Genomic DNA, 143,068 nt, shown 5'->3' with positions numbered 1-143,068 from the left:
ATAATTTACAGTCCTTTCCAAAATACTCTTGCTTATAAAGCACACTTGGTCATTGACTGCAAGAAGACAATTTAGTCTACTCAGCAGGAACATCTATCCTTCAAAGCCCTTTTATCCCACATCAATTACTGGCTCTGGATGCAAACTCCCCAAAAAACAAAATGCCCCCATCTGTGTGTTCCTTGTACAGGTTTTGGACAACTAGTGATGGCAGTTTCTGAAAAGTGGGAGTAGAAACTTCTGAGAGGAAATGCTTCTGTCCAAATCAAATGCCACAGTGCATCCCAAGGCACACATTCCACTTGGTCAACACTAACCCAGTGGACCACCCAGTGGATCTCTAAAATGTTCCAGGTGGCCTATATCACACGTGGCCAAATCAAACCACCTAAAAGGCATCCCAGTCACAGTCAGCAGAGGAGAAAATAGAAATCAGGGCATTGAACTTACGGGATATAAGCCACCAGAAAGGGCCTTCCCAAGAAGAACTATGTCAGGTCTGACATTCTCATGATCCACAGCTAGCCATCGACCAGTTCTAGCCAATCCTGTCTGTATTTCATCAGCAATAAACAGGACCTGAGAGAGACAACAGGCGGCACAACTGTCATTCTCATGCATCGATGAAACAAAGACAATCCACCATTTCAATCTTCCCACTAAGAGTCATTCTGACACACCCCGTGATCTACAAAGATGTTTTCTGTACCCACACAATTCAATGGTATCCTATGAAACCCTGAAGCCGATACCTCCCAGAGGCCCATGTGTCAGTGTTCTGCATGGCAGAATGGCACGTATGCAAACGTGAAGAGTTTGCAGAGCTTTAATGACTTTCATTACACTCTAAGGACAAATTCACATAATTAATGCATATACGATTATCAAATGTTTTCTGTAATTCTCAATAGTGAGCAAAATATACTGTTAGCTGTGGTGGAAGAAAGAGGAGAAGAGCTGTAACTTCTGGAGCAAAGGGACACAAGACAGGGCTTGAGAGGAAACAAAAGAGTGCAAGCCTCCTGGAGGAGAGGAGGGGATCACAGCAAGAGCCTGAGGGCTGCAGCCACAGAGGCCCACAGGACAGAATCTCTCTAGTGTTATCAACACTGAAAAATTAGCATGTTCCTCAGAGGGTGCAAGCATTAGCATGTTCCTCAGAGGGTGCAAGCATTAGCGTGTTCCTCAAGCCTTGGAATCCATCATCTAGCCTGTCAGCAGGGTCCAAACAAGTGCAGGCGAGCCTGTCCTCACTGCAAAGTGAGTGGGACAACCTGGTGCCGGGTGCAGAGTTCTCGAACTCCCGTCAGGTATCCTGGATCTGGAACGATAACACCCGCTTCACCCTGGATGGGCTCCACCATGAAAGCAGCAACATTTGGATCCTGAAGAGCACGCTACAAAAGAAACAGGAGTTTTAATAGCTTCTCTCTATCTGTTTGGCAACTGAAATCCTGTTGAGAATTAATTATGAGGGATGGGAGAGACGGCTTAGCAGTCTGGAATACTTGCTGCTTTCCCAGAGGTCTGCGTTTGACTCCCAGCACCCACATGGTGCATGCATACAGGTATGCAAAACACTCAAAGTAAACAAATAAATCTAAAAAAACAAAGAGGGCGGAGAGAGATGATGATGATGAAGCCAGGCACAGTGGTTCACGCCTGTAATTCCAGGACTACTGCATGCTGGGTTACCAGACATACACAATTATGCCAGATTCCCCCTACATTTGCTGACACATAGATGCATTATTGTATGTAAAACCTAGGTCAGGAGCTGGAGAGAAGGCTCAGCAGCTAAGAACACATCAGCGGGCCCAGGTCCCATTCTCAGCACCCATAAGGGCTCACAATTACCATTCAGTGCTGTTCCAGGGGATCCTGCCCTTTCTGGCCTCTGTCACTACTACATGCATATGATTATCTGCATGCAGGCAAACACTCACACCATCAAAACAAACAAACAACTCAGTGGCCTGTTAAGGCCATCTTATAACTGCTTGTTTATACAAGAGTCCTCAGCAGCAGAACAATTGCCTAGAATCTACAAGGCCCTGGGTTCTTTCCCTAGCACCACATATAAAGTACTACAATTTACAAATCTTTTTTTTTGAAAATTTATTTATTTTTATATGAGTACACTATAGACATCCGCAGACACACCAGAAGAGGGCATCAGATCCCATTACAGATGGTTGTGGGCCACCATGTGGTTGCTGGGATTTGAACTCAGGACTTCTGGAAGAGCAGTCAGTGGTCTTAACCGCTGAGCCATCTCTCCAGCCCCAATTTACAAGTCTTAAAAACTTATTATCTAGGCCAGTAGTGATATTACGTGTCTTTAATCTCGACATTTGGGAGGCAGAACCATGCAGAGCTCTATGAGTTCAAGACCAGCCTGGTATACATGCTGTGTTCCAGGCCAGTCAAAGGCTTCAAAATGGGAAGAAAAAGAGAAAAGGCAGGAAGGTAGGAAAAGAAAGAAAGCATAGAGGAAAACATAGACTCTCTCAAAAGACAGAGAGAAAGAGAGAGAGAGAGAGAGAGAGAGAGAGAGAGAGAGAGAGAGATTACCTAGTAGTTGAGTAGATAATACTCAAGTACTTATAATCAGAACTGGTTCGCTGGCCTAAGTACTAGATGACAAATGCAGATTTCCCTGGGTTGGAAACTAACTACCCAGTACTGAGAATACAACTCAGATATCATCTTATCTTAAGAATTTTCATAGGGGATAGAGTGATGGCTCAGTGGTTAAGAGCATTAACTGCTCTTCCAGAGGTCCTGAGTTCAAATCCTAGCAACCACTTGGTGGCTCACAACTATCCGTAATGAGATCTGATGCCCTCTTCTAGTGTGTGTGAAGAGAGCTATAGTGTACTTATAAAATAAATAAATAAATAAATAAATAAATAAATAAACAAATAAATAAATATATCTTTTAAAAAAAAAGAATATTCACAGACTCATATAATTTTGTTTTAAAGAGTTAGGGGTCAAGCCCAGGACCTCTCACACGCTGTTATACCTCTGAGCGACCTCCCCTCCCCCTTTTTTTAACTGTGCCTGAGTGTTTGCCTCCTATGTAAGCATGCATCTGTACAAGCATGTCTGTTGCCCAAGGGACCCGTGTTAGATCCACTAAACTAGCATCCAGGAGGTTGTAAGCTACCGCATAGGTGCAAGGAACTGAGCAGAGTCCTCTGCAACAGCAGTATGTGATCTTCCCACTGAGACATCTCTCCAACCCCCTCTTTAAAGTATTTCTAATTCACATATTGAACAGGTAATAATTAATTCAAAATGATCTCCAGTTGCTATGGGCCAAGTGCCACAGCCACCCACAGCCACCCTGAGGTACCGACCTCTAGCGCAGGCAGATCGTTATATGGGATGGTTTCAAAGCCTGGCATGAAGGGTCCAAAGCCATCATAACTGGTCGGATCTGTGGAACTGGAGACTGCAGACAGCGTCCGACCCCAAAAGTTTCCAACTGTAAGGAAAGACAAACAATGATTATTCCAAAGAAACCCACAAGTACTACCCTACAAAGGCTTTGGGAAGCCTGACTAAAAAGCCAAATCTTTCCAGTACTTTCTTTACAGCACTTTCCTCAGACCCATTCCAACTGAAGCCCAACAACTGAAGCATTCAAAGCCAGGTTCCTAGACAAAGAAGGCAATCTTTACAACAGGAGGGTGAGAAAAAGCATCCAGCATAGACAGTAGCAGTTCCCTTTTGATAACCCAATACTGCAAGCTACCTACTCAACAGAATGCATTTCCAAATTCACTTACAGAAAAGATGCTCAGACAATCCAACACCTTCCACGCTTTCTTCCTTGACATTATAATCCTCTACAGCACTAAATGAAACAGACATTTGCCCTTCTGTTTTTCTATTAATAAATGTGGCCAGGAGCCAAGCAGGTCAAAGAGAACTCCAGGAGAGGGGATAGACAGGTAATTAGCCTGGGAGATGCTGTCCTCAGAGCTTTTCCTAATGGAAAGCAAACATTTGAACGCCAACCAGCAAAGCCAACAACTACTTCATCGCAGATGGGGTTAAACTCAGCCATGAACACGGTAGTAGCTATCGAGAATGGGAACTCATCGCACTAAGATGTTGACACCACCTACGCCAGCAGCAACTCAATTACTCTTGCAAAAGCCTCTGTCACCCATCTTTTCTCATCCACATACAATAAAAAGCACTGATGAAAGCAGAAGCTAAGCGTCCCACTGTCCCTGGTCTCAGGGATCAGTCGGTAGCTCACCCTGCAGGGATGTAGTCTATGCTGTCATTCCAGCCTGTCAATAGGATGTAAAAATATCTTTACACCCTTCGCTAGTATGAGAAAGACTGGGCAATCTATAAAAGAAACCATGTTTTGTTTATAATAACCAGCCAGGATACCCACAACTAAAACACATGATTTTAAAAGGGTAATGTACAGGAAGTAACTTACAGTAACATTCAGTGACTCCTAATGAAGCCAAAGCCACACCCTTTCTAAAAGTTTCAGAAAAGGGGAACCTTTCCTATTTCTCCTTTTCTGTCTCTTCAATGCTGACAAGAGCCTAACTATACTTTCTCTGATGTGTTAGGCTTTTCCATGCTTTGGTACAGCTCTCCTATCTGCCGCCCAGATGCTCACTGACCATGTGTCTGACCTGCATGCCAGCTCAACACAAACACCAGTGTTTCCTGTGTTCCTCTGCTCCATCCCTCCTCTGGGCAGCTGCAGGATTTACAGCGTGTCTACCCTATGTCCTTGAGCTTTAAAAACAAAATGCTAAGCTATAGAATCATAGCAACATTCCTGCAGATCATAATTTGTCGCCTCAAATACCAATTGCTTCTGACCATAACTTTATTATGCTATAGGATTTATAATTTAACTGTATGTATTCCCCAGACAAAACAAGAATGGATTCTGACCACTAATTCAATACATACTCTTTTTAACTAAAATCGAAACTTTAAAGTCAGAACCTACCACTTGAATATTCCACAAAAATTATCAAAGTCAGATTACACCATCCCAATAAAGTGTACATCTCCTTAACAAGAGCTCAAAATGCATTCCTTCTCAAGGATTCTCAGAAGTGTATGTAACAAGGGCAGCTTCAGGCTTCCTGTTCCTTGCAGCTTCTAAGAATACAGCGCAAGGGCACATTCACTATCAGGACTAAAATCCTGGCCACAAGTCAAGCATGGTGGCACAGACCTTTAGTCCCAGCACGTGAGGGGCGGTAGCTGGCAGATCTCGGTGAGTTTGAGGTCAGTCTGGTCTACATAGTGAGTTCCTGGAAAGCCAGGACTACATAATAAAAGCCTGACTCAAAAAACAAGAAAAAATGTTGGCCACAAATATTCAATGATACTGTGCTATCTAGGAAACACAAAGCCTTCAAAAGTTAGCAATAAATTAATTAATTAATTAATTAATTAATGAGAAAACAGGTATGAAGAAAATCTGGTAAAATGTGACATTAAGTCAAATAGCCACTTAGTTTAAGAAGGGAGCACTAAGGAGTCAAGGCAAATTCTCGAGCTAGGGATGTGGCTATGGAGTAGAGCCCAGACTGGCCTCCACCAGCTCTTAGACTCATCCCACAGCATCACAAAAGGAAAATCTCATTCATGAAGAAATAACTTAGAAATCTAAAAGGAATTCCCTCATCAGCCTTTATAAAACACTCCATAAATAATGTTTCACGTAAATGACATCATCAACGCTGTAACAATTAAACTCACATACCAGCAAAAACGATCTTTGCTTTGTATTTCTGGATGCCTTTCACAGTGTAGCCCCAACGGCGAGCAAGCTTACACGCAGTCTCTCCGGCCTCCACTCCTGTCAAGGAGAACACTCAGATTTGACTAACGTAAACTATCAAAGACATAAGCTTAGCGTGTGAATCCCAGTGACTTGAGACACTAAGGTGGGAAGATTGAAATTCAAGGCCCACCTAGGTGAAATGGTGAGATGCTCAACAAATACAAATGAAGAAACAAACATCGGATTGTTGGGAACTTAGCGAAATGGCGATGTGTTACCTGTATTCATAGGAAGAACTTTGTTGTAGTTGAAAAGCTTGGTGATGTACTCCTCATATTCACCAAGGACATTGTTATAGAAAGCCCGAGATGTTAATGTCAGCTTGTCCACCTGACTCTTCATGGCCTCTATGATCTTTGGGTGGCAGTGTCCTTGGCTGACAGCACCATAAGCACTCAGGAAGTCGAAGTACTGCCTGCCTTCCACATCCCACATATAAATGCCTGAAGTAGAGGGAGGGAAAAGAATGACAGTCTCTGTATGCCACAAGACCCCAAAATGAGGACTGATTTCTTAAGCCCTCTAAACACTGATACTTGATACTCTACTTATTCCTATGCTTAAAATGGTTTGGTGCAAGCCTACTGACTTTGATTTAGAAAGAAATAGTAAAGCTATATTTTATCTGACTACCTCTTACACGTCATTTAATAGAATAGTATAAAAAGACTGTAACTCTGTTATAAATTGGGGGGAATAAACACGTAGAAATATACGCAATAGTGAAAGCATGAAAGCCAATGCGACGCTCCACCGCTTCCACCCCAAGCATCTAGTCTAACAGTGCAGAAGTTCACTGAGAGACATAAGCTTTGGTGCTGGTTAATCTCAGTGTGTGATGTGATTTTTATTTGCAAGCTTTTTATACTATGTGTATTTAAAAAGAAAGGAAGGAAGGAGGAAGGAAGGGAGGGAGGGAGGGAGGGAGGAGGAGGGAGGGAGGGAGGGGAGGAGGGAGGTTGTAACCTCTTTACCAATTTTAATCTCAGGAGCCAAAACTTTGCGTTAACAAAGAAATTACATAAAACAGCCAAAGCTCTTGTATAGTTTAGACTACACCCGAGCATAGAACAGGGGTATTTTCAAACCATATACCTGATAAGGACTCAGTATCCAGAGCACGATGATAAACAACAATAAAAGCCACTAAACATGGTGGCACACAGCTGTAATCCCACCACTGAGGGGACAGAGGAAGGAAGATCAGGAGTTCAAGGCCCACTTGGATTAAGGAAGACTGTTTTTAAAATGGGCAAATGACTTACTAGCACTTTCTTCAAGGACATACAGATGCTAATATGAACGTGCAAAGATGTACAACCCATCACCAGCCACGAGAAACATGCAAATCCAAACAAGGAGCCGCCATTTCATACTCGTGTGCTTATAATTTTAAAAGAAAAGACAACGGGGCAAAGAGAAACGGTTTGGAACTCGCATACATTGCTAGTGGACAGATAAAATGGTACACCTATGGCTGGGTGTGGTGTGAAGACCTGGAATTCCAGCACTTAGGCAGCTGATGTTGGATGAGTGCAAGAGCAGCTGAATTACATAGTAAGAGCCTGTCTCTCTACCAATACCAAAAATCAAACAAAAACAGTACAGCTGATCTGAAAAAAGTCAGTAATCCTGAGCTGGGGAGATGGCTCAGTGAGTAGGCACAGCATGAGGACCTGAGTTTGAAAAAAATCTAGGCATGGCCACACGTCCCTGTTACCCTGGCCTTAGGTGCAGAGACAGGCAGATCCCAGAACTTCACAGGCCAGCTAACCTAGCCAAAATGGTGTGCTTCATGTTCCCAGAGAAACCCTGTCTCAGGGTTAAAGCAGAACCTGATAAAGTCAGACACCCAACTTCCTCTTTCACTTCTGCTCAGGCATGGGACACGGACATGGACGCACACATTCGCGTGCGTGTGTGTGCGTGCGTGTGTGTACGTGCGTGTGCGCGCGCGCACACACACACACACACACACACACCATACAGGTATTTTTATTTGGTTTTAAAGGTTGGCGGTTCCCCTAACTAGCAAATCACAGAGTTACCACATGACCCATCAATTCCACTCCAGAGATTAATTCAGGCAGTGCCAAACTTTAAGAAACACTGGCTTACAGGGCTGAAATACTTAAGATGGAAAGAGTGTTACAATAAAGAAATATTGGCCCAGGGAAGGAGAAAGAGGAGGAGGAGGAAGAAGGAGAAGAAGAGAAGGAGAAGGGGGGTGAAAGAAGGAGGAGGAATATGAGGAGAAGAGGAAGAAGACAAGGGGGATGAGAAAGAGGAGGAAGAAGGAAGAGGAGAGGAAGAAGAGAAAGGGGGAGGGGAAGAGAAGACCTACTGCTCCGGTTGACCTACAGACAACTGAACCAACAAGAATGAATGTCTAAGGTTCCTCTTTAACTAAGGACACAAAAGAAAGCTGGATTCCTGCTGTGCTTCTGTTAGCTTCCTGGTCCTGATAATTACCTGTGTATAAAAGATAAAGCTCCTGGGGACTCTAAGAGGAGTCACACTAGGCATCTAGAAGTAAAGAGCTAGAAAACAGGATGTACATGGGGCCAGGGGGGCAGAGGGAACCCAACAAAGAAAAGCCTCAGCTATCTGGGGGAAGAGGAAAGAAACATTTTAATATCATCATAACATTTTTATTATTAGAGTTATAAATAAAATAAAAACTAATTTAAAATAAATTAGTTTAATGTTAAAATAAAAACTAGTTTTAAAAGACTGTCAGTGATGTCACATTCCTATTTCCTCTGCATTTCCCATCTAAGGCTCCCACGGCAGACTAATGGGCACAGGTGCCTTAGTCACTTAGAAAAGCTCAAAGGAGCCCTATCTGCAACAGACATTCAATGAGGCTTGGACATGAGAAATACAAAACAACTAATTCTGATAATGCATTTCAAACGAATGTGGGGGTGGATTAATCCAAAACATACCTTTTCCTCTCTCTAGGGCTACAGGTAAAGGATGGTAATTGTGTGCACCATATTTAGATTCCCGTTCAAAAATGTACTCAGAGGATGGTGGGCCTTGCTCTGTCTTCTTCGTTGCAACAGACGTGGCAGAGGCGACTGAGGTGTGGAGTCCTCGACGCAGAGCGGCAACAGTCTGCAGACTTGCTAGTTTGGAAAGCATTGTGTGGGTCCTTCAGGAATGGAAGTGCAGAGAGACCTGTCCAAAGTAAGGAGAAGGTGCTGAGAGTGGGAACCTTTCCAGTCAACTCGTGTCTGCTCATTAAGTAACTGCCGAGCTTCCGCACAGTCGGGATCCAGCCTTATCCTACCAGACGTGCAGGGTTCAGGGCAGATATCAGAGGCAGGGCGCCAAGTCAGATGCCACAGCTGCATGCTTGCTGGTCATGTGAGTCATAGGGTAGAAAGCAGGGGCTATGAACCATTTTGTACTTTTTTTAAGCCCAGGGTGGTCTTTTAACTCTAGGACCACAAGCAGCACCTGCCTTATCCTCTCTCAGCCCTCAGGATCCCCACCTCTATTCCTTATTTTGTATTTTCAATCATTCTGGTATGTACATAGTGATATTAAACAATTAATGACAAATGTCATTTTAACCTAGATGAGGTAATCCCAGGATTTAGGAGGCAGAGGAAAGATGATCAACATAAGTTCCAGTCTAGCCTGGCCTACATAATAAGTTCCAGACCAACCTGGGCTACAAGTAGCCTCTATCTCAAAATAGAAAGAAGGCAGGAGGCAGGTAGAGAGAGAGAGCTAGAGAGATGGCTCGGTGATTAAAAGGATTTGCTCCTTTTGCAGAAGACCTGGGTTCATATGTCAGCACCCACATGATGACTCCCAACTGTCTGTAACTCCAGGGCATCCAACACCCTCTTCTGACCTCTACAGGCACCAGACACCCACGAGGTGTGCATATATACATGCAGGCAAACATTTAGTACACAAAAATAAAATACAATTTATATATATATATATATATATATATATATATATACATATATATATGAAAAAGTAACTTTTAGAGACTGTAAAGAGTTTAACACCCAAACTATGCAAGGAGATCTGTCATTTAGTACAGATATCTAAAACGTAAGTCAAACTCCGCATAAACAAAGGTAAAACGACTTGCTTCGCACTTTGTTAAGAGTCTTGAGATATTACAGCAAATATAACAAGTGACTCAGAAGGAATCTATTTTGGTAGGATGGCTATTTCTATAACCCAGCCACCTCCCCTGCCACACAACACATTAAAAAGGGATCAAAGGGGTTGGGATTTAGCTCAGTGGTAGAGCGCTTGCCTGCAAGCGCAAGGCCCTGGGTTGGGTCCCCAGCTCAAAAAAAAAAAAAAAAGGGGGGGATCAAAAAAATCAACTGTTTAAAGGGGGGAAAAGCAACAATTGGGACCAGGAGAACACAGAGAGATGAACGGCTAGGTGGGGTAGAAGCAATCCCGAGGCACTTGCTCTGTTTACAGCTAAGTGGGGATATGAAATCCTGGGCACATGGGTGTTTACTCGAACTATTTATACTTCAGGATCGAGCCAGTCCTAAAACCGTAACGGTGCTCCCCGACTTCTGTGTGCACAGCTCACCGTGAGATCAAAGTGAGATCTACAACAAGTAAAAGCACATACAGGAATCCTGTCTGCAAACAGAGGAGGAAAGCATTCTAGGTAGATTCTAGTCTAGGAGGAAGTTACCAAAGGCCAGGCACCCTTGGAGTATCTATAGCTACTCATTTCTTTCAAAGACAAAGAGCTAATTCATGTTTCAGCAGAATTTTCCAACAAGTCAAACCATGCATAATCTTCACACTCTTGACTGCGATGCCAGATCAGCCAGGCATGGGACTTGGCTAACTTCTCTTTCAACTTGGCTCTCACTCCACACTCCAATCCAGTGAGGTTCAGGAATTTGCAATCACTAATCAGATCCCACAACCCTGTCTTGCTTGCCAAAAACTTGCCACTATTCTTCCTTCCCACGGTCCTGACCAGAGTACAGATTTAAAACTCAAGATCTAGAGACTATCTTGAGGGGGTCCAAATGGTTCCTAAAATAAAAGACACAACTATATACTTCCCTAAGGAAAAGGTCTGTTATTTCCGCAGTATTTTTCTCTCAAACTAACAAAAGCAAAGCGAGAATCGCTAGACTGGAAATGGCAGCTGACAAAAATGTTTAACTGTGCTACAAAGAACCAGTTCCCCTCACCACCATTAAGTCTGAGATACCAACTTATCATTTCTTTCTAGGCTGTTTACAAGCTACACAGTCGATCCTATCTGAACCACTGAAAACTGGCATTAACTTCTGCCTGGCGAATATGCCTAAAATGTGCTTTCTCAGATGCTCCTTAGTGGATGCACCTAGATATACACAAGCAAAACACTCATACGCAAAAAAGCAAATCTTTTAAAGTTAGGTTCAGTTTTTATGTTTTTTATTTATTTATTTATTTATTTATTTATTTATTTATTTATTTATTATATATAAGTACACTGTCACTGTCCTCAGACACACCAGGAGAGGACATCAGATCTCACTACAGATGGTTGTGAGCCACCATGTGATTGCTGGGATTTGAACTCAGGACCTCTGGAAGAGCAGTCAGTGCTCTTAACCACTGAGCCATCTCTCTAGCCCTAAACAAATCTTTAAAATAAGTTTCTATTGATATAGCAAGGCGTTTTAGGACATGTCTAACTAAGAAAATAAAATAAGATTTTAAATATATATATGTATGTATATATATGTATGTATATGACATTCAACTACGAAAAAGAGTATTAGGGAAAACTGTTAAGGAGAGAAACAGAAAAGTCACTGTGGCTGTATTTAACTATTCTCTACTTTCTACAATGACCATAAATTGTACTCATGGTCAACACTGAAAATGAACTTGGACCTGGGTCTGAGTTGGTTGACAGAGACCAGACAACAAGCAAAGTCAAATTAAAAGAAAGGACCAGGTAAGCTTTGCGAAAACAATGTGCTGTAAAGAGAAGTGCTGCCAGGAAGTGCAGCCTTGGGTCCCCCAGGTCACCTGCTCATAGGGAAAGGCTCAAACTTTAAAATAAAAGCTACTCTCATACTTTGTGTGCCAACAAAGCCTGCAGCTGTGATTTTTTTTCCCCAAGAGACAAAAAAAAAAACAAAAAAAAAAAAAAAAAAACAAAACTGGTTATTGAAAAAAATCCTAAAAATGCTTTTAACGGTGTAGTTTTACAGGTTGCAATAAGACAGCAAGTGACTGTAGATGTGGGTTGGGGGGATTAGGGAGCTGTAAACCCAGCATTGGGGGGAGGGTGGGCTGAGACACGAGGGTTTCCAGTCCAAGGCTACATTCAGCTGACTCAAAACAAAATAAAGACTGCAAAGATTATCTAAACTGGCTTATCTCAATTTACACAGAGTTACCTCCTCAGCTTGAATCTATCTATTTATCCCCTCAATTTCATATAGAATGATGATAATCAGTAACATAACAGAACCATTCAAAACCTGAGTAATATTCTCAGGTTCTCTGGATATTTAACCTAACTGGGAAAGGCCACAAGTTTCACAAACCATGACATACCAGAATCCAGTGCACACATTTCTATTAAAGAGCCTCTGTGTTCAAGCTACTGAGCTTGGTACCGTATGAGAAATATTAGAACAAAATTAAAGAGGGCTTTAAAACGGCCACCAACAACCTTCTCTTTCAAAGGAGCTCGGGAAATGGTAGAGGTATTATAGAAAATCCACGGTGTTTCACAATCCAGATTTAAATTCAGTCTGTGGCTCTGCCGAATGTGCCACTCTTCCTGAGCTTTGATGAGGACAAGGCCATTCACGGTGTCTTGAGGAGTCCATGTTAAAGCCCTGGGTTTAGCACAAAGGAGCTATTCATTGCGTTCTCTTCTGCTCGAAGTTCATAGGAACACTAGCCAAGTTCTACAGCTTAAAAAAAAAAAAAACAAAAACACTGGCAGGGTTCTTGTTCAAACTGGATTATTTTTCACTAAAACAATAAAAATGAAGTCCTGGGGGACTAAGGATCAGTTGGTAAGTTCTTGCCTAATATATGAAGCCTTGGGATCCATCTTCAGCACCAAATAAGCTAGAGAAGCAGAGGCAGAAGGATCAGGAGTACAAAACCATCCTTGGATACACAAGAGGTTAGAGGTTGTCAAGCATGCTGATATCTGCCTTTAATTCCAGCACTCTGAAGGCAAAGTCAGATGGATCTCTAGGGGTTTGAGGCCAACCTGGTCCTACATAGTGAGTTCCAGCTCAGCTAGGGCTATAAAGTAAGACCTTGCCTTAATATTAAAATAAAATAAACAGCAAGACAAGTTTCAGTCAGACAAGAAAATTACCTACTTACGAGATTACCATTAACTACTGACTTTCTTCTGTGAATAAAGACTATGCAAATAATATATTTTTTCTACCTTCTCCCTTTGAATTTACCATGCAAGTCCTTCCTAAACACTCTCAGAACGCTGCAGACTTTTATCACAGATCCTAACACTTCAGACACTTGTTTTTAAGCAATCCGCACTGTGAAACTTAAGCTTGTTAAAAGGAGTAATCAACCACATCTCAAAAATCGCCTCCCCTGGGTACCCGCCTTCTGCTGGCATTCTCTTGCCTGGCAAGAGAACAAGATCCTTACTGAACACACAATTCCTGAAAGAGGCGAGGTGGCAACCAGACAAGCCAGGTCATGAGGCCACCTATCCTGCATCAAAGTAACTCCGTTCTGAGAGACTGCCTCTCTGTCCTCCTGTGCAAGCTCATCTTTTCATCAAGGGCTCAGAGTTGAGGACAACTCTGTGTGCAAAGTGAGTCTGGGACAGCTGGGGCTACCCAGAGAAACCCTGTCTCAAGAAACCAAAAAAGACAAGTAGAATAGTTAGACGGATGGATGGATGGATGGATGGATGGATGGATGGATGGATGGATGGGTGGGTGGATGGATGGGTGGATGGATGGATGGGTGGATGGGTAGATAGGTGGGTAGATAGAATGATGTGTTGTCAAACACATTTTATTATTTATATTTACTATTTATCTACTATTTATATTTAGCAGATATAGGGGCCTAAAAATGAAAAATGGCAGGCCAAGCACTTTGAACACCTAATGTTTCATTTCAGGCCACCATTGTTCCTTCCCCATCGGCCCACAGGATTATTTCCACAGTACAGTTCCCATTAAGGGCTGCATTTGGAAGAATTTGTTTAGCCTGCCTTATTAAATAACACTTTCCCAAATTACTCTAAAAGAATCGTCAGTGTAAAGTCATCCAAAAGCCATTGAAAATACTCAGCTTGAGAAGTAAATTTGGTTTGGCTATTGTTAAATATTTACTTTTCTGAGGTAACCATTCACAAATACAGCCCTTATTTTTTGAAGTTCTGTCAACATAAGCTTTGTTTTATGTAACCAATATTCTGGCTAAAATTCACCTCAAGTGCGTCACTGGCAAACAACTAAAGTAACACTACTGGGAAAGGATTGGACCAACTACACCACACCCTCTGCACACCTCCAAATCACTGCCCATTCATTACTATTTTTTGAAGTATAGAGTTTTTGGCTCATCCTCAAGACCTCAGCAAAGTGCATAAAATACATCAATTAACCATAATAAAAGCAGACTATGGAAGGCAAATATATGAGAGCGGGGGGGGGGACGCCTTTAAAAATATGTACTAATTAAAGATTTAGGGACTGGAAAGATGGCTCAGCAGTTAAGATCACCCACATTCTTCTTGCAGAAGACCAGAGTTTGGTTCCCAACGTCCACATTACCCGTGGCACAACTATCAAGAGTGGCTCTGGGGATACTGGATCCCTCTGGCCTCGGATGGCACATTCATTCATGATCACACACACACAATCTAAAGTACGTTACAGGGCACATAAAATTAATTTACCTACAGACACTGACAATCTGAATGAGAAGAAAATTTAGAGTGGAGAACCGGAGGTTATTCAATTGGAAAAGCCACTTCATTCCAAAATCACTCCTTGTCCCTTAATATATCTTGACACATCTACAAGGTAAATGTACTCCCAGGCATACTGTAGGCCTGAGGCAAGATTTGCTGGCAGCCAGAGCTCCCCACAATTAGGCTGGAATTTACTGAGGTTCAGCATAGCATGCTAGAGGCCTAAGGAGGGCTGTGGGCCAATCCCTAGCCACCATCTCATCATAATGTGCACGTCACTTCCTCAATCCTCTTATTTGGTTTAGGACTGGAGAGAAGTAAGAATTGGGGAGGGATGGGCATGATATGCCACGAGATGTAGAAGCTGCCCAAGGAACTCGGACTGGGTCCGCATCAGCGCCCCCTCCCGGTGACGTGGTCACAAGTTCACAGCTCTGTCCCCAGGGATCGGGTGCCCAAGGATCGGATCCCCCACAGCCAAGCTGCTCCGCGCTTGGCTCCCGCGCTCGCAACGCCGCCTTCTCAAAGCCGAGGCCTCCAAGGCCCTATCCACATAGCCGAGTCTCCCGAGCCGTGCCTGGCAGGCGGCCGTTCCACATCTCCGGCCTCTCGTTCCCCGCCCCTCCTCTAGCCGAACCCGCCCCACCCCGAGCATGCACCGCACCCTAGACCCGGAGATCCCAGCATTGCCCCGGTGGAGACTCCGGAACACCGAGAGAGTCCGGGTAGCTCCGGCCCAGCCCCGGCGCTCACGTAGTACCTGACAGCGTCCGCTAAGCAACACTGACTGTACTTCAGCCACGAAGCCCGATGTGGCAGCCCGGCGCGTCAGACTGTTTAAGACGACGTGTCTGTCCCGCCCCCGCCCGTTCTCTCAGTTCATTGGCTATGGCGGAGGGCCGCACACCAATCACAAGAGGCTCACCCTCGCCCCACCCACCCGGCCTTGATCCTCGGGGAGCCAAGATCTGCTGCCTTCCCCAAGTGCGCAGTCTGCTTTTGTGCCTGCTGAGCTTGAGCTCTGGGCTGAACTTGGAGTAGTCCCCTTTCTTTTACAGGAAGGGAAACGGGGGCCCGAAGAACCTCTCACTGCGTTTCTCTAACCAAGGGACCCTCCAAAGCCTTTCCTGAAAGAGCCTCTTGGGAGCAAATATTATATCTTAAATGCTGAAACCACATGACCTTGAACCCTCACGTACCAAAATGGCAAAACAGCTTACTGATGCTTCTAATATCATCTCTGCGGCTGTAAACGCTGCCCAGATGTTAGTAACTGTTGTTATTAGTGGTTGGAAATGACAGCTACACAGTACAGACTTGCCTGCACTTCCTCCACAACCATGATTAAAACTCAAAACCCGAAAAGGATATTGCAGGATAAACAGAATCAGAAGGCACTTAAGAATCATTTTGTCTATAACACTCATAATAAGTCATAAAACATGCAGAGAATAGAAGAGTTAATCTAGTCCAGTGCCAAAAACTGCAGGCCACAGAGGACCAGTTATGCACTACCCTATAGTGATGCTTCAGGGTCAGCCAGAAAGATTTCACACTCCAAGTTGGAATGAACATGTGTGGATAAGAAAGTACAAGGATGGAGGGACTGGCACATCAGAGAGAGCCACTCTAAGTATCCAGGGCTAGATGTGGGGTTTCTAGAAGCCAAAAGAGAGAGGAGTTTGAAGAGCGACTACTTGGAGGGAGCTGGGTACTAAGCTTCAAAGTTTCCTCCATGCTTCTCATGGATTGAAGCCACTAAGAGTCCAGAAGCCTAAGGAGTTTGTTAAGGCAGGTGATAATGGTGGTGGCATACGCCTTTAATCCCATTACTTGGAGGTAGAGGCAGGGAGATCTCTGTGAGTTCCAGGCCAGCCTGGTTTACAGAGGAAGTTCCAGGACAGCCAGAGTTACACAGAGAAACCCTAACTTGAGGAGGAGGAGGGGGTGAGGAGGAGGAGGAGGGGGGGAGGAGGAGGAGGAGAAGGAGGAGGAGGAGGAGGAGGAGGAGGAGGAGGAGGAGGAGGAGGAGGAGGAGGAGGAGGAGGAGGAGGAGGTGGTGGTGTAGGCACTTGCCAGGCTCAGTGGATCTAATACAAGTTATAGTCATCTGATAAGAGGAAACCTGAACCAAGCAAACATCCCTATAAGACTAGACTGTGGGCAAGAAAGAAAAGACAATCCCCACAGACTAGCCTCCCTAGACTCAGAGCAAGATCAGAAAGAGAAGGGAAAGAAAGCAGGACGGGAAAAAGCTGAGGAAAGGTTCAGCAGGTAAAGTGATTGTTGAGCAAGCATGGAGAGACCAGAGTTCAGATCCCCAGAGTCTACATAACTATGCTGAGTGGGCATAGAGGCCCATCTGGAAACCCAGTGTTCAAGGAGGTAGAGACAAGAAAATTCCTAGAGCTCTGGGTTCAAGTGAGAGGCCCAGACTCAATTAAATAAATACGGAGGAGTCAATCGTGGAAGACACCAGACCTTGTGCACCCACACTCATGCAAATGCTGGTACAGAAACACGCCAGACACATCTAAAGACAAACAAAAAGAGGCCAAGCTAGAGGGAAAATAAAAGACATTCAATAGCCATTACAGGGAATGTCTTAGTTGACCTGGTCAGTAGGGGCAGAGGTAGTGTGGGCTCAGAGACAGAGTGTGAATCCAATATCCTCAGAAGCACTGAGCAAGCCTCCCGGGCTCATCCTGTCCTTGGCTAAGGTCATTTTCCCAGATCATTACTATAATGACCATTGCCCTCTGGAGTTCATTATTATGAGCGGGTGACTTTGTTTTTTTCTTTTTTTAGTAATTCCTTTGATATCACCTACTCAGTATGATCAACCTCCTGGGGGGTTGGCCCTTCTTTCCCTGGGGTCAGAAAAGAACTGTTTCTTTGTAGTTCTGCTCTGCAAACCAGGACAAGTGTGTAAATCCAGGGCCCAGGGACCTTGTAATGCCTTGGCAAGCGGGAGCAGCTGAGCTCATCAAGAGAGCTAAGGGTAACATCAAAACATGTGGCAATCCTTTTGGACTCACAGGTAGGGTGCTCTTTGATGAAAAGGTTTTCATAAGCGAGAAACCTCTGGGAATGTCTGAGTTTTATCACTTCTCACTTATCAGAGAACGGCGCTGGGTACAAAGAGCATGATAAAAATTTATGGTTTCCCTCCTACTCCATTTTTTTTCCCCATCACTAATTGTAGCCAAGAAAGAACAACGTGCACCTTGGAGGAGCCTTTTCCCACAGAGAAACGAGAGCTGTTCTGACTGCATTTGCACAATCTAAAAACACAAAGAAGGATCAGAGCCTACATGACGGGGACTGTAGAGTCTTGACCAACAGATTCGAGCAAATAGTTCTACGAGAAAACCTAGTGGTAAAGCTCCTGCAGTGCTCCTGTGCCCACGGACACTGAAGTGGCAATCACGGAGCCTGCATAGGTCAGCATTAGTCCTCTGCCATATACGTGATTGTTGTTAGCTTGGCGTTCTTGTGAGACTCCCAAAAATGGGAGTGACGGCTGTCTGACTCTTTTGTCTTCTCTTGGTACCCTTTTGCTCCTACTGTGTTGCCTCAGCCAACCTTGATATGAAGGTTTGTGCCTAGTCTTATTGTATCTTCTTAGCTGTGTTCTGTGGATATCCCTGGGAGGTCTGCTTTTGTCTAAAGGGAAATAGAAAAGGAGTGGATGGGGAGAGGGGACTGGGGTGGGGTGGAGTAGGGTGGGGAATGGGAGAAGAGGGTGGGGGCAGGTAAACTGATCAGGATGTATTGAAAACCAAACCCGCCAAATAAATAGAAACCATCCTACGAAGAGATAACCAAGATCCAAGTTAAATCCACAAGTTAGTTTGAGAAAGGTCCCTCGAGTGCCGTTAGCACCTGACTCTGTGGGAAGTTTCATATCTGGTGAACCCATACGAAAAGGAGGGGAAACAGACATTGGGAAATGCTCCTCCCTCTGATGGTTATGAACTGAAACCTTGCAAATTTGATTTCCTCCCACATGGAAAGGGGATGAATCCTTTGGCTTCTGAAGTAGACAATGCTCAATATTTGTTGATCAGAAAAACAGCTGGGTTTGCCAGACATGGTGGCACATTCCTGCAATCCCACCCAGTCCTGGGGAAGCAGAGGCAGCAGGATCTTTGCAAGTGTGAGGCCAGCCAGGGCTACACGGAAAGACTGCTTCCAAAAACAGACGAAGTTGAGACACAGCCCGGTGATTAGGAGCAAGCGCTGATTGGTGTTCAGTGTCCAGCACCCTCTTCGGGTAGCTCACAACTGCCTGTAACTCCAGCTCCAGGAGAGCCGATGTCTCTGTCCCTCACAGGGCAATGCCCACAAACATATGGACATAATTTTAAAGTAATAAAAATAAATATTTTTTTAAAAACAAACAAACAGGGGTTGGGAATTTAGCTCAGTGGTAGAGCGCTTGCCTAGGAAGCGCAAGGCCCTGGGTTCGGTCCCCAGCTCCAAAAAAAAAGAAAAAAGAAAAAAAAAAAAAAAACCAAACAAAAAACGAAAGAATCGGGTGAGAGAATATGGGCTAGGAAGGCTTTTTCCCCCAACACGACACTGTCCAGCTTACTACTTGTTATTAGTCTAGGCTACATAGATTTGGGCTTCAAACTTTTAAATGTTTCCTCCCCCCCCCCCCGGAGCTGGGGACCGAACCCAGGGCCTTGAGATTGCTAGGCAAGCGCTCTACCACTGAGCTAAATCCCCAACCCCCAAACTTTTAATCATTTGAAAAATCCACACTAGTTCCAAGAAGAAAGTCTGAGAAGAAACCTCAGGAAATATTAGTGACAAAACAAAAAGGAAAAACACAACAACAACAGTGGCAAATTATATGCGTGCTAGAAAGATGTCTTCCCAGGACTGGAGAGGCGACTCAGCGGTTAAAGAGTAGCTGCTGGGGTTGGGGATTTGGCTCAGTGGTAGAGCGCTTACCTAGGAAGCGCAAGGTCCTGGGTTCGGTTCCCAGCCCCGGGGGGAAAAAAAAAGAGTAGCTGCTGTAGGACCCGATTTCAGCCCTCAGCACCCATACCAAGCTGCTTTCAAATATTTGTAACTCCAGCTCCAGGAAATTCAACACCTTCCTCGGGCCTGGTGCACATGTATATGTACAAGCAAACTCTCCCTGAGTCGGGGACGGTGTTTAGGTGTGGAGGTGAAGAAATGGCCTCAAATCCACTACACCAGAGACCCAGCAGGAGCAGGGGGAGCCTGAAAGGGACAGCAGGAGAAAAGTATTCTTAACCTAAATCGGAACTCAAGCTATGAATGGGCAGACTGAGAAGATTTGCAATTCAAATGTCAGTCTTTATGAGAGACTGAGTCTGTCTGAGATATCTCCATGACCCATAGCTGAACCTAGCCGTCTACCTCAATGCCTGTCCACCTCAATGCCTGTCCTTTCCCTTGGAAGACCCGATTGACTCCCCAGCCTGTGGGGGTTCTCCTCCTCCTCTTCCTTTTCCTCCATGCTTCCTGTCTACTCTTTTACTGCCATTAGGCTCCTACTTTGTCTCCAGCTGACTGTCTAGGTCTTATCTTCTGAGATAGACTGCTTTGTTTGGGTTTGTTGGTTTGTTTGTTTCGTTTCGAGTCACAGGATCTCACTTCATAGCCAGCTTTGAATTCTTCCCTCTACCTCCCAAATACCGGGATCACAGGTACACACCATGCTCCGTGCTGTTTCTCATAAAAATAGTCCTTTCATATCTATCAGTGCTCATCTTTATGGCCCTGGGCAGCAACTAGAGGCAGAGCAGGTGGCCATTTATAAAGGGGTGGATCTTGGGGCCCAAAGATCTCCCCAGTGTAGAAGAGTAACAGCCACTCAGATCAAAGTCCTAGGCACCTGGATGGAAGAAAAAATGCATCAAGTGTTTCTTACCTACATCCCAATGCTGGCTTTGCTAAAGAACGGTCACGTGCTGAAGAAATACCACCGGGGCCTAATGAAAAATTCTCATCCTCTTGCCTCTCCTCCTCAAATTCTGTGATTATGGGCATGAACCACCATAGCTGGTTTATGTAGCACTGAGGGTCAAACCAGGACTTTTCACATGCTAGTAAACAAGGACTCTACAGTGGAGCCACAACCCCAGACCGCCCTGAACACATTTATAAAACGTATGCAAAAGAGAAGGCAAGGGACAATTTCTTCCCATGAACTGAGATGGGGAAGAGAACCCCTGAAAGGGATGATTAGGGGCTGGGTATTGTATGCCTGGAAAACTCAAGAGTAGAGAAACTTCCAAAAGAGAGATGGGGCGAGGGTGGATCAAATCAATTCAGGTCACCAAAGAAGAAGCATGGCCTATTTAAATCAGTTCAAAGGCAAACATTTAGAGATCCAGAAGCCAGGCAAGAGGGCAAACTTCTGTGGTTACAGTTAGTAGGAGGCTACCGAGGGAAGGCTGCAAGTTTGAGGACATCCTGGGCTGCGTATGTAGGAAGACCCTATATAAAAAAACAACAAATAATTAAATAAACAAATAACAATCTATTTTCACTCAAATAAATATGCACACTGTTGGCAAGTTGTTCATTCCCTTTTCTGACTCACTGACCTTGCAAAAGGGACCAGCCAAAGACACAAAAGAGCTGACAGCCAATAAACCAAGTATCCCACTCAAGATTTCATGCTTAGACATGAGCAGTGGTGGTCCATGCCCTTATTCCCAGCACTCGGGAGATAAAGGCAGGTGGATCTCTGAGTTCAAGGCCAGCCTGGTCTACACAGCAAGTTCTAGGACAGACAGGGCTCTACACACACACACACACACACACACACACACACACACACACACACACACTCTTTTCAGAAAAAAAGATTCCATGTTTGGGACACTATCAGAAGAATTTGAGACAGAGGCAGAAATCTACAAGTTTGAGGTCATCTCCATCTCCAGAGATAGCAGACGCCAGGCTAGGTGTTGAGAGTCTGTCTTTCAAAAAAGAGGTGGAGAAGAGTAGAGAGGAATAATTATTATTTAGACTAAGAAGAAAAAAGCTTAAAGTGAAATGTTTGGAAAAATTTTAAGAGTATGCTAGCCTTGAAAATATTACATCGTTCACAAATTCTTAAGATATGTCTCAAAAGCTAGTTAAATATTTACATCCTTATCGACTTCAGTACTAAGACGCTCAGTGTATCATGCAATAATTTTTTATGGATTCCACAAAGGCTGGCTCTCAGTGTTGAAGTCTGGATAACCTTTATGGCTTTTCTTTTGAGGACTTTAACTCTGTCTCTCTGTAGCTGAAACTCTTTTCAAAAACAAGTTTAAAAAGCCTTGATTTATTGATTATTTTTTCCTTGGCATTATTGACATACAGTTTTAAATTCTTTCTCCCTAATATTATTACAGTGTAATTGGTAAATTATAATTGCAATTTGCATTTGATAAACATATGCATGGTTAAAAAAGATTACCATAGCTATGCTAAAGCCAGATACAATGTGATCAGTTTTCAGATTCTCTTTTTTTTTTTGAAAGATTTATTTATTTTTATTCATATGAGTACACTGTAGCTGTCCTCAGAAGAGTGCATCGGATCCCATTACAGATGGTTGTGAGCCACCATGTGGTTGCTGGGACTTGAACTCAGGACCTCTGGAAGAGCAGTCAGTGCTCTTAACCTCTGAGCCATCTCTCCAGCCCCAGTTTTCAGATTCTTGTTCTGCTGTGCTCTGCACACAGTTTTTGGTTGGTCATGTGGTTTTTTTTTTTAATTTATTTTTCTATTTTTGTGTGTGTGTGTGTGTGTGTGTGTGTGTGTGTGTGTGTGTGTGTACAACTTGTGGGAATCAGTTCTCTTCTTCCATCATGTGGGTTCCAGGAATCAAACTTGGATCTTCTGGCTTTACCCAGTGGGCCATCTTGTTGGCCTGGTTTAACATCATTCTTATTATTTGTCTTTATTTTATTTATTATTATTACATTTATTTATTTTCTGTGTGTATGTGGAGGTGCACACAGCAATAGTTCATATGTGGGGTGAGAGGAAGCTTCTGAGAGTTGGTTTCTACCCCTTTGTTGAGGCAGCGGTCTCTCCTGTCTTTGCCACTCTCTGGCTCACTCCAGCCTAGAGAGCCTTCCATCCGGTCCTCATGTCTCTGCCTCCCATCTCACTGTAGAAGGGCTGTGCTTACAACTTGCCATCACTACAGCCATCTTCTTTACACAGACGTCTGGCTTTCGCTGCAATTCCTTTTACCCACTCAACCATCTCGCCACCTCCAGTTACTATTCATTTTTGCTTTAACTCTGCTGAGAGCTGTGGACCACTTTGGAAAGTCACCTCGTGGGTAGCAATGCCAGTTCCGACACTGAGTCCCTGAGAACTTGCACAGATGTGGCTGTCCTCGCCTTGGTAGTAGCATACGCTTCTCCTTCCATTTGAACTGATTGTCCCCAAGAGTATTCTAGTGATAATCGTAGCTCAAATGCTTGTGTTAGAGATGAGAAATTAGTTACATTCTGCCTGCTACACTGTTAGACTTCTCTTGACTAAGGAAATTAACGTTTGCTTCCTGGTCTCTGCACCCATTTAAACATATATTCTAGAAACAGAGGATTCAAGGGCATTAGTTGCTTCATTTTTTTTTTTTTTTTTTTTTTGGTTTTTTTTTTCGGAGCTGGGGACCGAACCCAGGGCCTTGCGTTTCCTAGGTAAGCGCTCTACCCCTGGGCTAAATCCCCAGCCCCTAGTTGCTTCATTTTTAATTCAAAAAAAAAAACTTTTGAGAAATGGTGCACTACTGCCTTACTGGTTGCCATAGCAAACATCTGACAAGAGTAACTTAAGGAATGAAAGGTTTATTTTGGCTCACGGTTTGAGGGTACAGTCCATCGAGGCGACAGGAGCATGAGGTAGCTGTCACATTGCATCCAGGAAGCAGGAAGAGATTGAATGGCAGCTGTTCAGGGAGCTTTCTCCTTTAGGAGTCTGGGATCCCAGGCCAAGCAATGGTGTCATTTACATTTCAACAACCCTACCTCAGTCAACCTGATCTACAAACTCTGTGGTTGACATGCCCAGAAATTCGTCTCTAAGGTGGTTCCAGAACCTATAAATCATATATAACCATTAATGTAATCATATATGTAAACCATCAATATAAACCATCACGCACAGTCTTATTATGGGGTCCGACTTGGCCTTGAACTCACAGCAAACCTCTTGCCTCATGCTCCAGAGTGCTGGGATCATAGGCATGTGCCACACCCAGATTTTACACTTTTGAACTATCTCTGCACGACCTCCTAAATCACAGAGCAGTGTGCAGGGCTCCCAGACGGATCGAAGAGACTGAGGGAACTGAATTGAGAGAGGTAAACCCTGTGATCAGCCATGCTGGTGAGTCTCTGTGTGGTTGGTATTCTGAGAGGAGTGTGAGCTCTGTGTAGGTCTCTTACTATCCACTGCACACTGGATAAGCCATCAGGCCCCAAAGTCAGACAACCCATCAGACAAGTCATAACTCAAGCTTCACTGGGTATCTTGACACCCTAAGCCTCACTTAGCCCATTGGTTAAAATGGGTTGTTCTAAGGGCCAGGCCCTCAAAAGTCATGTTCTATGCCTTTAATCTCAGTAGTTGAGAGGCAGAGGCAAGAGAATCTCTGTGACTTTAAAGCCAGTCTGGTTTACATAGCAAGTTCCAAACCAGCCAAGGATACATAGCAAAATCAAAATCCTGACTTAAAAAAAACAAGAGCTGGAAAGATGGCTCAGCGGTTAGGAGCACTGACTGCTCTTCCAGAGGACCTGAGTTCAAATCCCAGCAACCACATGGTGGCTCACAACCATCTGTAATGAGATCTGATGCCCTCTTCTGGTGTGTCTGAGGACAGCAACAGTGTACTCATAATAATTCTTTAAAAACAAACAAACAAATATTTTTAAATGGGCTGTTTTGAGATCACCTGTAGGCACAGCACCTTGAAAACACCTGGAACACCAGAGGTTCCGGGTGTGGTGTTCTGAAAATTCTCAACAATGAAGAATGCTCTCTACCTTGTTCTCAGAAACATTGCCCAGCCCTGAAGCCTCCTCCTTTTACAGACACTCCTATTGAAATCTGGATAAACCACACACCTCCAGAGCCACAACTGTATTCTCACCCTGCAAGGCACCAATACACCACAAAGATCTCTGTCTGCTTGAATAATATGGAGAGAGGCAATCTTTTTCTACTGAGAAAGGTTTGCCCCTAGAGTTCCCTCTGCTACTCCTTGAAGTCTATAGAGTTCCTGCTGCAAACTTCACTGAGTTGGCTTTCCCCGGGCCACTAACCATGCTCCCTGAGATCCTTCCACAGCAAAGTTGCGATCAACCCAGGGAAGTGGCCCAGAGTCTCACTGGACAGACAGATCACCAAAACTATAGTTTCAGTCCTTCCCATGGGTCTAAAGACTGATGCCAGAAGCAGCATTGGAAAACGTTAAATTGGAGAATGTGGGTCTCTTTTTAAAAAGATTTATTTTACACTTTATCCTGGTCTGTGTCTGGGGTGGGTTGGTAATGTGCACATGAGTGCAGAAGCGCTGGATCCTCCTGGAGCTGGTACTGTGGATGCTTGCGAGCTACCTGGTACCCAGTGCAAAGAACGAAGTCCAATCCTTTGCAGAAGGAATATGCTCTCCCAATGGCTGAGCTGCCATGCTGGACCTCCTCTGTCATTTTTAAGGTTTTATCTTTTAATTCTCCTATGGGACTTTTCTCTCCTCCAGTCAGCCAGTCCTTTTAGTTTGGTAGATAATATATATTTGCTTAATTTATAATTCAAGGCAAAGTGCGAGCATACACACACACACACACACCCATTCAGCCATTCACTGGGCAACCTTGTGTATAAATCTCTTTGGGATTCTTCCAGTGAGTCTTCATGTAAATAGAAAGAAATACGATGCATTATTTCCCTCACTTTGAAACACCTGAGATAGAAGGTAACGAGTCCTCTGTAGCTAAGGCTTTTATAATTTATCTCCTTCGGGTGGGTGTTTGAGGGGTGGGGCGTGAGTGATCCACAGGCTATCACGCATGCTAAACGTGTGCTTTACTACTGACCTACATCCCAGTTCTTGCACCTTGCCTTTTAATATGCCCAGAGTTTTCTCTGGGTCTGGGTAGAAAGGACGCCTTCATTCTTTTATTAGCCCTTGGTTGTTGGACGTTTGGACTGTTTCCAGTGTTGCTGTGACAAACCAAGTCAGAAGAGATAACCTTGTCTCTGACATTGCCTGCAGGTTATCTGCAAGATAAAATCCTAGAAGTGTGATTGCAGGGTCAAATAACTTGCCTACAGTCCTAGTTCAAGGCTTTAACGTTTCAATCCAGGGCTGGGAGAACAAAGCCAGCCATTCGCGATAAACGGTTTGTGAACTGGGGCCAGCAGCTCAGTGATGGAGGAGGAGGGCAGCAGAAACTTCCAGAAGTTAGAAAATTTAGAGCCACCAATCTTGTTATGATTAACATTTCCCTAAGCAATTACATTTTTATTGATTTTAGTCTGGAATGGCAGAAAAGGAAGGGAGAGATTTTTTTTTTGTTTGTGTTTTTGGTTTTTTGTTTGAGACAGTTTTCCGTATAGCCATGGCTGTCCTGGAATTCAACTGCCTTTGATTCCAGAGTGCTGGCAGTAAAGGCATTTTCTCACCACCACACTGGAAAAAAAATTACTTCTTGTGGTTGTACAACGTCCATTAAACTCTCCTAGAAAAAAATAAAATAAAATAGAATTATTCATAAAAAAAATCAATACTTCCATTATCCGTAAACTCAGTGTTTGGAAAGCAAAGGTAGGAAGATCAGGAGATTGAAGCTACCTGGGCTACATGGAGAAACTGACTGAAAAAAAAATGCCAGGCAAGTAGAGGCAGGCAAATGAATTTTGGGATGAAGGTCAGCCTGATCTACAGATCAGATGACCAAGACTACACAGAGAAACCCTGTCTCGAAAAACAAACAAACAAAAAACCTGAAAAAAGAGCCCAAATGCCTAAAGCTATAAACTGCTTCTTTATTAATGTGCGACGTCCATTCGAATTATTTTAAACATTAATACGTTTATGTAGTGTGAACTTTATGTAGTAAGTTCATGTGCATGTGTGTGTGAGATGTCTGTGTTTGTGTGTTTGTGGTGTGTGTGTGTGTTTGTGGTGTGTGTGTGTGTGTGTGTGCCTGTCTGGTGTATGCCCCAGCATACATGCAGAGATCAGACAACTTTGTGGAGTCAGTTCTCACCTTCCTCCCTTGCACGCATCATAGTAAAGTAACTCAGGTCATCGGGCTCGAACAGCACACCCTTAACCTGCTGAGCCATCTCACTGGCCCTCAAATGATTTTTGACTCCAGTAAGGTTTACCTTCAAGACTTCTAAAAAGGACAGGGGTTGGAAGGGGAAGGAATAGATAGGCATCAGTGACCGTTAAAGAACAAAGCAGACAAAACTAGACAAACCAATAAATGAAAGCGTATTTCAATTATTTGACAGCAACTGGCTGAGTGTCAACACACACCACGTTAGGACAGATGAAAGGCTGGCCGGACACACAGATGAATTCTTGAGGACAGTGAGACTTAAACTTTATCTCTGGTGGAATAAGTAAACTGTCACGATGCAAGGCCGCCCACACCGGTGCTAATGGAGGTGGTGAGATCTCACTTGCCACAGAGTTGGCGTCCCTGCAGCAACGTGTCAGAGATTAGCCTGCCTGCCTCAGAAGAGGTTTAAACTGAGATGTGGACACCCAGGAACAAAGTATTAGACATCCTGCTTCCATTTAATAATCTTATTTGAATTGAAAGAAAAATAAACATAATTTTAAAAATTCTAGGCTAGACAGTCCACCTTTGTCTTGCCAACACTGGGAAGGGAAACCAGAAGGATCCCTGTGACTCACTGGTCAGCCAGTCTAACCCAATGGTGGGATCCAGGCCAATGAAAGATCTTGTCTATATGGAAGTGACACCCATGGCTGTCCTCTGGCCAATTATGCTCTTACACATGCATACGTCCATATTCACAAGCATTTACACATGCACACATACATCTTCACAAGCGCTCGTGTGCACACACACACACACACACACACACACACACACACATCATAAAAAGAAAAAGAATGAGAGTTAGAGAGAAAGAAAGCGTCCTTTAGCTGCCCTGTTGTGGGATTCTAATCCAGAATGGTATTTTTAAAAATCTTTTAAGGATTGGAGAGATTTTTTTTTTTAAATCCAAATCCCAATCATTCAATTTTTCCAACTGACGACTCAGGAGCCAGACGCTGAGGGTGAAAACCTGCAAGCTCAGAGAGGCAGAGAAAGCACCGAACAAAACAAAACAAAACAAAAAAACAGAACAAAAAACCAAAGAGTTTCAAAATCAGCCCCAGGTTCCAAGTATGTAAACTTATGAATCTTACTATCAAGAAGACAAATTTGTCTACATTTATCTATCTATTTGTTTATCTGTTTATTCTAAGTCAGAGAGAACAGGTGTCACAGCGTGCAGGTAGGGAGATCAGAGGAAAACTTGTAAGAATCCCATCACTTGGGTACAGCAAATGCCTTTACCCACAAAGCCGTGTCACTGGCCCAAGACAGAGTTTTCTCTAAATCACTGCATGTCGTTCTACCTGAACATAATTTAGAAAACCAGAAATCCATAACAGAAGCTAATGGTTTGATGGGAGGAGGAAATGACTCAATCAAAAACACAGGACCTCGGGTTGGCAATGTCACATGCTTGGGCTGGTTTTGCTATGCTCTGGGTGTCTTAAATACCTGGCATGGGCTTTGCACACGTAAGCCAGATATATAGAGAACAAACCTGGTAAAGGAGGAATTCATAGCATTGTTTTCTATCCTGACGTCCAAATGTCATCAGTGCTAAAGACACTGCTTCTTTGTACAGAGACAGCTGACACGGAAGTTGTGACCTTTGCTGCATGTCCCAGCCCAGCTACCCACCCGGCTGTGACCTTCCTATACCTCATCTCCTCCACCATCAAGGCAGTCTTTCCATTGTATTTCCAGAGCTAAGGGAAGCACCTGGAACACAGTAGGTGCTCAAGTAATTTCTGTATAGGAGGTGGGGGAAAGGATTCAAGTAGTTTGAATATAGAAAGAAAATATAAAGGAAAAAGAAGGGACAAAGAAGACACTTTTCAGCTGTCCTGCCATGGGATTCTAATCCAGTATGATACTTTTAATAAAGTCTTTTAGAGGTAGAAGAGTTCCTAAACCAGGAGCTGAAGTGAGGGTGCAGCCATTAAGACCACTTAGTACTGCTCTTTCAGAGGACCTGGGTTCAGTTCCCAGCAGGTCTAATTGCCCTCTTCTGGCCTCCAGGGTACTTCGTGCATGTGATATACATACATTCATGCAGGCAAACACATAAAATAAAAATGAATACATATTTTAAAAGAGCTCTGAACACTCAAAACAAGCTGGGGCTGATAGGACATCCCTCTAATCCTAGCGCCCACAAGCCAAGGCAGAAGAATCTGGAGTCCAAGGCCAGCCTAGATTTGACAATCCTTTATTTGAAAAAGCGAGGGCCAGGGATGCAGTTTAGCATGATAGAGTATTTGCCTAGTATGGGCAAGACCCTGATTCCACATCTACAAACAAAACAAAGGCTGCAACAGACAGACACATGTCTCGACAACCAAAAGGAAGCTACCCAATTAAAAAATGACTAAAGGTTTAGAACATTTCTCCAAAGAAGGTCAACTAAAGGCCAACAAGCACTTAAAAAGATCTTGAAATTGGGCCAATGTGGTGGCTTCCATGGGTAAAGGTGCTTGCTGCCATGTCTGGTGACCTGAGTTTAATCTCTTAGACCCGTGTGGTGGAAAGAAGGAACTTACTCCCAAAGGTTGTCCTCTGATCTCCATATGAGTGCCATAGCACGTATGCACCCCTCCTTCCAAACGTGTGTGCCATGGAGTTACACACAAATAAATGAGCCTAATTTTTGTTTGTTTTGTGAGACAGGGTCTCTCTACAGAGCTATGGTTGTCCTGAAACTCACTATGTAGATCAGGCTGGCCTCCGATTCACAGATATTTGCCTGCCTTTGTCTCCTGAGAGCTGGGATTAAAGGCCTGGGACACCATGCCTAGTGAACATAATAATGTTTTTAAAGGCCTGGAAGCCTTAGTCGGCAAACTAGAGCAGCCTCCTTTCTGGTTACTCTAACAATACCCAAGGTATTTGGTAAGGGAGCTGTTGGGCACTATGGCAACTCCAATTCTTGGTTAGTTAACTTTTTTTAAAGATTTATTAATTTTATGCATATGAGTACCCTGTACCTGTCTTCAGACACAACTGTAGAGGGCATCAGATCAGATTAGAGATGGTTGTGAGCTGCCATGAGGTTGCTGGGATTTGAACTCTTCCTCTGGAAGAGCAGTCAGTGCTCTTAACTGCTGAGCCATCTCTCCAGCCCCAACCTTTTTTTTTTAAATTGTTATGGGCCTGTGGCTACATCATGGCAAGAAGATTCAACAAAGGAAGCCAATTTACCTCTTAGGAGCCAAAAGCAAGAAGAGAGACCAAGAGCAAGAAGAGAGGAACCAGGACAAACCTTAAAAATCTAACTTCTAGCAGGGCATGGTGGTGCAAGCCTTTAATCCCAGTACTTGGGAGGCAAAGGCAGGCGGATCTTTGAGTTTGAAACTAACCTGGCCTAAAAAGTGAAACTCTGTCTAGAAAAACATCATCATCATAGTATTAATAATAGTAATAGTAATAGTAATAATAATAATAATAATAATAATAATAATAAACCCTAGCTTTCTCCCACAGGCCCCCTACTCCCTTAATACCCTCCCATTTCCTGATAGCCTCTCAAGCTGACACTAAGCCTTTAGTATATGGCCTATGGGAGACACCAAATTACAGCATTTAGAAAGACAAAAGAAACTACAAGTTAAAAAGAAAATAACAAGTGTTGCCCACATGAGAAGAAATCAGACCCCCTCATGCGTTGATTGTGGGAAACTGATATGGCACAGAGTGTGAACTGTTTGTCAACTCCTCACAAAGATAACCTAGGCCTTCACAAAAGGACACACTGACACTTTACCTTAGTTTCAGAAGAGCACACAGCTCTCAAGTTATTTACAAATATTTTAACCACGATTTGTTTTCCTGCACTGGGTGTTGAACCTAGACTTCCCATGTATTCTAGGCAGGCTCTCTAAGGGGCCATATCCCCAGCCCTTTAATCAAATACTTTACATAATTGGCAGCCCATGCGTAGTTGAAACCATCCTAGAGTCATCAAGCCCACCTTAGATCTCTCTCTACTAGCCATGCAGTTTGGGCAAGTCACCTCCTGTCAAAGGCTTATTTTACTAAGTGGGGGAGGTACTAACCAGTTAAAGACTTAACCAGGCACATCACCAAAGCAGATACACAAATGACTCCAAGGCATTTGTGTCAGCAATTTTTTCTTTCCAGGAAATGAAAATTAAAACCAAGCAAGGCACTTGTCCTTACCTTGCAGAATCAGTAGAATGGAAAAAAAAAAAAAAAAAAAAGGAACCCAGAGTGTTAGGAGTGAGCATGCGTAAGGGGTCTGAAAATTGCTGAAGACCCTAACCCAGATAGTATGCAAAGACAGAGAATTTTTTTCTGCAGAAACAACCAGCATGTGGGGAGTCAACCATTCTTTGAAGTAGCAACCACAGACAAAGGCGCACAGGCCTTCTTATAGGGAGCCGGGGGAACTCTCTAGAAGGATTAGATAATCTAATTGGTGGGTGCTAGGAGGTCCAGGGTGGTCAGTGGTCTGCATTCCTCTGTCGGGAACGTTTAACCATAGGATAAGACAAGACTGCGGAACACAGCTGGCCCATCCTGAGGTAAGATATTTCCCCATTCTTGGGTTTATGACCTTGTTTCTGGATTTTATGGTTTGTTCCTGGAGCTGGTGCCTTAATGGCCTTCTTTTGGAAATCAGGCCTGGTCTTAAGTGGAGACAAATGGTGTTTATGTCATCCTCTCCGGATGGGCATGGGGCATGGGGCATGGCTCAGCAGCGAAGCACTTGTCTAGCATGCGTGAGACTCTAGGTCAATATCCAGGACTAAGAAAACGCAGTGATGGGTGGCTGATGTACACAGAAGTGTTCAGTCACTGCAGGAAGAAGTGAAATGTGGTTTACCCGCACAGGAAGGCCAGTGATTCCTACTAAATCTAGGCTGTGCTATAGACACCCAAGGACTCTACCCTTAGATGTATTACCACAGGAAACATGACGAATCAACGGACAGGACCAGGACTGTGTCTATCATGTCAGCCTCATATTGGGAAGTTTGCAATTTCCTAGTAATGGTAGAATGGATAAGTTGAAGCGCTCAACCTATGAAAATCACCAACAGTAACAAACTCGAAACATCTATAGTTACCCAAAGCAGCATGGAGGACACTAAAAATGTTGAGCAAAAAGAAGCCAGACTGAACACAGTCTCACTTTATAATTAAAAGATGTTCAGAGCCATCCTTGCGTGCATAGCTTGCTCCAGGCTGGCATAGGCTACCTGAGACTCCGCTGATGAAGAGGACGAAGAGGTCTGTTGAGATGGTTCAATTGTTAAGAGTATTTTCTGCTCTTCCGGAGGAACTGGGTTTGATTCCCAGCACCTGACAGCCCACAGCTGTCTAAAGCCCCAGGTCTGGGGGTTCTGATGCCCTTTTCTGGCCTCTATGGACCCTGCTCGCATGTGCTTCACAGACACTCCTTCAGACAAACCATTCATGCACATAAGATAAAAATTAATCGTTTTTTTTTTTCAAGAACTCCAATGTATACACATCTTCTACATTCATTTTTTTCTCGGATGTTCATTATACAACAAAGTAAATATTGTGTAAACAAATGGTGGGAATTAGGCATATCAGTGTTAGGGTCTGAACCCTCAGCCTCACATATACTAGGCAACCTCTCTTACCACTGAGCAACATTTCCCTAGGTCCAAAAAAATTCTTAAGTCTATTTCAGCTAGAATGACATCATTCTACCAAGTCCTAAGCTAAGTGCTTCCCATATGAATTCCCAAGATTCCCCTCTATCACCTTCAGTGAAAGACATTATTCTGAGGAAACAGAGGCACAGACACCAATCTGTCAGTCATGTTTCCATGGACGACCAGGTGGCCTTAAATCTGGGGTAGGAGGCCACCTCAGCTGAGACCCTGGGGCACCACAGCCTGAGGGAACTTGTATTTCCTTGGTTGCCTACCTTTGGCATCTGCAAACTTTCCTCAGCTCTGAGGAGCTGTGTTTCTCATTGGATCTGAGTAACAGACTGCGTTCTGTCAATGCCCTCTTAAGTGTAACCAGCACTTACTGGAATTCTGATGTTACTCTCCCAACAGCAGTAACCCGTAGGTGGTTGAGAGATGCTTTTCCTTGCTTGCTTTGGGCATAGGTCTAATTCTGTAACCTAAGATGGCCTGAAACAGCCCAGTCTAAACCTGAACTCATGTGGATGCTCCTACTTCAACCTCCCAAGTGCTAGAATTACAGGTAAGTGCTACCAAACCTGGTGGACGATATTCCTAAAAAAGCTCAGACACACAGATTGAGAATCACCATGTGTCCTAGGCCAGCCTGGTTTACACAGACACCTCCTTGACAAGCAAATCTCCCACAGTGAGACTTCCATCCCCTTCCTACAAAATGAAAAAAAGGGGTGGGGGGGACGGGGCTGGGACTCTCTTAACATGAGAAGTGTTCCTTACTTATCTTTAAAAAGGCTCTCTGGTTACATGGCTTCTAGAAAGAACCAAAAACTGTCACTTTTACCCATAGCAATCGATGGGCATCAAATGGTTAGACTTTTTTTTTTTTTCCCTCGGAGCTGGGGACCGAACCCAGGGCCTTGTGCTTGCTAGGCAAGCACTCTACCATTGAGCTAAATCCCCAACCCCCAACCCCTTTTAGACTTTTAAAAGGTAACTATCAGGCTCTTGGGTTGGGAGTGGAATATTAGGAACTTGTGAAGTAAGGCTGGGACACTAATGTCCTAGAAACCTGGTGGGTAGATAGTGGTTTAGAAAGTAGATCAGAAATTAAAAATTTTTCAAAGATGCATTACTTTTGCTAGAACAGCCATGAATGTGTCTGTAAAAGTGACTTAAAAATCTACATCTAATGTGGCTCTATAAGAAGTATTATTAAGCTGTGTTAGCTGGTAAGAGAAATGGGACAAACACACACACACACACAAACACACTCTCTCTCTGATGATTATAATTGCTAAAAAGTTTTGTTAATAATGAGAATAATTAATCAAAAGTGATTAAAAATGAATTTATTAGGCCAACACACCAATAGAGACGAGTCTAAGGGGTTAGTTGAAATGTTACTGGGCCTTGTAATATGCCCAAAGTCACGCATTTCCGACATCACTCTGACAACATGTGGAATGAGGCAGGGTCTCAGTAATGACAGCCAAGGCTGGGCCATTACCTCCTCTGAAGCCTGTGATTCTGGTACCTGGGGCACAGTTTCCCACTTAGTACAGACCTTTGACCTCTTCGTTCAGACCTTTGCATATTTGAAGTTCTCTGTTCACAGATATGGATGCCGCTGTTGAGAACGAGTAGCCAGGGAAGGAGCGTTTATCAGCACATGCGGTGAATAAAACTGTGCTCCCTACTGCAGTAACTTCATCTCTAATCTCCTCTGGCACCAGCTGTCCTTTGAGAAGTTACAATACAGCGTTTGGAGGAACTATTCTTCAGAATAGAAGAAGAGGAATCTAATTATCAGTTATACAAGGATGTAACTCATACTGAGAAATCTTACAGTCCCAGGACACGAAAGCTTCACTGAAGGTGGAGGAAAGAAGGGATATTTTCCTAGCATTCCTCATGATAATAAAGTGAATTGTTTCAATGTTCTAATGTTTGGAATTCCAATGTGTATGCTTAATTTAAAGCTATTGATAATTAGATTTTTTTGTTTTGTTTTGTTTTGCTTTGCTTTGCTTTTTTGGTTTTTTTGTTTGTTTGTTTTTTTTTTTTTTTTCTTTTTTTTTTTTTTTTTTCGGAGCTGAGGACTGAACCCAGGGCCTTGCGCTTGCTAGGCAAGTACTCTACCACCTAGCTAAATCCCCAACCCCGCTTTTTGTTTTTTGACACAGTTTCTTTGTGTAGCCCTGGATGTCCTAAAACCAGCTCTGTAGACCAGGCTGGCCTCAAATTCACAAGGCCCACCTCCCTCTGCCTCTAGTGTGCTGGAATTAAAGGCATCCACCACCATCAGCGGGCATGTTTAATTTTTAATGGTACAGGTTGCCGAGGAATAATAGTAAGAAATACATCATTCTGCCATCAAACCACTAAAAAAGTAAGGATGGAACACAAAATAGGGTAGATGGGGTCATCTGGGTCTCTGAGGTATGTGACTACAAGACACAGAAAACTGGTATTTCAAACCGTTGAGTTTACAGAGTACCTTTGCTTTGTTTTAACAAAGAAAGCAGCAGTTAGAACATAAGTACCCTTGAACCCATTCCAGACAAGGTTTTGGCCTCCACAATAACTCCTTACAGTTGGCAAGTATTTCTTTTCCCGGCCCCTTACAACTTTTGCTTCTTCCCCATCATGAAGGGGACAAAAATCTATTTAGAGCAAGAATTGTTTTCAAGTCAGAATCTCAGGTTATCTAAATAGGTTATGTTTGTGCTTTCAGAAATACAGTTAAATGCCTGAGTGCAATGTCTGCTGCTGGAGCTCGTCAGTTTGGAAGTCCGTGAAGGTGTAGCAGGACCGGACAGGTAAGCACCAAGCACTGCACATCGCGACAGTGCGAACGCAGACTTCAGGATAGCCTTTGAGTCATCGCTCCCTTTACTGTCCTTTCTGTGCATTCAGGGCACTGCTGTGGTCGAGTCAAGCTGTTCTCAAAACCTGTGAGGCAACAGAGTGGTGTCTTCTCTGGGTCAGTCTACTTACAGTGCTGAACAGCTTCCGGGGGCACTAGTGGAGTCCTCACCAAAAAAAAGTAAGGCTGTGGCTTTCTGAAGAACAAGCTACGTAGTTAACTTCTGGAACTGGCTCAAGTCTGATTTCACATGAAGATCTAGAGATGCTGAGTTCTTGAAAACAGCCCACAAAACAGTTGCATCTGCTTTGAGTTTCTCTCCAGCTTTGTTCAGGATTTGGGAGTACTGTGCTGAGCCACTGCCACCGCCAGGAAGGAAAGTTTCCTTCTCTTTGTTTGTACTGCAACCTGTAAAGATTCAGTCCTTGGTGCTAGCAACTGGTGCCCAGAGCATCTTGGCTCCCTCCGGTCTCCATCCTCCATCCCGGGAACTCTTATTAACCTGGTACTGACTACACAGACACTTTAAAAGCAGAGCCCTCGGAGTAAATGAAAGAGAAGAATGAGGTCCAGAAGCTGGAAGGTTTTTAAACAACCTGTTCTGGATACCTTCTCGACCCCTCAGTGGCTTGTGTGGTTGTATGTAGTCCAGCAGGTGGCTTCTCCTCGCCCTCTGGTGGTGTCATGAGCAGCTAGAGGGAAGGGGTACATAGTCACCAGCACACCAGGAGGGGGCAGTCAGTGCCCCTCTGTGAAGCGGGGACCCGCGTTACCACACTTGATCACTCGTGAATTCTGACTGAGCAGCAGTACCGGCTTCATAGGTGTGGAGCATAGAAAGGGGTCAAGTAGGAGGGACCAAGGAAAGGAGTGAAGGGACTCCCGGTGGCGGTGGTCGTCAGCGGGAAGGAGGCGGCAGGGAAGAGGACGTTGGTCGCAGGATAGGTGGGGAAAGTCTGAAAGGGCAAAGCGCCGGGAACGGGCGGGCCAGGACTACTCCCAGTGGCACTGCCACCGCCCCCCGTCACCGCGTTGGGTGTCCCAGGCTGAGGCGCACTGCCTCCCGCCTGCACAGCGCCGTCTGCCCCTGGGTTCTGCTTCTTCCACTTGGTCCTGCGGTTCTGAAACCAAATTTTGACCTGCGTCTCCGTGAGGCTGAGCGACAGCGCCAGGTTCAGGCGCTCGCACACCGACAGGTAGCGCGTGGCTCGGAACTTGTTTTCTAGGGCCACCAGCTGCTCGTAGGTGAAGGCGGTGCGCGCTCGCCGTGGCTTGGCGCAGCTGGACTCCGCTCGCCGGCGTCGAGGCCGTGGGGAACCGGGAGAGCCGGGGGACGCCGGGAGGCCATCCGCGCCGCTCTCCTCCGTTCCCACCGCCACTGCCCGGGCCTCTAATGAGCCCGCGTGGACCCCCTGCCAGCGCTCTGGCCGCTGCGCGCGCCCGGCATCCTCAGCTTCTTCCTCCTCTTCCGCCTCAGAGCCCTCCACCGGGGACGCAGGATCAGTGCCTCCGCCCACCGCATCTAAAAGAGAACGGGAAGGTGACCAGAAGCCCCGTAACAACTCTACCCAGTGGCATCCCCAAACACTCAGATTTGCCCTTGATCCAACTCCCAGTTTCTCCCCTCTCCCAACTTTGCCCTCTTTGGTTCTGAATCCACGCACCCTAGAGAACTGTGTCAGTACTGTGTCCTCGTGCCATTTACAAATCTGCCACTAAGTAAGCACACAAGAAGTACATGTTGGATGGCACCCCTTATCAAGAAAGTATAGGGACTTTATCGAGCCGGGAAAGGCAAAGTCTGCCGTGCATTATGACAGGGAACATCAAGTGCGTTTACTATTGAATCTCTCTAGTCCCTAGAAGTCTATGTTGGTGTGCAACTCCTAGCAATTAAAAAAGAAGTTATTAAACCCCCATCCCCCAAAAAGAGAAATTCCCCCTTTCCCATCTTCTCTCTCCAGTCGTGTTAATAGAGTTTCAGATTTGTCCGGGGCCTGATCGATAGATGTCATCTATTAAAGGTAAGTTTTAATCGAACAATATTAGGATCAGACAGGGAAAGGGGGTTTGAAGTCAGTACCTGCAAGCTGCGGGCAGGAGATATGCAGGCGCCAGTAATAGAATATCGATCAAGGAGTTAGGGGGAAGGGAGCGCGGCCCCACAGAGAGACCATCCAAACAATTAATCCAGGCCCTTGGCCGGGACCCAAGCCAGACCACCAGAGGCTTCCGGGCGTCCCAGGCAATCACCTCCAAACTTAGAAACGAGGAGGAGGGGATTGTGTTGCATACAGTCTCCCCTGGGACCTGAGTCCCTAGACCTTGGGCGTCTCCCTAAATAATCCATTCCAGGCCCACATCCCACTCAGAATGAATCCTGCTGTCTTAATTCTTCCAGTCACAAACTTTCCGGAACCCTTTCTTTGATATCCACCAACTTCAGGGATAAGGGGGAAAGGTCTAGAAGAGAGCACCAAAAACTTCCTACCGGCCTCCAGTCCCCTGTTGGGTCCGGAAAAGGAGAAGGCATGAGCTCTGAAGGTGTTTCTGAGTAGTTGAAAATAAGCACCTAATCCGGAGAAAGCCCTAGCTAGCCTCGGTTGCCCCACACATGAAATGGGAGTGATGTTGATGACACTATATACTTGGAAGGCATTTTCATAACCTTTATCCCAGCTCCTCACCCAGGTTCTAGCACATGGAGAGCACAATGCATTTCCGTTAGATCAATGAGCCTGAGCTGTACTTTATGTGAGCCAGTCAGTGTGGTGGTGCTCATCCACTGAGCAGGTAGGTATTCAAGAAGCACACACCTGTCCTGGAGTCTCAGCCACGTCCCCGCCTCTATCCTCTTCCAAGGAGGGTGCTTGCTTCACACCTGCACGGGTGCACCTTCTCTCGATCCCAGGCTACCAACAGACCTTGCTACCACACACACACACACACACACACACACACACACACACACACACACACACACACACACACACACACACACACACACACACACACACGGATAGCATCTTAGGCTTAAAACCGCCTCACATTCTTACCAGGGGTCCCCTGTGACCCGATTGGATTCCCGGAGCAGGCGTCTTCACCTGCTTCCACCTCCACTAAACTTTTCTTGGCTTCCAGGGCTGCGAGACGCACGGGCGGGAGAGCAGCTCGCGTGAATTTCTGCGGATCCAAGATGTCCAGGACCGAGAAGGAGATCTTGTGGTGAGAGGGGGCCGCCTTGGCCCCGCCGTCCTGCCATGCCAGCATGCCCGCCTTCCGCGGGCTGGAGGCCAGCCGCGCCGGGTCCGGGATGGATGCGTTCAACCTTATCTTCGGCAGCGGTTCGGCCACAGCTCTCCAGCCGCGAACTGGAATTTCCCCGCCAAGTGAAGCTGGAGAAGGGGGACAAGGAGGCGGGGCGGGAGAAGAACAGCGGGGGGCTGCTTGAGGATTGGCACTTGCGCTGGCCAGACCCCTTCCACGTGCAGTGAGCACTTGCAGCCACTATCCTGGGCAGCGGGGGAGGCCGGGGGAGGGGGGGAGATGGCCTGGACTAGAGGGACCCTCGCACGCCAATGCGCGCTCTCCATTCGTGGGGTCACGGTGGCATGCTGTGTGAACGTCCTCCCAAGCTGCAGAGACTCGTGAAGGGCGTGAGGGGGATTCCATCTCCGGCACCCCATCTGCACACACGTTCACCTAACCGAAGTTTACTTATTTCTCTTGGTGCACTTGCCGTCTGCCTTTGACCCGGAGATGCCACAGAGGCCAGGCCTGATCGCTTTGCAATGACTCATGGTGCACCTCATGCCCCATCCCTGAACCACAGTAAGGGCTCCGGGCACAGAAGTTTTAAATTTTAAATTAGAAATTTTAAAGTCTCTGTGCATTTACAGTTTATAAAGCCCTGGGGTTTTCTCACTCTCTTTTGATTTTCTAAGCATGCCCCCTGTGAGGTAGGCGTGGCCTGCGACCACAGTCTGGGTTTCAAAGAGAAGGGAAACGAGGTTCAAAGATGAGTGAGTAGTGGCACTGCGGATGACACGGGTCTGGGCTGGGTCGGGGCTTTTCAGCTCACCCTGATGGCTTGGGATAAGTAAGTTTAAAATAAACTACGTGGAGGGGACACTTTTCTCTCCACCCAGAAGACCAGCAGGATCAGAAGTCAAAGGGGGTTTATAGGAAATACGCCAACCCAGACGGCTGAAGGCGTAGGGCTAGGTGGCTTGGCTAAAGGTGGGTATCCCTCCTTTGAGTGACCCAGAGTACCGTTTTCCTTGCCCTTCAGGACTTCTTCACAGTCACAGATTCCACCACTAACATCGGAAATTGACTCTGGGTTTCTGACCCCTGTCCTTTCCCAGCCGCAAGAAGGAAAAGGTTAAAAGATGCCCAGTGGTTTGAATTGAAGATCAGAGAAGAGAGACAATTAAAATGGCCCCATCTGCCCCCAAGTCTCCAGGGAGTACAGCCGGCATCAGCAGTGAGGGAAAGCCTGCACTAGCCACACCCATGGTAATTTTTATTTTTTTTTAATTTATCTTTTTTTTTGGGGGGGGGGTCACAGCGATGAGCTTTAGGCATTCATGTCAGCGACAAATTCTGAAGCATTAGTCCTCTGCCCAGAGCCACCTCGGACCCGCAGCTCCTTTCTTCTTTGCCCCATGCGGTTCCCAGACAATGTCTTGACAATTAATATTGTCTGAGCAAGTAAGAAGTAGGAAGAGGAGGGGACTCCTTCTCACTAAAGTGCTGGGAGCTGCTAATCCAATCTGTTATTAAAGAGGCATCCTCGGGGGCTAGCTCCTTGTAGCCTTTTTCATTCAAACCTTTCAGCCCCTCCCAGGGGTGGCCACCATATTCCCTGCCGACTTTAAAGCCTTGCCGAAATTCAAGCCAGCTCCAGTCCTAAAGTAAAGACGTATTGCGCTTTTAAAGCGAAGGGAAGGAAGTGCCCAGACCAAGCCCACCAGAACCCCTCCCAACCCCCACCCCCACCCCGCCAAGGGAATATGCGCCGTGTGAAACTCAGGGAAAAGACAACCCAGAGGTCGGGCCAAGGGACAATGCGTGCAAATCACAGATCCTTCTGGAATGCACATACTTTGTTTTCTGTTTGGATAACCGTTTCTCACCTAGTTCCCACATTTTTTTTAAGTCTTCCGTTTTCTTTCTCCTCCCCTACTGACCCCAATTCCTTTCTTTTTTACCTTTTCATATATATATATATATATATATATATATATATATATATATATATATATATATATAAAGATCTGCCTAAGATCACTCATTCAGGAATCAATAAAACTTTTGTGTTTTCCCATGGTTCCTCATCTTACCTTTTTCTCTGGAAGACACATTGAGTCATTTCACAGGAATGGGGAGCAGTGTTCCAGGGAATACCCACACCCCAAAGCAGAGAAAACCCACTACCAGCAGCCATCATCTCACAGAACTGGGATCATTTCACTGCACCTCCACAGTCTTTCATTCTTGTTTACATTATGCAAAGTGTTTCCTCTCCTTGGACTCATCTCTCCTTTGAAGTCTACAGGGCTAAACACAGAAAAGGACAAAAAGGAGACAGTAACCAGCTGGAGAGAAGATCCAGGAGCACAGAGGGTTCCCTAGCCTGAAGATCGGTAGGCAGGCCTTCTTGTGGCAGGTTTTAAATTCCTCTCCTCATCTTCTCATCATTTCTCTTGGGTGTGTTCACCACAGTGTGAGCCTCCAGGATTCTTGCTTAGTGCTTGGCTCTGGGTAATCAATGAGAAAGGGAAAACACTGGTGTGTCTCTGTCAACACTACCTCACTCACTCAGCCCACAGGCAAACGCTCAAAGACCTGGGTTCGTCCTTCTGCTGATGGGGGAGGAAGCAGAAAGCTTAAGGGAGTTTTTTTTTTTTTTTTTTTTTTTTTTTGGTCTGGCTACTTGTTTTGTACAGACCATAAGGCCGCAGAACCTCCCTTTGAGAACAACTGGGAAAAAGTGCTTGACTCACTAACTCGTGTGTTATCCAGGCTGTTTCTCTATAATACACATGTCCACATCTGGCAAGTCATCTTGCCTCTGTGCATGACGTTGATTACCATGGTTGTCTGTCTTTCTTTCTTTCTTTCTTTCTTTCTTTCTTTCTTTCTTTCTTTTTTTCCTCCCCTTCCCCCAGCCTGGGCATTAAAATTCCATTTGAGTGCTGTCTTTAAATTGCTTTGATGCTAGGTGGGTTCCAACTCTGACCTGTCCTGATGGCAAGTGATGGCTGTAACAAGCTCAGGATCAATATTCATAGCGGGTGTCCTGGGCTGATAACGCTATCCAAGACAATGTCCGCTATCAGTGTGGACAGCTGAGATATTGCGCCATTAGGGATGTTGTGTTAAATAACCTGATCCATTTCTGGGGCTATTTAATGAATTTCCCAGCTTAGATGGTATCTTTAAGGAGATGGCAAAAGGCTATTCCAGAGGCACTGATGCAAATCAATGGTGCCAGGCTTCTCCAGCGACTGTCCAAACAAAGTGGCCTGTAATTCCGGCACAGTCTGGGGAAGCTGCCACCCACCCTGGGAGCAGGATTAACAATGGAGAAAAAGAATGTGAGGTGTATGTGGAGGGAGGGAGGGTGATACTATTAGCTGCACTAAGGTCCCTAAGATAAAATCATATGTTCCTGAAATAAATACAAGTGGAGTTCTCTGTTTGAGCCAGCCCACTGGTTAGGACATACATGCCAAAGAGACAGCTTCATCAGGCACAGCTGAAGGCCAAAGGGAGGCACTGACTATGGGGACAGCCATGGATATATTCCTCTACTTGGTACTCAGATGGCTTTCCCCAACATGTGCTTCTTCAACTCAAATCACTCTATGAAGAGGGAAGAAAAAAAAAAAGACACTGAATTTCAAAAGGACGCTATTGGCGGCAAGCTCATTAATGGTCTGTTTACCTGATCCCAGGCCCTTGTTGCTATCAGTTACAGTTAAACACTATCGTTTACATCCTTGATGGAGGTTTGCACTCTGAACGCCAAGAAAAGCAAGTACCACTTTAAAAACAGAACAACGACACAAACAAAACACCTCAGAATCAGGGACAGTTTTAACACTAGGAGGCAGAGGCAGAAGGACTATTGGAAATCTGAGTCCATTAGGTCCCTAGCCAGCCAAGGCTGCATAAGAAAACGCCTTCTGAATTAAAAAAGTAAGTAAACAAAACCGAAAAACAACAAATAACCACAAAATGCAAAACCATCTTGGAGTCCTGATTTGGGAAAGATAAATTCAAAATGTATCCTTCCTAGGCTGGAATCTTGGCTCTTGGCTCAGCCGTTAGAAGAGTTTGCCTCGCATGTATGAAGTTCTGGTTTGTTACCCAGTACCACGGAATTTGATGGCGCACATCCATCTGTAACCCCAGCACTTGGGAAGTGGAAACAGGAGGATCAGGAGTCCAAAGTCACCCTTGGCTACTTATGGGGTTCAAAGTAGGCTGGGCTACTTAAGACTCTGCCTCAAAATATGAATTTAAAAAAAAAATAAATTAACCAAAAGTACAGCCTGCCTGCCTTCCTGTAAACTGCAAAAAAAAAAAAGCATGTTTACATATTTCACTTTGAACAATAAAAGTGTGTCTTATAGAAATCCGTAGGGTTTAAAAAAAAAAAGTACTTGTTTTTGAGACAGGGTTGGGCTTCCTGTGGGCTTCCTAGTAGCACAGGTTAGTCTGGGGCTTGTGGTCCCCTGCCTCCTTCTCATTCTGGATGCTGGGATTAAAGACTCAGTCTCTTTATCTTAAAACCTTAGAGGAAACATCAAAGCTTATTAAGCAATAGAGGGTTACATTGTTGAGCAGAACACACGTTGATTGATACTGATAATAATAATTAGTATTAACTGTATCCACTCTTGGTTGGGTGCTCGCCCTTGGTCAGGCTGGTAACCAATTCAAAATGTTGGAAAAGAGTCAGAATCTCCCCTGGGCTGGGAACCCAGACAGAGTAAAGGAGAAAGGAAGCTGAGCACTGGCTTTCATCTCTCTGTGTCCTGGTTTTCTTCTCTGTCCCTTCCCGAGCGTGACAGCTGCCTCAGGCTCCTGCTACCACACTTTCTCTTCCATGAGGCACGGTGAGCCTCAAACTGTGAGCCCAGACACATGAATTTTCCCATAAATTTGCTCCTTGTTAGGTATTTGGTTACAGCAATGAGAAGAGAATCCGTAACTATTCCTACGATGTTTCCATGCCTACTTTGGTTCATGTGGTGTAGACTAAATATCCTGGCATCAAATCAAGCTCCTTCAAAATCCTGGCCCAGATATCATGTGAGCCATGTGTTGGTTCCCTGTCTCTGCATGCTACCTCCTGAAAGGCTTCCCTCAGTGGAACAGAGAGCAGGGAGGGGGCCATTTGTATTATATGATAGCCCATTCCTGGTCTGCCTAATAACTCAATTGGGTTCTATCAACTCCAGCAAGTGAGCTGAACCACCCAGTGACCTCAATCTCCCAAGTGCTGGGAGTGTGCACCCTGTGCCTATCTTCATTTTGTGAAATGCCAGTATCGTTTCAAACTCTGCCTCTAAGTTTTGTTGGTTTGTTTTTGAGACAGGATCTTTCTGTGTAGTCTGGCAGCTTTCCTGGGACTCTGTGTAGACCAGGCTGACTTCACACTCACAGAGATCCACCTGCTTCTGCCTCCCAACTCCTAGGATGAGAGGGGCTGGGAAGGGACTACACCCTCCCTCCCTTCTAAATTGGCCAGAGTCAGAGAACCCTGCCTGGCACAGCCTTTGTCACAGTGTCTTGTACTTAACTCTGTCTTAAAGTCATTTGCTTTTGGACTCACCAATGACCTTGTCTTCAGTAGGTTAAAGGATCACAGCAGTAAATGGTAGCCCGATAAACACAGGTTCACGGTTGGATGAAATGGGCTAGAGAAGTTGTGCTAGGGTGGGTTGTGGGGTGGGAAGCCATGGAGCGATGATTCAGTGGTTAAGAGCATTTACTGATCTTGAAGAGGGCCCTAGTTTGATCCCCAGTACCCACATGATGGTTCACAACCGCCTGTGACCCCAGTTCCAGTGTGTACAACCCCCTTGTCTGGCTTCCTCTGGCATTGCACACATGTGGTACATACATACACACAAGAAAACACTCATACACATAAAATAAAAATAAATAATTCTTTAAGAAAAAAAGGGGTGAGGCTAGAGAAACGGCTCAGCCATTAAGAGCTGCTCTTGGAGAGGACACAGGTTCAAGTTCCCAGGACCTACAGGGCAGCCCACAATAACTCCAGTGCCTGGGGATCCCATGCCTCTTCTGACCTCCAAGGGCTCCTGTACACATAGTGTGAGTATATACATGCGGGCAAAACACTCATTCCTGTAAAATAAAATAAACCCTTTATAAAACCCTTTAAAAAGAAAAGGGTGGTGCATGCTAAAGCTAAAAACAAGAGCAATTTTTTGGTATGGATGTGGGTTTTTTAGCTACCCAACAGTGGCCAATGCCATGCCTCTATGGAGCCGCTGTATTCTTCAAGGTATCTGCAGGAGACAACCGTGCCCTTTCAAAACAGAACCACGGGAGCAGCAGCAGAATTTAACCCAGTGTGAGGTGTTTCTGGCAGAAGGATGTTGTAGAATCACTCCACAACGATCACCCTGAATGTGCCCAGTGCTCAGTGTGCCTGACCTGAGTCCCCATTGTGTCTGTGTAAGCAATTCCAGAAGGCTGAAGTGACCAAGCTAGGTCAAAAGAAACTAGCAGACTCTGCCCTGTTCTCTCCAAATGCTTGCTCCCTTGGTTGGGAGAAATCTCTGCTTTGACGTGCTGTGTGAGATACTCTAGTAGCCTAGACAGCCTTCATTTTCATAAGCACTTCGAGTTGTGTAGTGTGTACTAAAGTTTGAGAACTGCTTCTAGAGCAATTGTCCAATCCCCACCCCCACCAACACACACACACACACACACACACATACACACACACACACACACACACACAAAACTGCTGTAGCCCATTTCAGAAAACAGGAGGTCCCTTCGATCACATGGGCGTTGCCTGGTTTGGTCGTCTCACTTTTCAGAGTAGGAAGGATTTGATAGGAATAAAGCATCCTGAGGGTAGTAGGTCCTGCATTTCTGAACAGGGCCACTTCCTTCTTCCTCTTTGCTGTGGAAGCCCACAACCACAGTACCTGCCTGAAACACCTTAAGGAAATTATTATTTTATTTTGGCTCTCCCAGTTTCAGAGCTTTTCAGTCCTTGTGGGAGGGAAGGCATGACAAAGCCTTCATGTTAGAAATGTGTGTGTCAGAGGCTGTTCACGTCACTGTTGCCCAGGGAAGCTGAGGGCAAGGGTTGGGTATAACCTTCGAAGACGCATCCTAGTGACTTACTTGTGCCAACTAGACCCAATCTCCTAAAGTTTTACACACACACACACACACACACACACACACACACACACACACACCCTGCCACCACACCAACCAGCAACACCAGCTAGGAAGCAAGCATTCAAAACACCAGCCTGTCTGAGACCCTTCAGGGTCAAACCCTGGCATCCCTGATTCCACATGGCCATGGTGGGGTTACACACAAATGTTCTTGCTACAGCCGTGTTAGGACACATGCGTGAGCCTGGATCTTCAAATTACCGCTTCCCTCTGAATACAGGGAGTGAGAGGCCCTGAACAAATAGAGTTAGAATCCCTCCTAGAACTGTCAGACTAAGTTAAGAAAAGACTCTTCACCAGGCAGTTAACCTGGCATTCTGTTCCCTGGAGCTGGAAACAAGCTATTGGTGAAGCTTTTAATTAAATGCTAGGATGTCACTGAATTCCTTTGAAATCTAAGGAATTTGTTTTCTGTCGCCAGAGTCCTGGCTAATAGGAGTAAGTTTACACAACTCAACTTGTAGCCCTTACGAAAACTCAGGCTGTCACACATACATTTGCTATAGTAATTAAGGATTAGTGGATGTATATGTGAGCTGGAATTCAGCTCTGGTTGTAGATTTGCTATTGGAAAAAATGAAAATCAAAACTAAAACCAAAGCCTCTGCTAATGGTATGTGCGTCCCTACACCCTCCAGGGTTACTGGACCTCTGGAGCCTTGGCCCAAAAGGTGCAAACAATAGTCTTTTGGGGTTAGGAGCCTGGGGGAGGCTTTGTTTCCTCTTGCCCACCCTCTCTGTCTGAAATGCGGAAGCCACCCCAGGAGTGCAGCAGGCAACTTGAGAGCATGAGGGTCAAACCTCTTGCTGGACAGGCAGGTGGTAGTGGAGAAACATGGAAGGAGCCTCCTGCCCTGGAACTGCTACGAGAAGCTGATGTCCTGGCCAAAGTTGCCTTTTTTTTTTCTTTTCGGAGCTGGGGACCGAACCCAGGGCCTTGCACTTCCTAGGCAAGCGCCCTACCACTGAGCTAAATCCCCAACCCCCCAAAGTTGCCTCTCTTTTGGTTCCCTGAGCAGGAAAAAAACTGACCCTGCCTGGTTATTGCATGCAGTTGGATGTGACTCTGAGTTAGACAACACTCTCTGCCCATCAAAGCTCTTGGATTTTTGGATCAGGTGGACAGTTCTTGGAGGCTTGTTGCCATAGACCAATCAGGTCTGGGCTGCTATGGCAGCTCTGGATTTCTGGATCTCTGGATCCAGTCCCTCTCCATTGTAACAGTTGTACATTCAGTGGCTTCTGATGACAGATGCATTGTTTGGTACACGTCTAGATATTAGAAGTCTCCAAACCAAGCTGTCAACAAAGCTGCTTTTGCTTTCCTTGTAGAGGATTTGGGGACATCCATTTTGTCTCTTTAAGCATCATCCAGGGACCTCCTATTTCTCTTGGTCCATGCCCCCTTCTTATTTAAGGTTGGGACTGTAACAGTTGCGCATGCATGCACGTGCACACAGGCACACATAGGCACACAGGCAAGCACACAGGCAGGCACACACACACACACACACACACACACACACACACACACACACACACACACACACACACACTGCTGTCAGCCTGTTTCCTGTGCTTCTAACTCCCCTGACTCTCATTTTCTTTAAGGATAGCATTTGTGGTTCTGTTTGTCCACCAGATCAGCCAGGCCAATCTCCCTATGATAGGTGTCATCTCATCTGCAAAAGCCCCCTTTCAGCCTATATGCTAATGCGTAGCTGGGCTCTGCTACTCTGTGGGTTCTTCTTTATCTCACCTTTTATCCCCCTGGTTTCACCCCTGCTCACCATATAGGAGAGAAAGGATAGAGGGGAGATAGAGATCCTTGAGGCTAATTTCTTTCTTCTTGTTCTTCTTTGACCACAACTGCTAACAAACTGTAACCAAACCCCCTGAACCACCATTAACCATCAACCCCACCTAAGGGGGCCTAGCATTTATATACTCTCTGAAGAATTTCCAGAATTCCAAATGTCACACAATCGCAGAAACCACACCTGTGCTAGTGCACGAGGCAAATATAGTCAGTTACTGCAGACAGTCCAAAGCAGCCCCACATCCCCATACCTGGGGTTGAAATCAAAGCACATTTTTATAATATTTGTCTTTTGTCTTTTTTTTTTTTAAAAAAAAACGAAACTTCCATTGCTGCGCTATCCTCTTTCTTTCTGAGCTGATAGCGCTCCTGCAAACACGGTGAACATTCCTAAGACCTGCCGGACATTCTGCAAGAAATGTGGGAAGCATCAACCCCACAAGGTGACGCAGTACAGGAAGGGCAAGGATTCCTTGTATGCATTATGACAGGAAACAGAGTGGCTATGGTGGGCAGACTAAGCCTATTTTCCACAAAAAGACCAAAACTACAAAGAAGAGTGCGCTGAGACTTGAGTGCGTTGAGCCCAACTCCAGATCTAAGAAGACGCTGGCTAGTGAGAGATGGGAGGAGATAAGAAGAGAAAGGGCCAAGTGATCCAGTTCTAAGACGATTTTGTTATGAAGTCAATAAAATCATAAACTTAAAAAAAAATTCCAGAATTCTCACTACACTAATGTGGTTGCAGGTTCTGGGTATCGAGACGTAGACATCTCAAGGGTCATAGGCCTTTCTGCATTGTTTTCTGTCCTACCTAGAGAGTGACAGTGACTTGTCCAGGTCCCATACAGAGCTGGTTGAGGGGACAAAAACCACACAGGTGTGCTCATCAGTAGCAGAGGTGCCCTTTATCCTCCTGGGCATAAGTTTAGAGTCAGACATTCTTTCAAGTTCCACTTCAGACTTCTGTCTGCATATAAGATACTGCTGCCACCCACAGCCCAGCATCCATCCTCTTGGTTGCATCTCTGTCACTCATTGTCACTTCGCATACATCAGCCCAACCGTGCTACATGCTGTCTTATCCTCAGATCATCTTGATATTTGAAGGCAAAGATCACATCTCAGGTCATTTTGTACCACAAGAGCCCACTGCAAGGGGCAGAGGCTTCTGGTAAATTCTTCAGTCTAACCCAGCTCCAACCTGGAAGTCTGCAAAGACCCAGGTTCCTATGCTGATTGAACTGGGTGCTGTCCAGCTAGATGTTGAAGGTGAAGTGGTAGGCACGGGAAGGCAGTGTTGAAATGATTTGGTGCTTCTGCTTCACTGGAGGCAGAGGCTGTTCTAACAGGATGCTAACATCTTACCAACGGGCAGTGGAGACAGACTGCCAAAGAGCATTCCTAATGAGAGGATCAGAAACCTTGGGAATAAAATTTTTTTACTTCCCTGGGAAGCATGCTGGGCTTCCTAGAAGGAGCCACTGGGCCTTTAGTCAGTGATGGCCCTGACTTAGGGAGGATAATTGGGAGCTGAGTCAGCTCCTTGGACACCTAGTTGGAGGAGTTGACGAGGCCAGAACTGAGCTGGTCTACAAACTTCTTCAAGGCCTCAGCAATTATAATGAAACTAACTTGGCAACCAATCAAAATTGTACTGATGTCACTGCTTTGCCCCTATCAGTCATATTAAAGACTACCTAATCTCTCTGGAAAACTCCCCTAGACCTGAACAAAAGGGGTCTGCAAACCATTCTGATGAATGGTTGACCCCTGCATGCTGATGATTTCTGCAGAATAAATGCTCTTTGTCTTCGCATGCTATTTGAGTCTGAGCTCTTCCTTCAGTGATTCTTGGACCCTAACACTCACCCATAGACATATAACTCCTGGTTATGCAGGACTCCAGCCTGATTCTTCAGCCTCCATTCCCTAACCCCCAAATCTGTAAGCTCTTTCTTGCCTGGCAAACAAACTTTCTCTAGTGGGAGCAGCTTCTCTGGTCTCCCTGTATACTATAATACTGACCTCTAGCACAGTAAACCCACTCAGGGTAGATGTTACATCTTTTATTTCCCTTGCAAACTGATTCTCCAGTAAGATCATCAAAAAAATAATGCACACTTTGTTGAAATGGATTAAAGTCCTAACAGTCTGGATGCTAGAGAGGTGGTTCGGTGGTTAAGAGCACTGGATGATCTTTCAGATGGGCCAGGGTTTAGTCCCAGCACCCATATTACCATTCACTATAGTGTATAACTCTTGGGCCAGGGGTCAAAACCCTCTTCTGGACTCCTGAGACTCATAAAATTTGTTTTCTTCCCTCCCATATTACTATATTTTTTATTTTTGCAAGGTTATTGTTTGCATACAACTTGCTTTTTAAAGATTTATTTATTATATGTAAATATACTGTAGCTGTCTTCAGACACACCAGAAAAGGGCATCGGATCCCATTATAGATGGTTGTAAGCCACCAGGAGGTTGCTGGAATTTGAACTCAGGACCTCTGGAAGAGCAGTCAGTGCTCTTAACTACTGAGCCATCTCTCCAGCCCGCATACAACTTTTGAACTTATGTTTTTCATATAATATTAGAACAGAAGAGTTTTCCAAGGTTGTTACCTGGCTCTCTTTTTCTCTTCCTTCCTCCCTCCCTTTCTCTTTCTCCCTCTCTCCCTCTCCCTCTCCCTCCCTCTCTGTCCCCTTCTCTCTCCAACCCCCTTCTCCTCCTCTGTTTTTTTGAGACATGATTTCTCTGTGTAGCCCAGGCTGTCCTGGAACTCATCGTACCAGGCTGGCCTCAAACTCAAGAGAACTCCACCTGCTTCTCCCACCACCCCTTGGCTGGTTTTTCTGTCGGCACATTTCTTTCAGCATCTCTGATATGCGATCTGTATTCTCTATCTTAATTTTCTTCAGCTTGTCTTCGCATTATCATTTATTTACACCACAGACATTCTGTTTACACTTGTCCTCTAGTATGTTTCCAAGGAATGTGATTGGGCCGGCTATCTAACTGCCTGCAAGATCTCTCCCTCTCTTCCACTTTTGGGACAGAACGGCACTATTGAGGCCAGGCTGGTCTCTAACACAAGTTCATTTACTTACTCTGTGTGTGTGTGTGTGTGTGTGTGTGTATGCACTCATGGGGAGCTCTGGGGACAATGTGCAGGAATAGTTTTTTTTCTGCTATCGTATAGGTCCTGGGCATTGAATTCAAGTTGTTAGGTTTTGAGACAAACACCTTGCTTCACCCCCTTGTGGCATATTGCTGACCCTGGCCTCACACTCTCAGTCCTGCTGGGGATTACAGGTGAGAGCCATCCCTCCTGGACTTTTACTTTTGATTTCAATTTGCATCGTCCTGACTCTTAGGGGGATGAAGTCCTTCCGAGGTACATGTTCACTGCTTTTCCTGGCAGCCAAGCGCCAGGCTGGCCCACGTGGTTCCTAGTTTGCGCCCGGCCCGCAAGCTGAGGACTACATTTCCCAAGCATCTCTGCGCGGGAGACGCTGCGGGTTACGAGCGGCAGCAACGCTGGGTTCGGGTGTACAGCTGGACGTGATGGCCTCGTGGGCTGAGCGGCTGTCGGGCGTACGGGGGGTGCTGCTTGATATCTCCGGCGTGCTGTATGACAGCGGCGCAGGCGGCGGAGCTGCTATTGCAGGCTCTGTGGAGGCGGTGGCGAGGTTAGTGAGGTCAACGTAGGGGGTGTCGGGCTGTTGCTACCGGAGGCGGGGCGTACCCGCTAGCTCCTCCTTCTCGCGCTCTAGCCCCACCCCTCAGGCTGGCTAGGAACCGGGTAGGGAAGGTTGGATTGGTTCTAGACCTTCATGAGTTGGAGCTGTGCTTTGGAAGTAGTTGGTTAACTTTCAGATATAATACAGATTCAAAAAGTGTAGACTGTCTCATTAATATTGTAATATGTTAGGCGGGTGAGATGGCTCCATGGGTAAAAGGCACTCACTGCCAACTGTGACAACCAGAGTTCAATCCTTGGGACCTATATGGTAGAACAGTGGCTACAGCAAGTTGCCTCTATCTGCCTTCCTTGTACGTGCGCCACCCTAAAAGTAAATAAATGGAAAAGTTCCTTTAAAATATTTCAGTATGTTGCTTACATGTTTAAATGACCATTTTTAATATACTAGGTTAAGTAAACTATTTAAACGACCCGCCTGCTTCTCTTAGAAAACTTTAAATCACATACAATGGCTAGCCATCTAATTCTCTCTCATTTTGATTTGAGGAGGACAAGGGGTCTGGTTCTTCAAGCCTTGCCCATGCAGCATGTGGCATTAAACCTGGGCTATTTGCCTTTTGTCCCCAGATAGCACTGTGTAATGTTGATGAGCAGTTGGAAGAGGCTCTTTGTTTAGCATTGAGCCTCTCAGAATCACCAGCTGGGGTACCCTGACCTAACTAGGACTGTTTACTTATCTGCAGTTAAGTAAGTCCCTTGATCTGAGAGGCCTTGAGAGGCCTCTCCCCACCCCCCCCTCTCTCTCTCTCTGTGTGTGTGTGGAGAGAGAGAGAGAGAGAGAGAGAGAGAGAGAGAGAGAGAGAGAGAGAGAGAAAACACTTGAGCAAGAGAGATGGCACTGATGACGTAACAAGGACACAAACACGGTTTTGTATCAAAGTGAAAGGGCCTGGTGAGGGACACCGAGAACTAGGAAGCGCCTAGACCCTCTGGGTGGGTGGAAGACCAGTTTACATGTCTCTCTGGCCTCTATTCTCTACTAAGTCTAGAACTTAGGGCTGGCTTTGTTTCAATGAGCCTTGGATGTTGGGCAGTTAATTATGTGGATGGAGGTCCCTCTTAGAGTGTAGCTGGACACTGGATGATGTTTTGAAGTGAAGTTGCCTCATGTAAGCAGGCAAGGCATAAGGATCTCATTGAAGGGAAGTTAGGCCATATTTTGTGCTCAAATGAAGAAGCTGAGTCACCATAGATCAGTATATGTGAAGACAATTCCAAGGCACACAAGCCAGGGGATGGTGCCACTCATAGGAGGTGACTCTTCACTCATAGGTAGTGACTCTTTCCACTCTAATTAACAACTGAAGAGAACCCACACACAGACACGCCCAAATGCATGTCTCCTGGTGATTCTAGATCTCATCAAGTTGACAATTGAGATTCCGTGGTCATGTATTCATATCCACACACACGAACACACACACACACACACACACGAACATGTATAATGTATACATGTATAACATAAATAAGTGTAATGAAAATGAGGTTTCTTTTGACATCTTGGCAACAGAGCCTTTGCATCCATGCCTTAGAATATATAAATCAAAAAAGTCAGCAACTGAGTGAGAATATGGACAAATGACATAATCATTCACCAGGAAAGAGACACCAGTGATGCCCATACAGTATTAGAAATTAAAAGTAAAACTATACCAATAGTTTTTAATAAAACTGGCAAGAATCCAAAGGTTGAGAACAAGTTTGCTTTTTTTTTTTTTTTTTTTTGAGACTTTGTAGAAACAAACACTGCCACCTCATGTAAGAAGAGACAATTGGCAGTGCCTGGCAGTAGTGGGTACAGTTCTGGGTATTTGTCCTGACTTGTTTACTAGAAATAACTAAGCAGGGCAGTAGGCAGTGGTGGCAGATGCCTTTAATCCTAGCATACAGGAGGCAGAAGCAGGAGGATCTCTGTGAGTTCAAGTCCAGCCTGGTCTACAGAGTAAGTTCCAGGACAGCCAAAGCTACACAGAGAAACCCTGTCTTTAAAAATAAAAAAGCAACAACAAAAACAAAAACAATAAAAGAAAGAAGAGAAAGAAGGAATTGAAATAAAAGGTGGTTGTGTCTTATGAAGTCATAAAAGACCAAGAACAACCACTCTCCATAATCAGGGAAGAGTAACTGACCCAGTGTCTGCTGTGGACACCATACAGTATGAGGACAGCAATCATTGTGTCCTCTTTGGGGTAGAAAAGACAGAAATGCACATGTTCCTGATGCTATATTTGCATAAACCCTGGAAAGGCAATACTAACCCTGCTGGTATTTTGGAGTCTTACTGAAGAGATGGGGTTGAAGCAGAGAGAAGTGGGTTGGGGAAGAGTGGAAGAAAGCCCCTTCATTGTCCAAGATTATATATCAACATTTTTAAAGCTTTTGAACCATTCCAAATCAAAGTTATAATATGTGGCTTTCTTCAGCTGCACGGGAAGAATGGTGTTACAAGGGAGGGTGGGGGTGGTGGTGGCAGGAGCCACGGTGGCTAGTATGGACACTTACAGTGGCTAAAGGAAGAGGCAGTTGAGTTGGGAAAAGAGAATTAAAGAGACTTGTCCCTGTGTGAATATTGTGGGGCTGGAGAGAACAGGGAGTGAAGGGATCCTGTGGCTTTTTCAGTCAAGAAACAGGGTGATAAATGCTTGTGCTTGGCTAGCTTCCTGCTTTTTATAAAGTAGGGAGACCCAAGCCTAGGGGATGGTGCTGCCCACTTAGGGTGGATCTTCCCAATTCTGTTAACTAATGAAGAGAACCCCTCACAGGCATGCTCAGAGGCTTGTCTCCTATGTGGTCCCATTAAGCTGAAAATTCTACATCTAGAAGACGTTCTTACTGCGCATGTGACACTCAGTTCACTTCACTCTCAGAAAGCCCCCTCCATACTCCCCTGCCCAGAGCTTCGCCCTCTACACTCATAGGTTAGTTTTGCTTGTGACTCTCGATATTGTAGGCTGTAAAGAAGATGGAGTGAAGTCAGGATAGCGGGACCTTAAGGAGGCAGCTGGTCACGTGGCTTCTGCAGTCAAGAAATCACAGAGTTTTTAAGGGTCCCCTTCAAGTTGTCCCTCTCACCTGCTGTTCACAGAGCTCCGTTGCGTCTGTGGCGTAGATGGCTTGATGGTGTCATTAAGCATATTTCCATGTAGGAATGTCTTAGTCATGGTTCTACTGCCATGAAGAGACACCATAACCAAGACAATTTATTAAAAAGACATTTAGTTGGGAGGTTATTTATTGTTTCTGCGGGTGAGTCCATGACCATTGTCATGGGGAATATGGCGTCAGGCAGTCAGGCAGGCACTAGAGCAGTAGCTGAGAACTCATATCCGATCCACAAGCACAAAGCAGAGAGAGCTTCCTGGGCTCTTGAAACTTCAAGGCCTTCCCCCAGTGGCACACCTCCTCAACAAAGCCACACCTCCTAATCCTTCCTAAACAGCTCCACCAGCTGGGAGTCGAACATTCAAATCTATGAGCATGGGGGGGGGGCGTTCCTGTTCAAACCAAATGATGACATAATTTTTCTACCTGTGTTATCACCACTAGAGCTGCTGTGACTATTCTAGAACGTGTGTTTTGGTGAGCGTGCGAGTGTGTTTCTATAAGAGGATGGGCATGTCAGAGTAGAGTGGCTAAACTACAGGGCAGGAGTAAGTGATAAGTGCTGCCTGGGAGTTCGCCAAAGCGGTTGCGTCATTTGGATCTCAAGCCATCAGTGTGTAAGAGTCACGGCTGTTCTTCGTCCTCCCCGACACTCAGCTCATCAGTCCTTTCCTCGAAGTGAGGCACAATAGAAGGCAGGGAAAATCCTGGGAACATGAGAACTGAGAGGAGCCCTTCAGCCTTGAGTCTGGCTGAAGCCTCTTACTCACAGAACGGTTCCAGCAAAGTTAACTGTTTAAGGCCGTCATCCCTTCCGAGCTGTAAGCCTGCAATTTCCTAGGGCTCTCACCAGAAACCCCCTTTACCAGAGACAGGTACCTACCAGAGAGACATACCATACCCCTTGCAATGTAACCTTAGTGGCTCCTGGTTTTACTTTTATCAGATTATAAACCCATCCATGGCACTTCAAAAGCCTGTCATCTCTCTTATTAAAAGGAAGAGAAAATGGAGAATTAAAAATAAAATAAAATTTAACAACCATCTAAGAGGTAGCCTGAGAGCCACCTGGATGGTTACAGTTAATGCTAAGATAGTTGTGCCTAGTGAAAAGCCCATCCTTACACTTGGGCATGTCTTACTGCTTGTGACTCTTCCGTGGACCTATGCATCCAAGTGTGTCTTCTCTCTTCAGCCTTGTGCTTAAGCCTAAATTAAAATATCTTCAATAAAACTTCCAATTCTGTTTCCTTAACTGACCAGTCCTGAAAATCTGATGAGAATTGAAGCCATGGCTCCTGTTTTAACCTGAATCGAGGTCTCTGCAAGTCTAGTGGAGTTCCTCTGGCCGCTGAGGGTGGCTTCGTGGAACTATGTCCTGATCCCCTCAATCACTGACAGTAGCAGGGTCATTTTTACTTCCCAGCCCTGTGAAGAATAGTGTGACGTACGGAGCCTCAGTCCCTCTGTCTCCATCCTTTGTTTTTTTCCTCCTGTCAGGAGCACAGAGTTGTTGTCAGGAACTGGCAGGAGGAGGTACCCCTCGTCTGAGCCTTTCATTTCTAGACAGTAGTGTAGTTCTGGATAGTACACCTCCCAGGCAGGTGATGTCCAGGTATCTCCCAGGGACACCAAGGTAGCTGGCCTTTGGGGGTGAGTGTTCTACCCATAGGAATTTCATCAGAGATTTCTTCTAGAGCTCTCTGACGTCTAAGGTGGTGCTATTACCTTTTTTGTTTGTTTGGTTGTTCTGTTTTTTGAGACAGGGTTTCTCTGTGTAGCCCTAGCTGTCCTGGAACAAGCTCTGTAGACCGGGCTGGCCTTGAACTCAGAGATCTGCCTGCCTCTTCCTCCTGAGCACTGGGATTAATGGCAGGCACCACCACTGCCAGGCCTGCTGTTGCCTTTCTTAACTAGCAGGCCTACTGGAGACTCAGAGTGAGGAAAGCTCAGTCTGTACCTGAGCTAGGATAGCAAAGCAGACCTCTGAACCTCTCTGCCAGACCAGAGCAGGCCCTTAACCACCATCTTAGACCTGGACTTTTGAGGAGGAAGGGGCTGGCGAGGCTTCCTTCTAAATCAGTGATTCTCAGCCTTCCAAATGCTGAAACCCCTTAATGCAGTTCCTCATGCTGTGGTGATCCCCAACCATAAAATTACTCCATTGCTACTTCACAACTTAATTTTGCCACTGCTAAGAACAATAATGTAAATGATTTTGGAGATGGAGGTTGGCCAAAGGGGCTCTGACCCAAAGGTGAGAACTGCTGTCCTAAATGTTTGCCCCAGAACTGACTGACACTCGTAGCCTGTCAATGCTGCTATCCAAGAAAAGAAGGCAAAGAGTTGTGGTGTTAGAAAAGACCATTTTAGACCCCGTGGCTTGTGTCTCCTGAATGGTCCTAGGAAAACTTTTCTAAGATATGCTTTGAGCACGATAGAGATGGCATTTGCTGCTCTTGTAGAGGACCCAGGCTCAGGTTGTAGCAACTCCATCATGGCTTAGTTCCCAACGCCCACCTGGAGGCTTACAACCAAACATAACACTAGTTCCGGGGGTCTGATGGCCTCTTCTGACCTCTGCAGGCACCAGGCACACATGTGGTGCACAGACATACGTGCCAGCAAAAACACCCATACACGTAAGATAAAATAAAAAAAAAATCTTAAAAAAGAAATTTAAAAGATCTGTTTTGACCCCTACAGTCTTGCATAGCAGGGGTGTCTCTGGTGTGGTGATACTATGAACAAGGCTGCCTGTGACAAGCCTAAAATACACTGAAGGCAGCTGTGGCACAGACAGAGGGGAAAGCCCCGTTTTTGAAGCCTGCGAGATTATTCCTGTTGAGGGGACAAGGAACCCAGAGGACTGACATTGCTCTCTCTGAACTGCCTGTCTCCTTTGCTACTGGATCAAGTCCCTAAATCTGTGCCCAGTCTATGGGAGCATCTCAGGTGACCTTTGACTCTGTTGACTGACAATCCTTTTCTTGCCTCATTTCTTCTGTGGCTTTTGCTGAGAATGCGTAAGTGGCCTCTCCATAAGGCCAACCCTTCCTGCTCAGACATAGGGCAGCCCCACAGGCCACCATTCCCCTGTCACGGGTGCCAGAGGCTTGGGTAAGAGGTTTGCCCTCTGTTAAAACACACCTGCTTTTGAAGTTTCCGGGGGTTTTTCCTCTCTGGGTGGCTGAGCCAACAGTGACCCTCCCAGAATCCTTCACCAATGGGTCCAGCTTGCCAGGATACACAGCTGGCCATCCAGCTGGCTCGGGTGGCCTTGTCGGATCTCTCCACCTTTCCCTCTGTGACCCCTTGAAGTGCAGGGCTCCCTTTGAAGTTCTGCCTGAGCGCAAAGGAAGTTCCTAGGGTAAGGCCCTCAGCCACAAAGGGACACTGAGATGGGGGTGGGATGGGACCCAGGGGGACACGCACTTCCCTGGCAGTTCCCAGGCACCGCACCACGGGCCCCCAGGAGGCATCTTGAGTTTTGAAGTCTAGGAAGGGATGGCTCACTGTCTTCCATTATTCTCTATGGATTTCCTGGGGTGACCGATTTTTTTTTTTTGACATTACTGGGGGACAACGCACAGGAAGAGGATAATCTTAGCCTTTGAGAATGAGATGAAGATCGCCTGAAGGAGGCTCGCCAGCCAGCCAGCCGGGCGCTCACTCCCTACCTCACTTCCACACCTTCCCAGTGAGTCCTTTCCAAGATGAGGGTGGAGGTCTAGAAAAGCAGAAAAGAGGCTGAGTTCTCACTAGAGGCAAATGGATGCATGCGTCCGCCCACACACCCAGCAAGCATTAGTTGGACACCTGCAGTACCGGGAACCCTGCTCTAAGCCCCGAGAGTTTGGTAGCGAGCCAGGTAGCCAGATACCAACACCCTGGTGGAGCCAGTGCGGCCAGTGCCTGGAGACTGATGGAGCCTAGTGAACAGCTTGTGCTGGGTAGCCTAGTGTGTCAGGTAGACGGGGCCTGGACTGCGTGGGCGGCAGTCCAAGGCTGCAGGTGCTCACAGGCCTCACAGATCGCTGAGTTGATATCCAGAGAGGTGAACCTAAGAGCATCCTAGATGGAAGAAGGGCAGCTTCGTTCTTCCCGTGTGGAGTCATTCTTACCCCCTCCCATCCCCCACCCATACAGACACTTAGTCCTGGAAGCTGCTGGGTGGGGCTGATTGACTGTCGTAGGACCTGTGGGCAGGTGTGGACATCTGTAACCCGCCTGGGTCTTCCTCCACCCCTCAACATGCCTTTATTGGAGCCCATTTGTGGGCAGATTGGGCTCCCCGAGGGAAGCCTTTCAGAGGCAGGCTGGGCACAGCAGGGGCTGCAGCACAAAGGCCCCGGGCGGCTGGGCAGGCCCTGGTGATGGCCCCGAGGCATCTGCATGTGAAAAGAGACGGGCATTTACTGCATCCTGTGGAAGGCCACTAAAGCACATCTGGACCAGCCTAGGCCAGACTGGCCTTTTTGGGGCCAGCGGAAGGAACCGGGTTTGGCTCAGCCCAGGGCAATCTCATAAAGCAATTCCCACCCAGAATGGTGAGCCAGACCCACAGCCCAGCCTTCCAGGTGGCTCCTCTCCATCCTCAGGGTGAATAGAAAGAAGTCTTAGGGACCCTATGGAAACCCAGATGCTATACAGAAAGTCTGGGTGCAGCAGCAAGTGATCAGGGTCAGGGCAGCTTTGAAATCTGGCTAGTCCCCAACTCTAGGACCTCAGTGCTCAGCTGTCAGGACAGCATCTGGTCTTGAGGACAAAGTCCCCAGGAATAGCCATAACAATGAGAGCAGACTGGCCAAGCTGCTTCCTCTCAGTCCCACCTGTGGGCCAGGCTAGCCAGGGAGTCAGCTGGGGAAAGCACTTGCTTGAGTTTTCTTACCCTACCTACCAGGAGCTCTGGTGGCTCCACCCAGGCCTTGGGCAAGGGTCTCGACCCTCTGGCAAGAGCTGATGGTGAGATTAAGTGGTCTTATATATTGCCCTTTTCCCTGTCCACAGGTGAGCCATGATGGGGGAGGGCACGGACCAGAGCAGCATACTCTATCCTGGGTTCTGGGTTTTCTGTTTTGTAATGTCAACACTTGAAATTTCGTAACAGGTAACTTCCTTCAGTAAATGTCCCTGCCAGCACTTGGTTCAGAGAAAAGTTCAAGGCCTTTGCCATCACCCTGCTGTGGTACCTGCCTCAGACTGATCCTGTGGGTCTTCCACCACCTTTCTTTTATGTTCCCCCAAAGCACCGAGCATTTGTGACACAGCCCCCACCCCAAACCCATCTTTGAAGTCCCCAAGGCAGCTGCCTGTCACACAGTCACTGCCCTTGCCCTGTCTCCTCTCCTCCCCAACTCTGTTCAGCCGGAGTAAGGTCTTAACTCTGTATTACCCTCAGAGCAAATTTTAAAAACTGTATTTAGTTATTTGTCCTTGGGTGTTAAGAGTCCTTTAAACTGTTCTCTGACCCGTGGTGTGTGTGTGTGTGTGTGTGTGTGTGTGTGTGTGTGTGTGTGTGTGTGTGTGTGTGTGTGTGTGTGTGCGCACGTGCCCTACTCCCTCAAGCTGCCAGGTGCGACAGGTATGTGCTGGACGTGGACCAGTCAGTCTCTCCAGCTCTTTGTCTCTTCTCAGCATCTCCTCTATCTGTTCTCTGTGGGTGTCTCTCTCAACCCCCACCGCTACCCCACCACCCTTTTTCTCTGCCCTCACAGCTCTGCTCCCATATGTCTGCCTGTTAACATATGTACTCCTCCGCCTCTACCCCTTCCTCAGGTCCTCACTCCCCCCCCACCAATAAACCCCTTTATCCCAGGTCTGTTATAAGTCATAATTTCTCAGGGGTGCACTTTGACTCAGCCCCACCAAATGTACCATGTACCCCCTTGCCACATTATATTCCATAACACTGTGTGTGTGTGTGTGTGTGTGTGTACTTGTGCTACGGCACACATGTAGAACATAGATGGTAACTTGCAGGAGTCAGTTCTCTCTTTCCACCACGTGGGTCCTCAGGATCGTCTTCTGGTGACCAGTCTTGGCAGCAGGCTTCTTTAATGGCTGAGCCACCTCACCTTACTTGTTACTTTTGAGATGAAGATTTCACTTTGTTGCCCAGAACATAGGTAGACCTGGACAGCTGAGTTCAAGAAGAGTATTACTCTGCTCCTGTCTCCCTGGAGCAGTGGTTCCTGACCTTCCTAATGCTGCAACCCTCATAGAAGGAACTCCCCTCAGTAGTTCCTCATGTTGTGGTGACGCCCAACCATAAAAGTGTTCTGTTGTTACTTCATAACTGTAGTTTTCCTGTTTATGAATTGTAATGTAAATGTCTGATATACAACCCCCCAAAGGGGTTATGACCTGTAGGTTGAGAACTGTTGCCCTGGAGGTTGGGGTTCCAGGTGTTCACCACTATGCCAGACTAATATACAACACCCCCATCTATCTGGGCCGGTGTCATAATTGATCTGTGAACTTGAACTTGCTGGAAGGAGGCTGAGCGTCTTAGGTGAGGGTGTAAGGCTGTAGCCGTAGCAGTAAAATTTGCTGTCTGGGATGTGATCTCAGGCATGATAGTTTCTCCCCTGGAAGTGAGAGCAGCCAATGTGTGTGCTCTGGATCAGAGGTATGGATTTACCTTCAGTGTGGCACGGGAAACCCATGAAGCTCACTTATGATGCAGAGCCCCCAGGACAGACAGAGAAGCTGATTGGCAAAGCAGTACTCAATCATTGCTTGCTGTTATGAGATGGGGGAGGGTTGACTCCTCTCTCTCACGGTTCCTCCAGGATACCTTATACCTGAGTAGAACTCCCTCACTCTGGGCTCCACTCCCTTGGTCTTGCTTCATGGAAACCCTGGCTTCCTATTGGACAGAACCTGTCTGGAAAGTTGAGATGCCCTACACCAGCACAGGTCACCATATGCTCATCACTGACACTTACTATTGAGTATTTGCAATTTGCCGCGTACTTCCCAAGTGTCTTTTTAAAAATCGAATCAACAACCCTATCTGGTATCTGCTGCGAATGCCTTGCTGCATAAACGAGGAACCTGGGGTTTGAGAGGCGTTGGCAACAAGCTGCAGGGCAGGTAGGGAGGCAATGTCTACTTTCTGAGCCCAGCTCCACCTTGCCCTTGGCTTGCTCGGCACTCAACCATCTAGCCTGTTCAAGGCCACTGATGCTCGGGGATGACTGCCTGCCAGCTGAGTTTGCAGGGCTAGCCAGTGAGATTTGTTGCCATGGCTATCCCCAGCATGTGTCATATTCCTCAGTCTCCCTTCTGTGTGACCCACTTAGGTTGGAGGGTCACCAGGATCTCCCTGGTTACCAAGTCTCATGCACTTGACTCACATGTTTGTCAACCACTATGAAATCGATGCTCTGGCCTTGGCGTACCCCTGTGATCTGAGCTCTAGCACGTCATAGAGAACACAGTGGTTGGGTGTTCTGAGGGCAGGTGATGTGGGCACCAGCACAGGGAAGGCGTACTATGTGTTTTGTAAGGGCTCTGGCTAGGGTCCTGCCTAAGTCACATGGCCTTCCTGAAAGCACTTGACCTAATGGCCTTAATCCAGAGGAGCTAAGGCCTGGCTGCTATGCACTGCCGTTCTGCTCTCTGCTCAGAGTTTGGACTCTGACCACATAGTGTTAGCTACTGCTCAGCGGTGTCCATTGGAGTCTGAGGAGGTCTGGGTGGGCCAGCAGATAGCTATCTGTCAAGTGAGAAGGCTGGACAGAGAAGGTGTAGCAGGTCCAGGCAAACATGTGCTGTGTTTGGTGCCTTCCACCACAGAGGGTCTTCTGCCAATGTCAGTGAGGAGTTCTCAGAGGTCTCAGAGGCGTGTCCCTTCTGTGCCAGTCTTGACAGTGTCTCCAGCATGTAGCCTGAGAGCCCTCTAAGTGACCACCCTGAAATGGGGCGGGTTATGATCCCAGTCTAGGAGGAAACTGGAGAATCGGGAGTTCGAGGTTACACTTGGCTACATATTGACTTTGAAGCCCACCCGGACTCCTTGGCACCTTCTCTACAAAACAAGAAAGAAACAAGAGTGAAAAGCATTTCAGGAGCCAGGCACGGTAGTGCATGCTCGAGTCCAGCAGTCAGGAGGCTGAGGCAAGAGGTTTTTGGTTTTGGTTTTTTGGCTTCTTTGTTGTTGTTGTTGTTGTTGTTGTTGTTGTTGTTTAGTTAAGGCTGTCTTGGCCTACTCTGTCTCAAGAAACTAAACCAAAAACCAGACCCATTCTGGTACCCTCTGGCGGCTGAGGACCGGGGGGAGCTGTCTGTATCCTTCAAACAACCCCAGAGGTACTAAACATCTTCTTCCCTTGTGGTGGTTCATACAGTATGTTAACCTGACAGGAGCTAGAGTTACTGTGGAGACAGATCTCTGGGCATGTCTGGGAGGGGTTTTCTAAAGTGGCTAATAGGGGGGAAGACCTGCCCTGTGTGTGGATGACATCATTCTGTGGGTCAGGGTCCCAGGCTGAATAAGAAGCAGAAAGCTAGCTGAGCACCAATATTCATCTCTCAGTGCCTCTCAGAGCTGTGAAGCAGTTGAGACCAGCTGCCTCAAATGCTGCGATGCCTTCCCACCCTGACGGAATGCGCACCCCTCGAACTGGGAGCCACAGTAGACCCGTCCTCCCTCAAGCTGCTTTACTGGGTATTTTGCCACCAACAGAAAAGTAACTAACTGACACATCCCTCTAGGAAATGGCCTCTCACGGCCCTGCTTCCCATTCCAGTAGTACGTGAGACCCTCCATCCCACCCTGTGTGAGGTCTGAGTAGGACTAGTGGTTAGAGTAGCAGAAGACTGAGGGAAAGGCCTTCCCGAGCTCTGCCACATGAGCTTCTCAGGTACCAGGTGGGCCTTGGATCCACCTTGGGATTTGGGTCTTAGGTTAATCCAATAAAGGAAGTGCATGCAGCACTGGGTTTGGGTTACCACAGCAGACTCACTTTGGACAGGAACCAGAAAGCTTTCAAATAACCTCTCTGCAAGAATGTGCTGGTCACTCCCTGTCTGTTGTGGACCCAGAGAGCCTTTGAACTACCATTTCCCAAGTTTGAGATTACTTCATGGACATTTAGCCTGTAAACACATGGTTTAAACCCTTCGATGGCCCTGTCCTGTAGGGTCCCAATGTTCCTGCTCAGTGGTTTCTTAGAGTCTAGCCTCCGTGACCTCTTTGGGTTTTGGGAATCCCGACTCCTCCCATAGTCCCATAGTCCCACCTAGCTGCCCAAAGATGTAGCCCTTGGAGTTGTCTCCAGGATTCCTCTGCCCTGTCTTCATGTGAGACCCATTGAAGCAAAGACATGGCATGCTGAAGTCACAGCTCTGGTTCCCTGGAGCCCAGAGCTGACAGAGCAGCAGGAGGAAGGAGGTCTTAGAGACATGCAGGGTATAACTAGTGGAGGATGGCTTCTGTGTGAATAGGGTAAGATGGGGCTTTAGAGGGAAGAGCACGTGGACCTGGCCTTAAAGAAAGACAGGAATCCGATCCAGGGGACGATGAAGCTAAAGACACTGATGATGAGAGGACCTCCAGGCAGATAAAGGCAACAAAAGCCAGGGCTTCAGGAAGAGGAGGTGGGACCCCGGCTGTTCTTTCCCTGGCAAGTTCCTGGCCCTGCCTGGCCTCCTTTTCTGGTCCCTCTGAGGGGAGCTCATGACTCTTTAGCTTCTCAGCCCTTGTCAAGCTGGAGAGGGCATGCTTTGAGCTGTCCCAAGGTCACTCAGGATGTCCAATAATTGTCCTAACACTTTACCTGCCGTGGAACAGTAATGAGAGGGTTTTCATTATTTTCGGGTGAGCGCTCCTGGCAGATGCCCGACAGCCAGCAGATGTGTAAAGTCCGAGGTGATTTGTAAGGGACCGGCTCATCTGATGCACAGTAATTGCACACGGCGATGTTGTCACTCAGAGGAGCATCCTGGCCTGCTGGCTGAGGTTAAGGTCAGTTCAAAGATCCAGTTGGGTCACAGGAAGTAGAACTCTCTGAGGGGTGAATCAGTGGCTAAGACTCTGGTCACAAGCTTAGCAGGGCCTTCAGGCCTGCCAGGGGCATCCCCCTTCAAGGCTTTTGGGTGTTGGGTTGTACCTGCAGCCACTGTCCTTCATCAGTGTCTCTCTGTAAGCTGTGCCCTTTGGGGCTTTCCTCACGATCTGAAATCTGTTCTAGGCCTCCCAAGGCCAGATCTGTAGCATGTGGCACTGGTGCTCACAGAGAGCTGTAGCTGTGGTCTCTTGGCTCCCTCTGCCTGGGTCGCTGTAACAGATACCACCAAGCTGTGGCTTACACTGCCTGTTTTTTTCTCCCAATGCTGGAAGAACTGGATGCCCATGACCAGGGTACTAGCGTGGTTGGCTTCTGGTGACATTTCTCCTTGGCAGATAGGTGACAGCCATTTTACCATGCATTCACAAGATCTCCTTGCTTTGTGAGCACTGAGAGAGAAGGGGGAGCAAAGGGAGAGGGAGGACAACTTCACTAGGCTTCTCAGGGGTCTCTCAGTTTTTTGCGGGGTGGTAACATCTCTTTATTTATCTCTACTAGGCCTGAAAGTTGCCATGAGAACCAGGCTGGTCTCAAACTCATAGCTGTCCTCCTGCTTCTGCCTTCAATGTTGGTGTTACAAGCATATGTCACCACACCCAGCCCTTCGTGTCTCTGAGGATACGAGGCCTATCATATGGGGACCCCTGTTTTATGACTCTACTTAATCACCATTTGCTGCTCATAGGCCTTGTCTCCAAGTGCACACACAGGAGAGGCGGCCATTAGGGTTTCAGTGTAGGAATTTGGTGAGGCATAGTTCAGTCCACAGCTCAGGACATTCAGGCCTCACACTGGTGTGAAGCATCTTGCTCATCTCAGTTTCAACCCAGGCCCACACATGTCTCACCCCTCCCGAGAGTAGGATGCCCCAGAACAGAGAGTTGGGACTGCTGGGCCCTGCCTGGGGCATAGTGTTACATTTGAAGGTCCTAGGCATTTTGCCCTCTGTGCCTGCACACGACTCCATATATAGCCGAGGGCCCCCAAAGCTTTGTGCTCTCGGGCCAGATGGCCTGGGTCATTTCTCTCCTAGAAGACTTCCCTTCTTTCTCCCGAGTGGGGAATACGCTTACTCAATTAGCTCGTAGATGATGAGGAAGACCTGCTCTGGGGTGTGAAGACAAGATCAGGCCTTGGATATTCAGCACAAGGACAGCACTTCCCGAGAGCCGAGACTCCGTGAAAACCTGTATTGGGGCTTTATTCGCTTTAAATTTTTAAAAATTAATCTTTAATTTTATGTGTATGGGCGTCTGTACACCATGTGTGTACAGTGCCCACGGAGGCCTGGGAAGGCTGATGATCTGGAACTGACGTTATATATAGATGGGAGCTGCCACATGGGTGCTAGGAACTAAACCTGGGTCCTCTGTAACTGCAGGGAGTGTTCTCGGTCACTGGCACACCTCTCCAGCCCACACTTTACTATCTTAATAAGAGTAGCTACTTCTGTAATGATTTTCAGTGATTTTTAAATAAAGAGACCTCCTGGGCTGGCCCCTGGTGGTCCCAGGGTCTGTGCTGACATGTCGAAAGGGGGCAGTGTTGGTGGCACAAAGGGACAGGACTCAGAGGGAGGGCTCTGCATACATAGCTCCAACCCCATTGTCCCCAGACAGATAAACTAGCACACAGAGAAAGCACTGATTTCCAACAAACTTCATGTAGGTATCTCGAAAAGAGACAAGGAGCTACTCCCTCCCACCCACATCAGAAGTTGTGTTTGGAGTGACAGATGTGAGGCTCTGCCATCTCGCTGTCACACCGATTGCTCACTGTTCTGAGAAGGTCACATCACCATTCATTAGCAGTAATTAGTCCCCCGAGACCCCTGCACTTCTTCACTCTTGTGCTCCATTAACTTGGGTGTGAATCACACATTCCAGGCACCAATCAATGAGGACCCATCCATAATACACAAGGTGAAGCTATTAGTCACAATATATTAACTGCCCAATTTAAAAGTAAAAAAGCCATCTTTATGAAGGGCAATTAACCACCGAGAGTAATTGGTCATTCATAAACCTCTGATTAGGAAAGACAAATAATAAGAAAGGGGTGAGTCACTGGGGCTGTGGAAGATGCGGTCTGTGTGGCGCCGGAAGGCTGTAGATCTACAGTTCTTCATAAATGGCACTGCTAGCCCGAGGTGGTGATCCCTGAAACTCACCTGCTTCCGTGCGAGCTAGGGGGCCCAGAGGATCAGAGACGGCCTAAGGGGAGTGGCAGTTGAAGTGTTTTAGGTTTTCCAAGGACTCCTTGTGTGTGTACCCAGCATGGGGACGCTGTACAGAATCCAGCAGACTGCATTGCCGAGCTACCAGAGTATGTGGGTTGGGAAGGACAATAAACACAGTTGGAAGACTGAAGATACTTGATGTCCTAGAGACGTGGAGGTGATAATAGAGACAGAGTGGAGTGAGTATCTCAGACATGGCAGAAAGAGGGTCCTACTCTCCCTGTCCCATGGTGGGCAGATGCCAGGATCATCCCTGACTTGTCCATGGCCCACCACCAGGCTCATCCTCCAGACTCATCTCCCAGTGGAGGTGGACCTGACTGCCTTCCAGGGTGGGGCTCCACACTGCAAGGGCCACTCTCCCTCCACTCACTTAGCCTATAGAACTCTCCGGGGCCTGGGTATTCTTGGGAATGTATGGGCTGTCTGTGCTCACTTTTGTTCTGAATAATTACACGGAGACCTTTATAATTATTAAAAGCTTTAGACAGTATATATAGCGAGGCAGATTCTGAGCTATTCTATCCTGACGGTGCTGGCCTGGCCTATTTCCCAGCCACGTGGCCAATTGCCTGCCATCTTAGAATTGCCCTGAAACCACCTTCTTCATCCGTGTCCCGATAGCTACTCCCCCATCCCCACCTGAGACCCTCTCCCTCCTTCTGAGCCTGAAAGTTCTGCCTTTCCATCTCCTGACCATCTATAGGCTCTTCGGCTCTTTAACCAATCAGAAGATGGTGGAAAACAGTGTTTTACAAAGTACTGAGTCAGGAGATGCTTCATAACAGTGACAGTAGGGAAGTCTGGTCTGCAGCCAGATCGCTGGGTACAGAAATCAGCATTTGAATACAGTGCACAAAAACATCCCTAACATCTTTTATAAGACTTAGCCTTGGGGTTTGTGAGAGCTCGGGGTGGGAGCTGGGGTCGGATGGGGTGAGGACTTCCATCTGCCTCAGGAGGAGGGACAAAAGGCCTTGGGCCTTTCTGGGGCTCAGTTTCATAACCTGTGAAATGAGGTGGTTATGTCCTCACTGGGATTGGGGCTCACCGGCCATCAGTAGGTGTTGACTTCAAGGTTCAGTTTTGCATGATGGGTCTGTCACATGACACCTCTGACTGGGTCTAACAGGAGGCCATATCTATGAGGAAAATACTGAAGAGCACACTCGTTCACCATACGTGTGCTCTTTATTAAGACACATGCATTTAACATTGGATTGCATTGATTGTAAGAACAGCTTACAGGATGCATGAGGTCAAGGCAGCCCAGTGTCTCGGAGACCCAGTGGGAATGTATTTAGGGACGTTGTCTGAGAGCAGGGCCTGGTGACCGTCAGTGTAGTTGTTTGTTTTTGGTGAGCTTCTCTGTTTTCATTTTTTAAATTACATTTGTTTAGTCTGTGGGGTTCCCATGTGCAGTGCTGTGTGTGTGATTCAGAAGACGTGTTAAAGGAGTTGTTTTCCATCCTCCTACCATGTGGGCCCAGGGCTTGAACTCAGGTTGCCGGGCTTGTCGACCAGCCCTGTTTTTATTTTTGAGATGGAGTCTTAATTCTAGCCCAGAAACTAGCCTGGAAACTCATGGCAATCCTCCTGTCTCAGCCTCCTACATGTTGGGGTTGGGATTGTAGACATGGTTTTTTGTCATTGTTGAGATAGTCTTATCTATGGAGCCCTGGCTGGCTTGGAACTTGAGAGTCTCCTGCCTCTTCCTGGAGTTCTTTAAAAGTGCCTCTCTAATCTTAGGACATGCGACCCAGGCTGTGTAGTTGCTGGATAGGATCAGTTCCACACCTGTCAGGCTTGGTGAGGGCTGCATGATCTGAGCGTGGGAGCCAGCAGGACAGCTCCCACCAGTCACTGCTTCACCACTCACCCCAGACATGAGCCTGGGCTTCCTGTCTTAGTGGCCTCCTCCTGCATGCTGGTCCCTGGTGAGCGCCATACTCGCTTGCTGTCCCCATGCAGTCCGTGTGCTGGCTGCCTCCTAGAATCCACTCCTGCTGCTGGGTGGCCTTTCCTTTGCTTCCTTGCACAATTGACTGGTATTTTCTCCTCAAGGTCTCAGCTCCCGGTTGCTTCCCAGTGAGGACGTCCCCAACTTTCCTGTCTATCTAGCCATTACCCCCATTACACATACCCTCTGTGTATCCATCACGGCCCCTCTCCTCCCAGGTGAACATTGCCTTTCCCGTGATCCTTCTTGTTCACTGCCAGCCAGCCCCCATGCTAGCTGAGAACTATGGCCAGGGAAGGCCAGAGTACATGTGCATTCCAGCACCCAGGGTGTAGCAAGTACACAGCGATTATCTGTGGATAGGTTGAATGTCATCTCATTGGGGGCCTCTCGAGGTATCCTCTCTGTGGCTTTGTGTCCAAAGAACTCACCTAAGTGCCACCGGGATACTCCGAGGGAGGGTTCACAGTGCTGTTTGTTTTAAGTGCTATTAATAACTCTATTAGTTCTTAGCATGACCCACCCAGCCCCCCAATAATCAAGGCAGAGTCTTACTGATTTAATTAATCAGCACAACTATTGGGCAATTAGCCCTAAACTGTTTTTCTATGCCAGACTGGCCACTTCCCAGTTGTGTCCCCCAGGTTCCTCGCTGTTTGTCTCACTCAGGTTGTTTCTGTTCCATCTGTCCTCAGGATACACTTCTCTCGGCCACGCGCTCCCGGTTCATCATGTCTAATGGAGACCTCCTGCTCTCTCCATCTTCTTTCTTCTCTCTTCCTGTTCTTTCTGTCCTTGCAACCCGTGGCCTGGTAAGCAAAGCCATGCCTACCTGTGTTTTGCAGTATTTGGCTGTAGCCATCTTTATTTAACTAATAACTTTAAATTGGGGAGCGAGGTTTACACAGGGGCAGGTCTAGGGACGGCTAGATCTTGGGGTTCAGAATTTAGCATTTGTACACCCAGGTGTTGGTTGTTTTTAGCGTATTTCAGTTTTACAGAACCTCGATTCTGGGTTTGTACAGAGTGGGGTTCCCCGTTTATTGATATTAATGAGAAGTCAAATCTCAGCTTGGTTCCTCTGCCTGACCCCGTTGGAGAAGTATGGATCCAGGGTTAGTAACTCGTGGACGTGGGGAAATGCAAGCGCTGTGAAGAAACACAGCTGTGGAGAAACACAGGGGTGGAGAAACAGCTGTGGGTGGGCATTCTGGGGCAGCTTGCTGGTGGGCCAGGTCGGTGGTGCTGGGGAATTGATGTCTTTTATCTGGAGTGGGAAGATGCCTTTCCTGCAGTGGGGGGTGGGGTGAGGCGTTCCAAGCTGACTCAGACCATCGTGTGAGGATAGACATGACATTTAGAGATGTGGTCTGCCAGCATTGTCCGTGTCAAGAAGAGGTCTGTCCCAGCTGTGAAATCCTAGCCTGAACACATCTGTGTCTGTCTGGTCCACCTCATCGACTCATAGGGACTCGACCTGCTCTGCTGCTTAACCAGCTGCCCTTGTAAAAGATCTCTCTCTCTCTCTCTCTCTCTCTCTCTCTCTCTCTCTCTCTCTCTCTCTCTCTCTTCTCTCTCTCTGGGTCTCCTCAGGAGGCCATGTTCTTCTGTGCTGAACACATTCTTGCTTGTGTTTTCCTGTCCTAGACTGAAACGGTCCCCGTTGAAAGTGAGATTCTGCACCAATGAGTCCCAGAAGTCCCGGCGAGAGCTGGTGGGGGTGCTTCAGCGACTGGGGTTTGACATCTCAGAAGGAGAGGTGACTGCCCCTGCGCCAGCCACCTGCCAGATCCTGAAGGAGCGAGGCCTGCGGCCACACTTGCTCATCCACGAAGGTAGGCCTGCCTTGACTTGCTTTTCTTGAGGTGAAGCCTGGGGAGAAGGCCTTTGCCCACCCCATCCCCTCCTTGGGCCAAACCATGGGAAACACATGCATGTCAAACCTGATTTCTTCCATGACACTTGTGAGTTTTCAGGGTACAGAGTTCATGAGGCTTCCTGCTGGGGGTCGGGGAGAGGTAAGACCAAGCCCCAATTCTCCCTCTTTGACCTCCACCCTCAAGGCTAGCTTGAGGATGCTCCTGGGAGTAAAGCCTGAAGTTGTATGGTGTTCCTTGATCTAGGCAAGAGGTCAGGGATTCGCCTAAGGGATTATTGAGAAGAAAAGAGGAAGGAACGGCCGGGGATGACTATGAGAATATGCAAATCAAGCTTGCAGTCCATATCTTTGCAAAAACAGCCACTCACAGCCTCAGATTGCCTCCGTGACACCCAGTCCTGCTGGTTGGTGAAGTTTGCAAATGGCTTTTGGAGTGAGGTCTGAGTCCAGACAGTTGGTCTGAATGCAAGACCAGAGACCTTGAGCCCTTGGGGGCAGGGGAGAGCTTTTGTGGAGCAAAGGAGTGGGGGGCGTTCTCTGGTCACTATTTAAAAAATGGGGTTCAAATACTCGAGGTCAATTTTTGTCTCCTTGCTTCCTCTTCCCTCCTTGCTTCCCTCCCTCAGTACCGGTTCCATTTTGACAATCTCCGGGCAGAGGCAGGGCGCTCATCTGAGGTGGAGAGTGCTCTCTGGAAGGCTGGAGCAGGATCCATTGCCCTGGCACCAACTAAGAGAATCATGCTCAGCCTTTAAAAATCTCCTTTCTAACATCCTTTGTCTGTAGTTAGGAACCTTGCCAGGGTCTTTAGGAATTCCATCTCTTCTTCCCTGGGGATAGGGGTTGTTAAGCATGGAAGAAGGGTAGAGGAGTTGGGCGGGAGTATAATGCGGCAGCAGCTCAGAGGTGGCACTAACCAAGGAAGCCAGCCGCCATAACAGAAGCTGAGGGGGCTGGAGGGGCAAATGTCCTTCCTCTGCCGCTGTGCCCATGTTTACAGTAAACATACCTGGCTTCAGGCTCTGATTTTCTCTGGGTTTTATTACTGATGTTTTCCCCCTAATACTTTACTATGAAAATCTTCAAGTGTATAACAGACCTCAAAAGCATTTACTTTGGGGGGGGCATGGAGATGACTCAGTCAGTAAAGTGTCTGCTACACAAGCACTAGCAGTTGAGTTTGATCCCCAACAGCCATGTGAAAAGCTGGGCACAGTGGTGCACCCCCATAATCCAAGGACTGAGGACAGGAGGATCCCTGGGGCTTACTGGCCATCAGTCTGGCCCAATTAGCACGCTCCAGGCGCAGTGAGATATGTCTCAACAAACGAGGTGGAGGGAGAGCCATTGAGGAAGACGCCCAATATTGTCCTAACCTTCACACACACACACACACACACACACACACACACACACACACACACACACACACACACACACTATTAAACATTTTTTTCCAGTCTCCTGGACAGGAGAAAGATATTCTGTAGTGTTTTCTTAGCTCTGTGTCCATCCATGCCACCATCTGTCTGGTAATTTTACTTTTGAGTCATTCCCCAGGGAATGTTGGTACAGTCCCCAGCATTTCACAGGGCTCAGTATGTGGTCAGTTTGTTTTCTTTTCTGCTGATGTAAGATTTTACATGCAGTGAGAAGCTCAAACCTCTCTTACACTTTTATTTTTTTAAGACGAAGTTTCCTCTGTGTGTCTTTGGCTGTCCTGGAACATTATCTGTAGCCCAGGCTTGCCTCCAGTCACAGAGATCCTCTTGCCTTTGCCTCTCTGCCTCTCTCTGCCTCTCTGCCTCTCTCTGCTCTAGAGATCTCCAGTATCATCCTGAAGCTTCCTGCACATCCTTCAGTCAGTCCCCAACCCTACCCCCTTAGTGACAGTCACTGATGATAATGTAAATAAATGTACCTATTTAGAATTTCATACCAATAGAGTTATACAATGTATAATTGATCCAGGACCCCAAAGACCACCTTGGGTTTCAATGATTCCCTGGAAGGGCTCCCAGAACTCGGAGATTAGAGATTTAATCCCAGAACTTGGGATTAAAGCTGGGTACAGTGAAAGACCACAGATCAGCTCAGCAAGGGAGGAGCTGCATGAGCCAAAGGACAGGAGAAACCAGGCGTGAAATCCCAGTTGTCCCTACATTGGATGTGCTTGGTTGTGTCAGCAGTGAAGTGTGACACTTCAGGTTGGCAACAGGGAGGCTCATGGGAGCGTTGGTGCCTACACGTTTTTGAGAAGGGCTGGTCATCTAAGTACACAGTCCCCATGTGACTGACCTTAGGGACTCCGTCTCTATCCACACACTTCACTCAAGATCATACTGACCCAGTATGACCCAGTTGGTCAGGAGTGCAAACCCCTCCTATCCAACAGGATTTTGTAGGGTCCCGGGGTCCTCCCTAGAGCTGTTACAGGGCCTCTCTTAAAAGCAGGCCTTTCTCTGGAGCATACAAGATTTGAGCAAGCCAGGCCTGCTGAAGTAACCCTCTCTTTCACAAGAAATAGTCTTCTGTCTAAAGCTCCTCTTGCCAGCCTAGAGGCTCATCATAGGGTTGCATGTACTGTGTTCTTGCTCTTAGCCGTGTAGGAAACATACCACAGAATATTTATGCCTGGATATTTCCCAGCTCCAGGTTCGTATTAGTTAGGGTTTCTGTTGCTGTAAAGAGACACTAAGACCATGGCAATTCTTTTTTATTTCATTTTTGTCTGAGACAGGGTTTCTATGGGTAGCTCTGACTGTCCTAGAACTTACTGTGTAGATCAGGCTGGCCTTGAACTCTGAGATCTGCCTGTCTCTGCCTCCGAGTGCTGGGATCAAAGGTGTGTGCTACCTTATAATGGTGTGTGCCACTCCCTATAAGTCCATGGGGCCATTTTCTTTCAAACCTTCACAAGGCTGTTCTGAAATAACTATTCTGCCAGGCAGACCTGGCAAAGAGAAAGTGTCCCTTTTAGGAGCTGGGAGTAGCCACATTCTGGGCTTGAGGGCTGTCTGTCTCTCTTGTTTCTTTAGGAATCCGCTCAGAATTCGATGACATTGATATGTCCAACCCAAACTGTGTGGTGATTGCGGATGCTGGGGAAGGCTTTTCCTATCAGAATATGAACAGAGCCTTCCAAGTGCTGATGGAGCTGGAAAACCCCGTGCTCATATCCCTGGGAAAAGGGTGAGTAGGGCAGCAGAGGGAGTGTGCTGGGCAACTCTAAGTAGAGACAGATTCAGACAGGTGGTTTGGGAGTGAGCACGGGGCTCTCCTCCCTCCCTTGCCTTTTCTCTTCATTCTTCTTTTTCCCCCTTTAATTATCTTCCCAGAGCTGCCTGACCAAGTTTCTGTATGAATCTTGGTCCAGGAGAGGGGTAGGGGCTTCTGCCTAAGGAGACCTCAAAGGCTAGGTGTCAACTGTCCAAAATTTATGGTAACGGATGCAAAGGTCCCTTAGCGCAGGATATAGCACAGAATGATCAGGAATGGTTCCTAGGGATGCTTGATAAAGTAATAGGTGGACTCAGGGTCTGGGAGGATGCTCTGGGCTGGGTGCCCGGTGCTGGGTGCTGGGTGCTGGGTGTAGGGTGCAGGATGCTGGGTATTGGGTGTAGGGTGCAGGGTCTTGGGTGCTAGGTGCAAGGTGCAGGATGCTGGGTACTAGGTATAGGGTTCTGGGTGCAGGGTACTGGGTACTAGGTGCAGTGTGTAGGGTCTTAGGTGCTGGGTACTGGGTGTAGGGTCTTGGGTACTGGGTGCAGGGTACTGGGTATTGGATGCCGACTTGGTTCCAGCATTCACCTCTTTCAGCCTCCTCACTGTGATGCAGTTTGACCTGGCTTCTTCATGCCTTTGCCACCAGGCCTTCCACACCACAGCGTTCTGTGACCCTCAGACTGTGAGCCTGTGTTTCTTTCCTTTCTTAAATTGTCATGTATTTGGTCACAGCAACAAGAAAAGGAAACCAATGTGGGAGTCAGGCTTGACCTTGTTTTATAAGCTGTAGGTTTTCTTTGTTTTCATGTGTGTATGTACATGTGAGTGTATGCGTGCATGCGTGTGTGTGTGTGTGTGTGTGTCTGTGCACACACACACATGTGTATGGAGGCTCAAGGTTGTCAGGAGTATCATCCTCCATCCATCCTCCACCTTGTTCAGTGAGGCAGCATCTCTCAGTGAAATGAAGATCCAAGGCATGGCAGGCTCTCACTCGCCAGCTCAAGGGTCCTCTGTCTCTGCTTTCCAAGGCCATTGTGTCCTTCAGGCATTTACATGAGCTGGGGACCTGAACTCCAGTCCTCACCTTTGTACAGCAAAGGCTGTACATACTGAGCTATCTCCCCAGACCTCTTGGCCCGTTTATGGTCAACAAACAGTAGCTTGTGAGTGACTTTGTACACAGTGACCAACTATCTCTGTGACCCAGTTACCATCTTGTGAGCTGATCTCCAGAAGGCCGTGCATGTCTAGCCTGGTCAACAGAAGCAGCACCACAGGTTCAGAATCTCACGCCTTTGAGGTGGCATGATGCTTTGGCGTCCCTCCCAGCTTGGTAGGCATCAGGGTTTCCTGCTGGAAGTATTTCCATCCAGTGCTTTGGTGATTGGGCCCTCATGCCCATTGATCTAGGCACACATGGACTGCTTAACTCACTGGTCTGGGCCCTGCCCTTGGATATTTGAGTTGGCAAACCTGCACGAGAAAGTGTGCATAACGGAAAAGTAATATTATAAGGCCGTTTATGTCAGCCCATTTTTTCTTGAATGCAGTCTCATCGTTGCCAGAGGCTATTCCAGATTACAAGGATAAATGGATCGGTAGGACAGGATGGTGAAAAGAGCGATTGCTCGCTCTTGGCTGGGCGAGAGCTTCCGCACACTGAGCCGTAGGTGACGGTTGATTGGATATGAGTGGGCCTCCAGATTCTGACTTGGGTGAAAGGTGGGGTGTCTCCATCCTAGAGAAAGGGCTCTACATCTTCCGGAGGGTGGCAGCCTCTCCAGGCTTCCCAAAGGCCTAGGAAGAGCTTCTGTCACTACAGTCAAGGCCGGAGTGGCCTCCCCAAGGGTGAGAGGAGGCAGGATGTCCCTCTCCTCAAAATGGAGTGATTTACATTTGGCATCTGTGCGGGCTGAGAGAGGGAATTGGCTTTGTAATTTCTCCTGTCATGCCGCCATCAGAAAATTAAGCTGTTTACTCTGCAGACTATGGAGGTTAATGGCTCTTCTGGGAGAGGTCAAGTGGTCATTTTGCAGGGAGGCTGCACCGAGGAATCGGAAACGGCAGGAGAATGAAGCATAAAATCAGATCTGACTGCTCCTCTGGCCTGCTTCTCCCAGTAGCCACAGTGGCCCTCAGTGGCTGGAGGGCCCAGGGCCCTCCTAAACCTGCAACGGGCCACATCTAGTTGCTAGTGCAGGGACATAAATTAAGATGCCTGGAACAGTGTTTATAGCCAGCGGTTGGCTTCGGGTAGATTTTTGATTTCTTAAATGAGTAGCAAATAGAGAAAAATGGTGGGCTCTATTAAAAGCAGCCCAGATTCAGCTTAAAAAAGACAGTAAGAAAGAAGACTGGGGCGGGTGAGGGGGACGTAGCTTATGTTGCTTGTGTAGCACGTATGGAGCTCTGGGTCTCTTCCGTCCTCAGCACCACATAAACTGAGGTGGTGGTGCACACCGGTAATGCCAGGACTTGGGGGTGGAGGCAGAAGGGTCTCTGCGAGTTGGAGGCCAGCCTGGTCTACATAAAGAATGCCAGGCTACATAGTTGAGAGCCTGTTTTCAAAAACAAGCCTCTGCTTGTTGGGTGGATGGGTGGGGGAGGTAGGACAAGGTTTTCATTTTGATTTCTGAGAATCTATTTCCCCTGGCTCAGAGGCCAGGCTTTGGTGAATCTAATTAACCAAAGTCCTTTTTCCTTTAGAATAAACTTCTAGAACCGGGGCCAGCAGAGGTGTGGTTTAAGGACTCCTGAGGGGTGAGATTTCTAAATGTGAGGGGCCTGTTTTCATCCACCCTGTGTCCGGTATCCTCCAGCCAGCCCTGGGGCAGCCTGGAAACCCCCAGAATCACTGGCTGCAGAAAGCTGCACGTGTTCCACTTTTGTTGTAGATGTTTCTGTTTGCTTTCTGGCAAGCATCTCTGAGCTGAGTTAGGTCTATCCTGCTCTGTCTTCTGCCCAACTCACACACTCGCTCACCCTCTCCTCCTGAGAGCTTCCTCTGAACAAGGGTTTGAGACTCTGGGCCCCTGTCCAAGGAAGATGGCTCAACTGTGGGTTTGGAGGTGGCCCAGTGTGAAGCCCATCAGGTGCTCTGGTGATCCCAAAGTGCTCCCTGGGTCCTCACACTCCTTCCCCTCGCTCAGAGTGACCAGCTCCCCCTCAGGACACAGCTTGTCTCTTTATCACTTATTCATGCAGGGCACCATCTTCACTCTCACAGTTTCCCTTTGAGTCTGTTTACATCTCTTCTAGGCTGGGAGGCCAGGGGTGCCTGTTAGGTCTTGCAAGTCCCTGAGCCCTGCATAGAGTCCTGGCCATCTGCCACCCTGACAGCACAGCTCCAGCACCAGTGGCTCCCTCTGCTGGCCAGATTCTGTTACTCATGCTCCAGTTCTTTGAAACTCTGGACCTGGCTAAGGAAATAGTCATTTATAGTTTATTGTAAAAATAGAAAAAATAAAACTCTGTGTGTGTGCACGTGTGCATGCTTGCCTGCCTGCTGCCTGTGTGTCTGTAAGTGTAGATGTGCTCATGCCAGGGTGAGCATGTTAAGGTCATAGATTGGTGTATGTCTGTCTGTGTCTGTCTATGTCTGCCTGCCTGCCTGTCTGTGTGTCTGTAAGTGTAGGTGTGCTCATACCAGGATGAGCATGTTAAGGTCACAGGTGTGTGTGTGTGTGTGTCTGTCTGTCTGTCTGTCTGTGTCTGTCTTCCTGCCTGCCTATGTGTCTATAAGTGTAGGTGTGCTCATGCCAGGGCGTGCATGTTAAGGTCATAGATATGTGTGTGTCTGTCTGTCTGTCTGTGCCTGTCTGTGCCTGTCTGTCTGTCTTCTGCCTGTCTGTGTGTCTGTAAGTGTAGGTGTGCTCATGCCAGGGCGTGCATGTTAAGGTCATAGATATGTGTGTGTCTGTCTGTCTGTGCCTGTCTATCTGTCTTCCTGTCTGTATGTCTATAAGTGTAGGTATGCTCATGCCAGGTGTGTGTGTAGGGGCCACAGAACAACCTCAGGCGTTGCCCTTTACCTTCCCCATGTTTGAGACAGGGTCGCTTTGTTGTTTGCCAGGCTAGTTTCCAGGACTTTTCCTGTCTGACTTTCCCTCTGTCGCAGGAATGCTGGGTTTGCAGACACATCGTACCACACCTGGCCTCATGTGGGTTCTGGGAACTGAAACTCCTCATGCTTGCTTGGCAGGTGCTCTACTCACTGAGCCACCTCACCATCCCCAAGAAACCTTTTAAAAAAATTTCTTTAGGGCTCTGGAGGAGGGCCAGATCCCCAGAACCCACATATAAGCCATCTGCATGTAGCAGACTGCTCACACTTCCAGCCTTGTAGAGATGGATTGTTTATTCCAAGAGCAAGCTGGCTTGCAAGGCCAGTTGTGACAGCAAGCCCTGGATTTGATTGAGACACATTATTTTCCCCAAAGAATAGGGTGTGGGAGTGACCCAGGGGGCCTGACACTTAGCCCCAGGCCTCTGCATGTACATACACACACCACACATACATGTCACTGCTCCAGAGGCTGTGGGACCTAGGAGGATAGAGAATGTGTCAGACTATAGTCTCATACAGTTGCCAACATTATTCAACAATTTATACTCTGAGGGTTAAGAGAAATCACACGAGCAACGTTTCCATGAGTTCAAAAGATGTACACAACCATGGGATCAAGCTGCATGTGACAAAAATACATTTTTCCATAGAGGCATATAAAGGATAATTTAAACATTTAGTTGAGTAACAGCAGCAAGTAATAATGAGCATCTGAAGTAAACTCACTCCCATACCTGCGAGGAGCACAAAACACTTTGCAAGAATAATTCCATGTTTTGAAGAAACTGAGGTCATAGTCTCTTGTTTTCTCAGAGTTTTCTCACAGCACGAAGACCTCTCACAGGATTCCATTCATGTTCTGGCACATACACATGAAAAGAAGATAAAGAAAAGAAAAAAAAAATTCTTAGGATGGGATCTGCTATGTATCCCAGAATTCACAATCCTCCTGCCTCAGCCTCTGAGTGCTGGATTACAGGAGTGCCTCCCACCAGGTCGGGGGCTTGTATTATTTTACCACTGAGCTTCTGTCTCAAGGGTCTCTGTCGTAGCTCCTGGGAACAGCTATTTACAGTAGTAGTCTCCAGTCTTCTGCCGAGTGGTGTTGGTGTCCAGGCATCCTGTAAGGAACTTACAGCATGTTATTTTTTTGCCCAAGTTTCACAACAGTCCTGGATATGGGTGGTTTGTTTGCTTTGATCATTTTACAGGTGAGGAAGCTGAGGTCTAAAGGCTTACAGAGACCAGAGTCACTGTTAGAAAGCGGAGAGAATTTTGACGTTGAAGCCACCGCCGTCCCTCTTTTCTCTGGTCCTCAGCATACTCACTTAGTTAATGTCCCCTGCTGGACATAGAAGGAAGGGAAAACTGACGTGTGTGGTCAGACCTCTTAATTCTCAGCTTACATCCCCGTACCATTAGTGAGCCTCATCTCTGGAGTATGATGGATAAAGCCACCCTCTTGCCTCCTTGGTTGCATGGCATTGCTCAGAGAGCCCCAGGTATCGATGACTTTACAGCCAGGACTATAAGTACCTTGAGGCCTTGGTCTGATGTGGATGGGCTGTGGCCACTTGGAAGGGCACTGAGTCTAAACTGAGGAACGCTCTGAGGAGCTGAGCCTGCATCGTCTCTGGAGGTTGGGAAGACAGTCTTGTCTCACAGAAGCAGCTGGTGCCCGTGAAACCTGGCACCTTGCCTGACCCCGACTAACAGGAGATGTGGCAGGCTGCTGTGGAACTAATGGAGTTCTCTCCTCAGGCAGCAGTTAGGGGTTAATTATTAGCAATTAGGGAGTCAGCACATGCTCTGGGGGCCTGCCGTTCCTTCCCAGAACACGGGTCACTTGTCTTCCTCTGTGTTAGTAACTGGATCCATCTGTCCCCCTTGGGTCCCTGGTTAATCATTGTGGTAGGGTCCCTACAAGGCAGCAGCAGGGGGCTGGTGGCTGAGTGACCCATGATGCTTCTGCCTCTGCCATGTGGCCTCCATTGCTCACTCTCAGCATGTCATCGGTGCTGACCCGCACCTGTGGCTCTCTGTGTACCCCTCTTCTTCTGCTCTCTTGCAGACGCTATTACAAGGAGACCTCTGGCCTGATGCTGGATGTTGGAGGTTACATGAAGGCGCTCGAGGTACCTGCCCTGGTTCTGTCCCATGCCCCCTTCAGGCTTTCTGGAGAAGAAGGTGTACTTTACAGACAAGTAGCCTTTCATGTTTCTGCATGGGGCCTCCTATGTGGGGCTTTCAGCCACACACTCCTGTCTCCTCTGTGGAGCTAGTGGAGTTCTCTCCTCAGGCAGCAGTTAAGGGCCCATTACCTTGGTCATCATGAAGTCATTCTGTGTGTGTCATCCCCTGACCCCCAGCCAACCTCTGGGTGCTCTTTCCCAGCATGCTTTTCACCACTCTGACTCATGGTTTTGGTGTCTACAGATCACCTGTTTCCTTCCCAGCCCCGTAACACCTCAGGCTATGTGTCCTCCCTGGGCCTTTCTGAGATGACTTCCCAGGTCATAAAGCCTTCTATGGCTTGACCTCTTGAGTCCACTGTGACTATGGCCTATCAGTTAGCTACGCCTGCCTAGACTCCTGCTCTCCCATGTACCAGCCCCACAGTAGTGGCAGCCCCTGTCCACTGTGTCCAAGTGAGAAGGGTAAGCAGGTGAGTAGATTGAATCCTAGACACCCTGAGGAGGGCTGTGATCAGCAAGGAGAGGCAAGAGATGGGATTATAGCTGAACAGGCAAATAATGAGAGCCTTTGTCCCCTGTCCCTTGGGGGACTTGTGACTTTGCTAGGTATGGTATGCCACTTGCTGTGGGCAGCCTTGGAGGTAGGTGTCCTAAGCATTCTGGGCAGCAGCCTGTTGGGGAGTTGCAACATGTTTGCCTGTGAGACGGTTTGAGGCCCAGGGCATCCTGCTTTGTGAAGGGCTCTGACCATCATGAGGAAGTCTTTCCATGTGCGGCTACTCTCATGTTCCTGATCTGAAACTCATACTGTGCCCTTTCTTTGCCAGTATGCCTGTGGTATCGAGGCTGAAGTGGTGGGGAAACCCTCCCCTGAGTTCTTCAGGTCTGCTCTGCAAGCCATAGGGGTGGAAGCCCACCAGGTAGGCATAGCAGGATTTCCTTTCTTCTTTGCATTTAAAAGGACGTTTACTTATTTATTTACTTATTATGGGTATGGGATTGTGTGAGTTCATTCCCTCCTTCCACCGTGTGGGTTCAGATTGACAGGGTCAGCAGCCAGTGCCCTTACCCACTGAACCATCTTGCTGGCCAGGGCCTTTCTCACTGTGAGGAATGAGACAGTTACTTGCCATGTACCCCAACAACTGGATCACACATATTCCCCTCTTAAAATGCTTTCTTCCTCTTTTTTTAAAAAATTTATTTTTGTTTATAAGAGTACACTGTCATTCTCTTCAGACACCAGAAGAGGGCATCGGATCACACTACAGATGGTTGTGAGCCACCATGTGGTTGCTGGGAATTGAACTCAGGACCTCTAGAAGAGCAGTGAGTGACTCTTAACCACTGAGCCATCCTCCAGCCCATTTTTTTCCTCTTAAAAACTAATTCTTTCCTTTCTTGTTTTCTGTGTGCGTGTACATGTATATGCACACGCACGCACATGTGTACCTGCAACTTACCTAAGTGTCGCATGTGTGCATTCATAGCACAGAGGGCAACCTTGCATGTTAGTCCGTGCCTTGCATCCGTTTGAGAGTTTATTTGCTGCTGCTCTGCCAGACTGACCAACCAGCAAGCTCCCAGGGATTCTCCTGTCTCTACCTCCCCTCTCAACATAGGAACACTGGGATTACAGATGTGTGGTGCTGTGCCCACTTTCCCATGGGTCTGGGGATCCGAACTCAGATCGTCATGCTTGGACAGCAAGCTCCTTTCCAAATAAGACATCTTATCTCCCTAGCCCCAGAACTAAGTTTTTTACTACCTTGTTTCTTTGTGAGGTGTCTGTCTGTTTGTTTGTTTAGATAGGGTTTCTCTGTGTAGTCCTGGCTCTCTTGGAACTCACTATATAGATCAGGCTAGCCTCTGCTTCCCAAGTGCTGGGACTAAAGGCGGTTCCACCATGGCCCAGCTTTACTGCCATGTTTTAAAATAAATCTCAGACCTATGGTATCCTTTCACATTATAATATTTCTTTTAAAACGTGGCATTTTAGCACAGCCACAAAGCAGTACAACCCCAGGCAATGACCAAAGAGTACATAGAAAAATGGCCAGTCTCCTGGCTCATTAGTACTACAAAAAGCATACTCCAATATGGCCACTAAAAGAGAGAAGTAGCAGAAGATGGCCAGCTTCATGTGGAGAAGCTGGAACCTACGTGTTCTGCTGGTAGGTCTGTGAGTGAACAGCACTGCCGAGAGGGAGCCTCTGGTGGGTCTTCAGTATTAAATGGGTCTACATCTGCTTCAGCGATGGTGCTCCCGGGTGAGGCCCAGATAACAGGGATGGGAATTCAGAGGACAGCACCACCACCACCACCACCACCACCACCACCACCACCACCACCACCACCACCATCATCTCGTAGGGTCAGAGGGTAACTCAGTAGTTAAGCACCTGCCTAGCAAGAACGAAGCCCTAGATTTGAATCCCACCACCACAGAAACAGTCTCCTAACGTCATTTAGAGATGTTCGCGGCAGCTGTATTCACAGTACCTAAAAGGTAGAGCAGAACTCAGAGGGCTGCCTATTCCCCACGAATGGGACAGCAGTGCATATCCCATCCGCACAGTGAAATGTCCTAGAGAGGAGGGTGACCCATGGCCATATTGGGAATGTCACCTTGTGGAGTACCTAGTCTCCCATGGGAGATAAAAGTGTTCTAGAGCTTACGTGGGTTTGATAGCTTAGTGGGTAAAATCCCCTCGAGCCAAGCCTGATGACCAGGCCTCACGGGGTGCATGCAGGGAGGGAACTTGTCCTGGTACCGCCGTGTGTGCTGTGCTGCACACCTGGCTCTGTGCCTAGCACTTGCAGGCTAATGCAGCCTGAATTTAAACGCAGTACCTGTGTATTTCCTCCATGTCCTCCTGTCCTGGCTCCAGCCTGCCACGTTGCTGAAATGCTAGTTCGTGTTATTTGAATATCAAGATGTGTACACATTTTAGGACCAGTGTCTCCTAACTATGTGCCTGCAGAGTAATACCGCCTGCCTCTGTGTTACTGTCGCTGGTTTGTTTTTGTTTTTTTTAATAAATGTGTCTTGTGAAGGGCTACAGGCTGCTCCTGTGCCAGGTTGTGGCACACCTTGACTGTTCTGAGCTTCCCTAATCAATAAAGTCTTTACTGCCATTTCCCTCGGTGTTTTGAGCCTGAGCTCCGGTGGCGCAGCCCCCAATCCAATTCCCAACATATCTTTCCCAAACAGCCTAGAAACAACAGGGAACTGGGCTGACCCTAGATAATTGGAAATTCAACCTCCTTAGAGGTAATCAGGTTTTTTCCTAGGGTCCAGAAATCTGGAGAAGAATAGCACACCTTTCCCATGACTTCTAGGAATTCCTAAGGCTGCGCTAGAAGCTCTCTGCACAGAGGAAGGTATTGCGGCCTGCCTGACCACCTGCTGGCTGTGGTAGCACCACCCCTGTTCTTAAGGGGTGAAGTCTCTAGACACTGTCCTGGGGAGAGCCACTGTTCCGGGCTAGCATCGGGGCCTGACTTTGATCCCTACGACCCTCTTGAAGGAGGAAGTGGAGAACTGACTCCTAGAATTACACTGTACACACGCACGTGCGCGCGTGCATACACACACACACACACACACACACACACACACACACACACACACACACACACACGGAAATATAATCAAGGGCTGGTGACGGACTCTGTCATAAAAGCCTTTGCTCAAAGCACTGATGATCTGAGTCTGATCTCTGTAACCCACATGATGGAAGGAGATGGCTCATTCATGCAAGTTGCCCTTTGACCTTCATATGCACAGTGACATGTTCATGCCCACTGCCCACCATAGAATAATAAATAAATTAGCATTTTTAAAAAAAAGCAATTGAGGGACAGGCTCATAGCTGTCTAGAGCAGGCTGGCTGTAAGACGGGGCCTGTGCCCTCCATTTATTCCTGTTTCGAAGGTCAGTGCTGTAAGAGTTGGGGCAGTCTGTGCTTCTGGTGGGAGTGCCCACAGTTGAAGGTCACGACTTTTGCCCTGCAGCCTTTCCATCGAAGCCTCGCTGCTGTGGTTGCCGAGCCTTATTTCTAGTGTTTTCTCTAGGAATGAGGTGGACTGGGATCAGGAGTGTGTGTGTGTGTGTGTGTGTGTGTGTGTGTGTGTGTGTGTGTGTGTGTGTGTGTGTGTTTAGAATCCAGGAGAGCAAAAGACAGAAGTGGACCCAGCCCAGCTGGATATGAATGCTTTGGCCCAACATGGAGCCCCCAGCACCACAAAGTGGGAGTGTTGGAAGTCCTGCTGAGACGCGCATGCGTCAGTCAAGCTTCCAACACCTCCTGGTGTACGGCTCTTCGGAGGCTTTTGTCCTCTAGAGCTTTTTCTAGTAGAGTTAATTTTCTCTTCAAAACACAAGTTCAGGGACTGAAGGAGAAATGGCTGCTCTTGCAGAGGACCCAGGTTTGGTTCCAGCACCTACATGGTGGCTCCCAGCCTCTTGTAACTCCAGCTTTAGTGAAGCCAATGCTCTCTTCTGGCCTCCTTTGGCTCCTGCACGCACATAATGCACATGAACTCACGCAGGAGGGACACATACACATTAAAAACAAACAAGCCTCCTGTCTAATCAAAGGAGATCAAAAATTCCAGAGAAGTCCCAAGGGGGGGAAAAAACTGTCATTCCACCATTCTAGAATAACATAATTTAAGCTTTCTAATCTTTCTCCATAGACAATGAATAACCTCTACCTGCTATTTGAAACATGATTTCCCCCTAAAAATCTGTTGAGAAAACTTTCCTTAGTGCTTATTTAAGCAGTTTTGTGAAGTAACTCTTGTGACTGTGTAATATTTCACCATGTTATATTTATATGTACACATTTCTGTATATATATGCATGCATCTGTGTTATCATTCCCATTTCTGGATATTGGGTTGCATCCTCATTTCTTCTTGTTTATAACCCTGGTATACAGCTTTGTTGCATATTTTTATATCTTTGTTGTTATTTTCCAGACACTATAAATAAGTTTGTAGCATACAGCATTTATTCTAGTTTGGAAGGGTTGTGTCAGGTTGCTCATCTCTCCACATCTTTACCAACACAGGTTTTTTTGTTTTTGTTTTTGTTTTGTGTTTTTGTTTGTTTGTTGAGGTAGAGTCTCACTGTATAGCCCTAGCTGGCCTGGAATTCTCCATGTAGACCAGGCTGGCCTTTAGATCCACCTCCCTCTGCCTCAAAAGTACTGGGGTTGGAGGTGTATGCCGTCACACCCAGCTTCCACCTACCAATTTTCTGGGATTTTAGAAGTATGTCACTATGCCTTGTTTACCTAGCATTGGGAACCGAACCCACAGCTTCTGTATGCTGGCCAAGCACTTTCCTAAGTAAGCAACATCCCTGACCCAGTCTTTCCTTTAAAAAGGGATCCAGTAGTGGATAGATAGCTCAGTGGTTAAAAGCATTGCCTACTCTTCCAGAGGACACAGGTTCCATTCCCAGCATCCATGTGGTGGCTCCCAACTGGCTATAACTCCAGTTCTAGAGGATCCAGCCCCTTCCTCAGGCATCCCTGAGCACCAGGCACAGTTACACAGAGACATTCATGCAGGCAGAACACCCATATGTAAAAAAAAAAAAATCAGTGATCCTTGGCTTTGGCCATGTTAGTCCTTATAACTGTGCTAGGCCATGGTGGAAATGTCTTAGCAAGTGTCAGCTCAAGGTTTCTGAGGTGCCTGGTAGCTGAAGGTGTCAATATGGAGGACTCCCCTTGTGAGTTGTGTACCCTCCCGCTCCACAGGCCCTTCCTAGCCATGGGAACATACTTCTTGCCCTGCAGGCTCCTGGGAGAGCTGACAGCTCCCAATACACAGGTTTTCTTGGGAGACCCTTAGCCCCTGGAAGCCTCCAGTGCACGTCACCTGTTTGGCACCATTCTTCTGAGTGCCTGAGCTGGTGAAGGAGCAACTCTCCCTCAGGCAGATGGTAGTGACGGATCAGAGGATCTACTCTTTTTAGCCCAAACTAGCTTCTACCTCATTATAAAGTCAGTGATGACTTTGAACTTCTGGTCCCCCTGCTCCATCTCCTAAATCCCAGGATCTTAGGCCCGCACTACCTTGCCTGTTTTATGTAGTACGGGGGGGGGGGAGGATTGGATGGAGACCTTCGTACACTCTAGACAAATGCTTTACCGAGCGACCTGCCTGCCCAGCCCAAGAGTCTGCTCTACAGATCCAAAGCACAGAATCTGTCTTGGATGGTGACAGCCCCCTGCAGCTCTCTGCATTTCTGGGTTCTCTCAGAGTCTAGCCATTCAGTTGTGAATGTGTCTCCCTTCTATCACATCATACTCAGAAAGGAGTAAAAGCCAGGCCTGACAGGTAGAGGGTTTTTTTTTTTTTTTTATTTCCCCCGACAGTGCACCTCTTGACCTCCATCTTCTTGCCAATGATTTTTTAAATCCTAAATGATTTGGCAATAATTGCTCCTCTTGGTGTGATTATTGCCCTTCACTGATGGTAAATCTGTAAATTCCCCAGGGTCCCGAGAGCGTTTTGGTATGCGGAGCCCACAAGCTGGCCCAGACAGGCTTCACTGCACATCCGCTGGCTGCCCATGTCCAGTCCCAGCTCCCTGCCACCCTCACCTCTCCTTCCTGCTGCTCTGCCCCATGCTGGCATGGTCATTGTCCCAAGCACCCATCCCCCACATGCTCTATCATGGGTGATAGCATTTCCTCTGAGGGATTAGTTTCTCCTTCCTTCCTTCCTTCCTTCTCTCTCTCTCTCTCTCTCTCTCTCTCTCTCTCTCTCTCTCTCTCTCTCTCTCTTTCTTTCTTTTCAGATACCATCTCTCTGGGCTACATCAACAAATGCCAGCATAAAAGATCTCAAGAAGGGCTGGGATTTAGCTCAGTGGTAGAGCGCTTGCCTAGGAAGCGCAAGGCCCTGGGTTCGGGTCCCCAGCTCGGAAAAAAAAGAACCAAAAAAAAAAAAAAGGTCTCGAGAAGGCAATTTCCACTGCCCACTTATGTATGCGTGTGAATGCACATGTATGAGTTGTTTTGAGGCAGTATCTCATGCATCCAGGCTGACCTTGAACTCACTATGTAATAAAGGTGACCTCGAACTCTGTGGTCTCCCTGCCTCTATCTCCTAAGGACTGGAGTTACAGGCACACATCATCCCACTTAGGCATGCAGTGCTGGGGCTCGAACCCACAGCCTTGTCAAGAACTCTACTGACTGAGCTACAGACTCAGCCTGTTCCAGAGCCATGGCAGGTGCCAGGCGTGACATAGTAGTTGGGATTTACATTCCATTTGTAGGGAGCCCAGTCATACAAAGGTCCCAGCACCCTTGACAATGGTGGATGCTCGAGTTGGAACCCTTGAGTATTTAAGGGCCAAACCAACAGTTTTAGGACAGCTCCTTGAGAGGGGGCAAGCAAGTCCAACATGAGATGTCTGGCCGTCTGTACCTGAGGTCACTCTGTGCAAGTTGTGGGGAAGTCCCGAAGCTTTGGTGTCTCCTGTTCATGTGTGGAATGCCCCATGCTGTCCCACTACAGTGACTAGATGCCACCGGCTGGCTCCTCCCAGATGGCTGGATGGTTTTCATACAGCTATATGAAAGTGCACATGATAGATACAAACCAAATAAACGAATGAACACACAACTCCAGTCAAGCTCTTAGCAGTGTCCCCCAGCTCTGTCCTCCTAGAAAAGGGCTCCCCATTTCCTCATAGCTGGGAATTTCCACTGGCACTATTATTTTGCTCAGGATTTCTTTAAATTGACTCTTTAAAAAATTGTATTTTAAAAGAAACTTTGGTTTGTTACTGTAAGTAGAAGACCAGAAAGTATTGACTTCCCATAGTATTATTCTAAGGGTAGACACCATATCTGAGGATATTGATAGGAATCAGTTTGTCACTGGTAGTTGTAACATAGCTGGGAAACACAGGAAGAGAGATCTGAGAATTCCGGTGAGGATTTTGAAGTGCGGGCTGGTCCCTGTGCCCCTTTGCCTCTGACTGTTTCCTGTCCTTGCAGGCAGTCCCTCTCTGCTTCCCTTTTCTAGGAATCCCGTTGCTGCTTCTACTGCCCACCGCCTTGGCCTAATCCTTTCTTCTCATGATTGCCTTTGTAGTTTCAGGATCTATAATCACACATGTATCCAAATGAGTGCACGTGTACACACACACACACACACACACACACACACACACAATCACACACACATAATTTCGACTTCAGATTCTGCTTCTGAGAGGAAACATGCTATATTTGCCTTTCTAAGTCTGGTTTGTTTTGCTTAATGTAACAATTTCCAGTCACATCTATTTTAGGTGTCTCCATTGACACCGTTACACTGGGGACCAAGGCTGCAGCACACAAACTTTCAGGGCACACCCCCAAACCATATCCAAACCATGATGGCTGCCTTATTGCCCTGTCCTCATGTGAACTTTGCTGTGTTTGTGTGGAGACAGCTGTGGGTTTCTTTCTCTTCCAGTAAGGACCCCAGTCACATCTAAGTGCTCACACCAGGGGTTTACCCAGCTTTGCCTCCTTCAGAGAACTCATCTCAGTCCATGACATCCTCCCTACACACGGGCTGTGAGAACACCAAAGGCAGGAGCCTGGGCTAGTCCCTTTTGCTTGATGCCCAGTACCTCGAGAACTGCTGGTTCTGAGAGGTTGCCCGGTGTAGGGTTGTTTCAGATGGGAGGCAGAATCTACCCCACTGACTGCTTCTGAAGCCCTATCTGGTAGACAAGGTGTGTGTTTTAAATTTTGGTTTTTCTAAGTCCCTCCTCACAATTAAAGCAAACCTTTTGACCTGGGGACTGTAAAGACTTGTCAGACACTGAATTAGTTTTCACAGCGCAGTCACCTGGTCACAGAGTCTTTAACGTAGGGTAAAATGCAGCCTACTCTGTAGCGCCTGGTGCTCCTCGTGTTCTCGGGCCACCAAATCACTTTGACGGCTGCCGATTGATTTTACATTGGATAACTATATACTGGTGATGTCGGGGGTGGGGGGAGGGCACGCAGGCAGCAGGAGATATATTCAAGGTGGGTTGACTCTAAATCAATACAATGACAATATTACCTTGTTTAATTCTGATGATGGTGGCTTTAAGCATCAAATCAAGCAGTTTATTATGTCGAGGGGAAAAAAAAGAAAAGAAAAGATGAAAATCCAGGAATAAAACTCCCCTGACATAACGTCTGAGTGTATTTCACTACTGACAGGCCCTCATGATTGGCGATGACATCGTGGGTGACGTTGGCGGTGCCCAGCAGTGCGGAATGAGAGCTCTGCAGGTGCGGACCGGGAAGTTCAGGTCAGTGCCCTCGGCCGCTTCATTTATACCTGCCCTTCTGTGGACCCTCCAGGGCAACTGCCTTCTTGTTTTGTTCTGTGTCCAAACAAAGGGAAATTTCCTTCTAAACAGTATGTGGACATTCAGCTTTGTCTGTAGCTGGTTCCCAAGGACCAGTGTAGTGTGGCTGGCCTTTGTAGCAGAAACCTCTGTCCTTAGCTGTGTGACGGGGGTGAGGCAGAGTGGCCCTCGGTGCAGAGCCTGGACTCTGCAGCAGGAGTGAATCTGTGAGGAGGGTGACACACAGAAGCTTCTGCTTTCCCAGTGCCGTGGCCAGGGAATCACATTGACTCTGTCCCGCGGGGCAGTGGGCTCAGAACCTCTGCGTCACTACAGCTGGCCTCATCCTGTCTGACTTCTTTCCTTCTTTTGTTCCACCTTCCCCAACCCGTGAGAAGCACAGAACCTAGAGATGCAGACAGCTGTCAGGGATACTCTGGGTCTGAAGTTTGTGAACAGTTGCTAGGAATTGAGAAGCTGGGTCTGCCCCGTGGTGGCTGGCCTGATGCTTGCTTTGCCATTGAGGGTGCCTTACGTATCAGCAGTGTCTTGCTTACTTATGTGTATATATCTATTGCTTAGTATTTTTTTATAATTAAAACATAATTACACAGTTTCTCCCCTTCCCTCTCCCCAGTCCCTATTTATATTTTGAGATGGGCTTGCATGTGTATTTTGCATGGGCTTGTCTCAGACTTGCTATGTGGCTAAAATTGATCTGGAATATCTGAGTCTCCCACCGCTACCTCCCAAGTATTGGACTGTAGGAGCATGTCACCACACCTGATTAGCACTGTGCTGGGGATTGAACCCAGGGCTCTGTGCATTCTAAGCTATCACCCTACTGACCAAGCCACATCCCCTGTCCCTGCCTTGCTTGTTTTAATGGATCCCATTGTGGTCAGGCCATTCAAACACTGTTTTGTCGATGCTAGAGAGACTTGGTAAAACATGGTTATCTGGGTTTGAGGGATGGTATGTTGGTCATGTGCATCTGAATGATTGTCCTATACAGGGCTAGAATCCACCAGTGGCCTCCCTTTGACTCTGAGATCCATCCTGGGTGAGAAACCAGAGGGAACCCTGAGCTAAGGCAGTCTGTGAGCTTGGCATGAGAGAGGGAATCTCAGGGAGCCACTTGCAGACTCTCCCAGGTTGGACATATCGTTGAAGCCCCAACATACCTGAACTACAGGCTTCCTTTCTTCCCCAGCCTCTCAGAGGAGGGTCTCAAGGCTCCATTGGTTATGTCTGGCCTGAGGGAGCCCTGCTCATAAGCTACAAAAGCATTCTTTCCAAGTGGCCAGCCTATCCCTTCCTGGTTTGTTCGCCCTGATGTAACACAGTACCTTACTGTGAAGACAAGAAATAGAGTCTCTCACAGCTCTGAAGACTGGGGTGTCCAAGATCACCGTGCCAGTATGTTCAGTGTCTGATTCCAAGATGGCTGGGTGTGTCTTCCTACATTCCCAGAGGAGGGGGGATAGTGAATCCTAACGTGTGTGATCGGAACAGAGAGCCCATTCCCTCAAGCCTTTTTCATGAGGTAACTGTTATGATGATAATTATTTGGGGGTTTCTACCCCACCCTTGGTCATATAGTTCTCAAACAAAAGACACAAACCTTTGCATTTATAATTAGCCCTAACAGCACTAGTGCTGGGCAGATATCAACCCTCTGTGCTATTTTGTCTACTTCACTTTCAATAACCCCGAGATATCACTTGTCATGTTCCGCCTGGGCCACTCCTACTCCAGTTAGCCGGCCCTCACAGCCATGCACTCGTGATACACCTACCCCATGGCATCTTCTTGTCTCCTTGTGGTCTCTGCCTCAGACCCCAAGCCCAGGAACCAAGGCCCTGCCTATCATGCTTCTGCCCAGCTATAGGGTATAGGAATCTTTATTCAACCATTAGTTTTAAAATAAGGAGTAAGGTTACATAGCACCACTTGCGGTAAGCAAGGATTTCCTCCTCACTGGGGGCAAGCAGAACTTGGGGCCAATATTTAGCATGGCTGTATGGCAATAGACCAAACCTCAGCAGGTATTAATCCTGTGACCAAACACCTCTAAAGGCCAACACTGTGCTACCAGGAACTAAGTTTCCAACACCAGAATTTAGGGGATACATCCAGGCCACAGCAGACCTTAAGGTCCCCGATCTCTCCTTTTCCCCAGAGTTGCAAAGCCTGATTCTGCTGTGCTCCTGGCTGGAGGCTCCTCACTGGGCAGTGAGACTCAGAGCCCTTCAAGGCTGGGCTTGATGCATGGTGGTGTCCCATGCTGCCTAGCAATGAAAATCCAGCTAGCATGTATTCAGTATGTGTTTCAACTTAGTGGTCAAACATGCGAGTGGCACATTTGTGTTTGAAAGCCCAGAAGTAGGGCTACTCTGGTTTATTTAAGGAAAACATGTCTTAGTTGAGTCAATGTGTCCTTAGTTGGAGCCTGTCTGGCCAGTCCAAACCCATGTGTCCAATGGACTCAGAACTGTGTCTTTGCTCTTGACTAAGTCTCTGAGGAAGACCCCACACCACAGTGGGGAGGCCTACACACAGGTAGGATGGGGGAGGTCCACCCACTCTAGCTCCCCTTCGCAGGGATCCGTCACCTCATGCCATTCAGAGGGAAGTGTCAGTGGGGTAGGGGTGTAGTTCCATGGTAGCATGGTTACCAAGCATGTGTGAGACTCAGCCCCCAGCACCGTAAAAGTCAAAATCAACAAAAGGGAAGTGATGTCCACAGACGGAGCTTACACTGGAGGGAGAATTCTGTCCAGAGGGAGATCACCATCTTGGTACCCACAAGCACACAGAGATTTGGGGTTTCCTTTATTATAGAAATGGGGTTATATCGTGCAACCTGCTTTTTCTCTTGACTGTTTTCTGGCATCTTTCTGTAACGATCAAGTTTCGTTTAGTGCCAGGTCCTCTGCTGGTGGCAAGGGGTGGTGACCATGTTACTGTGGAGAATTACACTGGGCTTCTAGAAACTGTCTAGAACTTCCAGAAACTGGGAACCCAGCAGCCACTTTGGCATCCTGCCAAAGAGGGATCCTAGCACCACCAGTTTGGCAACTCTGCCCCCCTGCGATGTGTGCTCTCAGTAGATGGCCTCGGAATTCAGACAGGCTCAGGTCTCTTTCTCTCCTCATCTTGTCCCTTCCTTATATATCAGGTCCTCGGACCGGCTATCAGAGAGCTGGCTTTACGTAAAGGCCTGGGGCCTCTCCAGAGCGGATCCTGAAGTGGGTCGTTTGGCCTCACCCACACACCAGGGAAGTCTCATCATTGTGCTTGTGGGTGGCGCATGCAGGGTCTGGTTTCCAGGCTGTGCTTTTCTGAAAGGCAAACAGGAACTTGTGTAGCCTTAAGCTCTGCTGTGTTCACGCAGAGCTCTGGAAGGGCCCTCACAGAATTCTCAAGGCAACTGTATCCAGGAAGGTCTATCAGAGCCGTCTCAAAATAGACCCAGCTGTCCTGAGTGGGATGAGCTCCCTTACCTAGAGTGAACCCCAGAGGCTGCTGGTTGCTCACCCGGAAGAGCACAGAAGGACTGAATGCCAGAAGCCTGAATAAAAGGCCCAAGGTGTCTGCATTAGGCTGACACTGGGCTAGCCTCTGGCCTGGTTGCATCTGCCTCTTTCTCTGTACTGTGGCCCCTAGGACCTCTCGTACTGGAGGCTGGTCCTGTATCCTGCTGACAAAGGGAGAATGGAGTGGAGTCTCTGAGGGATCATAGAGCTCTCAATATCATTGTGCCACCTCCCTTCTGCAGATGCAGAAACTGAGGCCCAAATAGAGCAGGGCCGTCAGTGCCGGGCTGTCCTGCCGCTCACACTCCTGCTCTGTGACCATCTCCTTTAGATCCTAGATTGTCATTGCTAAAGCAGTGGTCGGTGGTCAGGAACAGAAAGGTGGTGGCTATGCTGAGTAGAAAAGAGAGAGGGCCAAGTGTCAGCAGTAAGTGACTTTGACTGCACACTACACCTTCAGAGGTCTCCCGTGCCAGGACACTGTTGTAAGAACAAACGATCTTCCAGGGTGCACTTGGCTTGTCCGTGATTTGTGAGTTTGGGCCTTCTCAAAATGGGAGGCCATCTCACCAGAACTAACACCTGCTGGCCTATGCCCAACCAGAGCAGCCCTTGTGGAAATGACTGGAAACACAGCTCTGCCTGCCCCAACACAGCCTGGCTGGCCCAGTAAGTGGACTTAGTGGCGACTGCCCTATTCTTGTGCTTTAACTCGTCCCAAGCCCCCAAGCACTGCACACTTCAGACAGGGCTACTCCAGGAGGCAGGGGGTGGTGGCTGTGCAGTCTGTCCTTGGCCTGCGACAGATAAGGATGGGGCTGTCACACAGTCTTTACAGCACTCTCCGGCGTATGGTGGAGAGGGAGAGATGACCTCATGTCATCCATGCTCATAACCAGGTTCCACATGTCAGCTCAAAGGCTGAGCTTCCTTCTGTATTCATGCAGCCCACTTGCCTTGCTCCTTGTCTGGACAGGGTACTTCGAGTTTTGGGAAGGTGGAGCTCAGCACCCTAGATGCATTGGCCTTCTCTAATCTAGTCTCCTCTCCCTTCATTGTCCCTTCCCTCCTGAGCCCCAGCATCCACCTGGGCCTGGTTCTGGCTCTCTACAATCTTCTTCTCTTTTCCTCATCCATGCGCTGCCTCCTGCTCTGGCCACAAGAGGGCGCTTTGTCACCAGGTTCTGGGAGAATCTACCCCTTCCTGAGTTCAGGACTTGAACACAGAGACCACACACAGCAAGCACATCAGGCCCCCAGTGCACCCTCAAAAGCACTCACAGCCAGCCTCCCCCCTGCCCCCACCCCTCACGCTCACATTCACATCCGTGCCCCTGAACTCCCAACTGGTTCCCACGTATGCTCACCCCCTCCTGCTCCCCTGCTGCTGTGTGCCTTTGTCACATCTGTGATCAGGCCACCTTGCTAGACTTAGGCCAGGCTGGGCTCTAAAGAACCACAGCAGGTCCTGTGACCCATGGAGACTTCCTTTGTGTTTTCTCCAGCTGGTACCTTCACAGGGGGAGAACCCAGAGAACTGTGTGCGCTCTGGGCCTGGGGTCCCTGTGACAGGATAGTTCTTGCTCACTAAGTCCCCTACTGTCCCCTTCTCATTCTTTTCTTGAGCCCTTTGTCATGCTGTACTCTTCCACCCCCTGTTTCCATGTGTGCCCAACCCCCTTCTGGGCTTTGCCTGAATCCTATATGAGCTTCCTTTCTGATGGAATCTCCGTATCCTTCCACCAGCAGGGGGCTCCACTGGCTCTGGCTGGGGACTAGAGAGGCATGGTGACTTTCAACACCATGTGGTAACGCTAGCTTCCACACCAGGCCTATCTCTACCCCAGGCATGCCTTGCTCCAGGAGCTAGGGAAATGGCTCAGTGAGTAAAGCGCTTGCCTTTCAAACATGAGGACCTGAGTTCACATCCTCAGAGCCCACGTAAAACCAGATGTCTCAGGGAGCATCCGCATGCTCAGTGCTCCGATATCAAGACAGGCAGACGTGGAGAATCATGGGAAGTTTGCGGGCCAGCTAGCCTGGGGTTTGTAGCAGCAAACCAGAGACCCTGCCTTAACACCTGAGGTTGTCCTCTGACTCACACACAGGCACACTCCCACTCCCACAGATGAACACACCCATGGGCATGCACAAAAATAGCAAAGAATTCTCCCACCCTTCTTGTTTCAACACAGTCTTGGAATCTTCCACATAGATATCTTTGTACACTGTTCTATTCCAGAAACACATCTCTTCAGGTCTCTCTAGTGACTCCCTCTGGAGAGACATGAAGTCCTCCGCCCTTGCTCAGTCACTTCTGTCTAAGTTCCCTATGGACCCTAAGCCGGGTGAGAGGTACCCTCTGGGTGTCTCTGTTCTCACCCCCGCCCCCAGCCCCACCCCACCCCCAATTCCTGCAGGAGGAACGCTGCACATGTTCGCCATAACCCTCCGAGACGGCATGAGTACCCCTGCATCCACGTACGTCCGTGGAAGGTATGAGGCACTTTCAGTGGCCCCTGGCTGCAACCTTCCTTTACCTTTCCCCTTCCTCCCCACTCAGGGCGAACTTGACCCCCACTCTCTCCCCACCCTCTCCTCACCCCTCGCTGGCCTTCGTTGGTCTTGTCTGGGGAGCATGAACTGAGGTCATCAGACTGAGCAACAGAGGCGTCTGCAATGCCCCATTCATGCCCCTCCCTGAGCGTCCGTCCGGGTGGGCAGGCTTGCCTGGGGTTGGCCTTCTGGTAAAGGGTTTAGGAGGGCAGTGAGAATGCCTGACTTCTATCTCTTTTAATTTTATCTGTTTGGTTGGCTTTTTTTCTCTTGTTTTTAGTCTCCTGTGTCTGAATTATACAGAGAGCCTTAGCAAGAATGGTACAGTGCTTGACAATCAGAAGTGTCGGGTGGCCGGGGTACCATCAGCCTGCAGGGTGCTGTGGGGCTCCAGCCGTCCCCACCCTCACAGCGTCTGATTTCTGACGAGAAGGGCTTGTTGTTGCCAGTGGGCTTGGGCTCTGTGTATCACTGCACGGCAGCCCAAAGGACTCAGATTACAGAACCAAGACTAGCCATTTCAGGTTTTTCCAGGCTGTGAATGCCAAGTGCCAGTTCTGCCCAGCTCTCTCAGAACCTGCGGGCCATGGTGAAACTCACTGCCCTCTCCCCATGGTGTGTCCTAAGGAGCTCGTTTGACTTGTCCTTACTCCTTGACTCTTCTGGACCCGGGAAGGTGGCTGTCATGCGTTAGAGACAGAGGGAGATTGGTGAGCGCTGACCTCTCAGAGTCAGCGGAGGCTGAGCTTGGGGGAGTCTGAAAAGCAGGCTCCTCGAGCCCTTTCTGTCAGCCTCCACTCCCTCACAGCTGGGTGAGCTTCCTCAGGAGTGCTCCACCAGGAGTCTTGGCTCCCAAGGATACAGATGCTCGTGGACGGCAGGGTTTCCAGTAGTGTGTAGAATTTTGGCTGTCCTTAGTTGTTGTTTTTTCGAGAGTGGGGTGGGGCAGGAGTTAGGCAGCCCAGAGAGGAAGGAGTTAGCCTTCTTGGAACCTACTAGTAAAGAGGAAGCTTAGTTTTTCCACATGAAATAGTTTAAAATAAACTTCGAGGGGAACTCAGACAGGGCTGCCGCAGCCAGATGGGAGAGCCTGGGGTGGGCGTGTGTCCCAGCCGCTATCTTAGCCCCTGCAGCCTTGACTGAGGAAGCCCTGCAAGCCCAGTGGGCTGTGGACAGGAGGTGGGCAAGCCAAGGCTTCAGGCTGGCCCCTGGAATGTAGTCCTGCCTCCACTGGAGACCGCCAGGTGGTTCAGATTCCCAGTAAAAACAATAGCCATCTCTTTAAAGGAATGCTAGGCTCATGGTATGCCAGGAGACAAGCCTCTGCACCGCTTCCTGGAACAACCCTAGAAAGTAAATAGAGTAAATTATTTAAACTCAGTGGCCTCTGGGTTTAAATAATTCAGATTCAGGAACAGTTAACAACCTAGTAGACCCTAGAGTCCACGTGAGTGTTAAGACCCCCACTTCCGCTGTCTTTCCATCCACTTTCCAGCTGCTGAGAACAGTCCAGGGTACACGATGCTATGAGGTACTCCAGGAAGATGTCGGGCATCAGACCGCTCACCGCCCACGTGGTGGGGTCCTCTTGACCAGAAACAGCCTGGAGTATAAAGGCTTCAGTGGTATCCTGAATCAAGGCCCAGAGAGTAAGTGGCAGGCATGCCCAGCCTGAAGCAAGTTGGGACGAATAGGTAGCTGTCATCAGGGCAAGGTTCTGGGTGCTACAAGTACCTCCTCTAACTCAACACCCAGCTCAGGGCCTGCAGTAAAGTAGCACTGCTCCAAAGCTCCCCAGTGCCTGGCTATAACCCTGGCAAGATGCCGTCCCTCTCCCACCCTCCAGGTGTAGGTGACCATGCCAGCCTGGGTACTTATGCAGTTGAGCCTCTCATCTCCTGACCTCTCTTGGGTTGCTCTGCCTGTGCCTGTGAGGGAGGTTGGTGCAGTGGGCAGCTCTGGGCCAGCTCTTTCCCAGGCATTGTGCACCCTGGCCATGTGCTCAGCTCGGCACTCCAGCACTGCACAGCCATGTCTCTCACTCGCCTTGGTGGTTCCTGTCGGTTTTCTACTGGGGCCTGGGGCTACACGGGCTGGGCTTGCCATAGTTCAGGAACTCATGAAAGTGCTTTCATTACTTTTGAAACCAGATGGAGAAAAGTATTTGTAGTCACTGCGCTCAAGAAAAATGCCTGGGCACAAGTCTGGGGCTCTCAATGTCCTGCCTGCTCTGCCCTGAACCTTTCAATCCCACATCTGCCCCCTGACCTCCTTCGCCTACCTGCCCTCACAGCTGCTGTCCAGCTGTGACCTGCATATATGGACCCCAGCACATGGATCCGTCTGCACATGGCCCTCCTATGCTGAAGTTCTTACTCCAGCTGTGATGGACCCACTCTGTGCCCAGTGTCTTCCCCTCCTCCCCCGCTGTGCTGCATGTGTCTTAGAATCAGTACCCACCCAGTACCCATCTCAGGATATAATGCATCCCAAATCCTCTGTCTAGACCTCTTGGGGGATAGATGCCCAGACACAGGTCCTTGTCTGTGAGATGAAAAAGAGAGAGAATTTCCCCCATTCCATCCACTACTCTGCAACCCAGGGGTCAAGGCCATATGCAGTGGGTATAGGCCACATACCCAGAGAGGTGGGGGGGACCCCCAGACCCCATCATTCTCCCCTCAGATCTATTCTGTTCCAGAGCTGGTATTCCTGTGGGCACTTAGTGGGTGCCTATGGCAGCAGCTACTGTGAGACTCCAAGGGGGAGGAGATCTGAAGCCAGACCAGGGCTAAGACTGGGAAGCCTGGGAGCAGGGAGCCGTTCCTGGGATCAGCACCCTACTTGAGAAGGGAGATCTGAGCAGCCAGGGCCTCTGCCACAGTGATGCGGAGCTGTGCTCTGTCCTCCTTGGCTCGATGGGTTCCGTGGGACATGCCTAGGTCCAAGCCAGCAGTCGACAGAAAAGCCATTTCCTGCCCTCCGGATTCCGTTCCTTCTTCCTGTTTTCACGTGTTTAACAGAGGCTGCTTTTTTTTTTTTTTTTCTGTTTTAAAGTTAAAGTGATTTTTCTAATTCTGCAAGAAACGCCTGCCCTTTGGAAAACACAGAAAAGCACAGAGGAAATAACTCACAGTCCCATCTCTCTGAGGGAACCTCAGTTAGCATTTTGTTCTACCTATTTCTTTAAGAAGCAGCAGTAACAAAAAGACATAAAATGTTATATTATTTGTAAAATGTAGTTTTGTACTTAAAAATCATATGATATTTGAGCATCCTATTTCTGGGGGCATGAATGTATCCTGGCAGGTGCATTAGCAGGGGGAGTGACGCTGGGGGCTGCCAGCGGCTGTGTGTGCCCAGGAAGTTGAAGGCTAGCACAGTGAAGGGGAGGTCGGGCACTTTGTCTGGCCTGGGAACCGAGAGCATCCCTCTCCCTGCCCTGTGTGCCAGAGGGGGCCTTCCACGCCCAGAAAAGTGCAAAGCTGGCTCTCCCGCCTGTGCTCTAGGAGGGAGTGGAAAGTCTGCACTTCGTGGAAGTCAAGGGTAGGGAGATGCTGCTTCCTGCTATGAGCCTTCATCTGAGAACAGTTCTGTGTACATTTGTCATGTGCCAGCCCTGATTGGAGATACAGTCCTAGAGTTAACCTTCTTTGTGGTGTGGCCTGTGTCTGGCCAGCTCTGAAGGCCTAACACCAGAGGTGGGTGCCTCTCCGTTACGGAGTCAGTCAGGTTGATAATGCAAAAGTGCTCTCAATGTATATCCAGCTGTTCGTGGCCTGTGGGCTGGGCATTTTGATCAGAAGGCAGGTGTCAGAAGCATTTTTCTTGTCTGTGCACAGGGTTCTTCACGTGCTTAAAATAATAAAAATTATCATTAATGTGCTAATAAATGGGCAAAAGCACACAAATCCTAGATGCACACAACTTGGTGAGCTAATGAATGCACTGGCCCTTCCAGCATCTTCTACCCTCCACCCCCTGATAGCTAATAGCAGAGACAGTTTTGCCCGTCCCAGGACTTTCCATAAATGGAAACAAACCGTGTGTGCCGTTCTTTCTCATGGTCGGACTTTTAAAGGGGCTTCTGCAGGCTGGCAATCAGGCCTCGTGGCACCATCCTGTGAACTGTGGAGACATCCCCCCACCTGCAGAAACTAGGCAAGAGTCACATGCAAACATGAGCTCCTTCTGGGCTGGATGGCATGGGGGTCGTAGCCATAGGATGTACACCTAGCCTAGCATAGACTCTCCCTGAGAAGGGTTCTGAAGGGTAGAGAGGGAGAGTCAGGAGAAAGGCCAGTGAGGAGGGAGGAGCAGGGCCCTGGCCATATTTCTTCCCAGTCCTTTTGATGCATGGGGTTCAGGAAGCCTGAATGCCAGGGCAGGGACTGGAGCGGGACCTACTGCTATCCCACCCCTTAGGGGACCCCGTTTATTAGCACTACATGTTCTGCTCCTGGGCTAAGGCAGAGAGACTGACACATGTTGGTTCTGGTGGCTGCAGGAAACAGATACTTCTCCAGACCATTCCATCTTCTTCAGAGGCTGGAGCTGTTTCTTGACCTGGATCCCTATTACCTTAAAGAAGAAGAGAGGCAGTAATATAGGATGAACAGGGGACCAGTTACTGTGGCCCAGCTGTGACTTGCCCAGGCCTGCCTCTCAGTGAGTCTCAAGCTTTTCTCCCAGAAGAGGCAGAGTTGATTGACAGGACTCTGGGGTCTGCTAGCTCCAATCACTTCCCCAACTAAGGGTCCAGCATCTTAGGGAACACTTGAAAGATCAGGCCGTGTCCCCAGGCTCGGGGCTTGGTGCAGATCTGGAAGGACAGGAGTGAGGCAGAGCTGGTGCGGTAGCTCTCAGTGGGGCTGTAGCGGGCTTTGGGGACTCTGCAGAAAAGGGCATATTATGGAGCACTGTGCAAGAGACAAAGCTGGAGTTCTGAGTGACTGTTGTAGAGCTCTCTGTGGACCTAGAGCAGAGGGTCCCTGGATGGACTTTCACTGTAGTGTGTAACTTTAATTTTTTCAAATACTATTTTTAATGATGGTTCGTAAATGCTTTAACCTCCCCTTGTAGCCCACCACCCACCAGAGGTAGTGGGGAAAAATGGTTATTAGGATACGGGGGAAGTGGACCTGTTTAGAAAGGTTCTTTGGAGCAACGCCTGTCTGTGTTGTCTGGAAATTAGCAATTCAGTTCACAGGTTAGCAGGCGGCAGCAGCTCGATCCACTTGAAAACACTTCATAGATACATGAGCAGTCCAGTTTGGTAGATTCTGGTTAGCAACAGTGGTGACACAGCCTAGCAGAGACAGCCAGGCCTCAGCCTTGGCTGGAGTCAGCAGGAGGGGCCAACAGGAACACCAGAAGTTCGCAGCTGTGCCTCTCAGGGAAGTGAAGATCAGCGAAGGTGGGAGACCCACAAGCTTTGCACAGCTAGCTGTACCAGCAAGCCAAGCTCTTTCTCCATCACTCCATGGAGTCCCTAGTCCTCAGAAGCAGCAAGAAACTGCAGCACACCACCATATGCTTTTTGGTGCGATTCTCTATGGAGTCCCAACAAATGCAGCTCAAGTACACAACGTAAGGCTGACTAATACATGCATGTTGTCAGCAAAGAATCTTTCCTCACGTGTCCTTTCACATGCTTGCTTTAGCAGAACATCCTCCTGTGTCTGCTTCAGCAAAACGTTCCTTTAAGAGTCGGCTTGAGCCTTTCACACCTGTGTCCACTTTAACACAATGTTCCTTCACGTGTTTGTCTCAGCAAAACACCATCCAACCGACTTTCCAAAGAACCCTTAAGTTTCCACTTCAGTGGCAGAGGCCAGGAGACAGTCACCCAGTGGCCCCGAGGCAGCCCCAGGTCAGACTGCAGAATTTATTGATTCTGTTGCTGCCCAAGTGGCAGAGCCCTCCTAACCCACATGTCTTGGCCTGTCTGTAACAGAACCAGGGGCAGTAACCAACAGGGAGCGGATGCTTGTCTACCGCTCTGCCACTGGTAAGGACCGTCATGCTCTTCCTCACAGGGGAGAAAATAGAAAAGCAACCAAGAGAGGGAACAGCGCCCTCAAAACCTCTTGGGATGTAACTCAGTGTCATCACCACGGAGGAGAGAGAGGCCCCCAGGGCTTTGTTACCTCCTAAAGGCTCCAGCTCTCGAAACCAGCACATGGCATGCCTAGAAGGGGACACACGGAAACCTGGCCCATCTTCAGAGCCTGCCTCATCTGAGGATTCATTAGACACATCCAGCTCTCAAGTCCAGCAGTGTTCATGTCCTGACCCACAACCCTCCCTGTGGGAAGCCGGCAGATGTTAGCAGCTCACCGCCATGTGGTCTTGTACACTTCAGCCAAGACAGTGCAGCATCCTGTGCGGCATTCTTGCTGTGTAGGCAGAGTGGCTTGTTCCTCAGTGCCTCACCTCACAGGGCATCCCAGGTTAAATCTGACAGCAAGCATTACGGATGGGTGCCCAGCAGGCCTCTACTGAGGCCGCGGATGTTCTTGGAACATCATGGAAGGCAGTCTCTGGAATATACTGATCCATGTGGGCGTGACATACATGAGCCACATTACAGCTAAGCCCTGGGGGATCCTCAGCAGAGAGAGGGTTATAGCCTCAGTCCCTGTTGGCCCCTCAGTGAGGAAGACACCCGAGTCCTGGGGAGAGCCGAATCCTTGTGGCAACAAAAGTTTTGGGTCCTGGAGCCTTGGCTTAGTGCTTCTCTCCTATGGCAGACAGATGTTTGACTATGCCAGCTTCTAGGGGCATCACAGACTAAACCGGAGCATCCTGTAGCCTGGTGAGAACTGTCCCAGAGTGTGACTGAGGCCTCACAGTGATGGTGACAGACCTAAGCAGATGGTGTCAGTCACCCATCAGCATGTCCTTCCATCCTGCAGTCCCAAGGACGAACATTCAAGCCATTTGTTTTGGGATGGGAGAGGGCTTTCCATTACAAACAAACAAGATACACTTTCTTATGTCACATTTTACAGCTCTTCCTAATTTCTCACTTCAATGTTTAGACTTAAGATTCACCGGTGATTCTGTTAATTCTGTTTATGAATGTCTATGGGCAAAGACATGTTCTAGGAAAGTCCACAACCTGTCCTCCCCATTGTCCATAGGCAGAGTTTGAATAGGCAGAAGGCATGAGCCTCTGCCTCCCTCTCTTGGGCTATTACTGCTCCTCACTGCCTTTGGCCTGTGTTGTGGTAAAGGCTCTGACCAGCACTTGGCCAATAGGTTTGGCCTCTGAGCAGAAGAATTCAGACTGTGGGGAATGCTGGGCTAGACTCAGGAATGACCGCAGAGGTCCAGGCAGCAGAGACTGGAGAAGGAGGGTTAAGAGCTAACTATGCCTTCATGGCCTCCCCAGTGAGCACAGCCTAGGACTGTCTCCCAGGGAAATAGGCACACACTACAGCCCCGTCATGCACAGCCCGTTGGGTAAAGATGGCGTTCTCTACGGATATGGAGTATGTATGGATATCACTGACCCACTTTGAATTGGGGTGTCATGGGGAAAGGGCACGGCTGCCCCTGTTACAGTAGAGGGCATGGAAAGGGGATATAGATGTGGGATAGGAGGCCAGTGAGTAGAACCAAAGCAGTCAGCCTTACAGTGCAGGGGAGGATTGGACGTTGGTGTTGCAATATGACTTCCATATGAGTGGCAAAAGGCTCATGGGGGTCTGGGGAGATGGCTCAGTGGGTAAAGAGGTTGCTCTGTAAACACAAGGACCTCAAAGTCCCCGGAAACTGTATAAAAAGACCTGGGTGGTGTATGCTTTTACTGTCGGCAGAAGAGAGGCAGAGACAGGCAGGTCCCTGGATTTCACTGGTTTGACAGCCAAGCCATTGGGGAATTTGGGGCCAAAGTGGGAGAACCCGGATGGTAAAGCCTGAGGGTTTCAGGTGTGCATTTACACGTGGGGTGGGGGCTGAAGGCATGTACACACACACACACACACACACACACACACACACACACACACAGAGAGAGAGAGAGAGAGAGAGAGAGAGAGAGAGAGAGAGAGAGAGAGAGATCCTGGGGACATGCTCATGGCAACCAGCTGTCGTGGACTTCCAGACATGTGTTCTGTTCTTCCTCCTTCCTCCCTCCCAACTTCAAAGCCCCTCAGTCTGTATAGCAGGGTGGGGAGAGGGGCTGGGGGTGGGCAGCCTTCACGATGGAGCCCTAAAGAGTGTTTTAGCAGTGTGACAACCCTGAGGAATCAGAATGGTCCCTTGGCTAATTTACATGCTATACATTTGGGGTTTTAGTGGGGCATAATTGTAATCCATATGCCGGTTAAGGTAATTACACTTATAAACCTAATATAATCCATAGATCAATGGGTTCGGAGCTAATTAAGGCAGCCGTAATTAACATTTACAAAACCCTTGCAATTACTGCATATCCTCTAAGCCGGCCTTCCAAGCTGATAATGAGCCCTATTCAGCACTCTGTCCTGCACATTGGGGCCCTCTGGGGCGCTCTGTGAAGAGGGGTCAGCACCTGTGTTACCACCCCCAGGGCTCCCAAGTGGGGCCCTAGCAGGATAGAGGCAACTCCGGGAGGCAGGATCATGTGCCTTATTTTCTGGCCAGTTGATTCCCTTGGCAAAGGGCATTCTGGAAAAAGGGAAGGAGAAACGGATGTATTGAACCCTCAAGCCCAAAGCCGGCTTCTCACCTGGGAAACATGGACCTTCCCCAGGCTCTGAAGGATGACCCGAGGTCTCCCCATTGTCCTCTGCGTCTGCCCGCAGCACATGGTTTCTGCCCTGAGTGGAACTGGGTAAGAAGGAGTCTCCAGGAAACCCAGACAGCAAACACTAAGGTGATGGACTGCTGCACCTGAGAGGCATACAGAGACCCTCTGACACTTCAGGGCTGCACACAGAAGGATTTGGGAAGGAGTTATTGGCTTGAGCCACCTGGCTGCTGGTGATTCTTTTTGAGCTCTTTTAGCCTTTACATGATGGGTGTATAAGGATAAAAACAGTGGGTATAGCTGGGTGGTATTGGCACACGCCTTTAATCTCAGCACCCTTGGAGGCAGAAGCAGGTGGATCTCAGTGAGTCTGAGGTCAGTCTGGTCTATAGAGTGAGTTCCAGGGCAGCCAGGACTTCACAGAGAAACCCTGTCTTGAAAAACCAAAACCAAAACAACAACACAGCAAATAAAGCGCTCAGTGTAGAGCCTTGTACACAGTACCCTTGCCGTCTACAATGACCAGGAAGGCAGGGTCAGTGGGGCAGGGACAAGGACAGATAGGCAGTACCTGGGCCAGTGCCTATGTCCTACTGGTGTCTCTGCGTCTGGGGTCACTTGGTGGGCTCTCGCCTCTCATCATTTCTACACTGCCTAGTATTTTCAGAACTTTGCACCTCTATCAGACATTTTCAGCTAGAAGCAGATTCCTTTGATGGAGGGATAGGACAGGGTGCACAGGGGAGCATGTATGCATGTATGCATGTATGTATGTATGTATGTATGTATGTATGTATGTATGTATGTATGTATGTATGAATGTATGTGAGGGTCACACTCCTGTTGTAGAAAATGGTAGGCCCTCGTGGCGGCTATTGTTTTTGAGTACTCATACAGATTCCATGCACTGATACCCAGTGACAGCAGTGCGGCCGGCACGGCCAGGTGTGCTTTATGGGTAAGGTAACAAGCACAGACCGGCTGAGTTATAGTTCTGAGTTTGTTCACAAAGTGTGACTGGGCCAGGATTTGAACCCAGGCTTCCATGACTCACTATAACCCGTGCCTCTGCAGGGATCCCCACCACCTTCTCCTCCTAAGTGAGCTGTGAGGCTGAGTCAGGATAGGGGTGTCAGGGGACAAGAAGCAGGTCAAGGCTGCAGGGTCCACACAAGATGAGAGGAGATGAGACCACAGTCTGGAAGCCCTGCCCAGGGACACTTGGGTGGTCTGTTGGTCTGCCCAGATTCCACAGAGAACCTGCCAATGAAGGGAGAATACCACAGAGAGGCCTCCTTACCAAGTCCTGCTGTATTCCCTGCTCAGAACCGTGCTGAGTCCTGTGTGTCAGGGCAAGTGTGGCCCACCCATCTCATTTAATCACCCTGTCTCTGCCACCTGGGAATGCTGAGAGTCCCAACAGAGGTAGGCACGGCGGGGTCTCCCTTTCCCTGCACAGGGCTGCTACAGGGCTCACCCGTGGACATACTTGATCTCCTTTTCTACTTTCTTTAAAGCGAGAGAACCTCTCTGTCATGACCATCAGCCTCCTTATTAAAAACAACAACAAACCCCCAAACAAACAACAAACCAACTACTGTAGCTGTGCAGTGGTGGTGGACACCTTTATCTAATTCCAGCACTTGGGAGGCAGAGGCAGGCGGAGGTTTGAGGCCAGCCTGGTCCTAGGACAGCCAGGGCTATATATAGAGAAATCCTGTCTTAAAAAAAAAAAAAAAAAAACAACCAAATCAAACCAAATACCAAGTGTAATAGTTGTTTTTTTTCTCTTATTAAAAGATTTTTTAAATGTGTATGTATGTGTAGATTTATGTACGCCATGTTCAGAAACCTGTGGAGGGTAGACTATGATGTCAGACTCCCAACTGGAGTTAAAGGCAATTGTGAGATCCTCCGTGAGGGCTTAGAGCTGAACATGGTTCCCCTGCAAAAGCAATAAAAGGGTCCTGTCACCCGGACTGGGAGTTATTATTATAGATAATAAAGCTGCCGACACCCAGAGCTCTGGATGGGGTTCGGGTCCCAGCTCTGCACTGAGCCGTTTCCGTATGTTGGCTCTCTGGAGCCGTACCTCAGCCCCAGATATGGGCACATCACTTATCCTGCTTAGAGACATGGGAAACCCTGGCTGTAGTTGTACCTCTGTGACACAGTGGAGTCAGACTGAACAATGGCTGGCTTGCCACCAATACTCAGCATTTGTTCAGTGCTCGTCCCTGCAGCCACCAGAGGCCACCACTCTGAGGTGACAAGGGCAGTATTTAAAACTCAGGCAGTCTGGCTCCCAAACTTGTATTTCTATTTGCCGTTGAGAATTTAGCAAAACTCAAAAAATAAGGTACTGGCCATCCCAGGAGCTCGTGGGATTTCTGATAGCATCTGCTGTCCACCTTAAACCCGCCTGCACGCTGAGGCACATGGCAAGCCCTGTGCTCCGTTTGGAAATGAGTTGGGAGCCCACGCCCTTTCTCTTTCCAGTGACGGGTGAAGGGCATCCCTCTACATCACTGAGCCTGTCACCATGGTGCCTTTTCCTGTGTGGCCACACCATTGCTGGCCTTTGATGATCACTGCCAGATGATACAGTTGTCCTCGGTGCTCTTGTGTGCTTGTTTGGTCTCTCTGTAGCTCAGGGTGCCCTGGAACGCATTCCGTTGTCCTGACTGATCTTGAACTCACGGCAATTCTTCCGCCTCAGCCTTCCAAGCACTGGGATGATGGTATGAGCCACCATGCCTGTCACTAACCCTTATTGACTGCAGACAGGTCACCATGGTCATTCTTGTTAACATGGCCTTGCACTTTTTTGTGATCTCTGCATCGGAGTAAATTCTTCATAGGAAGTCACTGAGTGCGCAGAATTCTAAGACTTGAGTGTTTCTGCAGAGTTCTCCCTCCCGTCACTGTTACCCTGTCTGTATGACGGACATCTTATTTCTTTATATCCATGACAACAAAAAGTGCCAAGACACAGTGTTGTCTTTTTAGAGAGAGCAGGCTTTTACTGAGGGGAAATGGAGTCATCTTTGATGGCTGACGAGACTCTCCCCCCACCCCCAATGATAAATCGCATGTTCACTTGGACTTTCTTGTGTTTTTTGTGTTTTTTGTTTTGTTTTGTTTTTGATGAAGGCTTTCTCCTAATGAGAAATCTGCATTTCATAAAAAATGGGATGCAGACTCTGTGGCTTATTTATCCCCTGAAGATGCCTCTTTTTTGTTCTCTAAGCCAATCAGATACTAATGACCGAAGACGCTGGCAGATTAATTTCAGGCATGTGAGACGGGTTGTCCTGCACATAAGGCTCCTGGCCAAGAAACTACATTGTAGTCATTACTCAAAATGGTGAGGCTGTGTAGGCTCAGCACAGACCAGGGTTCAATTCCACACTTAGACACTTTCTGTCAGGAGACCAGACACCCTCAGCAAGTGCCTGGTAGAGTATGGCCAGTGTGACCTTCTTGTCTCTTGTCTTGTCATAGGAAAAGCTACACTACTTCCTATGAAGGCGTAGCCTTAATATGTCCAATTCAGAAACAGAATCTTCCAGAAGGCTTATAGGAAATGACTGGGTAGCAGTTATGAAGGCAGAACCAGCAGGCAGGTGACTTTTGCCATGTTGCCTTTCACACACACACACATACACACACACACACACACACACACACACACACACACACACACACACACACACACACACACACACACACACACACACACACACACACACACACGGCCCTCACCTGCCCAGCACCTTACAGAATGGGCCGAATGTCATTTCCATCATTGTGTGAGCCTTTAATGTTTTCATTTTCCTTCCTGGGCCCAGATGTTGAGCATGAGGGTGTCAGAGATCTTGCTAAGGAAAGGTGGATCGGCCAGAGTAGGGACTTCACAGCAACAGACAAGCCACGTCATCTGCCGAGCAGCTCCCTGCCTGGCGTTCTTTGGGAGGATGTTTGGCGAGAACATTAAGTCCTTCAGTTCTTTTTCGACTTTCTTGCTTGGACTTGCAGGCCCTTAATGCAGGAAACAAAAGAAATTATAAATAAATCTTGGCCACCTTCCTGGCCTGGACAACTCCATGGCTGGGCCTGTCCCTTCCTCTTATCAGATCCTAGCTGTGCTCTCCACAGTGATTCTGAGCACAAGCACTGGGCCTCACCACAGAAAGGCAGCTAGCCATGGTTTCAGAGAGATGAGAGGGACTTGAAAAACAAGGGGGCTGTGGAGAGCACTTCAACAGGGTAGCTTCCTCCCAGCAGGACGGAGCCATCGGAAGTGGAGCCTGGACTCTGGAATGCTCACCAGCTCTCCTAGACTTCGAAAATATTGGGCCTCTGTTGCCCTCTGGCCCTTGGGACCTGGCACTGAAGGTGGCTGAGCGGGCTCTGGATGCACCTGCTAGGATGTGTGCTAGTTGACTCCGGCTGCACTGTGTCCTCTACTCCCCTAGCTGTGGGTTCCAGGCTTCCAGCCAGGGACCTGGCTAGCTTCCCTAGGGCCCACACCCTTCCTTCCAGATCACAACCCAAGCTGTATTGATAGAATGGCCACCCACCAAGGCAACAGTGAGGGGGTAGGGAGGAGACCTAGTAGAAGAGCCCTAGGCTGGAATATTTCACACAGGGCCATGAATAGATCCTGGAAGACTGATTCTTAGAGCACTAGCAATCGTTGTCCCCTGCACTGTCCTCAAACGCACCTGTGTAATGTGTAATGCCAGCTCTGGGTTGCATAGACAGTGGGTATCATGTGCCCGATGCATCCATGAGAACCTAGCACATAAACGTGAGAGGTTGCCAAACCCTTAGGCCAACATGAAGCTCATCTTCGCATGCCTGCATCCAGTCACAATGAACCCATGTCTACGCGTTAAATGAGACCCTTTGTGCTGAGCACCGTGTCAACCTAGTTAAGGCTGACAACAAGAAACCGGGGGAATGGGCCTCGGTGACACGAGCCAAAGGAGAAATCTTGTAAAGCGGTTGTTTGCAGTTGAGTCGTGGTTAAGGACTGTGGCAGAGACACTCAGGCTAAGATGTCAGCAAAGAGAACTTCAAATGCAAGAAAGGAGCAAATAAAACACATGACTCAAAAAAAACAAAACAAAGCAAAAAACACACATAGGGGCTGGAGAGATGGCCCAGTGGTTAGGAGCACTGACTGCTCTTCCAGAGGTCCTGAGTTCAAATCCCAGCAACCACATGGTGGCTCACAACCATCTGTAATGGGATCTGATGGCCTCTTCTCGTATGTGACAGTGACAGTGTACTCATATGTGTAAAATAAATAAAAATAAATCTTGAAAAGAAGACCTACTACGTAAACAAAGACACCACGTGGAGAGCCCTGGTGATGATGGAGGTCAACATGTTGACTTTGCCAGCAACATGCTGCTGTTAGTGGGGATTGAGTAACAGATTTCTTACAACTCCGGGTGAATTGACACATATCTTGGGAAGTTTACTGATAGTGTATCAAGAAAGGAACCTTTGCTTGTAGCGTACTAAAGAGAAGGCTTCAGTAACCCAAGGTAGATGCTAATGATAGGCCTTGAACACATGCTAAGTTGGGGAGGGAGTCTCAGAGGTGCAGAGGTAGGGGCTTGGAGTCAGCTGTCTGGACATGGATGTTGGCGTCCTTCATACGGACATTTATGGAGTATCTGCTGGGAGTGAATGCTGGACACCAGCCCTGCTTCCCCAGTGGGAGGTGGATTAGTACAGGTGATTCTGGACTGGGAGCTATGCCCAGCACTGTGGAATCATGGAGAGTTTTTTTCCTGTTTCCAGAGTTTGGTAGAGCTACATTATTGTTTATTAAGGAAAAGGTTGGGTATTGGGAAAGGAAGCCACCTGGCCATTCTCAGAGGACCGCTCGGGTGCACAGTGGCCTGGGAAGCCATTTGGCAGCTGCTCTGGGCTGGAAGGCCTGACCTGCCTGCCAGGCTGTGGGAGAACTCGTGACTGGTGCACTGCTGGGCTCAGCCCTGACTCCCCTGACACGCCCTGTTCCAGCCTGTCCTCCCATCAGGCACCAGACCAGAGAACGCTTGAGCCAGGCCACAGCTGTCATAGGAGACAGTGCTGGTCCCACACAGTGCCGTCACCCTGCAGTCTGACTTGTGCCCTCCTCCACACGTCTCTAGCACCTGCACTGCTCTCCACGAGCATCAGGTGAGACCAACCTGAGGCTGTGAAGAGACTTCGTCTGTGCAGCCCTTGCTCTCCTCAGCCTGTAGCCTCTGAGAAACTGTGTAGGTGGGGAGTTTCCAGGTTTGCAGTACCTTTTGGCTACACTGGAGGGTTTTGTTTGCCTGCCTGCTTGTTCTGTATCTGCCTGCAGAAGTGAGAGCCATCCTCCCTTGTGGGAGTCTATAAAAGAATGAAGAACCTTGGGTCAGTGAGATGGCTTATTCAGTAAAGGGGATTGCTGCCAAGCCTGACAACCTGAGTTATAGATCCCTAAGACCTACATGGTAGAAAGAGAGAACCATTTTAAAAGCTGTCCTCTGACCTTCACACAGACCCTTAGCATGGGCTCTATGACATATGTACTGCCCAATAAATTTAAAAAAAAAACCTTAGGTATTTATTAAATTAAAATATAATTGCATCATTTTCTCCTCTTTTCTTCCTCTACCCGCTGTTGTGTTCACCCCACCCTTTATACTCTCTCAAATTCATGACCTCTTTTTCTTAAAAAAGAAAGAAGAAAATGTTTTAACAAAAAGTACAGGCACCCTGGGACTCTATGTGCAAGCTGTAATCTCCCCAAATATAACCGCCAGCGTGTGTCTCTCTGCTGCAGGTTTCATTTAGGGTTATGGCTTGGTTCGGGGCACTATTTTAAATCTGTACCTAGATATGCAGACCATCACTCTGAACGTGTGTGCTTTGGGGACTGAGGATACAGCATTGCCAGGTTTGGTGATGGGAATCTGTAGTCTCACTTGGCTGTGTGGGCTGCATGGCAACCTCAGCAGTAACAAGGAAGCAAGAAGGGGAGGGAGCCGGCGAGAGGCCGGTGGGCACACCCAGGCTGAAGCATCCCCTTCGTTGTCTCAGTAGGCCACTGAGACCTCGCCGAAGGTCAGGAGACAGCTAAGGAGGAAGGCAAACAGCCAGTCCTGCTGACTCCTGGCTGCATGGTCTGGTTCCAAGAGTGAAGGAGAGAAACCCTTTTGCCTTCAGAAGGCAGAAAGCTGAGGGCGACCTCTGCTGTCCTCGGAGGGCCCGGTTACCAGGCTCAAGGCCCATCCTGTCCCTGGGTGGCCTGGAGCTCCAGCCTTGGCAGCTGCGCAGTGTTTGTTGTGGGTAGTTACCATGCCACCCTCTGGTATCTCAGTGAAAGAGGCCCAAGGACAGGTGTGGCTGAGCACAGAGATTCCCAGTCTGCCCTGGCCCCAGACGCACCTTCTCCTCTTACCCCAAGGGGACAGATCCTCGAGATGACTACCGTGTTGAATACTCTCTAGTTCTTGGCACCTTCTCTATGCCAGCAGTCTGGTTAGAGTGGCCGGGTCCCAGGAGCAACTTACACTCAGTAGGGCTTACACTCAGTAGGGCTTACACTCAGTAGGGCTTATCCGTGCCTCCTGGGGGACAGGCCACTTTCTTGTCTCCCAGAGGCCATTAAGCTGGAGACCAGGGAGGTCATTCCTGCTCTGCTTGCCCTCCCTGGTGATCTAAACAGTGTGTGGATGACTGTTGTGGGTCTGAGGGTACTGGAAGCAGCTTGGTGGTACTGTCCTTCTTGCTGGGTCCTCAGAGTCATGGTTCATTCCCAGCTTAGAACATCCACCATGGAAACGTTTATACCATGAAAACCAGCCAGTGTGTCAAAGCAGGGGTCCCATCTACAGGAACAATATACGGCTGCTTAGTCCAGTCTTCTGTGCAGGGTTGATAGGACGCCTTCAGAGCTCAGTTGTGTGAGGTGGGCAGGCTCTCACCTCATTTGTATGAAGGAGGCAGAGTCTGATGAGCAACTATGAAGAGGTCCGCCTGTCTAAGTTCATCGTAGCCATACTGACCCTTTCCACTGTCTTTCCCCATACTGGTCAGGAGCAGGGTCCTGCTTCTCACGTCAGGGCTCCATTCTTTACTGTAGGCACAAGCCTAGAGAAGGGTACCCCAGTAGGCACAGGCCTAGAGAAGGGTACCCCAGTAGGCACAGGCCTAGAGAAGGGTACCCCAGTAGGCACAGGCCTCGAGAAGTATACCCCAGTAGGCACAGGCCTAGAGAAGGGTACCCCAGTAGGCACAGGCCTAGAGAAGGGTACCCCAGTAGGCACAGGCCTAAAGAAGTGTGCCCCAGCAGGCACAGGCCTAAAGAAGTGTGCCCCAGTAGGCATCCAGAGCCTGCATCCATCCGGCTCCCCTTCAGATGGCGCCAGCCAGGTGTCGGAAACCCCAGCCCCAAGCAAAGCTCTCTGTCATTGTCCTTGTGACCCAGGCTCCTGCCAAGAGCAGCGGCACATTCTGGTGATCCCAGCTCTGAAGAGGTAGAAGTGAGAAGTTCCCTGGATTTGCCAGCAAGTCTTGCCAATTGGTGAGTTCCAGGTTCAGTGAGATTCTCTGCCTCAGAACGTGAGGTGGAGGAGCAATTGACTGATCACCAGCGTCTGGAACACCCTGTGGCGGGTCGGCCTGATGCTGCTTGATTGTGATGATACTGGTTTCTCGCGATGTGGTTGCCACCGACAACCAGATCCTCATGAGCACAGAGTGTTGCCATATGAACCCTCTCTGCAGTTTAACTGGAAGGTGAGAGCCTGTGATTGGGCAGTGGAGGGAGAAAAGGTAGGACTGCAAGTTCAAGTGAGGGGGTTGCAAGGAGAGGAAAAGGAGAGGAAGACAGAGGGGAGGAAGCTGACGTGGACCAGGACCACATGACCAGGAGAAACAGCAAGTAACAGGGGCTTATAGCTTGGCTGTGAGTTAGCATAGCTCGACACCAGCCTAATCTAGGCTTATAGCTTATAAATAAAATACCCGGATGCTATGTCTTTTCTATGGACTTGTTAGGATTATAAATTCCTACCCCCACCATACATGGAGCTATTGGATACATTGACAGAGCAGCGGCACACGGCTCACCGAGCAGCCTTGTCATGTTCTTGTAGTGTACTTAGGAACCTGTTCTCTCCTAGGCAGCAGTCTCTGGGTGGCCGCACTGTGAGTTCCTGAGTGCTGGGATCCCAGCTGTGCTCTGTCATGCCTGGCCATGCTCTTTATAACTTTGTATTACTATTGTCGTTGTTGTTGTTTTTAGACAAGTTCTCACTATGCAGAACTTTCTAGGTAGTATCCTAGAAACTCACTATATACATCGGGCTGGTCTCCCAACACAGAGATCCACCTGCCTCTGCCTCCCCAAGTGCTGGGATTCAAGCTGTGCGATGCTGTGCCCAGCAATAACTTTGGATTTATAGAAGGTTCCCAAAATAGCCATTGATCCTGTCACGTCTCTTCCTAATTTCCTGCTGACATCTGGTTCATGTCTCCCATCCAGAGAGCTGACATCCTTTGCTTGGGCCTCACTGCAGACTTTTTGCATATTTTGATTACTTGTCAGGAATGAATTCCCGAAGTGTGCTTGCCCGGCCACTGGAGACAGATACACTGTTCAATTCTTGATTTGCTATTAAGAAAGGGAGGGTTGTGTCATTCGACAGAGTGAACAAGGGTCATGTGGCTCCCTCATTCACTGGCCTCTCTGCATTGTTGGCAAGCTCAGTAGAACGCTGGGATCCAGACCACTGGGACAACCCTCCTCCCCTCTTTTGCCTCATATAGCCCAGGCTGGCCTTGAAATTCTGATCCTCCTGCCTCTGCCTCCCAACTTTTGAAATAATAGCATTGTGTCCAGTTTTTGTGGAGCCCCGGGCTTTGAGCTTGTTAGACATATACCCTTGTCAGCTGAGCTACGTTTGTAGCTCCCAGAACCCGCCCCCCCCTTTTTTTTTTAGATTTGGAAAGTGAGACTGGCATTTCCGGAAGCTATTCCTGACCCAGGAGATTCTCCCCTCAAACAGCTACTTCCCTGACCTGAGAATCTGACAGGTTCTGGTTTATGTGCCATACCTCGGAAACACAGAGACCTTCTCTCATAACCTCTGGGTACACTGACCTCCTGAAGCCACCATACTGCCCTGGCAGCTGCCATTGATGGTCATGCCAGCCTCAGGCCTGAACCCAGTGTAGTGGCATGTAGGTATCCAAGACCCAGTGCTGGTGCCCCTTTCTCTTCCATCAACACTCAACAGTGCGCGTTGTCTGTGTGTACTAGTAAGAAACCAGAAAGACAGGCGGATGAGACCCGCCTGCCAAAATATCTGATGCCACACAGAGCAGGAAGCCATGTTTGACACATGGCTCTCAGCACGCAGTCTTGGCAGACAAGCAAGAGCATCGGGGGAGTAAGCTTGCTGGGTAGAACATGCCAGCATCAGGTCCCCAGATAAGTGCAGGCTCATGCACTGCCTGGGTTGTTCCCCAGAGGGAGACCATCCACCCAGCCTGCTTGAATCCCCAATCTCCCTCCACTGCCTAGCCATGCTGTGTTTCTGTCTGTGGCTTCTGCCTCCACACCACAGAGCCCTTTGGAATCTAAACAGAAATAAAATATGTCTGTAACCTTTAAAAACACCTGCCTGAGACCAAATATCTAGCCATTACAAGTAGAGGCAATCAGGACGTTTGCCATAAAGAACACTAGAAGATACACCTGGGCCAAGAGATGGGAGTCAGCGTCCCATACTCAAGATGAGTTGAAGAGGGGGGACTTGACCTCATGTCAGTGTCCCTCCCGTGATACTGTTGCAGTCCAGCACAGCACATGTAGAGGTACCCAAACACACTGGGCATGCGTGTCAGCACAAATGTGGGGAAAATGGTTGAGGTAAACGTGCCCTCCTCTCTGTAGGCATCGTTTATCTCCTTGGAATGCATCAGCTCCCGACCTCCTAGACCAGTAGCTCTCAACCCTTTTAAAGGTCAAACAACCATGTCACAGGGGTCACTTGGAGCCAGCGGCATCCCTGAGCCACTCAGATGCAGGTCCGATTGCTCTGCTCCATGGCCGGAAGTCACTGTACATTTGAATCAGTGAGGAGAATTTGTACGTAAGAAATGGCTGGGCGGGTGGTGGTATCTCACACCTTTGGTCCCAGCAGTAGGAAGGCAGAGGTAGATGGGTCTCTGTGAGTTTTGAGGCCAGCCTGGTCCACAGAGCGAATTCCAGGACAGCCAGCACTACACAGAGAAACTGTCTCAAAACAAAACAAAACAAAAGAATTTGCTGAGGATGGAAAGAACACCTCAGCCTCACAAGCCCGATGACCCAAAAATTCACACAAAGAAATGACATGCCATCTTTAATCCCAGCATTCCTATAGTGAGATGGGAGGTAGAGATAGGAGGATCAGCCCGAAGCTTGGGAACAGGGAACCTGGGGTAGGAAGAGCAAAAACAAGAGCGACCTTGACTGAGAAACAGGGTGAAAGGGAAAAAAGGGCGGAAGGAAGGAAGCAAGCAAGCCGGTAACCTGCGTGCGGAAGTAAGCAGGGCAGGGAGACCGTGGACAGCAGATGCTTAGGCTGACCAAGGACAGTGGCTGTGCCATGCTGCACACCTCAGTGTCCTGCTCCCTGCCTGCTCCCCGAGCCCGCTCTGCCAAGGCCTCTGTGCAATCACTGATTTGTAAAAGAAGAGTGCATGCCAAAGGAAAGTGTGGGTTTTGGCAAGCGGGCCATTTTCACCTTGTCCAGAGCATTCAGACCTGCTTTTCTGAATCGCCCGTTCTCTGCACGCCCAGAGCTTTATTACCGGTTAAGAAGGGTGACGTCATGTGGAGACCTCACTGCTTGATGCAGCACTGAAACAACAGAAACAACAGAGACAAACAAAAACCACCTGGCAGAACAGGAGTGAAAACACAGCTTTCCCAGACATGCATTTAAAGAAACAAACTGTCTGGAGCGACAGAACAGAAGTGCTAGTGTGGGGTGGGAGAGGTAGCAAAGGATGGTGGAGAGTCCCACCCGCTCAGCCCATCCTCAGGAACCAAACCCCACCCCAGGCCTCTCACATGGCCTGCCCCCACTTGCCCAAATTCTATCCCAGATCCCACTTAAGGTCTCCGCAGTCTGCTTCTACGTTCTACCCGAGACTTGCATGGGTGCAGGGACCTCTGGTGTCCCTACTGTACCCACCCACACAAGTCCCCTTGGACAGGGGACAAGCAAAGGATTGGGAGGTGCAGTGGGGCTGTTCAAGGTCTGAGGATGTGAGTGTGGAACTTTCCCCAGAGGAGGAGCATCCCACGGACAGAGGCCTGTCTTCCCAACTTCTCTCAGGTCCCAGCCTTCCAGGCTTTGTCCTCCACTCCATCAGCCATGCCTGGGTAGACTGCGGTGACACCAACCACAGCCCAACCAAGCACAACCATCTCGGTGTGCTTGGCCATAGGTACTTGGCCAGTTGTGCTCCATTCTGTAAAGGTGATAAAACAAATCCTGTCCTAGGCTTTGCATCTTGAAGATAAAGAAACAAAATATTACATCTACTGGGTGCTACTGGGCATTGGCCACCTTATTTAGGAACTGCAGGCCTTGGGCAGAAGGTACCATTATCCTCCCCAGTTTGGGTCCACAGAGAGGCCATAGCTGCAGGGGGGAATCCTTGCTGTGCCAGGAAAACAACTGGATGGGCCAGGTGATCTCTTGCTCCCAACCATCACAGTCAGTTGTGTACCTCCAGGCAGCCTCAGACCAGCCTGCTGGGCATAGGTAACACCTTCCATCCCCAGGCCACCAGCCCTGTCCCCCAGCCATACAGCAGGCCATCTCCTAGAATGAGCCCACCCTGAGATTTTCCTGAGTGTCTTAGTTAGGGTTTTACTGCTGTGAACAGACACCATGACCAAGGCAAGTCTTACAAAGGACAACATTTAATTGGGGTTGGCTTACAGGTTCAGAGGTTCAGTCCATTACCATCAAAGCAGGAACATGGCAACATTCAGGCAAGGCATGGTGCTGGAGGAGCCCAGAGTCCTCCATCTTCATCTGAAGGCTGCTAGCAGAATACTGGCTTCCGGGCAGTTAGGATGAGGGTCTTTAAAGCTCACACACACAGTGACACACCTACTCCAACAAGGTCACACCTTCTAATAGTGCTACTTCCTGGGCCAAACATATATAAACCATCACATTGATCCAGAGGAATAGTGATTAGCTTCCTAAACAGTCACTCCAGAGAACCTTCTTGTGGTATTCGGGCTTCTGAGGCCCCAGGACTAGACCAGGTAGCCTGTCCCCAGTGACGATCCCTGTAACTGTGTAGTCACTTAGCACTGATGTAAAGATGGACTTGGCTTTCCCGCATCCCTCATAGATGTGTACACACACATGAACAGAAATCCACATGTGTACATACACATGTACACTCCCTGCCTCCTTCTCAGTATGGGCATCTCTTCAGGGTGATGTCTCTCCCTCTCCCAGTGTAGACTGTCCCGTTCCCATACCACCACTGTCCTTATTCTGTGTGTGGTGGCCCTAGGTGCTGAGTTTCCTAAGATGGGCCCAGCCCTTCTTGGTCACAGCCAGACACATGGAAACTTCCTGTTTGCCCAGATGAAGGATGACAGATGCCACCAGGACTCCAGAAATACACCATAGGGCTCTTCCTCACCTGCTTTTTTCACAGTCCAACAGGCCCCTCCTGGAGGCTAGAGATGGCCAGTGTCAGAAGCCCAGAGGCCTCACCAGAGTGGCCTCTGCTCAAAACTAGGCCTCTAAGCCTTGAGGCAGGAGGCTAGCCCATGACCAAGTTATTCTTCTTCTGCCAGACAATGTCCAGGTTCTACTGTCCTTCCAGCCTCAGCTAGTGGCCACCGCTTCTACCCACCCTGGCGCCTGGGCATCTGTAACAGGCACAGAAAGCATCCCATGAACCTCTTGGCATGGTGCTATAAGCCTCCTGATAGATGAGCAGAGCTTAAGGCAACAGAGTTGAGGAGCGCTGAGGGCGCCAGGCTTGGGGCCTAGGGATCCACCATGGACAAGGCATCTTCAGACTCACAGGCTCTACATGGTTACCAGAATTCACAGTGAGGCAGCTCTGAAAGGAAGGGCCCAGGAAACTGGAGGAGCTGTAGGACAATGGAACCCTCAGGAAAGACAGGCCCATATCTACACCATATTGTTATGACCTGAACTTCTGTCCCAGGAGCCTGGTGGCACAGGTCAGAAGGATCTTCTTGTAAGAGGGGCTTTCGCTAGTAAGGTCAGAGCAGTGCCTGTGTGGCCTGGTGGCCAGCAGCGCTCAGTGGGGCACTTTGCTTTGGTTGTGAGCTTGAAGAGTTCCTAGCATTACCAGGTGCTGTCACAGCTCTGACACTGTCCACCCTCAGGGTATCAGAGTCCTGGAATGTGGACCAAGAAGGTTCCCAGGAAGAGTCACTGGGGCAGAGGCTTCTGTGGGTAATAAATATGGGAAATACTGGAGGCTTTAGGCTAATGGGCCTGAAAGTCCTCTACCCCTAAACTCCTGCCCCCAGGCTGTTCTAGTCACTGCCACTGTCGGCATCAGGGTGTCAGCAGCCAGCAAACAGCAGGCATGGAGATGGGCAAGACAGGCTGTGTTATCCTGTCCTCCCTACCCCATCCCATCCAGATAAGGAACTTGTCCGTTACCCTTTTTCCAAGGGCATGCCATGGGCCCCTGGTGTCATCTGCTGCCAGCAGCTCTCCCAGCTCTGGCGAATGTGAGTCACTCCTGCAGACAGTCAATCTCGGGGGAGGGAAAGGCAGTGCTGCTCTGAGCACCAGCCAGTCTCCCTCGGTTGTATTCACACAGCTTGGTGCCAACAGGCCATACATAGCACCTATTCATTTCCAGGCCTGGCACATCTTGAAATCAGCGTTTCAACACACTGCTGCCCCACAGTTGTATGCCAGGCCTTCGTGGGTAGGCATGGGGGTGGATTCCAGGCTTTCACTGTTCATGTGTATAAAAAAAAAAAAACACACCACAAGAAAACGAACTCTGAAAAAGGTCATGAGGTTTTTTGAGCGGAGTTGGGCTGATGCACACCCATACACAATAATGGTAATAAATCAGTTGTCCTCACGTACATGTCTTGTCTAGATTCTGGGTTCATGTGCCTGGGCCCATGTAAGCAGAATACCGTGTAAGCAGTGAACTACTGTCACTGCTTGTAGTAAGTTTCAAAAGTTGGTGAGCATGAATCTTCACTCTTTGTACTTTTTCACGGTTTTGCGCCTGGGTTGGGTCCTTGGCAATGTTGTGTAAATTTTAGAATGGAGTTGTCAGTTCCTGTGAATCCAGCTGGGATTGTATTAATCTGTAGCTTAAATTGGGGGATGTTGGAGACTGTGTTGCTGTCACAAAACATCTGAGACTGAACAGTTGATAAAGGGGAGAAATAAGTCTCCTCAGTTCTGGAGCAGGGAAATCCAAGGTAAGGATGATGCACGATTTAGTGTCTCCTGAGGTGTGTCCTCTGATTTCAAGATGATACCCCTCTCTCTCTCCTTAGAGGGACAAACAGAGCGGGAGAAGGGTCTGGATGCTTACTTCCAGCCTTTTCAAGTCACAAATAGAGTCCCAAGAGCCCCATCCTTTAATGCTATCACATTGGCAAGTGGGTTTCAACCCACGAGTGAGGGGACATTCAGACTACAGGAAGGGCACCACTGTATTAGGTCTCCGCGTCCGTGAGGACGCCTTCATGTTCACTTGGATCCTCTTTAGTTTATTTTAACGGTATTCTGTGCGTTCCGGAGTGTAAGCTCTGCACTTCCGATGCTAAACTTGCTGCTGTTTTACCATCCTTAAATTTTCCATTGTGTATGTCTGTGTGTGTGTGTGGTATGTGTAGGTGTGTGGATAGGCATTCGCAGGACTGTGCGTGTAAGGGCAGAGACCAGAGAAGGACACCGGGTGTCCTGCTCCATCACTCTGGACCTCTGAGACGGTCTCTCACGGAACCTGGAGCTAGCCGGCAGCCAGTGAACCCCGCTGGTTCTTCTGTCTCCACCACGCACATGGAGGTTACACGTGTGCACCAGCACAGTCAGCTTTTAAGCTGGGTGCCAGGGAGTCAAGTTCTCTTACTGTGCCATCTCTCCAGCCCCTATTTTATTATTTCTGATGTGGTTTTAAATGGAATTAGATCGCTGTTTGACATGGTTCTATTTTAAAAAGAGAGTAATTTTTTTTTTTACATTTTCTTACTTTTGGGGTTGGGGGGCATGTGTACCATAGCATTACATATGGAGGTCAGAGGACAGCGTGAGGGGTGGGTTCTCTTCTTTTGTCATATGAGTCCCAGGGATCAAACTCTGGCAGTCTGATTTGTGACAGGCCTTTACCCTCTGAGCCATCTTTCATAAGGCTAAGGTACAGAAAGTGCAAGGTATCATGGCAGACGAGGGACGCTCAGGGCTGCTTCCTTCCTTTCTGTGTTCGTGACCAGTAGAGGAGGAGGGGACATCTGTGAGACAAGTCAATTCTCTCTACTGGAGCCAGTGGGCAGAGAGCAGAGTGACCATCCTTCCTGATGCGGGGGACAGAATTAGAGGGAATAGCCTGTTCCCTACTACAGCAGGTTTGGGTCATGGTCAGATACAGATAGCAGGGCAGCCCCATTCTGAAGGGTGTCCTAGACTCATGGGGAGAGGACACAGACTGGCCCTACCTGGCCCGTGGACAGACTGCTACCTCATGGATAGCGTTTGCCGGGTAACATGGGATCCAGCAGTGTCACCTTCATTTGTGTGTGGAGAACATGACGATGTAGGCTCAGAGAGGAGCAGGCTCTCGGGAGGCAGAGGAAGGCTCACGAAGCCTACTGGCAAAGCAGACACAGTGTGCCTGTAGACCTCTGGATGCCTTGCTGTTATTACATATTTTAATAGCTCAATTTTTTTTATAAATTAGAATTTGCAAACCAGCTGGGCATGGTAGCACATAACCCCCGCTCTCAGGAGGAAGAGGCAGGCAGATCTCTGTGAGTTTGAGGCCAGTCTGGTCTACAGAGTGAGTATTAGGATACCCACCGATATTATACAGAGAAGTCCAGTCTTACAAAAACAAAATAAACAAATAAAAAGTTTGCAAACCTGGGCATAGTGGGTCATACCTATAATCCCACTCAGTAGCCAGCCTCGGCTACCAAATAAAACCCTGTCTCAAATAAAATTAAATTAAATTAAATTAATCAATTAGTTTTAGAGGCCTGCTCACTTGATTAAGTTATTCTGTTTTATTATCATTGTCTTAGATGTTGACTTGCTTTACGTTTGTGGGCACAGGCACATTTACATGTGAGCACACATAAGTCACTGTCACATGGAGTCCTTTTAACCACTAAGAGGAAGTTGGAGGCTATCAGATTCAAGTGGCTGTGCCTGAAGTGTATCAGCCAGTTCTGGGGTTAGGGAGGGGAGCTGATATGTCATGCTGACACTTCCCAGGGTGCTTCCCTGTCCTGCTTTCAAGCTGCAGCATCTAATCATTGTCACCACACATGCAGCTGGAGAGAGACATACACAACTGGTCCTTGCTAGCTGGTACTACTGTGTGTGACCCACTTGACTCGTGTTCTCATGAGGAGTGTATGGTGTGATGACCTTCTAGGGGTGAAACTGGCTTCAAGAATAAAGACAGTTGCAGCTAGGTGGTGGTACGTGCTCTTAATCCCAGCACTTGGGAGGCAGAAGCAGGTGGGTCTCTGAATTTGAGGCCCATCATAATCTACAGAGTTCTAGGCCAGCCAGGGCTACACAGTGAAACCGGTTTTGAGAAGTGGGGGAGGGGAGGGGAGAAGACAGACACAGACATACTCTGGGACTCCATGACTCTCAGGAAGGCTCTGGGGTGACTTTCACCTCCATCTCAAAGGGCCTTAGCTAGGTATCTCAACACCCCTGTCGGGGAGACCACAAGGGTCTGGAGGTAGGGAGTTCATCCCAAACTGGACCTGTGTTCCTAACCTCTGGCGCCTGGCCTCTCTCACTAGTGCTCCAGGGCACTGGGTATTTGCAAAGCTACCAGTGAACCAGCTGTAATCATAGCCCATTGCAGTTGGCACTCAGAAATCGTTTGTGCCAACTGTCACTCCTCCAGCCTGGACCTAGAAGGGTGGTCCCTTGTCGGTTGCATTGGAAGTGTCTATGAAGGCCAGAAGACAGTAGGCCTTCCTCTCTGGAGAGACTTCCTGAGCTGCTTTTACACAGATATGTCTACAACTGATCACACAGCCATGCCTGTATCTGAGGACTCCAGCTCTATAAGGAGCTTAGGCCCAGCTCCCTAAGGCTGCTTTCTGAGAGCTCCCTGGCCAGAGCTCACCCTGTCTGCTTCCGCACTGATCCTGAGCAGAGTGAGGGGCAAAGGGCAGTGTTGACCATCCTCCTCTGAGCGTGTGGTGGTCGCACTGCTCTGTCCTAGGCAGAGGAAGGAAGGAAGAGCAGAGGTTAGCAATGTCATTCCCTTGACCAGCTGGGTTGGTTATCCATAAGCACAGACTAGACATAAATTGTGCTTTTCCCCAGCAGAACAGCCAAGGAGGACTGTGCAGTGATCTCATGGTGTCCTCTGTGAAATAAAGAGAGGACAGACTCACCCTTAAGAACCAGTGTTCTAAACAGCTTTAGCCAGCCCCTCGCAAAACCCTCCTGCCATCATGAAACAGTCTTGAGACAGACGCTGCACGCAGAAGCACATGGACTCTTCTGTATCCAGCTACTCCCTGTCCCAGCATGTACCCCAAGTGCCAGCTTCTTATCTGTTCTAGACACAGAAACCGTGGCTGCTTTGACAAGGCTACATGCTACAGCCACAGGAAGCCCATGGTAGGTTCACAGGAGTAGATAGGGCTGTGTTCATGAGGGGGACAAGAGAGCAGCCGTGAAGACTTAGGAAGGTCAGGGCACTGGAGCCCCATCCAGCTGAGCTGCCATGATTGATGGCCCAAAATCCCTGTTCTCAGGTGTTTCCTTGATGTGTTTGTTAGTGGCTCAGAGCAAGACTCTGTCCTGTCTGCCCTCAGACTGCCCCATTGGCCTCTCAGCCTCTGGGGGACACATACAGCCACAGAGCTACAATTGGCTCTGGGTCAAACCTCTGGGGTCCCTGGTGCCGTGGACTCTAAGGCTGGAAGGGCCCTGCCCCCTGAGCTATGAATAGCCACATTGTGCCTCAGCCTGACCTGCGACTGGGCCACAGTTATTCAGCCTGGCGGAATCCAGAGGAACTGTCTGCCTGCCAGCTCCAGTTGTTTGACTTCATACTTCAAGGCCAAGTCCTTTCAGGAAAGTTTTCTGTAGCACCCCCCTCCCCTGCTTAGGAAAATAGATGTGCAATTGACTGGCTCTGCAGGTTTTGAATCTGTCATTTTTTCCAGAGCAATGCTAACAACGTTCATTCACTGACACTCTGCCTCCCACTGACTCCTTCCCTCTCTTTCTGTCTCCCTCAACCCATTTTTCTCTTTCTCTTTTTCCCGCCAGCAGCAGGAAGATGTGGTGCATTTTAGGGTTGAGGTGCAGAACAACACTGGCTTTGCCTGCGGCCTGCGGCCCGTGGAGGAAAGCATCAATCCTGCACGTCCACAGGAAAGCACTGGGACCTCTCTTGTGGGCTGGACGTGGCTGGACGTCTTTATCGCCTGTGATGTTGTAGAAACCTAACCCTGTTACTAACACTTCTCTGCACGTTCGTGCCCACACTGTGCAGTGGTCTGCAGATAGTGCTCTGTGGTCTTCTGGATGTGGCCGTGTGACTTTTGAAGATGGGCATAAGAAGGGCCTGATTAAGGGAGGCTTTCTTCCAGACTCAAGAACACTACCAACCCCAAATTCCCAGACATGGTCTAATTCTGGTATTGGTAATGGTGAGTGTGTCCAGCCTGCCCAGAAATGACCACCCAAGCCATTAGGGGACTTGGTTTCCTTGCTTGAAACATCAGGAGCCCCTGCCCACTGCTACCTGCCCGTGCAGAGACTAAACTCATGTAACCAAGGCAGTAGCTTTAGGAGGCCAGGTGTTCATCTGTCCCCACCACCCCACAGTAGGCTGGACACAGGGAAAGAGAATAAGGAGGCAGCATGCCCAGCAGTGCCACTTCAGACATGGCCCTTTGTCTTGTAAGGAAAAGAGCAGATTCACAGCCAGCTAATAGAGGGGCAGGATGCACTCCCAGCCATGCTGGGCTCGGCAAGGCAAGGCACTGACTCTAGGTAAGCAGCCTCTGGTCTCCTTACAGGAAGTAGGCTCCTTGCCCTAGACAAAAAAGGACTAACGTCATCGTTTTTTCCGAGTTTTTTTTTTTTCCCCACCAGCCCCCAAACCCAGGAAATTGCTGCTTCCACATCTCTGTGTAGGGAGCACAGAGAGAGCCAGCGCTGTCCTTCCAAGAGGTGGGGGAGTTTGCAGAATGGAGAGTACCTAAGTGCTGCTTAGGAGTGCAGATGTATTGATGTGAGCAGTTGCGGTACAAGAAGTGTTGGCATTCATGACATTCACAGGGAGACCCGTGAATACATCCTGAGCATTTCATTAGGAGTAATAGAGACGGGGAGGCCCAGCCCCAAGCATGGTGAGCTGTCCCACTAGGTATTACAGAGCTGGGGCTCATTCACTGGTATAGGGTGGGGCTGGAGGGGACGCCATTAACCATGCCTCATGGGAAGGAGACGCATGGGAAGGAGGGCATGGCTCGTACCTGTGCTGCCCCTGGACTCATCCGGACGCTCAGGCTGTATGCAGCCCAGGAAGATGTCTGGTTTGTGGACGGTGGGATCCAGAGACTGGAAGGATGCACAGAAGCAGCTGTACCTTGCTGGTTCCTGCCTCTGCCTGCTCCGGGTCTGTCTTTTTCTCTTAGTTTCTCTTCCTCCCTTTCTTCTTTCCTTTATTCCTTCCTTCCACCTTCCCTGTGTCCCTCCCGTGTGAGCATGCACCGTGTTCTATCACTTTCCACCTTATTCCATTGAGACGGGGTCTCGCGGAATCTGAGAGTTGCTGTTTCGCCTGAGCTGGCTAGGATGTCTCTACCCACCAACAGGGTGTGGCCGTGCCAGGCATTTTTACATGGGTCCTAGGAGTTCAAACTCAGGCTCTATGCTTGCACAGCAAGTGTCCTACTCAGTGAGTCTCCAGCCTTCTACTTCTTTAAATTTAAATTTGGGGGCAAGGGATTTCATATATGAGTGCTGTACTTACTGTATTTACATCATTTCCACCTCTTTCCCTCTGCCAATCCCTCCCATGTTCTCCTTCCTTTTCATTCTCATGGGCTTTTTTTCTATTGTTACACACTCACTCACGTATTCTCACATTCATCTTCTCTCTCTCTCTCTCTCTCTCTCTCACACACACACACACACACACACACACACACACACACACACACACACACCCCACTCAGTCAACTTAGTGTTGCTCTTCTGTAAATGTTTAGGGCTGACCATTTCAGGCTGGATAACCCATCAGGGGGCTCATGGCTGATCTTTCCTCTAAGCCATTCAGGAGGGAAAGCCTTGTGAATCTCCCTCAACCCATGTTGGCATGTCCACTGGTGTGGTCATTGTGCGGGTCCTGGGTAAGTAACTATACTGTTGAGATTTCATGGGTGCAGCTTCCCTCTCGTATCCAGAAGACACCATCTAGCAGCAGATGATCTGGTCCTTGGGCCCTAACAATTTTTCTGCCCCTCTGCTGTGCTGCTCCCTGAGTCTTAGGTTTAGGGGTGGCATTATAAATACATCAGTTGCGTCTGGGCACCCAGTGGTCTCTTCTCTATATGGTGACCGGTTGTGGCCCTTCGTTAATTGTCTTCATGTACTACAAAATGAAGCTTCTTGCTGAGGGCTGAGGGCTGAGCACTATACTCACCTGTGGGCATAGGGGTAAACATTTAGAATACAGTTAGAGGGTCTACTGGTTTAAGAAAATAACAGTAGTAGCTAGATTCTCCCCTAGAGTCCATGACCTCTCCAGCAACAGGTAGCTGGCTAGGTACAATACTATGTTTGTTTGTTTGTTTGTTTGTTCGTTTGTTTGTCAAGGCAGTGTTTTCTTTGTGTAGCCCTGGCTGTACTGGGACTCATTCGGCAGACCAGACTGGCCTCAAGCTCAGAGATCCTCCTGCCTCTGCTTCTGCCTCTGCTTCTGCCTCCGCCTCCCTAGTGCTGGGATTGAAGGCATGTACCGCCACCGCCACTGCCACTGCCACCGCCGCCGCCACCACCACCACCACCACCCAGTCAATACTGTTTTTTCTTTTTTTTTAGTTGCTACCTCTGTAGTTGATTTGAGACCCTCTGCTCTTCTATCTCTGCCGGAGTCTGGTGTTATAGTTTCCTTTTCCGCCCTGCATCAGCCTACCTCCAACTTTGATCTTAGTATAGATTTTGGGCTGAGCTGCACAGGGGTTCCACTGAACACCCAAAACAGCTTTTCCCTCTCACCTCTGATCTTGGGCTAACAGCCCTCCCAAGAGTCCCTGGAGGCAGTTACACTGCCCTGTTGGTAGGGACAATTTAAGATGGCCACAGGTGCATCCCTGTCCTCCCCACTAGGGACCACACCTGAGACACATTTCTCTGGAAGAATAAGCAGATTAAACCAGGCAGGAAGCCAAGTGGGCAGGGAGCGGAAATGAGCCCTGTGGACGCTAGCCCACAGCAGAAAGTCTGGGACGAATGTGCTGAGGACCTGACACAGGGCAGGCCCAGAAAGGCTGGTAGATGGTGTGACCATTCCTCGCCCAGGAAGAGCTAGAATGGGAGGTGCACCTGGGCCTGCTTCCTAGCGACCACTCCCTACAACATCCTGTGTCATCCAGCCACTCAACAAGCCCTGGTCACCCTCAGATCTCGGCAGAGCTGATCCCTAATACGCCAAGCTGAAGGTTAAAGAGGGCCTTTGCTTGCAACACCCATGGAGGGAGCCATCGGGGACGGAAAGAGGAAGCCAACCACTGGGGCCTTCCAAACTCAGGGGAAGCCTCAACCTTGAATCTCGAGCCTTTTACAACCCTTTGCCTCAAACCCTTTCCCAACCTTCCATTTCTCTGGCAGCCTTCTGAGGACCATGGAGCCCTCTGCTGTCATGCACTCCCAGCAAGCAGTGGGCAGTGGGAGGTCTCAGAGCAGGCTCCTTTGGGCTGGCCTTTGGCTTCCTAGGCACAGTGGGATGGTAGTCAGGGCCTTGAGGGTCAAAGTTGCATTGGGTAAATGCTCCCTGGAGCAGCTCAGCCTCCTGGTCAGAGATGAAAACTGGAGAAAACGAGATTCTGTCCAGGAGCCATCCGGGCAGCCAGCCAGGAGCCCAGGCAGCTTGGACAGGGTCTCCCATGGACACGGTTGGCCCAGTGTGGGGCACACTGCCTCAGGCGGGCTGGCTGCTGATTTACAAGCTGGCTCTCCTGGCCTGTGATTAAGGAGGCAGTTTAGTTAGCTTTTGGGGGAGTCCGGTACAGGAGGTGTTAAGTAGATGTAGGTAGGACGCTGGACTCCTACCTGCTCCTTCTGGGGCTGCCTCAGTTTCTTCATCTGCACAGAGTAATCAAGGGAAAGCACACAACTCTACCCGACCTCGTACACATACAGGAGTGGCTAGGGAAGGGATAGAGGGCATCCTTCCTATTCAGGCCCTCACCTAGGGGTGGCAGGGAGGTTCATGTGTTCAAGGCCTGGCTCTGACCTCTCAGGTACAGTCCTCCTAGGGGACCCCGCCCCCATCTTGGCCTCAGTTTCTCCACTTGGGTGGCTTCACCATAGAAACTCTGTCAGGTTTGGGGGCTTGATCGATTTTTTTCGTCTGGTTATTTCCAGTATCAGGGCTATGCTGGGACCTGTGTGCCCTGTGCTAGCCCCCTGACCTGAACTCTGAGTGTTTTATCTGCTTCTCTTTGGTGTATGGACTTGAGGTTTCCTTGAGGCGCTATGCTGAGCTACCATGATGTTGGGCACGCACGCCCACTCGTTGGAACTCTATCCGGAGGGCGGTGGGTTGGGACCTTGTGATGCCTGCTGCAGCCAGTGGCAGGGCAGAGGGCCCTGTGCCCAGGTGGCCTGTGTGTTTGATAGCATATCCCTACATCAGGGTTACCTGGTCTGACCCTGTCTGTAACAGTTGGATGTGGTCTACAGAGCACATGGCATCTGCTGTGCCCAGGCAAGTATTTGCTCTCAGGGCCAGCACTAGCTAGCCTTGTTTCCCCTGGAGTTGTCAAGCCAGAGGTTCAGAAGGGACTGCCGTGGCCCTGGTTGAGGCTAAAGAATAATCTTGCTAGGTGTGGTAGCCAACTCTTTAATCCCAGTACCCAGGAGGCAGGCAGATCTCTGTGAATTTGAGGCCAGCCTGGTCTACATGGTAAAGTCTAGGCTAAGACCCTGTCTCAATTAATAATAGTAACAATATTAACCATTGCCTTTGCCATCGTTGTCATCGCTATCGTCGTCATCATCATCATCTTCTTCATCTTCATTTTCATCATCATCTTCATCACTCTTCAGCCTGACACTTTTTCAGGGGAACAGTGGCAATGTGGAACAGAGGAAACACTGTTCTCACCATGTACTTTCCCAAGACAGTACCACTGCCAGCAACAAGGGGCAGTTGTTAATTTCTGAATCTTTGTAGCTGTGGTCTGTAACTTTAATATTTTTAAACCTTACTTTTCATGATGGTTCTTAAATGCTTTAACCTCCCTGCTAGCCCACCACCCACCAGAGGTAGTGGGAAAGAAAGGATACAGAGAAGTGGACCTGTTTAGAAAGGTTCTTGGAAGCAACTTCCGTCTGTGTTGTCTGAAAATCAGTTCAGTTCACAGGTCAGCAGGCAGTGGCAGCTCAGTCCAGTCACCAACTGATACACCAGCAGTCGGGTTTGGAAGAGTCAGGTTAGCAAACACGAATCAGCAGCAGTGAGAGGTACTACCTAGCAGAGACAGCCAGGCCTCAGCCTCAGCTTAAGTCAGCAGGAGGGACCAGCAGGAACACCAGAAGTTCCTAGCTGTGCCTCTCTCGGGGAAGCAAAGATCAGTGAAGACTCAAAACCCACAAGCTCTGCACAGCTAGCTGTACCAGCAAGCCTAGCTGTCTTTGTCACCCAATGGAGTCCTATTTATACCCTCCAAACATCACATGTCCCACACGTGCCTTGCCTCAGCACGTGCATCCAGTCAGCCCGAGTCCTTGGAAGCTGCCAGAAACTGCAGCACACCACCAGAAGTTTGCGTTTCTCTCTATGGAGTCCTGACAAATGCAACTCTGTAAGGTGGACCAATACATGTGTGTCATTAGCAAAGAATCCTGAGTCACGTGTCCTTTCACGTACATGCTTTAGCAGAACATTCTCTCTCCTGTGTCTGCTTCAGTGAAACGTTCCTTTCTGAGTCTGCCTTAGTCTTTCACCTGTGTCCACTTCAGGAAGACACTTCGTCATGCATTTGCCCCAGCAAAACACCATCCAACACAACTGATCCTCCAAATAGCCCTTAAGTTTCCACTTCAGTGGTCCTGGAATGTTTACCTCTTGCCTCCTCCTCCTGATCCCTCTTCAGAGTTATATAGTATTCTACCTGGCAGATACGCTGCACTAGACTTACCCTGCCACAAGTGGTGCCCTCTGTGCTGTGGACCGTAGGGCATGAGATACCCTAAACATCCTTGTAATTCTTTAGCACATTTGTCCTCTAATTCAGCAAGCTTTGACCAAGAGCTTTCCACAAACCAAACCCCATGTTGCTTTAAGATTAACTCTTAGCAAAGATAGCCAGGCCTGAGGTAGCAGCACGATGTTCCTTTCGTGGACTTAAATCCTCGAGTGTCACTCCAGCAGAGATGCTAGTGAACCTGAAATGAGAGGGAGGTGAACCCTCGTGTCCTTGGGTAGGGTGGAGTCACAAGCAATCCTTCTTCCGTCCTGCTATCAAGGCTGGCTTAGCTTGTCACTCATCGGCAGCCTTAGTTATTCCCACATCAGTGCACCTCAAAGGGACAGCTTGCTTAGGGCAGGGTTTGGCCAGGCTTTGTGGAACATGCCATTGCCTATATCACCTAGTGGCTCCTGTGTCCTGTGTCCCCCTTGGGTGCTCTGACTATCAGGATCCCCTGTTTATTGCTCCTCAGTGGAGCAGATGTGATAGAATCAGAGGCTGCTCCAGCAGAAGTTCCTGGAGAGCCAGGAGGTCAGGAAGCCAGTTTCTAAGCTCCAGTTACCTGTGCACGGAGTAGGAACTCCCAGGCAGCAAGCAGCATGCTCACCGGCAGTGAGCCCTGTGAAGGGGGTTGGGAGGGAGGAGTTCACTAGGACCAGAATGATCAGGACAGAGGTCCTAAGTATAAGCCCCACTCTGCCACCTGGTATTCTGGGCAGGTTGTTTTCAGGAGTATCAGTGCCCCCTCCCAGGGCGCCAAGCCCCCCGGTGGCCTCACTTCTATGTACTAACAGGATCCCTGGCTCAGTCACTGGGCTCTGTCCATGGCAATAAACGTAACTCTAGGTCCTCCAGTGGCAGGATTCAGTGATGCTAACCAGCTGCAAGACCAGGCAGGATACCCCTCTCCATGCCTTTGTTCTTCGGGTACCGCCATGAAGACTCAGAGCTTAGGGGTGCAGCCTCAGGAAGCTGGTTCGAAGAGGGGGAGGGCAGAGTAGCTTTTCTGAGAGACCCTGAGTGGGTGGACACCTGGCCCTGTGCCCTGGGTGTGGCAAGTACAGATCTCTCAGGGGCTCAACTGTTGCACTCAGCAAGGGCTGGGCCCAGCGTGTTTAAAGCCAGACACACACACCAGGTGCTTACCACGTTTTCATCAAAACACGAACAGCTGTCAGAGGTTCCTCTATCCCGAGCCAGCTGCCAGCCCCAATAGACCTGCTTCTGCTAGCCTTTAGGAAACCGTTGCTCATCACCTCACAGCTCAGTCCTGGATCCCCATGGGATCTAGACCAGGCTGCTTATGCTTCTAAGCCAACCTTGGAACACCGGTTCCATGACCCTGGGCAGTCCACTTACTGTTTCTGAACCTTGGTTTGTCAACTGCAAGGTGGGCCTCTTCTCGGCTCAGTTACGTAGAGAAAGGAGGCTCTGAATGTTGGTTTGCCCAAGGATATGTGGATGAAAAAGCCAGCCTTCTAGGAACTCCTATGTCCCAGTGTGCTGGTAGAGGACTGACAGCAGGGCAGGGCTATGACTGATACCAAGAAGATCTAGAAGACCGGAGGATGCTCAGTTTGGGTGCCATGGGCATAGAGTGGGTACCTAATGAAGGAGGGGAGGACTGGGAGTCGGGAGGGGTCAAAGAAGACTGCCTGGTTGGACATGGCGTGTTTCTTGGGGATTGATTGCTTCTCAGTCAGAGCTTTGCAGGGTAGGTTGGAAATGCATGTGAGTGAAGGGTGCCTAGCGTTAAGAATGAGCAAGAGGGGGCTGGAGAGATGGTTCAGTAGCTAAGAGCACTGACTGCTCTTCCAGAGGTCCTGAATTTAATTCCCAGCAACCACATGGTGGCTCACAACCATCTGTAACAGGATCCGATGCCCTCTTCTGGTGTGTCTGAAGAAAGGGACAGTGTGCTCATATGCATTAAATAAATAAATAAATTTTAGAAAGAAAAAGAGGAGGAGGAGGAGGAGGAGGAGCAGGAGGAGCAGGAGGAGCAGGAGGAGCAGCAGTGACAGAGCCAGGCCTGGTGGCACACACCTTTAATCCCAGCACTAAGAAGGCAGAGGCAGGCAGATCTCTGAGAGTTTGTGGCCAGCCTGGTCTACAAAGTGAGTTCCTGGACAGCCAGGACTACACAGAAAGACCCTGTCTCAAATAACACAAAACAAAGAACAAGCCATAGAGACAGGTGGGGGGGAGACGGGAGCCATTGGCCTTGTTCCCTTGCACAGCTGCCTACAGTCTCAGCCCACTGCTAGGTCCACCAAATCGCTCAAGAGGGCAGATTGTAGCTTCTAGCTTTATTTTTTTGTTTGTTTTGTTTTGGGTTTTTAAGACAAGGTCTCATTATGTAGCCTTAGCTGGTCTGGGACTCACTATGTAGACCAGACTGGCTTCAAACTCAGAGATCTGCCTATTTCTTTTGGGATTAAAGATGTCTGCCACCATACCTGGCTGGTTTTCAGATTTGAAGGGCTCCTTATAGGTACCAACCAACCAGAAACTCCAAGGATCCTCGGAAGGTAAGTGACTTGAGGACACTCGCTCCATGCTCCAGCCACGGCCAGTGACTTCTAAGAGGACTCCTAGGACACCACCGTCATACCAACAGCTGGTTCCTGCTCTGCCCACGCTCACCGTGCTGCCATCTGGGGTGCGTGGGAGCCTCACAGGAATCTGTCCACTGTGGAGTCCATTCAGATGGGTCCCTGGGTTGGGTTCTGTCCGATTGATGGGTGTCCTCACTATGAATTCATGCGTAGGCCTGGCCACAGAGTGATCCTGAGCGGTAGGTAACAGTGACCATTGTGAAACCCCCGCCTGGTTTCTACTGCCTGCTGGATACGACCTTGCTCAGACCTGGTTCTTGGTCCCACCGATTCTAAGGTGCCCTGGGTGGCCCTTCCCAGAGGTCCCCGGCCTCCTGTCTTTTCAGCGTTCACAAGCTGTGGACTCTTTCACCTCATGGTCAAAGCTGTAAACACTGCTCAGCTGAGATTTGACCCTGAGGTGGAAGGGAGGGGAGAGGTGTCCCTGCCACAGGGTCTGGCCAGAGGTCATCAAGCTCAGAAGTAACTCCCAGAGGAGCCACTCAGAGGAGCCTGGATCCAGGTTAGGTTAAAATGTTGCACACCAACTCAGCCATTACCACTGGGACTCTGGGCTGTCCCCACCCAACGCTTTGTTTCTTGTCCCTGGAGACACAGGCCACAGTTGCATGGAGTGCTGGGCAGAGCTCTTGGGGATTCTCAGCAAGGTTTGTTCCCAGACAGGTGGAGAACCTCGTGGCCTAGAGTGCAGCTCATATACTGACTGACAGTCTTCCCCCCACCTCCCCACAACCCAGGGCTGTGTGTCACCTCATGGGGTCAGAGGTAATGAAGCAAAGGGTATCTCTGCTATGAGGTGGAAGTTGGAGAGATCTGAGATACCAGCAGGCTTGGCTCCCAAAAAAGAGAAAAGGGCTTGGAGACCCACCTTCTACCTTCTCTGGATATTAATCCAATGCTCTGAAGCCCATAGGGCAGAACACACCTCCACTAGATACAGCAGGGCTTCCTGCTGTCTACGGGAAATCACTCAGAAGTCCTAGGGTCCAGGGGAGCAAGCAGGAGGCCAGGATGTCACATGCCCAACCAGCAGCCGTTCCCCTGACCTTAGTCTGTGGCTCTTGAAAATGTGTGAGACCTCTGGTAACTTCCTGTCTCAGCTTACCCATCAGGGCTCAGTGCCCTTGAAACTGACCCCCTGATTCCTCCCAATTGAAGGACAAATCAACTTGGGATGGGCTCCAGGTTCTTGAGACACTGTCTATCTCAGGGGAGTTTAGTTAGATGAGCCCTAACCCCACCATAGGTCTTCAGCTGTAGATGGAGCTGAGACCACCAGGGACCTCAGGGAGCCATGGGTCTAGAACAGGCAACATGACTCCTGCCTCTGGGCTGCATGCCCAGCTTCCAACATATGCTGCCCACATGCACAGAGGGTGTGTCTTAGTTATGGGCACAGGTCTCCACCCCACTCTTAGCTCCACTGACTTGCTGACAGGTTTTTGCCCTGGTGGGGTTGGAGTAAGAGTGAGAACAGCCAGCTGCAGCCCTGGGAAGGGGATGGAGCTGGGGCATGACAGTATTGGAGCTCATCTGGATAGTGCTGGGAGTCAGGGCTCCTGACCACTGTACAGAAGGCCAGCTAGGAGCTCTGCCCTCCTCCTCAGCCCCCCCCCACTTCCATGGAGAAGTGCAGGGGTTAGGGTTCAGGCTGGTTGGCCCTCACGGTGTATGGCATTTTCAGATGTACTCCACTTCTGCTGGGGTGTCTGGGGAAGAGGTGCTCCCACTGCAGAGCCAACTAGCAGAGCATTGGCAAGACATTGGGCCAGACCCTGCCACATTCTTGCTCTGTTGGGCGGCTAAGAGATGAACTTTTTGGTCACCTGTGTTATCGGAACTCTGACTGCAAAGGAGGTACCGGCCATAGAAGATGTTTCCACTCCGGTTAGTGGCCAAGGAGCCATATGTCCGGTGTGGTTTGAATGAGAATGGCCCCCATTGACTTACTTATTTAAATGTCTGGTTCTCTGTAGGTGGACTGTTTAGGAAGGATTAGAAGGCGTGGCCTTGTTGGAAGAGATGCGTCTCTGGGGGTGGGGTTTCAAAAGCTCAGGCCAGCCCCCCTGCACACTCCCCCACCTCCATCTTACCAATAAAATAGATAGATGTAAGCTCTCAGCCAATGCTTAGCACCATGCCTGCGTGCCTGCCGCCATAGTGTCCACCATGATGATTACAGACTAACCTGAAACTAAAGGAAGCCCCCACTAAAGTGCTTTCTTTCTTTCATGTGCTGCTTAGTCATGGTGTCTCTGCACAGCAATAGAACATCAACTAAGACACCTCAGTAGGGGCCTCTTGAGGATTCTTTCAGGCCTGCCATTGACCAGCCTCTCTGGTTGGAGCTTGGGTGATGGCCCTGATGCTTGACATGTAGTCAACCTTCAGATTGTTCCAGACCAATGAAGAATCCTGATGAAGCCTCGTCCACGATGGTTTCAGCTGGTGTCAGGTAGAAACATGGCTGGAGATACAGGCTTCAGGCTGAGGGGTCCAAGAGTGTGTGCAGGCACGTGAGGTTAAGACGTTCCATGAACTAAGGGCGCCAGGCAGGCCCAGCTCTCCAAGGGAGGGCTGTGACAGGAATAAATCCCTTTGTATGTCGCTGAGCCACACCAGACCTTGAGTACAAGTTCCAGAAAGGCCTTGGTTAAACAAGGACACGGGCTCCGTGGGAAGGATGTCTGCTTAAGTTTGCTTGTTATCAGTATGACCCAGGGTTTTCCCCAAGGGACAGGGCAGGCAAGCCCCAACTCCAGGAACACTCTTCTCTTACCCACCTCCAGAACCTAGTGTTATGACAGAACACAGAGGCATAGGAGGATATGCCTGAGATGGTGTCCAATGCCACTCACCCAGCTACATCACGGGAGATCACTGACCCTCAGGCCCCTGACAGCACAGGCTTCTTGTCTTCTCCTCTGCAACCCAGGAAACTGTCTTGACCATGTGTGTTGTGAGCCAGCAGCCAGCAGCCAGACAGCAGGAACCCTTTGTTTTGAATGCATGCCGTGGAGGGTGACCCCAATAGGCTTGAATTGATAGACCAGAGGAGGCAGATCTCCCAGTGCTGTCCTCCCGGCCGTTGCAGGAGCTGTGCTCTGGTGTCCAGGCTCCCCGGGTAGTTCAGATTCCCACTCCACCCACTCTCAAATGTAAAAGTGCCCTTTGCATCTGGCCCCTGAAGCGATACCCTCTGTCCCTCCGGCTGCGTCAGTGTGGTCTGAAGTTGGCATCGCTACCCCGTGCTAGTTCCCAGTTCACTGAATGTTCTTTCTCTGGGCACCTCAGGACCTGGCCTCAGCCACCAGGGGTGGACAAGAATGCATGCCCCCCCATAGTCATGAGAGCCCTGTCCTACCCTGTTCTTGGGGAGCAGGGAGTGACTGGGAGAAAGCAGGAGGGGGCACCCTGGCAGGGCTGCCCTGGAGGAGGTCCTCTGCCATCTGTGGCCCGGAGGTGGAAGTGGTAGGAGACGGTCCTTTATGAGCTTCTTTGCTTGGGTCCCTGTGCCATTTTCTTTTACTGAGTACAAAGCCCATCCCTGTGACACTGGCCGTGGGCTGTGTGCACAGAACCGCCTTGTTTCTGCCATTACTCAGTTGCTCCCTGCACTAAGCTCCCAGGGCATGTGGGGGAGGAATAGCTAATGACAGGCAGCACCCAGCCTCCCAAGCCCTTTGTTCATTCACTGGGTGACACTTGCTGGGTGCTGCTGAGGGCCAACCCTGCACCGGGGAACACAGGGCAAGAAACTTATCCCCTCTTTCTAGGAAGCACTCCCAGCACCTGCCATCATTGGCAGGTGAAGCAGGGTGTTGTCCAACCACAGTGGGACAGGAGACAGGCTCTGTGTAGCACAGTCGGAAGTAGGGGCTGATGAGTGGAGGCCTTCATGAAGGGTATGTAGGAGTTCCCGTGGAGCAAGTTTTAGGAGCATTCTAAAAGACATGGTTGTTAAGAGATGATGCAGGAGGATTGCTGTGAGTTCAAGGTAGTCTGGGCTACCAAATGAGAATGTCAAAGGAAGGAAGGGAAGGAAGGGAAGGAAGGAAGGGAAGGGAAGGAAGGGAAGGGAAGGGAAGGAAGGAAGGAAGGGAAGGGAGGGAGGGAGGGGGGGAGAGGAGGAGGGAGGGAGGGAGGAGGGAGGGAGGGGAGGAGGGAGGGAGGTTTCTAAAGCTGAGCATGAACAATGGCTTCTAGTGTGATAGTCTCAAGCTGGTGGCTGTCAGGTGGAGGGGTCTAGGCTGGAGCTCTGCTGTGCTGAGGGTCTAGGCTGTGGGCATTTGGGACAGTCAGCAGTTTATACAAGGGAGAGGCCAGAGCAGGTGAGCATTTCAGGGGAACGACGGACTGTCGGAGGAGAGGGAAGGGGACTGGACTGAAGGGGATCCTGTGGAGGGTCAGGGCAAGATGGAAGGAACCTGTCTGGCCTGGGCAGAAAACACCCCTTTTCTCTTGTGAGGTTTCCACCAGAGGGCAGGATGGCAGCCATGCTGGTGGAAGCCCACCTGATCTTGCAGCTTTTGTGAGACCTACCACGGACTGCTATGCAGGGCAGAGAAGGCGTTCGGGAGGAATGCCTCTCCCAAGTAAGCCCTCAGGCCCCAGACTCTAAACAGTACCCAGGTGAACCTGGCAAAGGCACTTCTGCCCCACTTCCAGCCAGGACCCAAGGCGGCCACAGACAGACATCCTGCGTCATCCCCAGGATGATGGTGAAAGCTGCCTGAGGCCTTGGATCCTCTAACAGACTCCCTGACCTTCTGGCTACCCGTCATGCCCTCAGCCAGGCTGTTTCCTATCCTTCCAGCGCAGGTCCCACCTGTGAATGTGGAGCTAGGCTAGTCCTATCACCCTTCCCTGTGGGAAGATGTCCCCCTGGTCCTTTCTAGCCCGGGGCCTTAGCAGATGGGGGGAGGCCTCTTCCCTTCATGCCAGTCGTTGTACAGTTGTCAGAATCCAGTCTATGTTGCCAGGCAATGGAATCACTTCCATCAGGCGGGGCGAAGTTTTGAGGAGGGCAATAATATGGCGGGTAGATATAGTTCCTAGGAAGTGTGAGTCAGGCCTGAGGTAATTCCAGCAGCTTGTCCCTCCGCAGTGGGAGGGTTGCAGAGACTGGCCCTCTTCCTGCCACACCCTGGTTGACTGCTTAGTGTGGCTCCATGAAGCCTGGGGGGAGTGGGAAAGGGCTTTCTGGTGGCTAAGACCAGACTTGGGCTCCCAGCCCTGCCCCCCACATCTTCAGAGGACCGTGAAGATGAGCCTGCCTTGCCTCCCCAATCTTGCTGTCTGCTTAGAGCCCATTCTGAATTCAGGACTCGGCCTCCTCGAGGGAGTCACAGGCACTGTCTGGGCTTTGGCCCTGGCCTCAAGAGTGTATTGTCCCAGTCGGACTGCAGGTGCGGCTACTAATGGGTGAAGGGTTAGACGCAGTCCTGATCCTCAACATCCCAGCCAAAGAATGACTTTGCCAAGAGCCCTTGGTGCCCCTAACAGCAGCAGTGGCCGCAAAGAACTGATGCCCCCAGAGCATCGGGGAAGAGGGAGTTCTGGTTCCCGCAGTCATTCCCCGCAGCGCTCATGTACCAGGCCAGCACCCCAGTTGCTAAGCAGGGTGCTCTCCCCAGCTCACACTTTGGCTAGAGGCAGATGGAGCCCAGACCAACAGTTACTCTGTCACAGAGTGCTGTGGAGTGGCCGACAGGGGGTGTCTGTGTGCCTCAGTGGGACTGCACAGGAGGCCTCAGCAGGAACCACACAGCAGAGAACATGGAGGTTCCTCAGAGTCAAGCCAGCCTACATGCTGGACGGTAGCTTCACTGGAGCCAACTGGCAGTGGCTTTAGGAGGCTATTATAGGGTCACTGGCTGCTAAGGTTTGAGTGTGGTTTGTCCCCTAAGGGCTCTGTGACAGAGGCTTGGTTCCCGATGTGACCATATGGGAGTTGTTGAAACCTTGAATGGTTTGGTATCCAGGGCAAGGACACTGAGTTACTGTTCTCAGCAGTGTTTGGGGACGTTCCTTCTCTTCCTCTTCCTCTTCTTCCTCACTCTCCTCTCCCTCCTCTTCCTCTTCCTCTTCTTCCTCTTCTTTCTCCTCCTTCTTTTCAAAACAGGGTTTCTCTTTGTTGCCCTGGCTGTCCTGGAACTCACTCTGTAGACCAGGCTGACCTCAAACTCACAGAGATCTGCCTGCTTCTGCCTCCTGAGTGCACACCACGCTCAGTTTGCGGGTGGTTCTTGTGGACAGCAAGCAGGAGAACCTGCTTAGCAGTGAGTCCCTGAAGTTTAAGCCTGAGCCCTGAGTCACTCGCGCACCACGCGCTGTCCTTACGCGCTCTCTCTGAGGCCTAATGTAGGACTAAAGTTGGAACTACAGAAATGCCCCTTCTTTATAGTGTTGCCCGGGCTCTGGTACACATTAATAGCAAGATAGACTGATATCCTGCTAGACTAACCCGTGGTCCTATCCTCCAGGCCTGGCGATGAGCACCATCCAGAAGTGAGGGCAGATGGGTACGTGGACAACCTTGCAGAGGCCGTGGACCTGCTGCTGCAGCACGTGGACAAGTGACCAGCCTTCCGAGACAGTGGACGAGGGCACCTCCTGCTCCCATACTCCATCGCTGCACCCTCTTCCCATATATTCCAGGCCCCAGGCTACCCAAGGCTTTGCCGATCCTGACCTTTGCCCACTGCACTGGGCAGGTGCTGGAAGTTCTAGGATGCTTGTCCCTGGGCCAGAGCCAGCCATCCCCTTCCTCAGCCTCCCTCTACTGACTCCCTGTTAACATTCCTCCCTCCCTAGAGTCTGGGCAGAGGTTTGTTCCCTGCCTTTATGGCCTGCTCCCCTCCCTGGCACATGCCATGTTTCCCATAGTGACATTCAGGAAGAGACCTGTTAGGCCTCCAGAAAATGAAACCCTCAGGCTGACAGGTCCCTCTGAGACTGTCTGAGTCTCTAAACTCCTTTAGCCACCTTTGGCACTTGGTCCTTTAATTGGCACCATTCAATTGGATCATGCATTGCCTCCTCATTGAACTCTCTGATGTGAGGGGCCTACAGAAAACCCAGAGCTGAGCCAGCCTGCCCACCACCCACAGCCCTATCTGGCCTCAGTCAGAGTGACTGATCAGACTCTGCCCCCTACCCCTGTCCTAGGAACCAATGCCAGCCCACTGTTCTTCCTGTCCTCCTGAGTTACCCAGACACAGGCTGGGGCAGCTCTCAGGAAACTGAAGACCAGCCTCCCATAGAGCAGAAATGCCCACCTCTACAGTCAAGGTGCAGGCACAGAAAGTACCTTAGAGTCCAGATGGACAGACTTGAATGTGTTGTTTCCAGTGCACAGAGCGACCTAATGGCTCAATAAACTTGGCCTCAACAGCCCCCTTTGACTCAGCCTCTGTTACTAAGGGTCCAGAGTGGGTAGAGAGAATGCAGGCCCCAAACAGGGTCTTAGATTCTGATGCCACTGAACAGTAGAGGGACAAGGCTATAGATCTTCTCCCCTGCTCTGACCCCTTTAAGAAATTAAGAAATGGAGACTGGCAGGGCGTGGTGGCACATGGCTTTAATCCCAGCACTCAAGTGGCAGAGGCAAGTGGGTCTCTGAGTTCGAGGCTAGCCTGGTCCACAACGGGAGTCCTACACTGAGAACCCCATCTGGAAAAAAAAATAGAGAAAGAAAGGAACCAAGCAAGCAAGCAATGGAGTCTGATAGTGGTCAAGGAGAATTTCTTCATCTCCAGTGGGAGAAGACAGAGGACAAACACTAGCACCGCCTCCTCCATTCATTCATTATAAAGATACAATCTTAAGTTCTGTTTATTAGTGTGTGTCTGTGTGTATGTTTGTGTGTGTGTATGTGTTTGCGTGTGTATGTGTGTATGTGTGTCTGTATTTATGTGTATGTCTGTGTGCGTGCAGTGTTTGTGTGTATGTTTGTAGTGTGTGTGTGTGTATGTGTGTGTGTGGTGTGGTGTGTATGTGTGTGGTGTGTGTATATGTTTGTGTGTGTGTGTTTATTCGTGCATGTGTTTGTGTGTGGTGTGTGTATGTGTATGTGTTTGTGTGTTTATGCGTGCATGCGCACACGTGTGTTTGTGTGTGTGGTGTGTGTGTGTGTGTGTGTGTGTGTGTGTGATGCCATAGGTACACTTGCGGAAGTCGGAGGAACAGCTTGTTTGAGTTGGCTCTCTCTACCTTTCCATTGTTTCTGGGAATCAAACTCAGCTGATAAGGCAAAGCCCCTTTCCCAGTTGAGCCCTAACCAGCCCCGAGTTTTCATTACTACAACAAAATCGCAGAGGCAGGCTAAGGGTTGTGCGGTCACATGCTTGAGATTCTAGCATTGAGGTTCAGAAACAGGAAGATGGTCAGAAATTCCAGGCCAGCTTCAGCTACATGGCAAAAATGTCACAAAATGATAACAAAAAATGGAAAGGGGAAAAAGAGAAGAGTGGGTTTTATATCGCTCAGTTTAGAAGGTTTGGAGGGTACAGCCTTGACTGAAGTCTCATAAAGACCTCATGGTATCTTCCATGGTGAGACAGGAAGACAGGGGATGGCCCTTTTGAGGACACCCTCCCCAGCTAATCTAAGGACTTTCCACATTTTAAATGTCCTACCAGCTCCCAACACCACGACTCCAACTTAAGGCAACAGAGCCCTCTCCAACCATAGTGTCCCCACTAGGCCTGGCAATGGTGAGCTATGCTATCCATGGTGGGACCAGACTAAGGGCCTTCTCCAAGGGTCCCCTGGGACAGTACTCCCTCCCCGCAGGTGTCAGGTTTTAGAATCTGATGAATGGATAGCTGATATTGCTCCTTCTTCTCTAACTGATCCAGAAGCCACTACTGATGAATCTCTTGGGCGACAATTTATAAAAAGAAGTTGTCTATGGAATTAGCCCAGTGGGTAAAGACGTCGGCAGGGAGATAGCGCTCTGAAAAGGAAGTAGCTGCAATCCAGTTAAGTCAGTTAATTGTTAGCTATTCGACCATGAGTCCTGAATTGACCCCTAGAACCACCAAGCACTTGGGAGGCAGAAGCAGGCAGATCGCTGTGAGTTCGAGGGCTATTCTCTCCTTCTAGAATAGTTCTAGACTAGCCAAGGCTACTCTGAGAGACCCTGTCTCAGAAACTAAAGAATGGAAAACCAAGAACAGAACAACAAAGGGTGTATCAGTATGTACTTTATTATATATATATATGTATGTATTTATATGTATGTATTTATATGTATGTATTTATATATATATTTATTATATATGTATTTATTATATATATATTAATATTCATTGGTGTTTTGCCTACATGTATGTGTGTGTAAGGGTGTCAGAAGCCCTGAAACTAGCGTTGCAGTTGTGAGCTGTCATGTGAGTGCTGGGAATTGAACCCTTGTCTTCTAGAAGAGCAGCCAGTGCTCTTAACTGCTGAGTCATCTCTCCAACCTCTGCAGTGTGTAGTTGTAACCCCTGTGCTAGGGAGGTAGAGACAGAAGGATCCTGGGGGGCTAGATGGCCAGCCAGCCTGGCCCAATCAGTGAGCTCTAGGCTCGGTAAAATACTATCTCAAAAAATAACAGGCCAGATGGCTCAGTGAGTAGGAATTTGCCACCAAGCCTAACAACCTGAGTTTGATGCCTGGGACCCATACGACAGGAGGAGAGAATTGACTCCTGTAAGTAAATTGTTTTCTGATCTCCACACCCATGCTATGGCCCATACACGCACGCACACTCAAATAAATATAGTGAAAAATAAAACGTAAGGTAGAAAGATTGAGGAAGACATCTGACATTGACCTCTGGCTAACACACCACACACGCACACCACATGCACACATGCACACACACACACACACACACACACACACACACACCCGGGGGCGGGGGAGAGGAGAGAGAGAGAGGCATAGTCTGAAGACCAAGCTGAGGTTGACATCTGGCCTCCACGCATGTGTACACGCTGGTGCAATTGTGAACATGTGATAGAGTCAGAGATCCCCTGAGATCCCTAGACAGTGACACTCCCTTTGGCACTGTGAACACAGCAGTGGG

The 143,068-nt window shown here is 48.6% G+C and overlaps 3 protein-coding genes across 3 annotated transcripts in view; 1 reads left to right on the top strand and 2 right to left on the bottom strand.

The window, feature by feature from the left end:
- The window catches only part of Oat (ornithine aminotransferase), a 19,559-nt gene extending 3,923 nt beyond the window's left edge, over nucleotides 1-15,636 (bottom strand). The window contains exons 1-7 of the mRNA XM_032892420.1: nucleotides 15,541-15,636; nucleotides 8,794-9,028; nucleotides 6,064-6,288; nucleotides 5,765-5,860; nucleotides 3,366-3,493; nucleotides 1,275-1,397; nucleotides 451-579 (exon numbers count right to left, since the gene is read on the bottom strand). Of these exons, the coding sequence (XP_032748311.1) occupies nucleotides 451-579; nucleotides 1,275-1,397; nucleotides 3,366-3,493; nucleotides 5,765-5,860; nucleotides 6,064-6,288; nucleotides 8,794-8,992 (900 nt within the window). The 5' untranslated portion in view covers nucleotides 8,993-9,028; nucleotides 15,541-15,636. The remainder of the gene's footprint in view (nucleotides 1-450; nucleotides 580-1,274; nucleotides 1,398-3,365; nucleotides 3,494-5,764; nucleotides 5,861-6,063; nucleotides 6,289-8,793; nucleotides 9,029-15,540) is intronic.
- Nucleotides 15,637-35,943: 20,307 nt separating this feature from the next.
- Nkx1-2 (NK1 homeobox 2) lies at nucleotides 35,944-38,923 on the bottom strand. Its single transcript, XM_032895602.1, has 2 exons — nucleotides 38,710-38,923; nucleotides 35,944-37,175 (listed from the first exon to the last, which is right to left on the bottom strand). Exons 1-2 carry the CDS (start codon nucleotides 38,921-38,923, stop codon nucleotides 36,472-36,474), a joined length of 918 nt encoding a protein of 305 aa, XP_032751493.1. The 3' UTR covers nucleotides 35,944-36,471.
- Nucleotides 38,924-51,457: 12,534 nt separating this feature from the next.
- On the top strand, nucleotides 51,458-140,389 carry Lhpp (phospholysine phosphohistidine inorganic pyrophosphate phosphatase). Its single transcript, XM_032892419.1, has 7 exons — nucleotides 51,458-51,628; nucleotides 70,730-70,917; nucleotides 74,000-74,153; nucleotides 80,327-80,390; nucleotides 81,278-81,370; nucleotides 89,687-89,778; nucleotides 139,479-140,389. Exons 1-7 carry the CDS (start codon nucleotides 51,504-51,506, stop codon nucleotides 139,573-139,575), a joined length of 813 nt encoding a protein of 270 aa, XP_032748310.1. The 5' UTR covers nucleotides 51,458-51,503; the 3' UTR covers nucleotides 139,576-140,389.
- Nucleotides 140,390-143,068: the final 2,679 nt, after the last annotated feature.

Source organism: Rattus rattus, chromosome 2, assembly GCF_011064425.1.
Source record: "Rattus rattus isolate New Zealand chromosome 2, Rrattus_CSIRO_v1, whole genome shotgun sequence".
In the NCBI taxonomy this organism is placed as follows: domain Eukaryota; kingdom Metazoa; phylum Chordata; class Mammalia; order Rodentia; family Muridae; genus Rattus; species Rattus rattus.
Note: the sequence above shows the minus strand (reverse complement) of the source record. Positions and strands in the feature narration are given on the sequence as shown.

Bases quoted from the DNA above. Each gene is read 5' to 3' on its own strand.
- Lhpp (XM_032892419.1), top strand. From the start codon at position 51,504: ATGGCCTCGTGGGCTGAGCGGCTGTCGGGCGTACGGGGGGTGCTGCTT. The intron at 51,629-70,729 runs GTTAGTGAGGTC...TTCCTGTCCTAG, and splicing joins TCTGTGGAGGCGGTGGCGAG to ACTGAAACGGTCCCCGTTGA. The intron at 81,371-89,686 runs GTAGGCATAGCA...CACTACTGACAG, and splicing joins TAGGGGTGGAAGCCCACCAG to GCCCTCATGATTGGCGATGA.
- Nkx1-2 (XM_032895602.1), bottom strand. From the start codon at position 38,923: ATGCTGGCATGGCAGGACGGCGGGGCCAAGGCGGCCCCCTCTCACCAC. The intron at 37,176-38,709 runs GTAAGAATGTGA...GTTCTCTTTTAG, and splicing joins CGGGTCACAGGGGACCCCTG to ATGCGGTGGGCGGAGGCACT.